At 41.4% G+C, this 144,179-nt stretch overlaps 2 protein-coding genes across 6 annotated transcripts in view; both read left to right on the plus strand.

Annotated features, from left to right (window-relative positions):
- The window catches only part of HAUS1 (HAUS augmin like complex subunit 1), a 16,066-nt gene extending 10,829 nt beyond the window's left edge, over positions 1–5,237 (plus strand). The window contains exons 4-9 of one of the 3 annotated variants that reach the window (XM_024734720.1): positions 1,076–1,210; positions 2,050–2,173; positions 2,566–2,631; positions 3,420–3,491; positions 3,946–3,993; positions 4,995–5,171. In XM_024734720.1, coding sequence (XP_024590488.1) covers positions 1,076–1,210; positions 2,050–2,173; positions 2,566–2,631; positions 3,420–3,491; positions 3,946–3,993; positions 4,995–5,045 — 496 coding nt within the window. In that variant the 3' untranslated portion in view covers positions 5,046–5,171. Of the gene's footprint in view, positions 1–1,075; positions 1,211–2,049; positions 2,174–2,565; positions 2,632–3,419; positions 3,492–3,945; positions 3,994–4,994 lie in introns of all 3 variants that reach the window. The other 2 variants (XM_024734721.1, XM_024734722.1) reach the window with 2 other exon arrangements.
- Positions 5,238–38,225: 32,988 nt separating this feature from the next.
- On the plus strand, positions 38,226–119,974 carry ARK2N (arkadia (RNF111) N-terminal like PKA signaling regulator 2N). 3 transcript variants are annotated; one of them, XM_024734681.1, is made up of 5 exons: positions 38,246–38,536; positions 70,360–71,144; positions 90,964–91,146; positions 102,622–102,748; positions 111,850–119,974. In XM_024734681.1, exons 2-5 carry the CDS (start codon positions 70,430–70,432, stop codon positions 112,037–112,039), a joined length of 1,215 nt encoding a protein of 404 aa, XP_024590449.1. In that variant the 5' UTR covers positions 38,246–38,536; positions 70,360–70,429; the 3' UTR covers positions 112,040–119,974. The 3 variants fall into 3 exon arrangements, with proteins under 3 accessions (XP_024590451.1, XP_024590449.1, XP_024590448.1); XM_024734680.1 differs by having other exon boundaries at positions 38,246–38,531; XM_024734683.1 differs by lacking the exon at positions 90,964–91,146 and having other exon boundaries at positions 38,226–38,531.
- Positions 119,975–144,179: the final 24,205 nt, after the last annotated feature.

Here is a 144,179-nt window from a genome sequence, read left to right on the forward strand (position 1 = left end):
CATCATCTGTTGAGCATAGAGTAGTGATTTTTGGTTATGTCCCTACCCTATTGGATAGAGTAGGTTAAAGACCTTCAGTTCTTTGTGACAGGCATTTCACCTATATAATGACATTATCCTTCTAACAACCTTAAGAGGAAACTGAAGCTCAGGAGAGGTGAGTTAAATAATTTCTCTGAGCTAGTAAATGGCAGGGTTGGGATTCAAACCTGGTCTGACTCAAAAGTCCATAGGACTATCACTGTTGGCTGCCTCTTAGCTAGGACTACTACTACAACTTATAATCAGAGAATTGTATGGCCATTCTGCTTAACTGCTAATATAAGAGCTTGGAATATATACAAATAAATATATATATAAATATATATAAATATATAAATAAATATATATATACACACACTTAAATAGTAGAGTTTTAGATATAAGATCATGTGGGCCGTATGGCAGCAGAAATCTAGACTTGAATTAAGTCAATTCAGCAGTCAATTAAGTCAATTCACCAAATACTAATTATATCCTAGGCATATAATCTATGTAACTCTTTATGTAACTACCTGTCTCCCTCTCCCTTCCTCCCTCCCTATATATGTGTGTGTGTGTGTGTGTATATATATATATATATGTTTGTGTGTGTGTGTGTGTGTGTGTATATATATATATATATGTATAGCTATACATATAGGCACTGGGGAAGCAGAAATGAATAGAAAAATGAGTGCCAGCAAGTACAGTCTCTGCTCATGGTAAATTAACGGAGATGGACATGTAAAATTATAACAGAGTATGACAGCTGCAATACTACAGTAATGTAAAGCTGTAGCTAGGAAGCACAGAGGAAGGAGTAGTGAATTCCAGAATGGGAGTAAATCTTATTTGAGTTTTGAAGGACAAATGGAAATTTGCCAGCTGAAGAAGGTTATTCCAGACAGTGAGAACAGCGTGTAAAATAGTATAGAGGTATGAAACAGCATGGTTAAAGAAGAATCCACATAGAAATAAAATCAGTTTTAGAAATGAGGAATAATTGTAATTATTGTCCTTAATGTCCATTTACGTGACTAGATTCTTCTTTTAGTTTTATCCCTGCAGTGAATGATTTGACCTCTGATCTTTTTTGCACCAAATCCAAAAACGAAGAAATCAAGCTTGAATTGGCAAAACTTGAGAAAAATCTAACTGCAACTTTAGTATTAGAAAAATGTCTACAAGAGTAAGTAATTGAGTTGGAAGTGGTGACAATTTTTATTATAAAGGCAGTAACAGGACATTAGTTTGGGCCATAGATATGATTTAAAACAACACATTAGGAAATGGGAAGATAAAATGTTTTTTTAAGTAGAAAATGACTTGGGTGAAGGTAGGAGTGGTTGAGTACATATTTTTACCTTTTACTTTATATAGTTTCTTTTTTCTCTCTGTTTTACAAATAACCTGTTAATAATTTTCAAAATGTATGTGAATTTTTTTTTTTACTTATAAACTATGGTGCAACTTAAAGTCATGTTATATTTTGTTGCCCTTTCTTAATAGAGCTCTGGTATCCCTCTTGATGCTTTGGACCTTCTTTAGGTCCCTGTAGCCCCAGAGATTAGATGCTGGGGATCAGGAGTATGTGTATGCACAAGTAATTTACTGGTGTGTAAATTTATCCAACAAATATTGACTATGTATATGCAAAGCACTGTGTCATGTCACATTTAGGAGAGAGGCCTTTGGGACCTCCATAATTCAAATTAACTTTAGGATCTGTTAAGTCACTTTTTTGAGCAGCAGATCTACTTTCTCCAAGAATAATTGGCATAAATTAATCTTAAAATTATTTAGTATTCCTTGAGGAAAATCCCAGATGGCAACATGGAGGGAAAGATGACCTAGAAGGGTGCTTGGTAGCCAGTCTGGGATATAAAATTTATGGTAGAAAATCCAGCAAGTTTGTTATCTCCTCTTGATACTCTTGACTAATCCAGAGTTGAATCGAAAAAGTGGTAGAGCTTCCTTTTTATAATAATTTCACTGAGAAGAAAATGTTCTCAACTTCATTTTTTAAAGGGATCTTAAGAAGGCAGAGTTGCATCTGTCTACGGAAAGGGCCAAAGTTGACAGTCGTCTTCAGAACATGGACTTCCTAAAAGCCAAGTCAGAGGAGTTCAGGTCTGGAATTAGAGCTGCAGAGGTTTGTATGAAGGACTGAATATATTTAGCTCGCTTCAGACTTATTTTCAACTTTCATCCTCAGAAATAGGCAGTATTGTTATTCCCTTTTTACGACCAGGGAACTGCGTTGAAGGCGGGTAACTTACCCAAGGTTACACAGCTACTTAACAGCAGATCCAATTCAGATGCAGGCTGCCAGGCCCAGAAGCTCAGGCTCTTAAGCACTGCCCCCATCTCGTCACAAATCTGTCTGAAATGCCTCTCATGCAACATAAAAGTGCTTAGGAGCAGGTGTAGTCCTTCATCTATGATTTATAACTTCTCTTTACTGTGTTATATATTGAAAATATTTCATGAGGGTCACTTGCAAAATAATTTTTTAAACTGAACTCCCTTTTTTTGTAATTGTAGGAGCAACTTTCAGCCAGAGGAATGGATGCTTCTCTGTCTCATCAGTCACTGGTAGCACTTTCAGAGGTACGCTTACTTTAACCCAACTTAACTTCCTTTAAAATGTTAGTGCACAATCTACTTTTCCATTTGTTTCTTTTTATAGAGCTTTATTCACTATTGACCTGATTTATTTTCCTTTACCGCTGTACTTTATGTTCACCAGTATTTATATCTTTATTACTTGTTTATCTATATATCTTCTTCCATTTGTTTGGTTTCCTTTATTTATTACTATATGCTAGAAACTCTTTGCTGGAGTCAGTTATATGTTATTGATTTACTTATTGAATGAATGTATCGAGGGACTATGTGCTAACCACCTAGGTCCTCCTCTTTATTCTCTTTCAGTAAAACACAGGTCCCATACTCCTGTAGAATGCAATTCTGGGGTTTTAGATTGTATAAGGGTTTTATCTTTCATGGGAAGAGGGAGAAATGAAAGGTTTTGTTTTACTTTTTTTTCTTAAGACTTTTTTGTAGTTTGATTTTTGGAATTTAAAATTGGCAATTCATAAGTATGTATTTGAGACTCTTAATTATTCCCTGATGTTCTGATTCCTCTTAATTACATTGTTTTGTATTCCTAGGCAGCATACTTAAATCTTATTCTTAATAAATGGGAGTATAACTTTCCTATTATAGCATCTTCTAAGGATTGTTTCCATTTGTTATCCATTTGTCTTTGAAGCTCTTTATTTGATACATTATTTAAACTATGCTAATGTTAATGCTTTGTCATGTTTTATTTCAGAAATAGACAGTGGTTAGTTGCATTGTGAATATCTCTTACTCTGTGTTTTTTTCACCCCCAGAAATTGGCAGAACTAAAACGACAGACTATACCTTTGAAGAAAAAATTGGAGTCCTATTTAGATTTAATGCCGGTAATTATTTTTATGAAACAAACAAAAAAAAATGTTCCTCTTCTCTACCTTTCCCCAAGGGCACTAAATGATCATGAAAATACTGGGTCCATGTTTAAGGATTTAAAATCTATGCTGAGGGACTTCCCTGGTGGTCCAGTGGCTAAGACTCCATGCTCCCAATGCAGGGGGCCCGGGTTCGATCCCTGGTCAGAGAACTAGATCCCACAAGCCTCAACTAAGAGTTCGCATTCTGCAACTAAAGATCCCACATGCCACAACTAAGACCCGGTGCAGCCAAATAAATATTTAAAAAATAAATAAATAAAGTCTGTGCTGAATTTTAGTATTGTATGTACATTGGACATACTTTCTACAACATTTTTTGCCTTTAGAAAAGGATTGTTACATTCTTTTTCCCCTTGCATCCTAGCTGAGGCAACATAACCTCCCTTATTTTATTTTCCTTTAAAAGAATCCATCTCTTGCTCAGGTGAAAATTGAAGAAGCAAAGCGAGAATTAGTAAGTAGTTCCATTTTTTCCTTCCGATTTTTAAAAAATAAATGCTGACATAGCTAAAGCTCCCTTTCTCCTCCTTCTTTCCTTTCTACTCAGAGGTGAGCCACAGTCCCAGACTTGCTGTGTATCATTACCATGCATCTTTTAATACTTTTTTGGCATATACGTATCTTTTTTCTTCATAAAAAATACATAGTGGTCTTTTAAAATTTTGTATAGATTTTCCTGTATGGAAAAGGAGGGTTGAGAGACATAGAATATTCTAGGCAGAAGGAATTAACAAAAGCATAAGAGCTGAAAAATGGAGGACTTTTTCAAGCTTTGGCAAGTGAAGCAGTCCAGCTGCTTAGGAGTATGCAGTGGAAGATAGGGCTGAAGAAGGTCAATTGGTTTATGAGATGAAGGACCTTAAATATAAAGAAGGTTGTTCTTGGAGGCTGTAGGGGACCACTGAAAGTTGTTCTGTGTTACCTTGTTTTTTAAGCTAAAGAAAATGTGATAAAGGTTATGCTTTTTGATCAGGCCAGTTGTTTAAGAAGATTTTTCTGGAATCAGTGTATAGGGTGGATTGGAGGAGGGAAAAAGAAAATTGCAGAAACTAGTTGGCCTGCTTAGGCCAGATGAGAAGTAATGAGAACAGTGGCAATGAGATTGGAAAAGGGTGATGTGAGAGACATTGCAGAAGTATGTTGCTTAAGGAGTAAAAGTCAGAAAAATCTATTCAAGTATCACTGCAGTCATTCACCTCTCTAAAGGTCCCCCCCCCACCTTTTAATGTTTAATAGCATCAGGAGTCTGAAAACTTTTGGGGTGTGGGAAGTGGGGAGATATAAAAGCAAGGGGAATATCTCAAAGAATATTTAATATTTTGTAATGGTATTTTTTAAAATTTCTGTTTCAGTGTTTTCCCTTTTTGCTTCCCGTATTTTAAATAACATTAGAAGTTAGAGCACCTTCTTTATGTCCTTATTTATAATATTTATGCTGTTTCTTTCTTCCTTTAGGATACTGTTGAAGCTGAACTTACAAAGAAAGTAAACATGATGGAACTGTGACCAGAGCCAAATAAATTTCATCTTAACACAGTAAACTGAATAGGACTTTAAAGAATTATTTGCTCATGGCATTCCTTACACCTTAATTTCTGTGTTCTTAGATGAGGTAATAATGTCATTATTGATAGAATAGTGGTTTCTGATTGTGTATTAAATTTTTATGCTCAAATACAGTTTTCATATGAAAAAACATTGGTTTTCTATGCTGTTGGTGGTTAAATGTCCTTCAGTAGTTCTCTTAGGTGAACTGTGACTGTTGTCCTGCAGTCGCTCACTAGGTCAGCTAAGTGAAAGGGAAAGGTTCTGCAACTTCAGTTATGTTTCTCCCACACCCCCGATCAGCTTACCTGCCTACCTCCAAATGTTCATATATGCAGGAATTTGGTTTATGAAAAAGATGACCTTTTAAATCAGTAGTAGAGAGATAGGTAATTCAACACATGGTGCTAGATCTGTACTTCACCCCTTATATCAGGGTAATTTCAAGGGATCAAAGATTTAAATATTTTTTTTAAAAGTTAGTAAAAGAAATCATGGAGGAGTTTTAATGTTTTGATTTTTAAATAATCACAGAGTCAGAAACTTATGACAAATCCAGGAGCCATAAAAAAACGATTGAAATGTTTGAAAATTTTGAAATACCAAAACTTCCTGTATGGCAAAGTCTTTCATAAATAAAATCAAACCATGACAAATGTAGTGTAGAGAAGAAGAGAGATTTTTCACTATGTAGCTCTTTGGACTTCAAAAAATTTTGTACCATGGAATCAAGAAGCAATTCGTTTTTTAAAGATTATCTAATTGACCTTAAAAATTTCCCTCCTCTCCTTTTCCACAAATATATGGCTAAAGACATTTGTATTTCCTTTTTTGGAGACTGTCCATTTCCTTTAGCCATTTAGGTATGGTGGTTTGATCTTTTTCTTAACAGTTTAAGACAGCTCCTGATGTGTTAGCTATATTTGAATTGTAAATATTTTCCAAGTTTGTCGTTTGTCTTTTAACTTAATTGCAGTGCTTTTGGTAAGGTAACTTGGTAGGTTGACTGTGGAAATAACCACCATAATTCTTCCCATGCCTGTGCACTCACCCTTTGTATTGTGACCTTGCTACTTCTCCCGTTGAGAGGTGGAGTCTATATCTAGCAAATATTAGAAAAACAGAGGATTAAAAACTGGTTGTGTGGGACTTCCCTGGTAGTCCAGTGTTTAAGAACCACCTTCCAAATTAGGGGATGCGGATTTGGACCCTGGTCGGGCAACTAAGATCCCACATGCCATAGGGCAATTAAGCCTGTGCACCACAACTAGAGAGGAGCCCACACACCACAGCAAAGAGCCTGTGCACCACAACTAAGACCCGGTGCAGCCAAATAAATAAAATAAAAAACAAAACAAAACTGGTTTTGCATTGGATCTTGCCCTCTCTTACTGCTCTAGAATTCTGAGACTATCATGTGAAGAAGCCTGGACTATTGGAGGATGAGCTGAGACAAGTAATTCCAGCTGAGCCCTGTTCCCACCCCAAGACCAAACAGGCTGCCAACTGCCAAATATGTGAATGAGTCCTTCTTATACTGTCCAGCCCCACTTGAGCCACTAGCAGACTGCAGAGATCAACCACACTGACGCAGGCTAGAAGCCAACAGAGTCAACCCTTAGAATCATGAGAAATACATGATTGTTGTTTGAAGCTTATTTTAAGTTTGGGGCTGGTTGTTAGCTGCAGTAGCTAGTTGATAAAATAGCTTTTGAAACTTATGTTCAAAGAAAAAGGAGAGCAAAAAATGTACAATATAAGAATCAAAAAAGAGGGACTTCTCTGGTGGTCCAATAGGTAAGGCTCCATGCCAGTGCAGGGGGTCTGGGTTTGATCCCTGGTTGGCGAACTAGATCCTGCATGCGTGCCGCAACTAAGAGTCTGCTTGCCACAAGTAAGAAGTCTACATGCTGCAACTAAGACCCGGCACAGCTTAAATAAATAAATAATCAAAGACAGAGGCAAGCCAGATTTGGCTCACAGACTGTCTTTGTCAACTCCTGCCCTACAACAATAGCTATAAAATGAAAACAAAGAGGTATAGCTAATACATCAATTGTGGAGTTAGCATGGAATCATAAAAAATGCTCAGTCCAAAAGAAGTCAGGAAATGAAAAAAAAGGAAAAGATGAGACAAATAGAAAACAAGATGGTAGATTTACACACAACCATATCAATAATCGCATTAACTGCAAATGATTTAAATACTCCATTTAAGAAGCAGAGATTGTCAGCTTGAATAAAAAAATCAAGACAGTTAAATGCTGTCCCCAAGCAACCCACTTTAAAGATACAGGTAGACTGGGCTTCCCTGGTAGCGCAGTGGTTGAGAGTCTGCCTGCCGATGCAGGGGACACGGTTTCGTGCCCCGGTGCAGGAAGATCCCATATGCCGCGGAGCGGCTGGCCCTGTGAGTCATGGCAGCTGAGCCTGCGCGTCCAGAGCCTGTGCTCCGCAACGGGAGAGGCCACAACAGTGAGAGGCCCGTGTACCACAAAAAAAAAAAAAAAAAAAAAAAATACAGGTAGATTAAAAGTAAAATCGTGGAAAATATATACAATGTAAATAGTAACTAAAAGTTTACAGTAATGTCAAAATAGATGTTAGAACAGGAAATAAAGTTGTACATTTCATAGTGATAAAGAAGCCAAAATCATCCAATGGGGAAAGAATAGTCTTATGGTGCTGGGACAATTAGATGTCCAAATGCAAAAAATAAAGTTGGACCCTTAGCTCCCAGTGTATATAGAAACTAAAAATGAATCAAAACCTTCAGTATGAGCTAAAACTATAAAACTCTTAGAAGAAAAGTTAGAGACAAGTCACGATCTTGGATATGACAAAGGATTCTTAGATATGAAGCCAAAAGCGCAAGCAACAAAAGGAAAAAATAGTTAAATTGGACTTTATGAAAATTGAAAACATTTGTGTTTCAAAGGACACCATTAAGAAAGTGAGTAGGCAATCTACAGAATGTGGGGAAATATTTGCAAATCATATGTCTGATAAGGGACTGGTACCAGAATCTATAAAAACTCACAACTCAATAATAAAAGACAAATAACCCAATTAAAAATGGGTAAGGGATTTGAATAGACATTTCTCCAGTCTAGATATATATGAATGCTTAATTAGCACATGAAAAGATGCTTGACATTAATTATCAGGGAAATAAAAATCAAAACCTCAGTGAGACACCATTTCATACCCACTAAGATGGATAGAATAAAAGAGACATAATGACAAGTGTTGGTGAGGATGTGGACAAATTGGAACCCTCATACACTATTTGTAGGATGGTAATATGGTACAGTCATTTTGGAAAACAGTTTGGAAGGGTCTCAAATTACTAAATATCGAGTTACTTTCTGACCCAGCAACTCAACTCCCAGCTGTATACCCAAGAGAAGTGAAAACACATGTGCATACAAAAATTTATGCATGAATGTTTGCAGCAACATTATTCATAACAATGCGAATGCCCATCAATGGGCAAACAATGTGGTATAGCCATACAATGGAATATTATTTAGTCATAAAAAGGAATGAAGTACCCAGACATGATACAACATGGATGAAACTTGAAACCATATGCTAAGGGAAAGAAGCCAGTCACAAAAAAATCACATATTGTAGGATTCCATTCATATGAAATGTCCTGAAATATATAGAGATAGAAAGCAAATTGATGACTGAAGGATGAGGGATAGGGGGTAATAGCTAAAGGGTACAGAGTTCCTTTTGAAGTAATGGTTGCAAATGTCTGTGAATACATTGAAAACCATTGAATTATATACACTTAATTTTTTTAAAGATAGCTATTATTATTGGCTGCATTTGGTCTTTGTTGCTGTGTGGGGACTTTCTCTAGTTGCAGCAAGCAAGGGCTACTGTTCGTTGCAGTGCACGGGTTTCTTATTGCAGTGGCTTCTCTTGTGGAGCACGGGCTCTAGGCGCGTGGGCTTCAGTAGTTGTGGCACGCAGGCTCTAGGGTACGCAGGCTTCAGTAGTTGTGGCATACAGGCTTAGTTGCTCCGTGGCATGTAGGATCTTCCCAGACCAGGGCTCGAACCCGTGTTCCCTGCATTGGCAGGTGGATTCTTAACCACTGTGCCACCAGGGAAGTTCTATATACACTTTAAGTGGGTGAATTGTAGGGTAAGTGAATTATATCGCAATAAAGCTGCTGAAGAGAAGGTATACAGATTAAAAAGGAAGAAGTAAAACCATTTTTATTCACAAATGGAGTTAGTAAAGTGAGCATCCATGCCAGAAAGGTAGGAAAATAAGAGCAGAATAAACCCAAAGAAACTAGCAGGAAATAATGAAGATATGAGCAAAAATTAATAAAACAAAAGAAATACAATAGAGAGGATCAACAAAGCGAAGAGTTCTGTAAAAAAAATAAATAAACTAGAAATCTGCCGCGTCATCTACATTTTTTTTTTTTGGCGGCACCACGCAGAATGACGGATCTTAGTTCCCGACCAGGGATCAAACCCGCATCCCCTGCATTGGAAGCATGGAGTCTTAACCACTGGACCACTAGGGAAGTCGCTCATCTAAATTTTTAAGTGTACAGATATAGCATTGTTTATATCCTCTATTTCCATTATCTGAAGTGAATCCCCTTTGGTTACGTGTTCCAGTAGGATTGGGGGTTTTAAAAAAGAGCTGGTCTAGGAAGCCAGGAAACCTGGATACAGAGGGCAAAGAGAAATAGACTAGGTCATGGAGGAGTCAGGGGCATGGCTCAGGCTGACAGTCTGCCCATTTGTAGATGTGCCAGGAGGGATGTGAGGTGTGGGCAAGCAAGCATCTAAAGCAGCCCCTAATTAAACTTTCTTGCTCTAATTCCATTTCTAGGTTTCTAACCTGCATATTTCTTGGAAATATCAAATATACCCATATGTATGGGTGTGTGTGTGTGAAAGGGACCTCTGTTCTTTTGTCTCTAGTTCTGACTGCATGTCTTGTCTATGAGAACCACACCCCTACCCCTACATACTTCTGCATTTATCTCTAATGAACAAAGACACTCTTGGATAATCACAGCAAAATGATAAAATTTAGGAAATTTAACATTGATAAAATTTTATTATCTAATATATAGTCCATACTCAAATTCCTCTAATTGTCTCAATGTGCTTCATAACAATTGTTTTTCCAATCCAAGATCATACATTGTATGTAGTTGTGTCTGTCTTAATCCAGTTTTTCATATCTGATTCTGACCATTTTGCCTTTACTGTTTCATTAGACCCGCATTTCTAGGTCTATGAAACTCCCCCCACTCCAATTCAGCTGTCTGAGCGAGTCCAGTCAGGGTGGCACATACCTAGAGACCATTGCATATATAGGTCCAAGCCCTGCAGAGTCACTATCCTTTGCCCAAAGTTCTGCCCTGTGGGCGAGGGATGGGGAGGTGCTGTACTGTCAATAGATTTGCCTTTATCTATACTAAATTAAGAACTCATTGGGCTTCCCTGGTGGCGCAGTGGTTGAGAGTCCACCTGCCGATGGAGGGGACACGGGTTCGTGCCCCGGTCCGGGAAGATCCCACATGCAGAGGAGCGACTGGGCCCGTGAGCCATGGCCCGCAGAGCCTGCACGTCCAGAGCCTGTGCTCCGCAACGGGAGAGGCCACAACAGTGAGAGACCCGCGTACAGCAAAAAAAAAGAAAAAAAAAAAAAGAACTCATGACCTTGGCAGGGGCTTGAGTTACCAGCAGAATGGGATTAGCTATTACAGCTTCTGCTCCTTGGGAAGCATGTGAAACTGAATATTGAGTAAGAAGTGCAGCTTGAATGAAAAGATGCTCCTCATCAAATGTGTCTGAAGCTATTTTAAGAGAAGACTGAGGATTGTGTGTGGATGTCCTTGGAGCCTGTTTGGTTGCCAGGGGAACTTTTTCTTGTGAGTTATCACAGGGATACGTGACAGCTGGCTCACCATAGTCTGGCTCTGACCCTGTTCCAGGACAGCTGATGCCCGGGCTTTGATGACACACCACTCAAAAAGGCTGCTCTGCCAGCTTTATTTAGTACTATGATGCATGGATGTTCTCTTATTAGAACAGCTTCCTCTCACACTGTGCAGGTTTATGTTTTCAGGTTTATCTTACAGTGCTCAGATCTCATATTTACAGTTTTCTTTCAGTTCTGCAGCAACAGTTGTGGGCTGACAGCCTGCCTCCACTGCGTTGGGAGGAAGAATTGCTGTATTTTCCACAGCATGTTCAGACACTGAGCATAAAACCTGGCTCTTATACTACCTAGCAATGTGACCTTAAAGACATCGTGTAAACTTAGGTATCGAATGGATATAATAGTAGCCCTACCTGCCCTGCTACTTGTTCTTTCACTTATTTATTAACAAATTTTATTAAATACTATGTGTTGGGTACTGAGGCCACAAAGATAAATAAGAATTTCCCCTCAATCTCAGAGAGACAGCTTATACATTTACAGAATATCAGACTGGAAGTGATTGTTCAGTCCAAATTTTAGTCTTATAGACAAGGATATTGAGGCCCAAAGAAATAAAATGACTGCCCAGTTGTCACACCCAGTCACTGACCAAGTTGGGATGGGAACCCAGATTGCTTATTTCCCAACCCAAAGATCTTTCCTCTGTATCACCTACTTTTGGCTAAACTGTAATAAGTCTCAATATCCTTGCTTAGCTTTTTTTAAAAAATAAATTTATTTATTTATTCACTGCTGCACGCAGATTTTCTTTAGTTGCATCAAGTGGGGGCTATTCTTCATTGGGTACATGGGTTTCAGTAGTTGTGGCACGCAGGCTCAGTAGTTGTGGTGCACGGGCTTAGTTGCTCCACAGCATGTGGGATTTTCCCGGACCAGGGCTCGAACCCATCTTGCATTGGCATTGGCAATGGCAGGCAGATTCTTAACCACTGCGCCACCAGCGAAGCCCTCCCTGCTTAGCTTTTAACTACTTTAGAAATGTAGACTGGGGATGCCCAAGCTCCTCAAATGTTAGAAAAAAAAATTTCCTTAAGAAAATAACAAAAAACTCCAAACTACTTGTAACCACAAAAGTAATATCTGTTTATTACAAATAATTCCAACAATTCAAAAGTATATAAAATTTGAAGTCTAAGCTCTTTCCTACTCCTAGCCCCAATTCGACTTCCCAAGAGTAACTGACCACTTATTCTCTACTATCATTAGAGTGAATCATTCTAGACTTATCTATGCAAATCCAACATGTACACATATATATTTTTAAAATATTTATTTATTTATTTGGCTGCGTCGGGTCTTAGTTGGGGCATGTGGGATATTTATTTGTGGCATGCAAACTCTTAGTTGCAGCATGTGGGATCTAGTTCCCTGGCCAGGGATTGAACCCGGGCCCCCAGCATTGGGAGCACAGAGTCTTAGCCACTGGACCACGAGGGAAGTCCCCACATATTTTTATATTCTTCGTAACACTGTAGTATTTCAACGTACAGATATATTATACTTTATGACTTTCAGATAGCTCCAATTCAAAATACTTTATAAACATCAAAAATTATCAGATATTCCCTCCCCCTTTAGTGTTGTAAAATTAGTAACCAATGATTGAGAAAGTATACAATAACAAAAAGCTAATATTATTCAGAAATTAAGACTTTTTACATCAATTTGAACTTATTCATCAAACAGCAGCTCTAGATATTTGAAAAATAGTTGTCATATATGTGTGTGAGATATGGTATATATTCAGCCTGAAGGTTTTTCTGTGTGTATGTATAGATTCTGGGTCCTTTTGATAACTTTGTTGCCCCTGTCCCATCCCCTGTTCCTTTGTTAGGGGCCACTGCTCTAATGCTGCCAAGGATCATTAGCACAAGTTTATACTGTAGTACCAAATGCTCTCTATTGGCCAGCAGGTCCCTCTGAGTCATTGTGTCGGTTTTGAATTGCATTTAGCTGCATATAACAAAAAATGCAAAGAAATGGCTTGTCTCTTTCTTGTAAAATGCCAGAAGCAGGCAGTTCAAGGTAGAGATGGGGACTTCTGTAGTCATCAGGGAAATCGGCTCCTTCTTTGTGGTTCACATGGTTTTAGCACTGGTTTCTATCCTCAAGGTCACCTCACAGTCATATGATGGCTGCTGTAGCACCAACTTTCATGTCTACATCACTTTGGACAATCCTACCTGCAAAGGGTAGGGGGCTGAAAAATGTAGTATTTTTATGGGCACATTGTTGCACAGAATAAATTTGGGTTTCTATTAGTTAAGAAAGAGTGAGAATGAGGATTAACAAGTAGGGACTTCTAGTTACCCACCCTAATTACAGACAAAATTCTTTTACCTACCAGTCCTGGGTTGAATTTTCTTTTAGCTCCCATTCTCTTTTTTGTGGAAATAAGATTTCCTTTCTTTTTATTCAGCTTTGTCACTTCTCTTTCTGACATTTTTTGTTCTAACAAAGCTCAATTATTCTTTCTCTTCCAATTTGAGACATTGAGCTCCCTTCTGTTTGTATGTATGTATGTATGTATTTATTTATGGCTGCATTGGGTCTTCGTTGCGGTGCATGGGTTTCTCATTGCTGTGCGTGGGTTTCTCATTGCTGTGGCTTCTCTTGTTGTGGAGCACGGGCTCTAGGCATGTGGGCTTCAGTATTTGTGGGCTCAGTAGTTGTGGCACGCAGGCTCAGTATTCGTGGCTTGCAGGCTCTAGAGTACAGGCTCAGTAGTTGTGGTGCACGGGCTTAGTTGCTCTACAGCATGTGGGATCTTCCCGGACCAGGACTCAAACCCATGTCCCTTGTATTGGCGGGTGGATTCTTAACCACTGTGCCACCAGGGAAGCCCCTGTTTGTATTTTTAAAGTAAATCTTTTAGAGATAAATGTGAAATGGATGAGTAAGCAAGTCACAGAACTGTGGATGATTAGTAATGATGAAATTATTAGAGGGGAGATTACAAGAAAAAAAGCGCGTAAGTTTGGAATTTTGTAAATGTGAAAACATCATTAATGAAAGGTATAGACCATAGATAATAGTAGATACAAACTCATGTAAATTTAATTCAAAGTTTTTGGTGCAATATAATCTAGAATACTGGGTGAACAATAAATTAGGGCATTACATGTGACCTAAAAATAAATAAGTAAGTAAGTAAAGTAACTCTTTTAAAGAATAATTTCTCTCTTCAACTCTAGGTTTACAAATATGTATTATTCTTAAGTAACTTGTTTTTAGAGTTAATTAATTTATTTATTTTTGGCTGAGTTGGGTCTTTGTTGCTGTGCGCAGGCTTTCTCTAGTTTCAGCAAGTGGGGGCTACTCTTCATTGCAGTGCACGGGCTTCTCATTGCGGTGGCTTCTCTTGTTGTGGAGTACGGGCTCTAGGCGTGCAGGCTTCAGTAGTTGAGGCTCACGGGCTCTAGATCGCAGGCTCAGTAGTTGTGACGCACGGGTTTAGTTGATCCGTGGCATGCGGGACCTTCCCGGACCAGGGCTCGAACCCGTGTTCCCTGCATCGGCAGGCAGATTCTTAACCTCTGCGCCACCAGGGAAACCCTAAGTAACTTTTTTTGAAGCAGAGTACATATAGCAAAATCATAAGGGTATATAGCTTGATGAATTTTCACAAGGTGAACACACCCATGTGCACATCACCCAGATTAGGTTGTGTATAGAATATCACCAAGGGGCCACTTCCATATGCCCCGTCCCAGTCATTACTCTCACAAAGGTAATGAAAATCCCAACTTCTGTCAGGCAGATTAATTCACTCTGTCTTAGAACTTTAAGTGAAATCATACCGCACGTACTCTTGTGTCTAGCTGTTTTCACACATTATATATTTGACCTTTGTCTACAATGTCGCATATTGCAGAAGTTTGCCTATTTTGATTGCTTTAGAGCAGTGATTCTCAATTCGGGGGGGTGGTAATAATCCCCCCAGGAGACATTTGGCAATAGTTGTAGACATTTTTGGTTGTCACAACTAGGAGAGTGCTACTGTCATCTAGTGGGCAAAGGCCAGGGGTGCTGTTAAATATACTACAGTCTTCACAACAAAGAATTATCTGGTCCAAAAGAATTATCCGTGCCCTACTTTAGAATACTTCATTGTTTTATTTATCCATTCTACTGTGGATGGACGTTTGTGTTGCTTCCATTTGGGGTTATTATGAATAAAGTTGCTATGTATGTTCTCATACATGTCTTTTGGTGCACATATGTTTGCATGTATGTGAAGAATACACCTTGAACATGTGAAGAATATGTTCAAATTTAGAAAATACCGCGAAAACAATCCCAAAATGAGTGTATTAATTTGCATTCTCACCAGCTGTGTGTGAGTTCCAGTTGTTCCACATCTTCATAAATCCTTGGTATTATCATTAAAAAAATTTAAACCATTTTTTGGGTGGTATTATCCCCCTTGTAGTGTTAATTTGCAATTTCTTGGTGACTAATGAGGGTGGAACGTTTTCACATGCTTGTTGGCTATTTGGGTACTTTATTTTGTGAATTGCCTGTTTAGTCTTTTGCCCATTTTTCTGTTAGGCTGTTTGCCTTTTTCTTATGGGTATGTAAGAGTTATGTATATCTTCTGGATATGAGTTTTTTAATCAGCTATAAGTATTGCAAATATCTCCTCTCATTCTGGGACTTGTCGCTTTACTCGTTTAATAGCAGCTTTTGATGAACAGAATTAATGTTAATATCCAATTTATCAATCTTTCTCTTTTCATTAGTGCTTTTCACCTTCATTTTAAAACCTGTTTTCACTGGGTTTATAGTTATAGGTTGGCAGTTATTTTCTTTTAACACTTTATTTTTTGTTTGTTTTTTTAAAAATATTTATTTATTTTTGGCTGCATCGAGGGATCTTTCGTTGCGGTGCATGGGCTCTTTGTTGTGGCACACGGGTTTCTTTTTCTCTCTAGCTGTAGCGCACAGGCTCCAGGGCGCGTGGGCTCTGTAGCTAGCTCACTAAGCCGCTTCGTTGCCCCAGGCATGTGGGATCTTAGTTCCCCAACCAGAGATCGAACCCGCATCCCCTGCATTGGAAGGCAGATTCTTAACCACTGGACCACCAGGGAAGTCCCTTAACTCTTTAAATATATAATTCAAGTATTTCCTTACTTCCATCATGTATTAGTTTTCTATTGCTGTGTAACAATATTACAGCTAACTTGGCATCTTAAAACAAAACACATTTATTATCTCACAGTTTCTGGGGGTCAGGCATCTGGACACAGCTTATTCGGGTCCTCGACAGTGCTACAATTAAGATGTTGGTCAGGACTGGTTCTCTTCTGGGGCTTGACTAGGAAAAGGATCCACTTCTCTGTTCATTTAGTCTGTTAGCCGAATTCAGCTCTTGAGGTTGTAGGCATACAGGCAGCAGTTTCTTGCTAGCTACTAGCTGAGGCCACCCGAAGTCCCTTGCCAAATGAGATTCCCCAACATGGCCACTTACTTCTCAAAGCCAGCAAGGGTGATAAGACCTCAGTAAGAGGGGCACCATGATCTAATGTAATATAATCATGCAACCTCATAATTAACATAATGTACTCACACACGTAATCATGTATATCTTGTCACCTTTGCCTTATTCTGTTGGTTAGAAGCAAGTCACAGGCCCTGCCCATGCTCAAGGGTGGATGAGACAAGGATGTGAACACCAGGAGGCAAGGATCACGGGGGACCCCCTGAGTCTATACACACATTTCTGCTAAGAAGTCACCTGTGTTAACATGGTTCATTTGAAAGTAATGTGTGTATTTTTTCTGTGACTGCTTTTGGTTCTCAGCAATCCTATGATGTTCTAAGTGTGTTTTTCTTTGAACTTCTCTTAATTAAGAATCATAGAACTTCTTGTACTAGTGGCTTAATGTTTTTCATCTATTTGGGAAAATTCAGCCCTTGTGTCTTCAAGTACTGCTTCTGCTTCATTTTCTCTCCCCTTTCTGGTACTCCCAATTACCTAGATGTTAGACTGTCTCACTGTAGCTCATATATCTTACATGCTTTTCTGTATTTTCCATTCTTTTTTTTCTTTCAATTTTTTTCCATCTTTTTTCTCTCCTTCAGTATGGATATTTTTACTAACCAATCTTACATACTACTAATCTTGTTCTTAATCTGCTGTTAGACACATCTATTTCATTAAGTTCAGTTATTGTATTTTTCAGTTTATAATTTCCATTTTGTTCTTTTTAAAAAACATGTAACTTCCAGTTCTCTGGTGAAGTTCTCCATCTTGTCTTTTCTTGAACACATCAGTCACATTTACCACCTCAGTTCAAATCCTTTTATAGGAAGCAAACATCATCTCACAATCCTGATATCAATTGGGCTGTGAGGTAATACATCCATCAGTACATATATTTATAACTTACAGACCTCAGCAACACTTTGAACATATAAAGTGCAAACACTGTAATTCATCTTTCATCTTCCATTTTATTATTCACATAGGACGCCAGTGATAACACACCCATTCACTTCAACACTGGCTAGATGAAAACCTAGTGGGGAAACCTCTAAGCCCTTGGTTCATCTAATAAAATCATTGCCCAGGGAAGAAATTCTGGAGGGGAGGTACCCAGGCTTGCTCTCTGAGCAACAGTGTCTATTTGGAATAAAATGGATTTCTCAGGAAAATTTATGAATGAGAGTATGACAGCGGCCTCTGGATGGCCCCAACGACCCCTGCCTTCTGGGATCCTCTGTGTTGTCTACACCCCTCCCTTTGAGTGTGGGCTGAGCTTAATGACTTCATTCTAACAAATAGGACTCATGAGGCACAGTTATGCTAAAACTTTCTTTGTTGTTTAGCTGATATTCAAAGTTAACGGGGTGTCTTGTATTTTGTTTTATTTGCTAAACTGGCAACCAGTGTGTATTCTCCACTGATAATGTCTCTAAATTAGAATTCCAATTGTGAGTAGCCAATGGAAGTAGCCAATTCCAATTGTGAGTAGCCAACTTTGGTCATTGATGCAAGTAAAAGTAGAAAGAAATTAGGTTTTGGACTTCCCTGGTTGTCCAGTGGTTAAGACTCCACGCTTCCACTGCAGGGGGCATGGGTTCAGTGCCTGGCTGGGGAAGTTCTGCATGTCATGTGGTGAGGCCAAAAAAAAAAAAAAAAGAAAGCAAGTTTTGAACCTAGTCCCTTATTGAATTCTCTCATTGTTCTAATACTTTTTCAGTTGAATCTCTTGGCTTTTCCAGATATGTAATTATTTCACATGCAAATAATGATAAATTTACTTCCTCCTTATCAATTTTGGTTCTTCTAATTTTTTTCTCAGGTAGTACTATCATACCAACATGGTAACGGTAGTAACAGCAAAAGTTTTAGTAATTGTTAATGTGTAATGAACTATCCCAAATGGCATAAAACAATCATGGATTCTGTGGGTGAGAAATCTGGGCGAGGCACCGTGAGCATTTTTCATCTTTGCTCCTTACTATGTGGAGCCTCAAGTTGGGCAGATTTAAAGGCTGGGGATGGTTAAAGAGCTGAGGGGCAGAATCACCAGAGGTGTCTTCAGTCACTGGCCTGGCAGTTTTTGCTGACTTTGGGCTGGGTCTCAAGCTGTCAGCCTCTGGCTAAAACACTTACACATGACCTCTCTGTGTGGTCTCTTCATGATGGCTGGTTTGGGCTTCTTTCTAATATGATAGCTGGCTTTTAAGAGAACATTTTGGGCTTCCCTTGTGGTGCAGTGGTTGGGAATCCGCCTGCCAATGCAGGGGACACGGGTTCGATCCCTGGTCTGGGAAGATCCCACATGCTGTGGAGCAACTAAGCCTGAGGTCTAGAGCCTGCGAGCCACAACCACTGAAGCCCGCGTGCCTACAGCCTGTGCTCCGCAGCAAGAGAAGCCACCGCAATGAGAAGCCCGCGCACCGCAACGAAGAGTAGCCCCCGCTACCGCAGCTAGAGAAAGCCCATGTGCAGCAATGAAGACCCAATGCAGCCAAAAAAAAAAAAAAGAGTGAACATTTTAACAGAGCAAGCAGAAGTGTAATAGCATTCTTATGATCAACTTTGAATGTCACAAAGCCTCACTTCCATCATTACTGTATCAAAGTCCACCCACAGAGTCAAGAGAAAGGGACATAGACTCCCTAGCCAGTGGGTGGATTGTCAGGATTACATTCTAAGAGGAGCATGTGGGATGGAAGATATCACTGTGGTTGTCTTTGGAAAATACAACCTGCTAAAAGGAACAGCTTTGCTGTGTTGCTGAGTTGAGTGGAGATTCTTCTACTAAAGGGGCTTTACCTTTAAGCCTGGGTTCAGATTTATTTATTAACATGTCAAGGAAGTCCCTCTATTCTGAAATTATTGAGTTTTTAAAAAATAAATAATAGATGGTGAATTTTTTCAAATGCTTTTTCAGCATCTATGAAGAGGCAGTGAAATAAGGTAAAAATGAGTGAGGTTGTGGTTGCTCCGTTTGAGGCAGGTCTGCAGTTCATCCATTCATTCAGTATGTTCCTGAGCACTTACTGTGTGCCAGACACTTTGCTAGACACTAGGATGAAACACTGAACTCAGAGGTGGTTCCCAGCCCTCATGAAGTTTATAGCCGAAACGATCCAGATCCAATTAACTGCCTGATCTGGTTTTTGTGCCAGCAAGCACAGAAAAAGTTGTCCCCTTCTGCTCTCCTACCCTAATCCCAAACAAACTCAGTAACTGGATCAGCAATTCTCTCATTCCTGTGACAGGAATCTCTTGTCTGGATTGTGTTTGAAGGACATTGGGTATTTACATATATAATTTTGGCCACCAGGGGGCAGTCATATTTTAAAAATACGTTCAAAGGCGAAGAAAACGGACAAACCCATTCCTTGAAAGGCTAGCCCTGGGGTTCTGGGGCCAGAGTCAAAAATCACGTGGTGGGATTCACTCCAACGGGGACACAGCACAGCACTATCCCACTTCAGGCCTGCAGATTGCACCAATTTGTCATGAGGCCCTGGCGCCTTGAGTGGAGGATGATGTAATGAAACCTGACCCAGGTTGTAATGAAGTAGATCAGAGGGTCTCCCAAACCAAACACTTCAGAGGAAGTTAACTGCACAGGAACTCCTGGAGGGAGAGGCCTAGAGCACCTCCCACCCCCATCACCTTTCAAGTCCTCCCTGAAGAGTGAGCATTTACTAAGCATTATCTATTCAGCTGCCCGGTCTGTATCGGGCGGGAGAAAAGCAGACGTTCTGGCTACAAAGCAAGGCCTCGCTTGCACAACATTATGAGAGAGCAGTAAGGACAGCCGGAGCCAAACAGAGTCCAGTCAGGAGTCCCCCACCACGCCCCCTGGAGAAGCACACAGAGCACCCAGGCCCCCAGCTTCTCCAGGGGCAGCATGAGCCCTTACCCTTGGGGTCCTGCCAGCATAGCTGTGCTTCCAGGAGCTCCAACGCTTCTCTGTTCTCTCCGTAGCCTAGGGTGAGGCATCTATTTCCAGTGTATTGATTTGTCTTATTTTGGTTTTTGCTTGTGTCCAAAGTGGTTTATCAAAGCCCCACATCCCCTCCCCATCTGGGGCTGGAGCAGCTTTGGGAACAGAGAAGCAGGAGAGACTCTCAGGCTGCTTCCCCACCCAGCCTCCCCCTGTTAGCAAGGGTGTTGTCCCAGAATCATAGCCCTGCCCCTCCCTCGAATAGAAACCAATTGCCCTTACCGAAGTTTTAGGAAAAAGCTTTGAAGAGAAAAAAACAGTTCGAACAAACTAGGCCCAAAATGGCGGAATAACTATAGCTCTTCGTAATGCGTTAGCAACTAAATGACACACCCACAGGCGCCATGACAATTGACAGTTGCCATGACAACTACTGGAAAAGCCCATACCAGGGCTGAAAAGGAGAGTTGTATCAGTACCAGGTCCAAATCACACCCTTATTCTCAGATAATTCATTAATACTCCTCCCACTCTTTCCAAATCCCTCCCTTTTACTTGATCCTGCTATACTGTATATTTGGTGTCTCTGCCCTAACTGGGTTGAGAAGTTGATTTCTGAACTAGGTTCCTGCCTCTCCATTCTTTGGCCATTGAATAAAGCTTGCGCTATTCCAGTCTTAGCGTCAGTTTTGTTATCGGCTGCACAAATTCGATTGGAAAAAGAACCTCCCTGGTTGAGACAAGGGGTCTCAGCCTGGGCTGGGACCCCAGAGCAGGTCCAGTCAACCAATTTGGTAACACCCCCACCCCCAAGTCAATGAGTGCAGAGCCCACTTGAATGAGAAGAAGGAAAAAGGAGGAAAATAGTTAATATCTTAAAAATATTCTCCATCCACAGGGTTGTGAGAATGCACAAATCTTAGCCCAAATCTGGTGTGAGCAGGAACTCAATGAGTATTAGTTATTAGATGTCTACAATCCCTTACTGGAATTTCCGAAGCCCCAAAGCTCTAAAAACCTAAAACTCTTTCATAATTCATTTGGCAAAACCCAATCTGACCTGTACTTATTTTGTGGCAAAACTGCACCCGAAGCACCATGCAGCTAATTTTGGTCTACATGTACCACTTGGTGTGAGTAATCATGTTTCACTGCAGAAATCTACAGTGCTTGATTGGAGTCCTGTCCCAGACTGCACCGTGGGTGTTGTGAGTCTAAGGTGTGGCTGATTGTCTTTTTAAAATCTGGAACAATCTGAATCCTGAAACATAACTGGTCCCTGAAACCTGTTTCTGTATGAAACCTAGGTTCTATATCTTATTTCTGCTTTTATCTAGCTATGTGACATGTCATGTGGTGAACCTAAGCTCCACATCTCCTGCATTTATTCCTGCCCTGTAAGATCCATGCCCTTTGAGTGTGGGCTGGACCTGTGACTTGCTTCTAACTAATAGAATATGACAAAGGTGAAGAGATTTTGAGGATGTAATTAAGATCCCAAATCAGTTGGTTTTTACTTAATCAAAGAGGAAATGATCCTAAGTGGGCCTGACTTAATCAGGTAAAAGCTTTAAAAGAGGGACTGGGCCCTCCCTGGGGCCAAGACTCTCTCACGTGTTGGCTTTGAAGAACTTTCCATGCTGTGAAAGGGCCTATGGAGAGGCCATTGGCGAAGAACTGTGGGCAGATTTTAGTCGCTGAGAGCACTTGGCTGACTACCAGCAAGAAAAAAAAAGACCTCAGTTCTGCAGCAGCAGGCAGAGGAAGTCTGTCAATAGCCTGAGGGAGCTTGGAAACATCTTTCCCCGCTTGAGACTCTGATGAGATGGCAGCCCAGTTGATACCTTGATTGCAACATATCAAAACTCTGAAGCAGAGGACCCAGCTAAGTCAAGCTCAGACTCCTGACCTATGGAAACTGAGCTAGTAAGTGTGTGTTGTCTTCATCCACCAGATCGTGGTCGTTGGTTATGCAACACAGAGAACTAGCACATTAGAGACAGTCCTTAACCTCCATGAGCCCCAGCTGCTCATCTGCAAACTGGGGAAATGGGTAGACTAAGGTCACATCTAGGAGTCTTTCTGGCTGTAGCTTTTGGAGACTCTCTGAGATGCTGGGTGCTTTGGTTTGGGCAGAAGAGATAATGGTCCTTTAGTGGGTGAGCAGATGTGAGGCAGGGGGCTGTGGGTTCCAAAACAATGCACAGGCAGAGAAAATGCAGACAGCTGAGGACTCCCCCTGAGTCCCTGGTGACCCACCTCCTAGGCTGGACACTGCCCACAGCTGGCACCACTCCCGGCTGCAGAGGCAATAGTCTTTCAAAAGCAGGAAAAACAAACATCCTCTTTTCCCTGCTCTGTAAGGGAAGCTCCAACACACTGGACACTGCCCCATCTCTATCAGTTTAGTAAGGGCAAAAGTCCATTCCCAGCATTCCTAAAGCTCTTGAGCTGGTGGTCTCAGGATGGGGAACTCGCAGGGAGCTGAGTCAGGGAGGGCATCAGGCTTCCTGTGAGTTCTTGGCAAACCTCTGAAGAGGGTAAGCTTTTACTTCTGTGTTTTCCCACTGAGCCCACTGGCCATGTGTCCTTGCTTTCTACACTCCTGCCTCCTGTCACAGGGGCCCCAGACTACCAATGTGCCCCAGAGGTAGAGCAGCCTTCCCTCCTGCAAAGACTCACTCAGACACAGCTGACAATCTCATTTCACTGGCTGAAGCGATGGTCCCTTATTAAATTCCTTGGGGGATGACCTCATTAAGCCTTGTTATGGGTCACTTCTATTTTAGGGAGAATAAATTTCCTGGAATCTTTCTATGGACATCTAGTTAATTGAAACCTGAAGTAGGGGTTGGGGGAAGGGTGGGCACGAGTGAGGAGGTGGAGGAAGCCTGAAAGGGTGAGGAGTGGGGAGCTGGTTGGAAGGAGGACGCAGGGGGTACATATGAGGGGAAACGATAAGGAGGAAGACACAGGCCAAGGAGAGGGAGGGAACACAAAACAAGCGTCCACTGCAGCCTGATCTGCTGAGATAGCCTCCTAGCTGCCTCGCAGGCCTCCGCGCTCAACCCTGCCCAGACACGTGAGTCCAGACCAGCGTGATACGATAAGGGCCTAGGCCAGGATATGGCAACAGAGATGGAAAAGAAGGAGATATGAGAGAACTTGGAAACAAATTTGATATAGGGCTGGAGGAGAGGAAAGAACCCAAGATGACCTTGAAAGATCCTTGCAGAATGGGGAGAGGTGCCAGAGTACAAGCCCAGTAGAGACCTCAGGTCAATGCCAAGTCCAGGGCTCTATTGTTTGAAGAATCCCTCTTCACCCACTTCTGAAAAAGAGACATTTCCTGTCTCCAGTCTTCTGGCTCTTCAGCCATTCACGTATGCACGCAGCTAACGTGAATTCAGTACTTACCAGATTGGACCCAGGCTGAGGACTGGGCAATGCAAATGTAAACACACTTCTTAGGCCAAGTGACTTGAGTCCATTCAGAGCAGTTAGCGACTCAGAATCTCTTTTACTTCAATTCCCTCTTCAAACAGTTGTGCTGATCCTTAGGATAGGTGCCGCAGAGAAGCGGATATAAAGAGGGAAGAAAGTTTTGTGTTGGGGACCTTAAAGTCAAGTGAACTTGTGGCATGTGACAGTGCTGGAAGACAGGTGACCACGAATTAATTGTGTGGCTCTTGGCTGGACTCCAACCAGGCCTGGGTTCTTTCATCTGTAAAAGGAGGGAGTATGGTTAGATGATTTCTGAAAACTCTCCTACCTTTGTTTCATGCTTTGTTTTTGATGTGAAAGTGTTATGAAAAGTTTGGTTTCTACATAGATGTGATGTAGTCCTTTATTTCAGAAAACAATAATAATGTGAGCGCCCACAGAGGGATGTGGGGTGTGACCTGGAACTCTGTTCCTCACTCTGATGCGTCCATATGGAGGGGGCTTCATTTGAGCCACAGTCCCGGTGTCGCTCTTCGGAAGAAAGACATCTGACAGCAAAGTTTGAGGGAAGGACCAGAGCATGCTCTGCTAAAACCAGCTGTGAACCTGTGATGGGCTGAATTGTGTTCCCCCCAAATCCATATGTTGAAGCTCTAACTCCCAGGACTTCAGAATGTGACTGTTTTTGGAAATAGGACCTTTAAAGAGATAATTAAGTTAAAACGGGGTTGTTGGGTTGGGCCCTAATGTACTTTGATTGGTGTCCTTGTAAGAGGAGATTAGGACACAGACAATACTGACTGAGGGGTGACCACGTGAAGACACAGCAGGGAGGACGCCAACTGTAAGCCTCAGAAGAAACTGAACCAACTGACACCTTGATCGTGGAATTCTAGACTCTAGACTCTAGAACTATGAGGAAATACATTTCTGTTAAGTCACCAATCTATGGCACTTCATTATGGCAGTCCCAGTGAATTAACATATCACTCTAGGGCCTGCCCCACTGCAGAGAGGGTATATTCTGGGCTGCTCACCAGGCAGTAAATCCCCTACTTGGGAGAAGGGCTGAGGTTGTCCGGTCTGTCGACAGGGGCCGTGACATATCATGAAGTCTGTGGGGCCTGCACATTTAAACCGTGTCCTCCAATCTAGCTTTTATTTATCATAAAGTTGACACTTAAATGTTCACCTGTTGCCTGTGTCTTATTTCTCAACTGGTTCCAAACTTTTATGGTTTTTTTGGTTCCAAACTTGAGGAGAGGGAGAGAGAGGGTTATTTATTGCACCTCCATCCCCGAACCTAGCAAGAAAAAAGGGAAGAAAAAAACCATCTCAGACCATGTTACAGATAAGTCTTCCCTGGGGATTTTGTTCTTTTTTCTAAACTCCTTGTTCACTGTTGCCCTTATCACTCCTAAATGAGCATTCTGACTCCGGCCGGGCCCACACATTCCCAGAATGGCTTGGCTCTTTTTTTTTTTTTTTTGCGGTACACGGGCCTCTCACTGTTGCGGCCTCTCCCATTGCAGAGCACAGGCTCCGGACGTGCAGGCTCAGCGGCCATGGCTCACGGGCCCAGCCGCTCTGCAGCATGTGGGATCCTCCCGGACCGGGGCACGAACCCGTGTCCCCTGCATCGGCAGGCGGACTCTCAACCACGGCGCCACCAGGGAAACCCTTAGCTTTTTTGATTCCATTGTGACATCTGCCTAGAAGCCTTTCCTCCTCTTTTCTATGCTGCAAATTCTCTTCATTCTCAGAGTCTTGGTTCAGAGTTCTCCTCCCAGGTGTGTCCTTTCTGGGCACAGGCCAAGTTTGCAGCTTCCTGGTCTCCTATTATGACTCTGTGTGCACATTCCCATTATGTTGTCCCATGCTCCTAATGTTAGGTGACATTGGAAGGGCTGTACCTGGAAGGGCTTTTGTGTCTTGTGTCCTCAGTGCTAGCACGGTGCTTGGCTGCAAAGCATGTGTGCATAAAGTGCTGGAGAATGAATGAGTGGCAGGATGTTTTTTTTTTTAATAAATTTATTTATTTATTTTTGGCTTTGCTGGGTCTTCACTGCTACGTGCGGGCTTTCTCTAGTTGCAGTGAGCGGGGGCTACTCTTCGTTGCAGTGCACGTGCTTCTTATTGCAGTGGCTTCTCTTGTTGCAGAGTACGGGCTCTAGGCTCACGGGCTTCAGTAGTTGTGGCACGTGGGCTCAGTCTTTGTGGCTCACGGGCTCTAGAGTGCAGGATCAGTAGTTGTGGCACGTGGGCTCAGTCTTTGTGGCTCACGGGCTCTAGAGTGCAGGCTCAGTAGTTGTGGCACACGGGGTTAGTTGCTCCACGGCATGTGGGATCTTCCCAGACCAGGGGTCAAACCTGTGTCCCCTGCATTGGCAGACGGATTCTTAACCACTGCATCACCAGGGAAGTCCCAGGATGCTGGGTTTTTGGTTTTGTTTTGCGGTACGTGGGCCTCTCACTGCCGCGGCCTCTCCCGTTGTGGAGCACAGGCTCCGGACGCGCAGCCCCAGCGGCCACGGCTCACGGGCCCAGCCGCCCCGCGTCACGCGGGATCCTCCCGGACCGGGGCACGAAACTGTGCCCCCCGCATCGGCAGGCGGACTCTCAACCCCTGCGCTACCAGGGAAGCCCCCAGGATGCTGTTTTGACATACTAATTTGTGTGTTTCTTATAGTATTCTGCCTGCCCCTTCCATTTCAAGTAGACAGCAAGGTTGGTAATTTCTTGTTTCTGTGATTCAGGTTGGGTGCAAAGCAGGAGGTTGAGGTCAGTGACTCTTGTCCTCTGAAAAAAATCTAAGCTCACTGGGTTTCATGTGTGTTGTAGGGGGATGGGAGACGGCCTTTGAGAGAGAAGAAATCATGGGGGCCTGGAAGGTAACAGAGGTGTGGGTGATCTCATCCCTGCACAGCCGTCCATGATGGAGGTGGCCCATCCTCCTTCGTGGAGTGGGAGGCCTTTGAGGATCCAGCCTTGGCAAAGATTTCTCCCCATGCATAACATGGAAAGAGACCCCAGCTACTGCCCACCACTGGGCTTTGGCAAATGACAGATCTGTGTGGATGGGAGACTAGACCCTATCCTAACTTTACAGGCACTTGTGGGTCCTGAGTGGGGAAGGGAAATGAAGCTTCAGCAATGACTGACATGGTCTTTCCTGCCAGGAGGGGGACTTAGAGTAGAAATTAAATTGGTTTATAGGACATAAAGAAAGTGAGCTGGGGGCTTCCCTGGTGGCACAGTGGTTGAGAGTCTGCCTGCCGATGCAGGGGACACGGGTTCGTGCCCCGGTCCGGGAGGATCCCACATGCTGCGGAGCGGCTGGGCCCGTGAGCCATGGCCGCTGAACCTGTGTGTCTGGAGCCTGTGCTCCACAATGGGAGAGGCCACAACAGTCAGAGGCCCGCATACCACAAAAAAAGAAAAAAAAAAAGAAAGTGAGCTGGCTTCAGATGGCCAACAGGCCCATGAAAAGATGCTCAACATTGCTAATTATTAGAGAAATACAAATCAAAACTGCAATGAGGTATCACCTCATACTGGTCAGAACTGCTGTCATTAAAAAGGCTACAAATAATAAATGCTGGAGAGAGTGTGGAGAAAGGGAACCCTCCCTCACTGTTGGTGGGAATGTAAGTTTATGCAGCCAATATGGAAAACAGTATGGAGATTCCTCAAAAAACTAAAAATAGAGTTGCCATATGATCCAGCAATCCTACTCCTGGGCATATATCTGGACAAAGCTATAATTCAAAAAGATACATGCACCCCTATGTTCATAGCAGCACTATTCATAATAGCCAAGACATGGAAACAACCTAAATGTCCATCAACAGATGAATGGATAAAGAAAATGTGGTACATATATACAGTGGAATATTACTCAGCCATAAAAATGAAATAATGCCACTTGCAGCAACATGGATGGACTTAGAGATTATCATTCTAAGTGAAGTAAGTCAGAAAGAGAAAGACAAATACCATATGATATCACTTATATGTAGAATTTAAAATATGATACAAATGAACCTATCCAGGAAATAGAAACAGACTCACAGACATAGAGAACAGACTTGTGGTTGCCTAGGGGGAGAGGGGTGGGGGAGGGATGGAGTGGGAGTTTGGGGTTAGCAGATGCAAACAATTATATAGAGAATGAATAAACAACAAGGTCCTACTGTATAGCACAGGGAACTATGTTCAATAACCTGTGATAAACCATAATGGAAAAGAATATAAAAAGAATGTATATATATATATGTATACCCAAATCACTGCTGTACAGCAGAAATTAACACAACATTGTAAATCAACTATAGTTCAATTAAAAAAAAATGACTCAAAAAAGAAAAGAAAAGGAAAGAAATTGAGTTGGAGGACTAGATTATCATCCACTAGAGGGAGTTCCCTGGTGGTCCAGCAGTTAAGACTCCATGCTCCCAATGCAGGGGGCCCAGTTTCGATCCATGGTCAGGGAACTAGATCCCGCATACATGCCACAACTAAAGATCCCGTGTGCTGCAACTAAGACCTGGAGCAGCCAAAATAAATAAATAAATAAGTAAATAAACATTTTTTAAAAAAAGAAAAAGAAAGAAATGAATTCTGGATCCTTTGTTTAGGTCCTGATATGTTGCTTCCCCTTCCCCATCTTCTGCTCCAGAATTTTTTTTTCTTTCGGCCTAACCGCATGCTTGCGGGATCTCAGTTCTGTGACCAGGGATTGAACCCTGGCTACGGCAACGAAAGCCCAGGGTCCTAACCATTAGGCCACCGGGGAACTCCCAGGAAATTTTGCTAAGGGCTGAACTGGCCCATAATTTACTTCATCGTCACCTTACCTGTTGCCTGGAATGTGGCAGTTTGGGGAGTGTGTTATCATTCTTGAGACTGTACAAGTGCCCTCACAGTAGCCTGGGGCAGCCCCAGAAGGAGAATCCTTCAGCCAATGGATGTTTCCTGCCGGAGACTAAAGGCCCCAGTGGGGAAGGTTCTTCTATTTTCCCCTCAATGAGGTGGACAGTGGAGCAGCTGGAGGAGAAGCTCCCCCCGGGGTGTGTGGGGGGACTGAGGCCGGTGGGGTGGGGGGTGAGGGGGAGGCTGTGCAGGATGGGAAGATCCCTCCAGGGCGCACGGTGCTGGGGACCATGAGACACACAGATCTCTCTCCATGCTGAGCCACCTCCAGCCCAGTTAAGACTCCTTAGAAACAGCCAGCACCTCTCTTCTCTCTTTAGCCCCACCTTGTCCCCTCTGCTCTCCCCTCCCTCCATGCAGCGAGCAGGCTCCCCAGGAACAGTGTGGTGAGGGAATCTCTACCTGCTCCCTGGTGGTCAGCCTTGGGGACATACCGTCTGGTGGTGGGGAGGGGAGGGTAGGACAAACAGGAACAGTCCCTGTTTCGGGGAGAGATAGGAGCTGGGCAGAGGCAGCGCAAGAGCAGCTGAACAGGCGCTGGCTGGGGCGAGCCCTCTATGTCAGTCTCTTCTGCCCCTATATTCTGGCAGGCCCTCTGGCAGGGACAGGGTCACCTTGGCAGTGACTGTGCATCCCACACCCTTGTAGACAGGGGCAATGTCTTTTGGGCCTCCCAGGAAGATAAGCTCTCTCCTAGCTGTTCCCGGCTTTTGCGGTTCAACAACGTCAGTTTAGGGTTTTGGCTGAGAACACATGTCTCCAAAGGGGCAGTTGAAGGCACATGATCATCCAGAAGGATGTGGCCAGCTGCCTGGAAGCAAGCTTCCTGCAGTCCTTGTGGCGATGGGAAATCCAGTTTGCGTGATATGAGGAGAGAGGCTCTTGAAACTTCTGAAGTTTAAAAAGCCTGGAACATTCCATATTTGTATTCTACCTACACTTTAGACCCAGTCTCATCCCACCATAGAGTGGGACTCTTCCCACACAACATCAATCTTTTCCTTCTCTGAGTTATTTGAGCACTAATAACCAATAACACAGACTTAGTTCTCAGCTCTCCTCCTATTGTTCTTTCTCTTTGAGTTATTTTTGACCTTTTGGATTGTAAATTCTAGAGCTTCTTGGTATTTCCCAGGTTCCTGGTATAACGGGAATGCAGAAACAGTTGGCTTTGGGGCTCAGTGAGAACGCACAGATGACTGTTGGATTGGCTCTCCCAGGTCATCAGCATGTTGTGATTTGAGAATGTTGAAAAACCTGGTGAACCAAAAATATCCTCCTCTCCCCAACTCACCTGCCTTCCTTTTATGTCACTTCCTGACAGCTTCTAGAGAAGTGCTTATTTTATTTTTATTTTTTTAAACATTCACCTTTTTCTAATAAATTTATTTATTTATTTTTGGCTGCATTGGGTCTTCATTGCCGTGCGTGGGCTTTCTCTAGTTGCGGTGAGCAGGGGCTACTCTTCTTTGCAGTGCGCGGCCTTCTCATTGCGGTGGCTTCTCTTGTTGCAGAGCACGGGCTCTAGGTGCACGGGCTTCAGTAGTTGTGGCAGGTGGGCTCAGTAGCTGTGGCTCGCGGGCTCTAGAGCGCAGGCTCAGTAGTTGTGGCGAACGGACTTAGTTGCTCTGTGGCACATGGGATCTTCCCGGACCAGGGCTTGAAGCTGTGTCCCCTGAATTGGCAGGCAGATTCTTAACCACTGCGCCACCAGGGAAGCCCAAGAAGTGTTTATTTTATTTGGACAAAGTATTCTGTCACCTGGGAGGGGTAATATGTTAGTCAGCTACCACTCTAGCAAGAATTAGGTTCCTTAATTAATTGTTTTTAAGACAAAAAAAGTAGAAGCCTTAGAGACTGAGTCCTAGACCAGGAAGTTTTGGGTGTCAGAAGGTGGGGGAGAGAGGCAAGGAGGGCTAAAGTCCTAAGGCCTTGAGTGGTGGGAGGTAAAGGCACTGACTGGGTCAGGGAGGGTCCTGGACACGAGTAAACACACACCAAAGACAAACTGATTTTATTGTTTCGCCTTCTGTAAGACTGCCTGTATAGCAGAGGTAACTCATTCAGGAGACACTGTCTTATCCATTAGTTCTCTGAGGGCAGGGATGGCCAGTACACATGCCTCAGTCTGATCCACAGTACATGAGTGCATGTTCTCTTGGGTGACAAGAATGGAGCCAGCTTTGCACTTGCTCTCCAACTTTGTAAACATACTGGACTTGTGGTGGGCCTGGCTTCATTCAGTGAGGCCTCCCCATTGCCCCAGAAAGGGATCTTGAGATGCCTCCCTGCAGAGCTGGACTCGTACCCTTCTAGTGACTCTGAAGTACTCGTGGCAGAAACCACAAGCAGAATTAAAAAGCCAGAACAGCTCTACTAAGTGCTTTAAGGAACACATTTTTTCAAAAAAGTATAATTAGTAAAAATATACTAGTTTTCTGCAAAACAAGAGGATGATCTCTAAGCCTCCTTCTTAGGCCTGGTGGTTACTCGTGGTTCCCATTGAATCACAGTTGCTCAAGACGGGGGAGGCCTTTGGAAGCTGTCTGGTGTCCTGTGCTTCCGGGAACTTGTACGCCTGGCTGGTGGGGCTCTCCCAGACTGCTGACACCCCTGTAATTTCTGTAAATCTCTGCTTTGTCTTTCTCCTCGGGGACCCTATCCTGTTTTCCCAAAGCCTGGTTCCTTTGCACTGACTCCTCAAGAGAGGAGTCACATGAGATACTCTGCTTCATTTAATTTTAGGTTATTGTTGCTGCTGTCAGTCTATTGAAGTCCTGTAATGAATGCCTGTATTGTTCTCAGTCCCCAAGCCTTTTTCAAATGATCAGCACATTATAAAACACAATAATGAGTCTAATTCCCCACCCCCCAATACACACACGTACACACACACACACACACATACACAAAATGACACTGCTAAGTCCTCCAGACATGAACGGTAGTGGAAAGAGTCTGGGATTTGGAGGCAACAGAGCAAGGTCACCAGCACTAAATGGTCATCCATTTAGTGCTGGTGACCTTGGGCAAGTCGTTCATTCATTCATTCATTCATTCAGAATAAGCATTTATTCAGAATCTCCTTGTGTCAGTCTGCTATATAATCTCTGCAAAATGTTAACAACACCCGCCCCACTACCTTCCAGGACAGTTTGGAGGAGCTAATGAACTCATACTTATGAAGTGGTCAAGGTAAACACTAAACAAGAGTACGTTGACGGTATTAATCAGCAAAAAGATAAAAACAAAATTGGAGCGTGGGGGACAAGGGCCCAAACCACAACACCTGATATATCACTTGTGTGAGAAATACACCTATTCTGCTGTCCGGTGGTACTTGCGCTTTTGGAGCCCAGCCTTTCCTCAAGCTGGACCTGCTTTGCCCGGGATACCTTTCTCTACATTTCTGTCTTTGGAAGCCCTGCTCTTTCTCCAAGGCCCTGGTCAAAACTTCCTCTTCGAAGAGGAATTAATTTCTCCCTCCCTCATGCCCCTCCTCTGCGTCTGCGATTTGTTTCTAGATGGAGCCCTGTTACCACACTGACCAATGGTCTTGAGGGAGGTGACATGTTCTTCTCCAGGAATCCTGGCTCTGCCCTTTAGCTCATGTGACCCTGGTCAGGTGCACTGTCTTCTCTGGGCCTCTGTGTCCTCTTCTGTAAAACCTCCCTCCCTTTGCTGACTGTGTGCCTTGTGCTTAGTGGGCAGGCCTCTGATGGATGTCTTCTGAACGAGACTGAATGGCACGCATACTTTGCTGTTCTCCTAAGAATGTAGAGGAGGTTCCACTTAACTGTGTGCAAGTGCAAATGAGGACCGCTAGGATCATACCCACCCAGCATTTGCTTCCTGCACTGTCACCAGGAATGAGGAATTCCTCTTCAGAGGCACTCCTTTATGTTTCCATACCCCTGTGCGAGGTAAGCATTAAATTACTCAGCCTTTCAGAGGCTTGGGTGTGGGCAGCACTGACTGCCAGCAAAGAGTTGGACGTGGTCACAGGGAAAGGAGGTGAGGAGTCTGAAGAGAGATTTGGCCTAGGACTGGTCTTGCTTAATGTCACATGTTTATTTGAAGCCAAATGTAACGTACTTATTTAAAGTCAAAGTTTAGGATCCTGTGTGGTTTCTTCTCTGACACCAATTCAACAACTGGGTGTCCAACCATTCAGTTCAGTTGTGACACTAACTGCCCAGAATTAGTGCAGATCCCACAGGTTCAGGGCTCAGTCCCATGAGACTGTCCCACTTCAGACGCCAGCCACAAGCAGGGGCCCTGGGCTACCCACACTTATATTACGCAGACTATAAATTCAGGGGTTCCCATGGCTCCTCCTTAAGTTTGATAACTTGCTAGAATGACTCACAGAACTCAGGAAAGCACTTTCCTTACTATTGCTCGTTTATTATAAAGGAAACAAGCCAGGAACAGCCTGTGGAAGAGGAATGTGGGAGTGGGACTGCCAACCTGGCAGCTCTCTCAACTCCATCACGTAGGGGTTATTATCCAGGTTTTATTATGTAGGCATTGTTAATTAAATCATTAGCCATTGGTGATTGAAGTCAATCTCCTTCCCGGAGGTGGGGGAGGGGCTGAAAGTTCCAACCCTTTCTCTCTTCAAAGGTTAGTTCCTCTGAGAAGCTGCCCCACTCCTGAAGCTACCCCAGGGGCCAATCAAGAATCACCTCCTTAGCAAATCAACTATACTTCAATTAAAAAAAAAAAAAGAATCACCTCCTTAGCATAAACTCAGGTCTCTTGCAAATAACAAAAGGCACTCCTATCACCCAGGAAATTCCAAGCATTTAAAATGAGCTCTGTGCCAGAGACCTGGGACAAAGACCAGATACGTGTTTTTAATTATACACAGATCCCCTGATGTTGTTCTTAAATACTGCAGTGTTTGGAGCTGCAGGGAAGGTGCAGGACTGGAGATGTTCTCCTCAAAGCTGATGTTGATCAGAAGCTTTTACAAGTCCTTTCTTCCAGATCATTCTGTGTCTTTGGAAGGCATCCTACCTGCCACCCACAGGGAAGGTCCCTAGGGCTACAGGCCCTTCCCTTCTTAACTAACACCTTCTTTCACACTTGCAGACTGCAGTTCTTGGCAGTTCTCGCTTCTCCCCTCCCTCCCCTCCCGGAGGTCCACATGTCCCCTGCGGTGGTCAGCCTGGGGTCAGTGCTCTCCTTCCTCTCCAAGTTGTTAGTGGGCCACGACAATATGCTTTCTGCTGGCTTTGACCGGAACATTCCCTAGAAGTCTGGTGAGAACTTCGGACCCTGCTTGCCCCATTAGTGCTTAAAAATGAAGCCCCTAACCACTCACATTAAGCCCCAGACATGCCTGCTAGCCGTCTCCCGCTTCATCCCTCGCTGTCCAGTCACAGGCAGCCGGGCCCTTGGATTGTTGTCCTTCAAACATCCCAGGGACTTTTCCACCTCTTGTTCCTTTTCCCTGTTGATTTAAAAAAAATGCACAACATAGGGAGTGGCTGCAGTCTGATGGCTGCTAGATGGCAGGTATTCTTTTCCTTCCTGAGTTCCCTCAGGACTCACCAGCTCATCAGTTGGCAGTGGCTGTAATTGCTGATGACTGTGACATCCTTTGTTTACAGGAAAGATTCTATTTCTCCTCCCCCAAATGTCAGCTTCTCTGCACAGCTGTCCTTCAGTCACAGACATTTATTTCCTTGCTCTGTCTGCCATTCCCTGTGCTGGACACCAAGGGAGCTGTGAGGGAGGACTGCCTAAGCTTTGCCCTTGAGGCACTGACTCTTCTTCCTTTTCAACAACCGTCTGTCAGGCCTCCTACCCTCCTCACAGCCTCTCACCCACTTGGCATCTGGTGCCACTTCCTTGTTTTGACATCTTTTCAGTTTCCTGTGTCTCCCCAGCTAGATGCTTAGATGGATTTCCTCCATCCACACCTGTGCTGAGTGTGTCCACTACAGAGCAGGACAACATGACCCGGCTCCCTTGCTACTCTTTGGTGTGTCAGATGGATGAGAAAGAATATGCATGACAGGTGCAAAGGAGGGTAAATGTTATGAGGGGAACAAGCAGGTGTGGTGACGGGTGGTGGGTGCTAGTTTAGATGGGGTGTCAGAGGAACTCCTCACCCCTCCCACCCCAGAGGTCCCACAAAGCTATTCTTTTATTAAAAAAGAGGCCAATACATACTTGTTGAAGAATTTAATACTGTCCTTTGCATTTATTTCCATTTTTTAATAGACTTACAGACTTTCCATATAGAAGGGGTGTCACCTGATTGGAAAGAGGAACTTGGAGCCCAAGACAGAGGCACCTCCACCATCCACCCCAGAGAACTGTATGGGGGCCGCGGGTGGTGCCGCTCCCAGACACCCCTGGCCACTGCGTGACTCCACCTTCATGGCATCCCTCTGCCCTCTTTCATTCTGGTTCCACGTGAACTCGTTGCTCTGGAAATATGAGTCCCTAGACACCGTACTTGACCAGTGTGAGTCTGTGCTTGTAGGAGGTGCTGGCCTGGAGTGTTGCCATCAGAACAACGGCCTTGTTGAGAGTGTTCTCTCTGAGCCAAGAGTTCTGCTGAGAGCTTTACACAAGCTCATTTCGCCCTCACCCCTCGCAAGAACCTGCAAAGTAGTATCAGGTTTCGCCGTGTTTGACAGGTGAGGACGCTGAGGCACAGCGAGGTTGCAGAAGTGCCCAGAGGTCACTCTGCTGAGGGAGGCAGAACCCGGTCCAAATCCAAATCTGTCAGCTCCAGAGCTCTCGGTCCTGGAGACCATGTCACCTTCCACTACTTGGAATTCTCAGGCTGCTTCCGGATGGCCTTCCATATGGAGGGCATAATTTAATTCTGTGGAATAATGCCGTGGGGCAGAACAGGTGATGCTAACTCTGGACATGGTGACTTGTCCGCAATTATGTGGCCACCAGGGTCAAGAGGTTCAACATCACCCCTCCTCCCCATTCAACTGTTCAACTGTCTTATAGCAGGTGCTGGGGGATTGTAGTGGATGCCGGTTTTGCGGGTGGGAGGGGGGAGGTAATGGTGGTTACACTGAGGGAGGGGTAGCCTAGAGCTGAGGTGAGGGTTCCATCCCTTGGATCCCCCGTTTTCCTTATCTAACAAGTGGTTCTAAAAACAGCATCCACCTTACAGGGGCAAATTTTGGAAGCTGCCTGCTCAGTCAGAGAGAACAGACTATAGTCAAAGCAAGGCCAGCCACATTGTGATGCTACTGCTTAGGCTACGGTTCCTAATAGGCACCTGCTGCAAGCCCAGCCCCAGTCCCAGTGGTGCATCAGGTGCAAGCAATGAAGCTGAAGGGTGATTCAGATGGGCTTGGCCTTGGCCTCCAGGGTTTATAAAAGAAATTGAGCATAGAACCACTGATATGATCCAGTAGTAATACTACAGATAGGCCAAGGGGTGGACATGTTGGTAGGACAGTGTCTGTGAGCAGAGGAATCTTGAGAGAAATTTCCATAGAGGCAACAGGATGGAGGGTGGGTGATGGTGTGATTTGGACTGGGCTGGTTTTATGGGGATGGGATTTCAGGGGCTGGGAGAGCTGAGTATGTAGTGCAAAGGAGATTCTAGGAGACAATTCCAAGGCAGAAGTAGGATCAACTGCCCAGCCCTTCCTGCTCCTACAGAAGGGGAAGAAGAAAGCAAGTGCCCTATTTAGCAATCTAAATATGGCAGTAATAGGGATGTTAGTAATTAGTATATCAAACATCCCAGACTCTGAAAAAAAGCAGTCCGTTCACTGTAGGGAATTGACTTGTTGGTATCAAACAGAAGGAGCCAAGATGGTACCTCAGTAGTCAGGGGCCTACCTCAGCATCTCTACAGCATTGAAGAGATAAGACAATCGAGGGGCCATTTTAAAACAATGTATTTGTCCATATTCATTCATTCATTTCCAGACTGACAGCTGTGATTTTAATAGTTAGTTCTTTTCTTTTCTCTTTTTCTCCTGAAAGAGACTGGGCTCTTGTCATTACCCCACAAACTCTCAAATTCCTTGAGGACTAAGGAAGCAGGGAAATAAATAAATGAGTGAAATAACATACAGAGACAAAATGTTTATCTGGCACACAGTATGTTCTCAGTGAATTTCAAGGAGGCAGTGGGTAGTGGTGGTTGAGAATGCAGGCTCCTGACACTTACTGATGTGTGACCTTGGACAGGTCACTTTATCACTGTCTGGTTCCACTTTTGTCATCTGGGGCCAGGAATACCACCAAACCCACAGACTTGTGAGGATTAAATGAATGAATCCACTTAGATGCATAGTATAGTGCCTTGCACATAATAGGCATTCAGAGAAGTTAGCTATTAATTGTAAAACTATTTTATCAATTTACTCATTGAGGGATGGAAAATTCCCATGCTTGTGGGCAGTTAGCATAAATGAGAGAAATGGGGGAGCTGGGGGGCCTGATCTAAACGGGAGACTGATGTTAAGGGGAGCGTGGAGCCGGCGCTGTGATTTTCAGAATCTCCTCTAGGGGAGTGTCACCCCAGGTCCCAGCATGGCTCCTGAAAAGGTAAATGCCTTTTACATTTTCTCTTCAAGCCCTTATGTATTCATTTATTTCTCAAAACCCTGCTTTTAGCGAGCGCAAAGCCTTGGCCAAATCTTGAGTTGTGAGGTTTGTTCTTCTTAAGCCCACCTTACCTTTCTTCCGGGTAAGCGTCCAGCACGTTTCCTTCACGATCTCAGACCTCAAGGAAGGGCGTCGAAAACTCAGGGCTCGCTGGTGCAAATCAGGAGTGACTGCAGAGGTGGAATTTGGGGCGTCTGCATCGCGCGTAGGGGCGGAGCGGGGTCTCCCTGCGGGACCCTGACTCACCAGCAGGTGGCGATCTGTCTGCGAGGCGTGCAAGGTTCATCCAGAAACTTGAACGGGATGTTGATGCCACTGCATGAGAGGAGCACAGCCAAATCTCGCCGAGCCGAGCTGTCGGCATCGCGAAAAGGTGGGGAGAGAGCGGAGCGCACTCCCTCCTGGAGTGACACCACAAGTTTCATTCGGGAAGGCTTCAGGAGGGGTGAGTACTGAGCCGCGAACGGAAAATGGAGCGACGTCCTTTTCTTAGGGCATTGTCCGTGGCTTGTATTGACTGGCTTTCCGACCCTTTGGGAAATTTCTGGAAGGGAGCTGCCTGAGCAGATGAAGGGAGAGCGGGAAAGAAGCCCAGGAAGCCTGTGCTCCCACGCCGGGCGCTCTGCAGCTGTAGGAGCGCGGGTCAGCCCAGCCAGATGGCGCTGTCTGGCTTTCCCTGGGCCTCCCGTTCGAGTCCCTAGAGGTCCCAGCCGCAGCGGCCCCTCTAGCCGACCGGCTCAGGCTCTGTGGTTCCGGGCGGAAGTGAGGCGCCGAGCGGAACGGCCTCTGGTGACATTTTCTCCGGGCGGCTCGGACAAGTGAAGGGACTTGGCGGTGGAGGCTGCGGAGGCGGCGAGACTCGCTTTGGCCCCGGTGGGGCTCTGACCGCGACCCCCTGCTTGCCGCCGGGGCTTGTGCCGAGGAAGAGAAGGCGGCGGTGGCCGTGACGTTCAGAGTCTCCGCGGCCCGGAGAGACCTGGCCCGGGGGGGGGCGGTCGGTGTGTGCCCCGACGGGGCGCGCGGAGCGAGCGAGGAGGTGCGGGGCCGCAGCGGAGCGCAGGTGAGGTAGGAAGGGGCGCAGGGCCGCGGCCGGCTACCGGTCGAGCCGCGGGACCCGGGCTACTTCCCGGGAAGGGTCGGGTTGAGTCGGAGGGGTGCGGGCCGCGGGCCGCGGGCGAGGCTCTGCGGCGTCTGGGCGTCCGGGTCGTGACGGGGCAGGGCTGTCGGACGCCGGGTATTTGAGCTCGGGCGTGGCGGGAGGCGCGGCCCGGGTGGGGGCCAGCGAGAGGGGCGGAACAGCCCGACCCTTGGCTTGCTCGCTCGCTGGTAACCCTCGCGCCCTCCGGTCCCGGCCGAGTTGGCGGGCCGAGCCCCCCTCCTCTTCCCTGGCCCGGCGGGTTCCTTTACCAGGCGGCGGAGAGGAGGCTGGAGGTGCCGCAGCCCGTGGGCCGCGCGGGGGAGCGGCTTCGCCGCACTGGAGTTGTCTTCACGCAACTTTCTGGGGCCCCAGGTCGCTGGGGGAGCGGCGGCGGCGGCTTTGCCAGCTGTGCTGGCCCCGAGAGCCGGGATCTGGCGCCGACACCTGCCCCGACTCTCGAGAGCCCGGGCGGCCGCCCCAGCACCGCGGCTGCCGAGGCCTAGGAGGAGGGAGGAAGGCTTTCTCCGGCGTGGCGCCGCCTGCGTTTCGGCAGTGCTTCCACTACCTTCGGCCTCCGGTCAATGGGAGGGATGTGTCAGTCTCCAAAATTGATCTCTTCTGGCCAGTTTGTCAACTTTATTTAGAAACCTGGCGAGGATGTAAACTGACGAGCCTCAGCTTAAAGATCATCGTCTTCTCTGACTCTTTTCAGAGAGAATTATCCTCTTTTCCGCAATAGTACTTCGTACTTTGTACTTTATTAATTGTAGCACCGATCTCAGTGGATTGTTGGGGCAGCAACCCCCAACAGAACTTCACGTCATTCATTCTCCCTTTTAAATCGTCCTCTCCGCTGTCACAGAATAGATGCTCACAGGTTGAAGGAATGAACGTCTGTACTTGTTCCAGATTGAACCGCTTGAACAGTTTGTGCTGGATGTGCTTTTCGTTTCTCGCCTGAGCTTCTGCTTTCTGAATCCTTCCACCCAGTAGGATGAAAAACCCACTGATGATGATGCTTTGTCAAGGTTGGACCTTTTAATTACAAATACATCTGGCAGTTTTGCTTAGGCTGTTATTGTGTAGTGTCGTTGGGCACAAGTTAACAGTTTGAATTACTCCTTTTCTTCTCCTGGGATAGTTTAAGGATGGAGGCTATTAACTTTATAATGCGGTGTTGCTGATTCTAGCAATCAAGATTCCTTCAGTAAGAGCATTGCCTTTTGATTTAACAAGCATTTTTAGAGGCCTACAATTATTACCTGATGTCCTGAGGAGTCACAATGCTGATCTTTTTTAGTAGGAAGTGTAATATTTTGGCCAAATAATCTGGCTAATAAAATGCCTAATTGAGTGCTTTATGCATAGTAGGTGCTGAATAAATAAAATTATGAATTAAATTTGAAATCAGGAAACTAAGATGGTATTTACTGTGATGACCTGTATGCTACTTTATGAAGAACCTTAATGAAATTTCATGCAGTTCCATAAAATGAGAAATAAAAATATTTTTAGATATTTCTAAATCAGATTCTTTCAGAGTGCTTTTCAGTAATCTTAAAACTTCAAACCATATCTTTTTCATAATGTTAACAAAGTTTCCAAATAGGTGATAAAATATGAAAGGAAGGGAGAAACTTCAAGGTAATTATACTTGAGGTATCAGCTAAATATGATTTTCTAATGGAAAATTTTTTTTTCTGAATCATTTTGTGAAAAATGAGATGGACTAAACTGGAAACTTTCCCTACTGTTAGCTTCATATTAAGTTCACAGTGTAGTTGTTACATTGCTCACTAATTCAGTTTATATTACTCTTAATTGCATTTATGAAAGTGTCATAAATGCTTTTTGTTTTATAGTCTTCATGATTAAAGATAGGTTTAGCTTTAGATTCTAATTTAATGCAGTTCTGAGAGAACTGAGTGCTCAATGTTTGTCCTTCGAAGATTTCTGTTTCATATATGACATTGGTACCTTAAGTGTCCTTAGTGTATGACTAGTAATTTCTGGGAGGTGGTGTAGTTACTCATTCGAGGGATTGTTTTGCCGGGATCTTCAGTCTTACGGGTTTTTTTTTTATGGTTTTATTTTAATGTGTGCATGAATAAAGCTGATATATGGGCGATTAGAATGTTTTTGTTTTTTCTTTTTAAAGCTTGGAACTGGTGTGTGTGTGTATGTGTCACACACACACAGTAGAAACCGAGACCGTATGTTTATAACTTCGGTAAATCATCTTAATTTTCCTCCAGGTAACTAGCAACATGAAAACAGTGTATATTCTTGTCTACTGAATTGACAATACTTAAGAAAATCTGTAAAAGGTGGAAAATGTTGTACTATTAATGTGTTTTCTTTTGAACCACACTGATTTCGGTATTCTGTATTATTTTAGAAAAGAATTTAGGGCCAAATAAAGTTTCTTGTGTAATTGAGAAGTAAAAATGAAATAGATGTATTGATAACTGGGTAAAAAGCTATGAGACTATAGAAGAGGGGAAGAGCTATTGAGGAAACAACAAAACATTAAGGTGGAACTTCTTTATTCTCACAACACTAATTTATTGATTGCTTACTGTGTGCCAGTAGTGCTCTAGTTACTGGTGCTCTAGTGGTGAATATGACTGTCAGGTCTTGATGCTAAAGAAACTTACACTTTTTTTTAAATTTTAGGTTTACATTACTGTTTATGCTTTGTGTTGGACGTTCTGTAGGTTTGGATAAATGTGTAATGACATGTATCCATCATTATGGCATCATACAGAGTATCTTCACTGCCCTAAAAATGCTCTGCCTGTCCTTCGCTCCTCCACCCCACCCTACCCCCAACAGCCCCTGGCAACCACTGATCTTTTCATTGTTGCCACTGTTTTGCCTTTTCTGTGACGTCATATAGTTGGAATCATACAGTATGTAGCCTTTTCAGATTGGCTTCTTTCACTTAGTAATGCATATCTAAGCTGCTTCTGTGTTTTTTCATGGCCTGGTAGATCATTTCTTTATAGTGTCGAATAATATTCCATTGTCCGGATCTACCACTGTTTATTTATTTATTCACCTCCTGAAGCATATCTTGGTTGAAGGAACTTACACATTTAAACCTGGAGTTTGAGATGGATTTACACGTGGGCATTCCAGGCTAGGGAACAGCCTAAGCAAAGTTGTGAGTATCAGTGATCTTGGATGGTGTGGCCAGTGCCTTGAGTTTACAGAGGGATAGATGTAAACTCTGTGGGGTAGAGGAAGGTAGGGCCAGGATTATAAAAGTACCTTAGTCTGCTAGTGGGTTATTAATTTTTTTCTTTAAGGGGAATATGAAGGATGAGGTAGACATTCATTGAAAGATTTTTCTGTATCCTTAAGTTCACTGAGTAGAAGTTTTGTTGGTATTATTTCTTTATTATGGGTTGATTCTTGACAGCCAGACTAAAGTAATTTGATAGTTATTTTTCTTTAGTTGTCAAATTCCAGTCTTAAGTTTAAATTTGATTGGTGTCATGAAACTTTTCTCAATCCTGTTTTAGCCTTTATCTTTATTTATTTTTCTTTAAATATTTATTTATTTAGGCTGCTCTGGGTCTTAGTTGCGGCATGCAGACTTCTTAGTTGCAGCATGTGAATTCTTAGTTGCGGCATGCATGTGGGATCTAGTTCCTTGACCAGGGATCGAACCTGGGTCCCCTGCATTGGAAGCTCGGAGTCTTACCCATTGAACCATCAGGGAAGTCCGAGCCTTTATCTTTAATTGAAACTAACTTACCTTACTCTTTCAGAACTAATGATTGAACTTAGGGAAGTATATGTTTTCTGCTTCTGTGTGGACACCTTCTCTTAGCAGAAGTGGGACTGATGTTCAGTCAGTTTTCACACATAGCCTACCGGCCCTTGTGATGAAAGGAAGGAGCAGGGTGAAACTAAAATTATCTTGCTTGTTTTACTCTCTTATATTCCTAAACTGCTAGGAGAGAAAATGTGTATTATATATATTGTACATATTTATCATAACATATTAGTAGAAGCCAATAATAGTAACTGTGATTTAAAAATACTGTGAAGTGACCAGTATGACTCAGGTTTGGTGGTTGTCTTATTTAAAATTTGTGGCGTTAATTTACAGTGAGTGTTTTTTATTGAAGTATAGTTGATTTACAATGTTGTGTTAATGTCTGCTGTACAGCAAAGTGATTCAGCTGTACATGTATATACATTCTTTTTTACGTTCTTTTCCACTGTGGCTTATCACAGGTTATTGAATGTAGTTCCCTGTGCTATACAGCAGGACCCCATTGTCCGTCCATTCCACATAATACTAGCGGGCATCTGATAACCCCAATCTCACTCCATCCCCATCTCCCACCTTGCCCTGGCAACCACAAGTCTGTTTTCTATGTTACAGTGTTTGTTTTAAGTTTTGTTTCTATTCTCTTTTATGTCTTTATTCCAGATAGATACCTCATACCTCTTTGCTCAGATTCTGTCACTTAAAATGGCCAATAGATGGTGTAAGTCTTAAGTTACTAATTTGACTTTAATTTAAAAACTACCTGAATGAGTATTTTCTAGTTAAGATTAATCAAAAGTAGAAATTGGGGCTTCCCTGGTGGCACAGTGGTGGGGAGTCTGCCTACCGATGCAGGCCGGTCCGGGAAGATCCCACATGCCGCGGAGTGGCTGGGCCCGTGAGCCATGGCCACTGGGCCTGCGCATCCGGAGCCTGTGCTCTGCAGCAGGAGAGGCCACAACAGTGAGAGGCCCGCGTACCGCAAAAAAAAAAAAAAAAAGTAGAAGTATATTCGAAGAACTTAATTTGTATGTGGGGGCAGTTATACCTGGTTAAATTAAAAACCCATTTACTGAGCACTCAGGTGCCCAGGTGGAGACGGGTACAAAGATAAAAGAAATTTCTGCTCAAGGAGCTCAAATCTAGGGAACCAGATGATTTCTAAGTTTCTTTCTGGCTCTGAAATGTGGAGAAGAAAAGTAGGCTGTAGGACAAAAAGTACTGTACAAAATAACTAGAGTATGGAGTTAGTTTTTTTCTTTATAAAATAATTTAAAATTAGGTATTGGAAAATAGCATTTTTTTCTTAAATGGGTCTCTAAGATTAAAAGAAAATGATTGGAGACTTGAATGTTCATTTTTGTACTGCCAGTTCATGTACAAAATAACTTTTTCCTATGCCTGGAATACAAGTCCATGTATTAGTAAATTAGTTCTGATTGTTGTCCAAAGAGCAACAAAATTAAATGTTAGAACTTATTATAGCAGACATTCCCAAGAATGTGGATAAACTAGGATTGTGTTTAGATAATCTAGAAATTCAAGTTTTCATCAGCATGGTTAACATTAGGGAAACCAGATACTGACGAAAGGGATCAGTAGAAGTTATTTTTTACTGAGTTGTCTGGCTTAAAAAAATTAACTTCTGTGATGTTCAGAGTCAGCATTTTGTTAGGTGCCTTATAATTAGAGAAAGGTATTTTTGGGGATAGGGAAGTTGGGTATGGACTAAAACTCTAGGAAAACAGGACTGTTTTCCTTTCTGTACTAAGAACAAAAACCTCATGTGGTTAGAATTTTAAGCAGTATCTTGTCTGCCTTAGTTTTGACCTAACATAGAAGCATAGTTTAGTCTTAAATCAGCATTATATCATCAAGGGTTTCCCATTATTTATGTCCACTGCGATCCACTAAACAATTTGCTCTGAGCCTGAGGGCATGTATAGTAGATAGGATTTTGGCAGTATTTATTTTGGGGACCTCAGATCCCAGCATATGGTGACCCCTCTTTATTTGTACTGTCTTCTGAGGGAGATAGAAAATGGCCAGAGGGAAATCTAGAAACCTGTGTTTTAAATTATTCTTGATTTACGCTGATGGTGCTTTTGAGTCTCTCATTAGCAACGGTGCATTCTTTGCATTTGGTAACTTCCTTGGCTTCTTACTTGATGCTAGTTTATTCACAGCCCTGGTGCTAGGCCAGATACTCGTCAGTCGTAACTCGTCAGTCGTAGAATCCGCAACATGAAGTGATTTGAGCAGCCATTATCACTTGTGGCCTATTTATAGAGCTTATATCAGTGGAGAAAAGGTTGGCTGGCAAGCAAGCAAAGCTGCTCCCTTCCCGTGGTTGCAGTCTTGCAATTTATATTTCAGTTCCAGGTAGGCCACATCTATTCATCTGCATTAAGTTTTAGTGTTCCCTTTCTGTACTCCAAACCTTTTGCACTCCAATTTCTTTCTTTTTTTAAAAAAATTATTTATTTATTTATTTTATTTTTGGCTGCGTTGGGTCTTCGTTGATGCGCGCAGTCTTTCTCTAGTTGCGGCGAGCGGGAGCTACTCTTAATTGGGGTGCGTGGGCTTCTCATTGCTGTGGCTTCTCTTGCTGGGGACACAGGCTCTAGGCCCGCGGGCTCAGTAATTGTGGCCCACGGGCTTAGTTGCTCCGCACGGGCTTAGTTACTCTGTGGCATGTGGGATCTTCCCGGACCAGGGCTTGAACCCGTGTCCCCTGCATTGGCAGGCGGATTCTTAACCACTGCGCCACCAGAGAAGCCCTGTAGATGTTTTTATTTCAGTTTCAATTTTTGATTCCTGTACTGTCCACATTATCCATGCTACAACTTCTCAGTGGGAAAACTTACCCTGAATCCTGACAAATAATTGAAAGAAGACCTTCGAAAGCAGAATTTGTTTTGAGATGGTGCTTATTTAAGATAAGAATACTGTTGTCATTAAAGTATCTTAGTATTTATGTATACAAATTAGAAAAGAGGTTAATTTTTCTATTTCAAACAGTTTGAGAGCATCACTGTTAAAGATGCATAGAATCTCTTCCTAAAACTGAATATCTGGGGAGAGGGGGCTTCATTTTGAGTTTTGATACAATACTGCTTTTTACATTATTTGTGTTATGTGGCTTAAGATAGTTTCTGGTTTTGCATCTTTATAAATATGCAATCACTTTATATAATGTTCTCAATGTAAGGAGGCAGCTTTACTAGGCTGTTAGCAGTTGTCTGTTTTGTCTTATGTTTTTTTTTAAAATAAATTTATTTATTTAATTTATTTATTTTTGGCTGTGTTGAGTCTTCGTTGCTGCGTACGGGCTTTCTCTAATTGTGGCAAGCGAGGGCTACTCTTTGTTGCAGTGTGCAGGCTTCTCATTGTGGTGGCTTCTCTTGCTGTGGAGCACGGGCTCTAGGCACGCAGGCTTCAGTAGTTGCAGCACGTGGGCTCAGTAGTTGTGGCTTGTGGGCTCTAGAGTACAGGCTCAGTAGTTGTGACACATGGGCTTAGTTGCTTCGTGGCATGTGGGATCTTCCCAGACCAGGGCTCGAACCCATGTCCCCTGCATTGACAGGTGAATTCTCACCCACTGTGCCACCAGGGAAGCCCTTGTCTTATGTTTTTATCTGGAAAGATAAAATAAAAGGGGAGTTACTATATCAGAAATCATGCTGATTCTATGTAATGGAATATATATATATTTTAAACTTCCCTATTTTAATTAATTAATGTATTTATTTATTGGCTGCCATGTAGCATGCAGGATCTTTAGTTCCCTGACCAGGGATTGAACCCATGCCCCCTGCAGTGGAAGCACGGAGTCTTAACCATTGGACCACCAGAGAAGTCTCTGTAATATCTATTTTTATATACAAGTCACTAGTACTATTAAGCAAACAAGGTATGTATTTCATTAGTGGTCTTGGTGATATTTAGAAATGATTCGGTTCATCAACCAATATTTGTTAAATATTATGTGTTAGGAACTGAGAGCGAACGGAAGATGATTAACATAATCTCTGTTTTCAAAGAAGATTGTGATATAATGGGGCTGAGGAGGGTGAGTAAAACATTTATACCAATAAGTTGTATCTTTTTTTGTTGTTGTTGTTTTTTGTTTTTGTTTTTGTTTTTTTTTGCGTTACGTGGGTCTCTCACTGTTGTGGCCTCTCCCGTTGCGGAGCACAGTCTCGGAACGCGCAGGCTCAGCGGCCATGGCTAACGGGCCCAGCCACTCCGCGGCATGTGGGATCCTCCCAGACCGGGGCACGAACCCGTGTCCCCTGCCTCGGCAGGCGGACTCTCAACCGTTGCGCCACCAGGGAAGCCCTTTGTTTTTTTTTTTCCACCAGGGAAGCCCTTTGTTTTTTTTTTTTCTTTCTCGGTACGCGGGCCTCTCACTGTTGAGGCGTCTCCCGTTGCAGTGCACAGGCTCCGGGATGCGCAGGCTCAGCGGCCATGGCTAACGGGCCCAGCCACTCCGCGGCATGTGGGATCCTCCCAGACCGGGGCACGAACCCGTGTCCCCTGCATCGGCAGGCGAACTCTCAACCACTGCGCCACCAGAGAAGCCCCAGTTGTATCTTTTTAATTGCTTTCCTCATGGTGTGTTATTTCCCTTCTCCCTCATGTATAAGGTTAGCTCTTAATTTCTTGGGGTTAAATGTTCTCAGTGCTTTGTGTGTGTGTGTGGTTTGCTTTAAAAATCACCCTCTTACAGCAGTGTATTTGTGTGCCACAAGTAGAAAATTCAGGTAATAATTGTTAGGTGCTAATGTTTTTGATGATTACTGGTATTGTGATTCTCTCCCACCATTAGAATTAGATTGTCACAATATCTATTTTGATATTGAACTTGTCTAACACTGTAGAATCATATTATAATCTTTCTGTGACAGTTGCCCACACCAGCAGGGAGTAGGCACACAATACTTTTTGAAAGCCCTGCTTCATTCTAGTTTTATCTTCACGGGTTGCAGTTTGTCTCTGGTGCTGGTCTCCTGTTCTTGTTTATATTTGAAAAACAAAACCAAGCAAAACTTCAGAACTCTTTAGGCCTTTTTTAAAATTTTCTGGGTGTAGAGTAGGCAAATTTTGACAAAAACCTAAGAGAGTGGTTTTAAAAACCCATGACTGATTGTCATGGATTTTTTTTTTTTAAACCTTGGTCCCAATTACATATTAGGGAAGTTACTACTGCTTAAAAAAATGAGTTAGCAGTAGACGCAAGCTATAATCTATTTCATATCATAACTGTCACGAAAGCAGAAACTTCTGTTATCTTAGAGTTAGCTACATTCTTATTGGTGGTCTCATGACTTTTTTTTTTTAAGTCTCATCCATGTAAGAAGTAAATATTTTAACAAAAGTATAGAAACAGTCCAATTGATTTGATTTTTACTGCTGGGAGAGTGCATCATTTTTGAATCATAAGTTCAGTGATAAACACGCATAGTTGAATATTTGAACTGTAAGGCAGCTAACAATTTTTAGATTTTGAAGCTAAGCCTATTTAAAAAAAAAAAAAATAGAAAACTTGTTTAGGGACTTCCCTGGCGATTCAGTGGTTAGGACTTGGTGATTTCACTGCTGTGACCCTGGGTTCAGTCCCTGGTAGGGGACCTAAGGTCCCGCAAGCTGTGTGGTGTGGCCAAATAAAAAGTAAAAAATAAAAGTAGGGACTTCCCTGGTGACGCAGTGGTTAAGAATCCGCCTGCCAGTGCAGGGGACACGGGTTCGATCCCTGGTCCAGGAAGATCCCACATACTGTGGAGCAGCTAAGCCCGTGCCCCACAACTACTGAAGCCCGCGTGCCTAAAGCTGGTGCTCCGCAAGAAGGGAAGCCACCGCAATGAGTAGCCTGTGCACCGCAATGAAGAGTAGCCCCCCCTCTCCGCAACGAGAGAAAGCCAGCGCTCAGCAATGAAGATGCAACGCAGCCAAAAATAAATAAATAGAAAATAAGTAAATTTTAAAAATAAATAAATAAAAAATTCGTTTAGACTAGATTGTTGTGAGGCTATTTAAACTGCAGCTCCTTTGCTTAATAATTCCTCTTTTTCCTCCTTACATGGCATAGTTTTTACTTTCATTGATTAACCATTTCACATCATTGGGCATAACGTTAAGTCAATGCGTATGGAAAACTATACCATTTTCTTCAAATATAAAGATACTGAAGAAATGGTGGTTTTGTGGTTTCTATAAGATGAATTAAAACAAAGGATGTTTTGTTTTTAGGGAGAACTATCAAAGGAGCAGTCTTGTGTACCTTCTTGAGTGTAAAATGTAGATATACCTTGATTTACACAAAAGATGTGTATTTGTGGGCGAAGCCAAATTATGAAGTGGCTTGGGTTTTTTATTTTTTGGCTACGCCGCAGGGCATGTGGGATCCTAGTTCCCTGACCAGGGATGGAACTTGTGCTCCCTGCAGTGGAAGTTCCTCAGAGTCCTAACCACTGGACTGCCAGGGAATTCCTGGTATTTGTTATTTAAATATTACTAGCTTGTACTAATTGAGCCATAGATCTAAGCAAAGATATGGCATGCATTTGCATATCTGGTAGCTGCTGTTTTGAAAAAATAAATAAATCATTTCTAAAGCCTTGTATCATTATTATGCATATCTGAAAGGACTCATGCTATGCTAATGATGCATTTGTAGTTAAAATCAGTGCTGAAGTAACTGCACTGTAGCAGAGTTTGTACTTAAAATTTTTAAATGGTTTGGACGTTATTAACAAATATGTGAGATTTTAAAATGTCCACTTAAAAAAAAAATCAAGATGTCCTTAAGATTCTATTTTAGTAAAACATTTAATTTTTAAGTGATATGGGCCTTATCGACAGGGCCTAGCAAAATGTCTTTTGCTTAATAAATTCTGACTGTAAGTATATGTTCAAGAACGGGACTGCACTGGTGGTCCAGTGCTTAAGACTCTGCGCATCCACCCCACGGGGCACAGGTTTGATCCCTGGTTAGGGAACTAAGATCCTGCATGCCGTGTGGCGCAGCCCAAAAAAAAAAAAGTATATGTTCAAGAAATATTAAGTGTCTCCTGTGTGTTGAGTGTTTTTCTAGTGGTGCTGGTATAGTAATCAAGGAGACAAAATCCTTGCCCTCTTGTGTCTTACGTTCTATGAAGCAGATAGGCAATAACCTAGACACATAAATAAGCAAGATAATTTTAGACACTTTAAAAAAAGAGAATAATGGGGTATGGGTGAGAGGATGCATTTAATGCATTCAGGGAAGGCCTTTGTAATGTAAATTTGAATTGATGCCTGAAATATGAGAGCCAGCCTGAAAAAGAGCTAGGGGAGTGCTTTCCTGGCAGTGTGAACAGCAAGTGCAAAATACCCTGAATCAGAAAAATTGAAGATTTTGGAGCCTAAAGAGACAAAATGATGCTGAAATGAGGATTGAGCAAGACATACCTTGTAAGCCTCAAAAAAAAATTCAAATTTTATTCTAATCGTCAGGAAATATATATAAAGAAACTGTGGGTCTAAGCAAGGAGCAGTCTTATTTACCCTCTCCAGGGTAAAATGTAGATGTGCCTTGATTTACACAGGAGATATATTCTTGTATATTTGTGGGCAAAACCAAATTTTAGCACCAGGTTCCCCACGAATGTGTGTGTGTGATGGGTGGCCTTTCTGGCTGCCCAGGGACAGGTTATCTGTAAATGGTTTAGCAACAAAAAATGAATTTTAAATATCAGACTTCAAATATATTACAGAAACTTGTTTTAAAGGAATCTGTATTAAAACCTTATCTTTTAAATATATAACCTACTTTATCTTTTGTAAAGATCTATGTGTTCAGAACTTTTATTTTGGTTACAGGAGGCTACTTGTGTAGCATGATCTAGTCTTAGGTTAAGAAGCAGGTTGGAAATTTGGAAACAGTTCTAAATATATCTGTCTAAATATATCTAAATATAACTTGGCCATTGACCTACATATTCTTTTCTTAGAAATGAGGATTATACATTTCAGGTTAACTATGAGCAATAATTAATAAAAATAATTAAAATGCTCTGAAAACCTAAATAGAATTGTTTAGATATGTTGTCAGTGTGGGTAGACCACTTTATTCTGTGTATCTTTTTAAATTACAGCTTTTATAAAGGCCTACAAATAAGCAATAAAACATTTATTAATTTCTTTTTAAAAATTGTTAGTGACTGAAAGAAACATTCTTTTAGTGGGTTTTAAAAATGTAATTGACTCTTATCTTTTTAAAATAATCCTTGAAACTTTTTGAAAACATTGAGGTCTTGGCTAATTCATGGTTGAGTATTTTATGCTGTGGCTAAAATTGACCAGCAGCACCCGTAGTGCCACTTGGAGGCACTAGTTTTCTGATGCTGAGAAGTAAAGGCCAGGGTAATGCAGATTGCGCTCATGTTACCTTTTCCATGAAGTCTACAAGGAGAGCTGCTAACTACAGGGTTTTCTATATGCTGTGACCCTAGTTCCTATGAAGCTGTTTATTCAGGAGATGACTAAAACGTGTGTGTGATCATACACATTTTTTAAAAAGCAAAAATGAGATTTAATAGGTTAATTTAACTGTGGTAACTCCAGTGTGCATCTGGCCTAGCTGAATCTAGGAGTTCATTTGATATAATCTGAGCACTATTTTTCTCTCTTGTATACTGGCTCTTTATTGCTTTTACTTGTGGGCTTAATTTCTAGCCAGGCTTTCCTCATGAGGACAGAGTTGGCCCCCCCAGCAGCTCCAAGCCAACAAGTTTCCTCAGCATTAAAAAAAACCTAATAGACTTTATTTTTTAGATCAGTTTTAGGTTTGCAGAAAAATTTAACAAAGTACAGAGAGTTACTTTAACCCCCCTCCCCAGTTTCTCCTGTTATTAACATCTTGCATTAGTTTGGTACATTTGTTACAATTGATGAGCTAATATTGATACATTATTAAAGTTCAAGTTTATATTAGGGGTCACTCTTTGTGTTGAAAAAGAGATACTCTGTTGAATAGCGTGAAATAACAGTTCTGTGGGTTTTGACCAATGCCTATCCATCATTATAGTATCTAACAATAGTTTCACTTCCCTGAAGATCTCATCTTATTAATTCCTCCCTCTTCTCCACCACCCTCTGGCAACTTCTGATTTTTTTTTAACAGACTATTTAGTTATTTATTTTAATTGACTTAATTTTTTAAGAGCAGTTTTAGGTTCACAGCAAAATTGAATGTAAATTCAGAGATCTCCCATGTACTCCTTGCCCCATACATGCATAGTCTCCTCTATTATCAACGGTCTCCCCCCCCCCCCCCCCCCCCCCACCCACCCAGTGGTACATTTGTTACAACTGAGGAAGCTACATTAACACGTTATCACCCAGAGTCCATAGTTGACTTTAGGGATCACTCTTGGTGGTGTTTATGGATTTGGATAAATTTATAATGACATGTTTCCACAATTACAGTTTCACTGCCCTGAAAATCTTCTGTGCTCTGCCTATCCATCTCTCCCTACCCCAAATCCCTGGCAACCACTGGTGGTTTTACTATCTCTCCATAGTTTTGCCCTTTCCAGAATGTCATACAGTTGGAATTATACACTATGTAGCCTTTTCAGATGGGCTTCTTTCACTTAGTAATATGCATTTAAGTTTCTCCAGTGTCTTTTCATGGCTTGAGAGGTCATTTATTTTTAGTGCTGAATAATATTCCATTGCCCCGATGTAACAATTTATTCATTCACCTACTAAAGCAGCCGTCTCCAACCTTTTTGGCACCAGGGACTGGTTGGTGGAAGACAGTTTTTCCACTGATGGGGTTGGGGGGAGATGGTTCAGTAATGTGAGCGATGGGGAGCGGCAGATGAAGCTTTGCTCGCCTACCTGCCGCTCACCGCTTGCTGTGTGGCCCAGTTCCTAACAGGCCATGGACCAGTACTGGGGGTTGGGGACCCCTGTACTAAAGGATGTCTTCTTGGTTGCTTCCAGTTTTTGGCAGTATATTCTTAAGCATTTTTGGCTGAAAATCAGTGTTAAAAGTAGAATTATAGCAGAAGCACACTTTCTTTTTGATTATTACTATCACCAAAAGTAAATATTTATTGAACACATTATTTTAAGGTATGGTGCTAGGTGGGTTATACTTTGGAGTGATGAGTAGGGAAGAACTTGGACTCTGGAGTTGCTTTAGTTAAAATTCTGACTCCAGTATTGGCTCTGTGAGTTTGTGCAAATTGCCTAACTTTGTACCTATCTTTAAAATGGGTTAATAGTACAGTTGATCCTTGAATAACATGAGTTTGGACTGTGTGGGTCCACTTATGGGTATTTTTTGTTCCAGTAGTAAATATTACAGTACTACATGAGCCAAGGATACGGAGATCCCGAGGATATGGAAGAAAGGAGTATAGGGAAGGCTGACTATATTATACTGGATTTTTGACTGTGAGTAGGGTTGGGGTTGGGGGTGGGTTATGCATTTAAATGCTTAGCTGATTTTCTAGAGAGTAGAGAGTGCTTGATTTTAATAGTTACTGAGCATATATGCACACATCCACCCCCCACCCCCCACAGATAGATTGTATCCTTGGCCATCAAACAATCGATCCAGTCATGCCAAAGGCTGAATTATTTGCAGTTATTTTTACAAGAATGTAAGATTAGTACTAAAATACTACTTAAACAACTGTTCTGCTTTCCTACATCCATACAGGGTATATATATTGAGAGGTGTCTGAGCTGTGTAGTGCTTTAGACATTTTAAAGCATTCTGTAAACATTGTCATGTGTACATGTTTGTTGCCCTTAATAACCATTAGAGCCTGTATCCTTACTCCCTACTTCTTCTTATCTTTTTTTTTCTTTTAAGGCTTGTATATTAGGAACTAAAGAAAAAAGATACTCATCCTTATTTATATAGTTAATGGTAGACCTAAGATTAGAATTCAAATTTCTTAAATTATTTTTTTTCTCTACTTTGCTGCCTTTATTTTTCATCTGTCATTACTTTTAAGTATGATGAGAGTCAGCTGCAGAGAAATAGAAGAAAATGGTACTGATTCTCAAAGATTTGAATTTTTCCAGTTCATGATTTTATTTCATGTTTTCTTAGGAATGCCAAGGATATTTTAGTATTATTGGCAGGAGAATCCATCCTCACCTCTCCCAAGCATTAGATCTAGATATTAAATATCTTAGTGCTTCCTCAACATTTCTTTACATGTCTCAAAGGTACTTTTTTAAAAAATTGAAGTATAGTTGATTTACAATGTCTTGTTAGTTTCAGGTGTACAGCACAGTGATTCAGTTATATATATATGTGTGTGTGTATATATATATATATACACACACACACACACACACACACACACATCTATTCTTTTTCAGATTCTTTTCCCTTATATGTTATTACAAAATATTGAGTATAGTTCCCTGTGCTCTACAGCAGGTTCTTGTTGGTTATCTACTTTATATATAGTAGTATGTATATGTTAATCCCATCCTCCTAATTTATCCCTTCCCTCACCTTCCCTGTTGGACCATAAGTTTGTTTTCTGTGTCTGTGGCTCTATTTCTGTTTAGTAAATAAGTTTATTTGTATCTTTTTTTTTCAGATTTCACATATAAGTGATACTGTATGATATTTATCTTTGTCTGGTTTACTTCACTTAGTATGATAATCTCTAGGTCCATCCATGTTGCTGCAAATGGCATTATTTCATTCTTTTTTATGGCTGAGTAATATTCCATTGTGTGTGTGTGTGTGTGTGTGTGTGCGCACGCGCGTGTGTGCGTGTGTGTGCATGTGTACCATGTTTTCTTTATCCATTCATCTGTCGATGGACATTCAGGTTTCTTTCATGTCTTGGCTATTGTAAATAGTGCTGCAGTGAACATTGGGGTGCATGTATCTTTTCGAATTAGTTTTCTCCAGATATATGCCCAGGAGTGGGATTACTGGATCATATGGTAACTCTCTTTTTAGTTTTTTAAAGAACCTCCATATCAAAGGAACTTTAAACTCCCTATGCCTGATACTAAAGTCTTGATGTCCCTTTCCCCTCTCCATTCACTACACAGGTCTTTCATGTTCCCTTAGTGATTGGTTCTTCCATCAGTCTAGTTGCAGAATCTAGAAACCAAGAACTTGTCGTTGATACCTGTCTTGATTTATTGATTGATTGATTGTATTGGGTCTTCATTGCTGTGAGGAGGCTTTCTCTAGTTGCGGCAAGTGAAGGCTACTCTTTGTTGCGGTGCGCGGGCTTTTCATTGCAGTGGCTTCTCTTGCTGCGGAGCACAGGCTCTAGGCGTGTGGGCTTCAGTAGCTGTGGCTCGCAGGCTCTAGAGCACAGGCTCAGTAGTTGTGGCGCACGGGCTTAGTTGCTCCACGGCATGTGGGATCTTCCCAGACCAGGGCTCAAACCCGTGTCCCCTGAATTAGCAGGCGGATTCTTAACCACTGTGCCACCAGGCAAGTCCCGATACCTGCCTTTTTCACCTCCCGTATTTGCTCTATGATCTCTCATATTCACCCATATCTCTCTGTTGCCACTACAGTCAGTCTAGAGTTACTGAAATTTTTAGCCTTGCCTTTGAATTGTTCAGCTGACATTTACTCTTACCTTCCTTTTCCATCCATTCTCCACTGTGCAGCCAGAGTGGTCTTTTTATATTTATTTATTTGTTTATTTATTTGGCTGCGTTGGGTCTTTGTTGCTGCTTGTGGGCTTTCTCTAATTGTGGCGAGCGGGAGCTACTCTTCTTTGTGGCGTGTGGGCTTCTCATTGTGGTGACTTGTCTTGTTGCGGAGCACCGACTCTAGGTGCGCGGGCTTCAGTAGTTGCAGCACGTGGGCTTCCGTAGTTGTGGTGCACAGGCTTAGTTGCTCCGTGGCATGTGGGATCTTCCTGGACCAGGGATTTGAACCCGTGTCCCCTGCACTGGCAGGCAGATTCTTAACCCAGAATGGTCTTTTTAAAGTACAAATCAGCTTATATCTATGTCTGCCTTCCCTATTTGAAACAGTGGGTTCCTATTTATTCCTCAGGAAGCCGTCCTAGATCTCCCAGACTATGTTACATTCCTCTTCTTTTTCTCCTTTCATGGTGCCAACATACCTTTTCTCTGCTGGACTTACCGCAGAAGTAAATTTAATATTTGCGTGATTATTCACTTGTGTGATTATTTGATTGTCTCTCCCTTAGACTCTAAGTTCCATTAGGAATGTACCATATATTTCCCAGTGCCTGGCGTAGTATAGCTAACACTAGGTACTCAATAAATATGTGTTGAAAGCCTGAATGAATCCTCATGACTTTGGTTGTAGAGAAGTGACTTGTTTGTTCTGTGATGGACTTGAAGTGAAGAGGAAGAAGAGAGAATAAAAATAATAAAAAACACTATTTCTTGAAATTTGTGCTTGTTATGTACTAGGTGCTTTAAGTGTCATTTATTTCATCCTACCAAGAACTGAAGTTTTACAAACAAGGAAAACCAATGTTAGAGAATATCAGTTTGCCAGTGGACACAGCATTTCCCTTTTCTCACCTTAAGACTGGTGTTTTTATGAACTTTTATTTTCATATTTGAAAGACGTTGGATTACCATATCTCATGGCTATTACCATATTGTGTTAGTGCTTAGAGTGACATTGATAAAAACTGGCAGCAGTTTTGTTTCTGTAGGATTATTGTCTTTGCCAGAATAGACCTGTCATCTAAATGTAATCAGCTTTTAAAGTAACTCAAATGAAACTTTGAAGTTCCTTCTTGGGTTTTAAGTCAAGTACCTTTGACCTTTCTTGTTTCCTTTGATTTTTTTCCCTCATGTCTCTCATTATGGAATATAGGTTAAGATTTTGTAGTAGCCCTGTTACTCTTGTTTTTATTTTTTAATAAATTTATTTATTTATTTTTGGCTGTGTTGGGTCTTCATTGCTGTGCGTGGGCTTTATCTAGTTGCGGTGAGTGGGGGCTACTCTGTTGCAGTGCGCAGGCTTCTCATTGCGGTGGCTTCTCTCATTGCAGAGCATGGGATCTAGGCACGCGGGCTTCAGTAGTTGTGGCTCGCGGGCCCTAGAGCACAGGCTCAGTAGTTGTTGCGTACAGGTTTAGTTGCTCCGTGGCATGCGGGATCTTCCCAGACCAGGGCTCGAACCCGTGTCCCCTGCATTGACAGGCGGATTCTTAACCACTGCACCACCAGGGAAACCCTCTTGTTTTTATTTATTGAAATCATTCTTATCTTTCCAACCCAGTTAAATTATTATCCTCTTTGTAGACACTTTTTCTAGTTCTGATCTTATGAATGTCCAGAGTTCTTTATACTTTCCTGTAGTACTTACCTAATTCTGTCCTACTTGTACTCAACCAGTTCATTTGTGTGAACTACTTACTGTCTTTAATTGCCCTGAAACATTTGAACAGTAGGTTTTCAACAGATCTTTATTTTTGATTACACTTGAGTGTGAGTACCGTGACTTTTTCATTTTGTAGTCCCAAAGCTAGCATGTTGCCTGACACAATAAGTACTTAATACATATTAGCTGAATTAAATAACGTCTGTCCTAGTCTTTTAAAAATGGTTTTAGGGCTTCCCTGGTGGCGCAGTGGTTGGGAGTCCGCCTGCCGGTGCAGGGGACACGGGTTCGTGCCGCGGTCCGGGAAGATCCCACATGCCGCAGAGCGGCTGGGCCTGTGAGCCATGGCCGCTGAGCCTGCGCGTTCGGAGCCTGTGCTCCGCAACGGGAGAGGCCACAACAGTGAGAGGCCCGCGTACTGCAAAAACAAAACGAAACAAAACAAAAACCCCCAAAACTTAGAGTGTGACTGCTTTGAATTAAAGAGCGGAGAACCCAGTACCCAAATTTGTTTTTTAGTGGTCTGATGCCTATGTACTAGTTTTGAAAATTTGTGGGTATAGATTTTTTAGGGGGAAGAGAAGTGACTAAAAAATTTAAACATTGAAATTAAGAGCAGACTCACATGAAGATTGATCTTTATTGTGTTTCTTGTAGACTGTTTTTATGTTGGGTGGTTTTGGGTCACAGATATAGATAGCTTTTTAGTATCAATTTTAAATAAAATGAATGGCTGCAGTAGACTAAATCTTGGAAAAAAACATGTTATAAATTCTATTTGGAGCATAGTGATCTCTCAAGGGAGGTTGGTATAAGCCCTATCACTTGGTACTTGAAGCTAGATTAGATAAAACAGTAGAAGGTCACCTGTTTGGACCAATCCTGCATTGCAAGGGAATAGACAGGATCAGTTGTAAGACTTTTTGTTTTAAACTTAAATTTCTGTGACAGGGAAAATGTTATAGCCTCTACTCAAACAGGCAGAAAAGAATTCTTATTTTGTCAGTAAAACATTGACAAACTTTAAACAACCCTCTTTAAAGTTGCTTTTTTGTCTAAATAGAAAGCTGTTTGTTTTGTGCAAGAGAGCAAAGTGGGAATTCATGAATTATCTAATGCTATGGCTTGTACATGTCAGGAAGCAGTGTAAGTTAACTGGTTCATCTAGCTCATGTTTGAGGCATTACCTGCTTGTGTTTCTTACAGTTCTAGGGTGGTGATATGAAATAAAGATGCAGGAGTTCCCCATTTTGTAGACTGTGGAGCAAAATCTTGCCTAGAAGCAGTTTCACTTAGTGGGCTGTGCTTGTGTCAATTTGTGGTTTCAACGGAAAAAGTGCCTGTAGTAACAGTAAACTTGTAACAGCAAATGACTTGTTTGCATTTGCCGCATCAGGAAGGACAATACAGTGTCAGTTTATTCGTTCATTTTTGTGTCATTTCATGCAGTGGTGTTAAAGAATGGTTAACGATGGTTGTTCAAGGGCTTAAAATGAGAAGTGTGAACGGCAAGACTTTCTTATGTTAGGTGCTTAATGATTTTATACATAGCTATGTCAAAATCCTCAGGAATATTCCCTATAGTGGTCTCATCTTAGATAAGACCTCACTTACCATGGCCCTTTCTCACAACTCTAAGCGTACTGGAAGTTGTTAAACATCCAAGAATATACTACAAGAAGGAAGACTTTCTTCTCTGGGTGTGTTTTATGGATGTCTTTGTGGTTTTTCTTCTTCCAAAGATAATTTCTTACCTACCAGTTTATAGACTAAAGCAGCTGGTTCACAGTTTTTTTTTTTTTTAATTATAAATTTATTTATTTATTTTAGTTTTGGCTGTGTTGGGTCTTTGCTGCACACGGGCTTTCTTTAATTGTGGCGAGCGGGAGCTACTCTTCATTGCAGTGGCTTCTCTTGTTGAGGAGCACTGGCTCTAGGCGCAATGGCTTCGGTAGTTGTGGCACGCGGGCTCAGTAGCTGTGGCTCACAGGCTCTAGAGCGCAGGCTCAGTAGCTGTGGCGCATGGGCTTAGCCGCTTCGCGGCGTGTGGGATCTTTCTGGACCAGGGCTTGAACCCGTGTACCCTGCCTTGGCAGGAGGATTCTTAACCACTGTGCCACCAGGGAAGCCCCTGGTTCACAGTTTTTAAAAAAGACTGTCAACAGTCTCTTCTCTGTTCACTCTGTTTTCTCCTTGGATGAGCTGATATATTCAGCTATCACCTCTGCTTATATTGATAATGTCCAAGTTTGTATTTCTGTTTTGTTTTTTCTTTGAGACCGGTATTCCTATGAGCATTATCTAATTCAAATCAAAGTTGATTACTTCTCTTTTTACTCTTCCTATAGACCACATCTTAGTTGGGGGGTTACCCTGTACCTAGCTGTATATGCCAGTAACCACCCAAGGAGTGGAGTATTATATGTGTCTTATGGGTTGAGTTTGTGAATAATGTTCAAAACTTCTATATTTTTGCTGATTTTCCATCTAGTTTTATACATTTAGAATGAGGAATTGAAATCTGCAGCTGTTAGTGTTGAATTATCTTCTTTCTATTCTGTCAGTTTTTGCTTCATGTATTTTGGACCTTTGTTAAGTGCATATATATTTATAAGTAATGTATACATTTATAATATTTATATTTTCCTGGTGTCATTTCCTTTGTATCGTTATGAAATGTCCCTCTTTGTCTCTAGCAACATTTCTTAAAGTCAGTTTTGTCTGATGATGTTGTGTTTTAGCTTTCCTATGTTTACTCTTTGCATAGTGTAGCTTTTTCCATTCTTTTCTTTCAACCTATTATATCTTTGAATCTAAGATATGTCTTTTGCAAACTGCATAAAATTAGATATTTTTTATCCAGTTTGACAATCTCTGCATTTTTTTTTTTTTTGTGGTACGTGGGCCTCTCACTGTTGTGGCCTCTCCCGTTGGCGGAGCACAAGCTCCGGACGTGCAGGCTCAGCGGCCATGGCTCACGGGCCTAGCCGCTCCGCGGCATGTGGGATCTTCCCGGACCGGGGCATGAACCCACGTCCCCTGCATCGGCAGGCGGACTCTCAACCACTGCGCCACCAGGGAAGCCCCAATCTCTGCCTTTTGATTGGAGTGTTTAGGACATTTATATTTAACGTAACTATTAATATGGTTGGATTTACTTTTGCCATTTTATTATTTTCTAATGTCTCCTTTTTGTGTTGTTGTTCCTCTGTACCACTTTCAGGGCTTTTTTTTGGGGGGGGGGAGGTGTTTTTTAACTGTATTTTTGGAGTTATTTTCTTAGTGGTTGCTTTGAGAATTACATCTGTATCTTCATTTACTGTATTCTTCTTCAGATTAATACTTAATTCCAACAATATACAGAAACAGTACCTCAGTATAGGAGAGCTCCATCTCCTCCCTCCTTTTTATGCTATTATTTTTATACATGTAACATCTGTGTATATTATAAATGTAGCAGTACAGTGTTATAATCATTGCTTTGTACAATCTTGTATTTTTTAAAAGAAGGTAAGAGAGAAGTAAAAATTATTTATATCAATAGAATCTTTTATGTTAACTTACATAGTTATCGCTTTTCATTGTCCGAATTTATTTTTGTGGATTTAAGTCACAGTATGGTGTCATTTCTTTTCAGCCTAAAGACTTTCCTTTATTATTTCTTGTAAAGCAGGTCTGCTACCAATGAAGTCTCTTAGTCACTGTTTATCTGTGAATTTTCTTTGTTCCCTCCCTCCCTCCCCCGCTCCACCTTCATTCTGAAAGAACAGTTCTGCTGGATATAGAATTCTTCCCCCACTTCCCCCCAGCCCTTTGAATATTATTCTACTACCTTCTGGCCTCCAGAGCTTTGGATGAAAAATCAACTGTTAATCTAATTGTGGTTTCCTTGTATGTAATGAGTTATTTTTCTTGTACTCCTTTCAGTATTTTTCTCTTTCACTTGTTTGACTATGATGTGTCTGTGTGGACCTCTGTTTATTTTACTTGAGATTCGTTGAGCTTCTTTGATGTGTGGAATAATGTTTTTCATCAAATTTAGAGGTTTTGAGCTATTATGTTTTAATACATCTTTTCTATCTTTTTCTTAATCTCTTTATGGGATTCCTGTTGCACACATGTTGGTATTCTTGATGTCCCATAAGTTTCTGAGGTCTGTTCATTTTTCTTTAATCTTTTTTATTCTTCAGATTGTGTAATTCCTATTGAGCTCTCATCATATTCACTGAATTTTTAAAAAATTTATTTACTTTATTTTTATTTTTGGTTGTATTAGGTCTTTGTTGCTGTGTGTGGGCTTTGTAGTTGTGGCGAGCAGGCTCTAGAGCGCAGGCTCAGTAGTTGTGGCGCATGGGCTTAGTTGCTCTGTGGCATGTGGGATCTTCCTGGACCAGCGCTCGAACCCGTGTCCCCTGCATTGGAAGGTGGATTCTTAACCACTGCACCACCAGGGAAGCCCCTCACTGATTCTTTATTCTTCCATCTTGAATCTGCTATTGAGCCTTTCTAGTGAATTTTTCCTTTCAAATGGAGAAAATGTCCATTTGGTTCTCTTTCAATGATTTGTCTTATTGAGGTTCTCTGTTTGTGGAATCATTGTCATCATACCTTCCTGTAATATTTTTAATAAATTTATTTATTTTATTTATTTATTTTTGGCTGCATTGGGTCTTCATTGCTGCGCATGGGCTTTCTCTGGTTGCAGCGAACGGGGGCTACTTTTTGTTGTGCGCGGGCTTCTCATTGCGGTGGTTTCTCTTGTTGTGGAGCACGGGCTCTAGGAGCATGGGCTTCAGTAGTTGCGGCACGCGGGCTCAGTTGCTCTGCGGCATGTGGGATCTTCCCGGACCAGGGCTCGAACCCATGTCCCCTGCATTGGCAGGTAGATTCTTAACCAATGTGCCACCAGGGAAGCCCCTTCCCTGTAATTTTTAAATCATATTTTTCTTTAGTTCTTTGAACATATTTGAAATAACTTTTGAAGCCTTTGTCTGCTAAGTCCAACATCTGGGGATACTCATTTTGCTAGTGACTTTTTTGTTTGCTTGTTTTTTAAGGCTGCACCACGCGGCTTGCAGGATCTCAGTGCCCCAACCAGGGATCAAATCCGGCCGGCAGTGAAAGCACTGAGTCCTAACCACTGGACCGCCAGGGAATTCCCTCTGTTGACTTTTTATCTCCAGTGTATGGGGCACATTTCCTGTTTCTTTGAAAGTCTCTTAATTTTTTGTTGAAAACTGGACATTTTAGATAATATTGTAGCAACTTTGGATTCTGATTGTTTTTCCCTTTGAAAATGTTGCTATTTCTTCATTTAGATAACTGGGGTAAATTTGGGAAATCTGTCTCTCCTGCAGTGTGTTGTTGCTTATGTCTCTGCTTTTTTGTTTTTTCCTGTTTAAAATTTTAAGCCTGGCCTTCTAGTGGTTGCTCTTGTCCTTTCTAGCATAGCTTATTGGCCAGCTAATGCTTGGGCAGAGTTGTGCTCAAACACCTAATTCCAGGAAGGATTTTTATTCTCTGCTGATGGATCTATATGTGGTTGGGGGAGTGCATTTTAAAGTTCAGGCCATTTTCTTTTTTTTTTTTTTTTTTTTTTTTTTGAAGACCAGGGCATGAACCTGTGTCCCCTGCATCGGCAGGCGGACTCTCAACCCCTGCGCCACCAGGGAAGCCCTGTAGTGGTCTTTTATTTGTTTCACTGCTATATATGCTCCTTCATTGTAGGAATTTACCACAATTAATTTTACCGTTCTGTTGTTAATAGATGTTTGGGTTTTGTTTTGTCTATCACAAAACAGTGCTTTCATGACACATATGTTTCTCTAGACAGTGTTTTTCAAGCTTCAGGTTGCCAACTATTAGTTGTGAAATCATTTTACTGAGTCATGAACAGCACCAAATTTTTTAACTATGTAGAATGGAAAAGAAAATATCTGAGTGCTTTACATAAGTTTTTTGTTTCATGAGTATCACAAGAAGCTCCAGACTCCTTAGTCACCCCGTTTCCTGCACTCTAATCTCCAGAAAGCACTGCACATTCCCTGTTCTGTTTCTTCCCCTCCGTCTTCAGCTTCCTTCCACTTTGGTTTTATCATCAGCAAAGTCACCAATATTCTCAATCTCCTCTCTGAATTTTCCCTTTATCTTCTGATACTAATAACAGTTTGGCTTTCCCCTGAGGGCACTGCTTCACCTTGCAAGGGGTGGCTGTGCTTTGTTTTTGTTTTTTAAAAAATATATTTTATTTATTTATTTTGGCTGTGTCAGGTCTTTGTTGTGGCATGCCGGATCATTAGTTGGCGGCATGTGAGCTGGGCACATGGACTTCTTAGTTGCAGCATGCATGTGGGGTCTAGTTCCCTGACCAGGGATTGAACCTGGGGCCCCTGCATTTGGAGAGTGGAGTCTTAACCACTGTGCCACCAGGGAAGTCCTGCCATTGACCCCTTTATATTGTGATGATTTTTGTTCCTTGCTTAGTGTCATTTTGTCCATTATTACTTTTGTCTTAATTCTTGGTCATTTCAATATACGCATCGATGCTTCCTCTGACACTGCCCACTCAGTTCCCGTGATGGTTTTGTTCTCTTCCCTACCTCAGCCACGTATTTCCATAGTCATACTCTAACCTATGTTTCTTGAACTGTCTGTTGTAAAGGGCCATTATATTTTTATTTACAATCCATCGTTGGTGGATTTTTTGGGTAAAATACAGTCAAAATCAGATACTAGGAAATCGAAATGCTCTTTGGTTGTCATGACAATATCAAATTGCTGTAAATTTCTAATCAGTTACTCTTAATTTCTACACTTCCCTCATTGCAGACAGTCATTCAAGGACAGCACTTTGAGTGCTATTTTAGATCTTGTTAGTTACCAGTAACTGCAACCCTTCTGTAATCTCAGTTTCATTCACAGTGCTCTTAGACTACCACCTTCTATCTTTCCAGTTCAGTGTATACCCTTACTGTGCTGGGATGTCCATTCTGTTGGTCCTAGCACATTTTCACTACCCCATACCTTCTTAATGTGATCATTTAAATCATATTCTTGTACACACTTGCTTTTTCTTGCTTTGTTCTAGTTGCTTGGTGAAACTACAGTTCAGGTTAAATCCAGTGTCTACCTCCTCTGCACTTGGACTTTATACAGCTGAACTTGAAAGGAGGAGACACATCCATGTATACCAGTTTCACTTTACATTCATGGCTATAGCCCTTAGAGTGGGCCCTTATTATTGTCTGGAAATCATATACTGTACTTGCCTAGTTTCTTCACTTTCTCACTATTGTTTCACACCTGGTCCTCTGATCAGCCTCACCACCATCTTACTCATCCTCACTCTTAACTGATGACCTTGCTTTCTACTTTCTTGAGAAACTTGTAGCCAGAAGAAAACTTCCACAGATTCCCATCATGTTTATCTTTGGGCCATGCAAGATTAGAATGACACCTTTTGTTTTCATGATAATTTTTGCGTTAAGGTCTCTTTTGCCTGTTAATCATACAGATAAATCAGCTGGGGGGAGTGGTTATATAATTTTCAGTTATTTTCCTTTAAACCTTTGTATGTCCTTACGTATGGGGGATGGACAGTAAACAATGACACAATTACTTAACTACAGTTATGCAAAGTGTCCTGAAGGAAAATAGGTGTGTAATATGTAGATAACAAGGATCTTATTAGTCTGTAAGGTACCCACGCTACCCCCAAGGAAGCAGTGTTTATTCTGATAACCTGCAAAGAGTAGCCAGCAAGAGGTCCGGCACAAAATGAGTGTGAAAGGCCAGAGATCTGAAAAAATTGTTTTTGTGACAGTTTTTGTAGCTAAAGAGAGCTGGGGTGTGAGTGGCCCAAGATGAAACTAGAGATGTGGACAGAGGTTTTGAGCAGGGAAGAACAATCACATTTTACCTCAAGTTTCTGTTAATGGTTTCTACATAGTTTAGAAATTGAGTATTGCGAATTCTTTTTCACCCTGTTTAAGTCATTGTATTTAGCAGTTTTATTCTTTGTCAGATTTTCTGTAACGTATGTTAAACCCTTTTCCATTTTTCACAAACCCCCAAACCTGCCTTATTTTTCACCTTGTGTTATGCTTTGCTGACCAAGAAGGAGGTCTGATATGATACAAACTCCCTCCAGATTTTCCCAGTAGCCTAATTTACTCTTATACTTACCACTTCCTTATCTCCTCAGAGCAGGCAGTGTACTGCTTCCTTACCATGGTTTAACTTTTCTTCCTGTCCCCAAATTCTTTTGTGTTACTTTCTTAATTATTACAGGACTAATAAAACAGTGCATTTTCATTGTCCAGAATTGACAGCCAGGTTTTGAAAATTATTGCATATGATTCTTTTTTTCTCTTTTTCCCTGTGTTGGGTCTTCGTTGCTGTGGCGGGCTTTCTCTAGTTGCGGCTAGTGGGGGCTACTCTTCATTGCGGAGCATGGGTTCTAGTCATGCAGGCTTCAGTAGTTGAGGCAAGCGGGCCCTGGAGTGTGTGGGCTTCAGCAGTTGTGGTGCGTGGGCTCAGTAGTTGTGGTGCATGGACTTTGGGGGGGCGCAGGCTTCAGTAGTTGTGCCTTGTGGGCTCTAGAGCTCAGACTCAGTAGTTGTGGCTCACGGGCTCTAGAGAGCTGGCACAGTAGTTGTGGTGCATGGGCTTAGTTGCTCCGCGGCCTGTGGGATCTTCCCGGACCAGGGATCGAACCCGTGTCCCCTGCATTGGCAGGCGGATTCATAACCACTGCGCCACCAGGGAAGTCTGCATATAATTCTTTTAAAGGGAGAGAGAAAAACATCAGATAAAGCTCAAGTTGCCTTTTTTTAAAAAAATTTATTTATTTTTGGCTGCATTGGGTCTTAGTTACCGCACGCAGGCTTTTCTCTAATTATGGCGAGCAGGGTACTACTCTTTGTTGTGGCACGCAGGCTTCTCACTGAGGTGGCTTCTCTTGCTGCGGAGCACAGGCTCTAGGTGCATGGGCTTCAGTAGTTGCGGCATGCGGGCTCAGTAGTTGTGGCTCGCGGGCTCCAGAGCGCAGACTCGGTAGCTGTGGCGCACGGGCCCGGTTGCTCCGCGGCATGTGGGATCTTCCCGGACCAGGGCTCGAACCCATGTACCCTGCATTGGCAGGCAGATTCTCAACCACTGCGCCACCAGGGAAGCCCTCAAGTTGCCTTTAACTACTCTCTCCTCTTGGTCAACCCCCACCCCCAACCTTATAGGACATTTAAAAAATACTTACAGAAAGTATGTGAAATCTTAAAAGAAATACTTTCTCATATAAACATGTCATATTTGCCTTGTAAAGGTATTGTTCTGCCTGTTCTATGGAGAATAGGTTGGTGGGTAGGAGCAAGACTGAATATAGAGAGACAGGAGTTGACTCTCAGTCATTCCATTGAAAAATAAGTGATGGAGGTTGTGTTTAGAGTGGTTGACAGTGGAGATAGAGAATAGTGGACAAGCTAGAAATCTAAGGATGTAGGATTGATAGGAATTAGTGATTGGTGGGATGCAATGAGTAAAGGAGAAAGCATTGTCAAGGATAACCCTCAGGTTTTTGGCATGAACAACTGAGATAATAGTGCTATTAACTGAGCTAGGGAAAGCTAGAGAAGGAGCAGAGTGGGGTAGTTCAAAGATTGGTGTAGTGAATTGATTGCCTTTGTGAATCTAAATGACGTCAAGTGGATATTTGAGTGGACTGGTATAGAACTCAGAGAAAGTCTAAGTTGGAGAAACAAAATCACTAGTATAGGGATGGTAGTGGAAACTGTGAGTGGAGAATAGATCACTTTGGTGGGTGGGAAGAAGACTTTGCCCAAGGACTAAACTACTGAGGGGTTTGGTAGAGCGTTAAGCCTACAAAGTAGGCTGAGAAAGAGCAGCCAGAAGAATAGGGTAACCTGGAAGCCGAAGAAAGACCGTTTAAGGAGGAGAAAGTGTGGTTAGGCATAGAATGCTGCTTATACATTCAGTAAGATGAAGGCCAGACTTTTGTCTGTTGGATTTAGAGATATGGGAGTCATCAATGACCCTGGTAAGAACTGTGTTACTGGTTTGATAGAAGCAGATATCAGGTGGGATTTGGTTGGAGAGGGAGTGTGAGAGGTAAGAAAATAGAGGAAGGGAGGTTAGACAACTCTCTTAGTAAGGTTGGCTGTGAAAGAAGAGAATAGTACCCGGAGGAGGAGATGTGAGGTTGAAGTAGTAGATAGAAGGAGGATTTTAAAAATTTTTTAATGAATGAGTGAATGAATGAATGGATGGTTTAGATGAATGTGAGAGGTTGATGAGTGCCAAGGAATAATCAGTAATGTAAGGTTCTAGGGAGATGAGGGGATGAGTTGTACTAACATTACATGTACACATATATACACAGAAGGGGATTGCCTTTAGATTGGAGGGAAGAACAGCATGGGAGGAAATGCTGTTCTAATAGGATAAATGCTATCTTGTATATTTCATACTCGAATGTAAATTCACTGTGAACATTAAATCAGAGGGTTGAGAGACTTTATCTCAAGGATGCAACTCCCATTTGATAGTTTTATCTTTTCTACTGCCAACTACATTTGACTACCTCTACCAGGAACATCCCACTTTTCCCCCGATCAAAAACAATATATGCAGTAAATAATCTGATTGTTTGGGAAGATTAATCTGTACTTCATTTTTATTCCGTTGCAGGGAGTTTTGTCAGAGCTTGTATTTCTATTTCCTGTGATTTTTTTTTTCTTGTGTTTTATGAATTACAACAAAATTCCACTATGGGGGGAAATTCTAATAGAATTCACTGACTAAATTTGACCCCAATAGTAGTTGGTGTCCTGAGCAGAAAAAAGTACAACTCCTTCTTTCTTCAGAAGACTTTTCAGTAGATTTTATGTTAGAAGGGAGTTTTGAATAGGTAATAACTTACCCGGGATACAGAATTCAAGAGGTACAAAACTATATACAGTAAAAAGTCTTTGACTCCTGTTCCTTCATTCACTCTCTTTCCTTGCCAAGGCAGCTGGTGTTACCATTTTCTTAAGTATCCTCCTAGAGATTTCTGTGCATCTATAGACAAACTGATATATAATTTTGTTCTTTATTTACACAAATGGTATAATGTATCTTTCTTGTTCATTTAACATTATGTGTTGGAAATTGCTCCATATTAGTATATGGAGAACCTTTTCATTCTTTTTTGCCACATAGTATGGGCATACCATGATGAGCTAACTGATGTCCTATTTATGGTTGATGCCAGTGTTTGTGATTGATATGGGCATATTTAATTGGTTTTGACTGCAATACTGGTTTCTTTTTTAGGCAGCAGAAGTCACTGTAAATCTCAACACTTAAATTTAAGGAAGTTGAAAGATAATTGATTGATGTGTCATATTGAAAGACATTGATAATTGTCATGTTTTCTTAAAGGAAAAACAGACTAGATGCGTTTGTGCTACCCACATTATTTAGTTGAAGAAATGAGTTTTAAGGATCATTTTAACAAATTTTTCATTCGAGTACATTTCTCAGATATTTCAGCTTTAAGAAAAATTTTATTCCAGAATATAACTTCATTCTCTACAAAAGAATCAACTCTTACGTTTATTCAGTTAGAAAATCTGTTTTATTCCTCATACCTGGGGATATTGCATATCTATTAATATTTTATTTCCTGTTTTTTTTTTTTTGTCAACATGCTTTATTTAAGACACTGGCAGTTTGTTGGTTTAACTTTTACTCCGTCTGTTGGCTTTCAGTGGTGTTGCATTCCTTTTGGAATGGTGTTTGGAATGATGTTTATGCTTATTTTCTTTCAGTTCAAAAATTAGTAATGGTACAAATATGGTTATGAAATAGACTACACATGGGATTAGGTTTTATTTCTCCCTTAATTTTATTTATTTGTTTATTTATTTATTGCTGCTTGGGTCTTCGTTGCTGCTCGCCGGCTTTCTCTAGTTGCGGCGATTGGGGGCTACTCTTCGTTGTGGTGCGCAGGCTTCTCACTGCGATGGCTTCTCTTGTTGCGGAGCACGGGCTCTAGGTGCACAGGCTTCAGTAGTTGTGGCTCGCGGGCTCTAGAGCGCAGGCTCAGTAGTTGTGGCACACGGGCTTAGTTGCTCCGCGGCATGTGGGATCTTCCCGGAGCAGGGCTCGAACCCGTGTCCCCTGCATTGGCATGCGGATTCTTAACCACTGAGCCACCAGGGAAGCTCCATGAGATTGTTTTTAACTTATAAATGTTTCCAGTGGCCATGAATGTTCTGGTTTTCATGAATGTGTTAAGGAAAATTCATCAGAATGCCTGTTTTATCAGCAGCTGAGAACAGGACCTGAAAAAAACCCCAGATATATAGAACATTTATGTTTATAGTAAGCAAAAAAGTAGGCTTGTCATGTTAGATCAATAAATAACTCCATTTTTCAGATATCTTCTAGTTGCTGTCTACCATATAGTGAACTATCAAGTAACTTGATGGAATGAAGTGACGGAGATGTCTTATTGTGCCTCACTGACATACCATCTAGCTTAATGTTTGTGTCTGTCTGTGACTTATGGCACATGATCATTGCCTTCTTTAACATCAGTTGTTCAGGGTGAGGTATTTACTTGCTTTGCACATTGTTAGCATCCTCTTAAAAAACCACTAGTTAATGAAGTTTGCACTGTATAGGTCACAACTCTTGTGGCTAAAGATTATGTCCTGTTTCTCTGTGATTAAGTGGAGTTGTAGGACACACAGTGGTGGAAAGATATTAGGTTCTAAAGTTAGCATAGGAGATGGAGAATGTGTGTAGGGGGTTTTCTTTTAACCCCCTTAAGTCATTCATAGAATAGAGAGTTTAGGTTTTTTGGGTTCACAAAGTAGTTAATCTGTATTTAGTGGCTATTGTTTATGAAACAAAACATATGTTTAAACATTAGACTCATCATATTCAGCATGAGGAGAGGTTTGTGGGAACTAGGAAGAACTGAGGAAACAGCAGATTCAGGTTTTTCATCTTAATGCCCCTCTAGAGCAACTCCTGTTGAGAGGAATGACAACTTTGATGCATGTAATTACTTTTGTTGCCCACTTGCCAAATGCACTTAATTGATGGTTTTTTTTCCCTTTAACATAAGTGTACATTTGATGTCACTCCACTGTAACTCACTCCCTTGCTTCCTTTCTTTGAGGATTTGAATGTAAAAGTAATCATTCCAGTTCACTTGTTGTAGACCAGTTTTTTTGGAGCATTCCTTTTCATTTAAAGTTTACATACTTGCTAACTATATCAAAGCTTTGAGGATCCTTTTCTTGAACAGTTTAAATAAAGTTTTAAAGTTGAAAATCCTTGTTTGGTTGCTTGCTGGTCTTGCAAGTTCAGTAATAGAAGATTAATATTGTGCCATTTTTAGTAGCTGTGTATGCCAGTATTTTGGTCGTATTAAGTCCTTTGAATCTGACTGTTGTTCAAGCAAATAATAGATACATGTATTTTAAAGGCCTATATGATGGTAACTTTTGCTGCCCACTTAGAAAGGTAGGAATGTTGTGTTGATTAAATTATCTGCCATTTCCGTTTATTGATTTTTGTGTGTTTTTGTACAGGTTGCTTTCCCGTTGCATCTTTGACATAGTTTCCTAGACTCTGCTCCATGATTTAACTTGAAAGTCTGAAATGAAGATGGAGGAGGCAGTGGGAAAAGTTGAAGAACTCATTGAGTCTGAAGTCCCACCAAAAACATCTGAACAAGAGACAGCTAAGGAGGAAGATGGATCTGTAGAACTGGAATCTCAAGTTCCGAAAGATGGTGTGGTGGATTCTACAGTTCTTTCTTCAATGCCCTGCTTGTTGATGGAACTGAGAAGGGACTCTTCTGAGTCTCAGTTGGCATCCACGGAGAGTGACAAGCCGACAACTGGTCGAGTTTATGAGAGTGACTCCTCTAACCACTGCATGCTTTCCCCTTCCTCTAGTGGTCACCTGGCCGATTCAGATACACTGTCTTCTGCAGAGGAGAATGAACCCTCCCAGGCAGAAACAGCGGTAGAAGGAGACCCTTCCGGAGTGTCTGGTGCCACAGTTGGGCGCAAGTCTCGCCGGTCCCGATCTGAAAGTGAAACATCCACCATGGCTGCCAAGAAAAACCGGCAATCCAGTGATAAACAGAATGGCCGAGTCGCCAAGGTTAAAGGTCATCGGAGCCAAAAGCACAAGGAGAGAATCAGGCTACTGAGGCAGAAACGGGAGGCTGCTGCACGAAAGAAATATAACCTGTTGCAGGACAGTAGTACCAGTGATAGTGACCTGACTTGTGACTCAAGCACGAGCTCATCAGATGATGATGAAGAAGTTTCAGGGAGCAGCAAGACAATCACTGCAGAGATACCAGGTAGAGGATGTTTTTTAAACTGACTGTAGAGCACCTGATGGCATTTCTCAGCTCTCAGGCTCAGTTAGATGAGTGACACTTGAAAAAATCCAGGAGACCTGCAGCTCTGTGTAAATTTGAAGACTGCAGTGTATTAACAAGACATGGCCAATTTAAAAACCTGTTCTGAGGTTTCCAGTGCACTTTAGCACAACAGCCAAAAAAAATACTTAATGATAGGGACAGGATTATTTTTAAGTAATGGAATTTCTCACAAGTCTCTTTCTCTGTAACACATTACCTGAATTCCCATCATTGCCTTTCTAGCACTACTTAGATTTAATACTCACTGTTCAGCATTATTACTAAGTACGTTTTCCTCAGGAATAGGCACCTTGCTTTATTATATAGCCACTGCACTCGAGCTTATGGTGTCTGAAATAACATGTTCTACCTTTCGTTAAAGGTTTCTAATAACTATTCCTCCTAAAACAGTAGTCTTATGTGTCCCCCGCCATTCAGTGCATGTTTAGCTAGTTGTCACTTGCATTGAAAGGAATGTTTTTTGCAAAATTTCCCCCTTAACGCCCCCAAGTTTAAAAAGTACAGAAAAATCTGCTGTTCCAGCTCTTATTGGTATAAGAGTCTGTAATTTATTACATGTTTGACACATCTGCTTTCTCCATATTACTACGTCTGGTACTGTGTATGTACTACAAAGGCAGTCTTGAGATTTCATAGTGGAAGAAAGGTGAGGTCTGAATGGTTCTTGGGTGAATTCTCATTATTGAAGAGACTCGATTAGGAACATTCTGTAAAGTACATGGCATTTAATAGATCATGACAGCATTATTTGTTGCTACGTTAAAGGGGGAAGTTTTGGTTTTCAAAGTTTTATGGGTGACTGTTTTTTCCTCCTAGTTTTCTGAAATGTTTCTGTTTCTATATGTCAGCATATTGCTGCTATACAAAGAATATTTCAAGATAAATCATATTGGGTTAATTAAACCTATAGCTAACCAAACTTACAGAAACTCAGTAATAATGATTTTTTAGGTGTTCAACTTAAAATAAAAGCATCATCCATATAGTGTATTAAATATGAGTTTTTAACCATCGTTGGAAATGCTTAGTTTTAATATCTATTGAATTCCTTTGGTAGTTCTTTATGTTAAAATTACTGGGGGAGGGGATTTAATTGAAGCTCATCAGATGACTGCATGAGAGAAGCAAACTTTGGGGTTGTTCTAGGCAGGTTCTAGGTGTATTTCAGATTTACATTTAATATTTTAAAGAAAGCTATATTAACACCTATACAATTGTTTATGCATTCTTATGTCCTGTTCTAAGCTATTAATCAGGATCATGATGGATCTCTTGATATAGTGCTTACTTAATTCCACTCACTAAATAGATTTTTATGTAACTGCTCAATACTTTGTCTTTTTATGGAAAGGGAGAAGGTGGGTGAACAAAGTGCTCTTTGAAGATAGACCCCATTGTAGAGGTGGCATGAAAAATATCTTCGTGGGCATTCTCCCTATTTGGCTTAAATAGGTTAGGTGTGCTTTGTTCATATTTTCCAAACCTCTTTGCTAATTGACTACCTTGACCAGTGTCTAAAACTTCTAAAACATCAGTCTTCTGTTTCTTGTCTATTCTGAATTGTATACTAACCAAAACACCAAATTATCTGAATCTGTAATTTAGTTTCTATTGTGCACACCACTTAATAAGTTGGTGGATTTTGAAAATATGAAGAGTTTTCTAAGGTAATCATGGAGAATCAAATGGGAGGTAAGCTGTAGGGCCACTGTATATGACTGCCTAGGCTGTGCACCACAGAGTTACAGAAGGTGCTGTACACATAAGCAGCTGTGAGTGGTCTTTCCTGGAATTATGCAAAGCAAAGGTAGAACAACCTAAGTTTAAATATTAGGAAGTTCATTTCAATTATCCACATTGTTACACCCGAAAAATTTTGACATTTTTCATTGCTGATGTCATAATTATGTATACCTCAGTTTCTTGAATCAGATTATAACTTTGGGGCAGGGGGGATACACTCTACCTTATAGCAGGGCAGTTGTTGAAAAGTTGTATAGATTGTAAAGATAGGATAAATTGTGAACTGACTTATAAGATGAGTGCAACACCATGGACATTCAGGTGAACTTAAACTGGATGTACCTAACAGCAAATCTCTTGGAATTTGAAATTTGAATCCAGCTGTTTATACGGAATGGAAACCAAGAGGAAAAGTAAAAACTGAGATTCTTGCTATATGCTTTCATCAAGGTACAACTAATTTAGTAATTCAGAATTGCTGTATTTATAAACTATTTTTGGCAGCAGCTTAAACATTGAAGGAATTATGCTAAATATTCACTTATGCCAAACAGTTGAACAATTAATGCATTTTCTTTTAAAGAGTGGAAATAATTAATGCTGCAGACTTATATAGTGCATGGTGATGATTAATAATTGAGTTTGATATTTGGACAGTAGATGTTTATGAAGTGGTTTTGTTGTTGTTGCTTTAGTTAACAGTTAACTGACAGGCAGCTTAGTATCCACACTAGATCATTCTTTCCTTGAAGTTTTTGAAACTATATTGCTCTTTTATGAATCTGGAGGTATCATATCAAGATAATTCTGGCACTTCTTTCATTTGGGGGACTTAGAGATGAGCAAAAATAGAGTATTTTGTAGTGCATATTAATGTGAAAATACTATGTGGTAGTCTTGAGTATTCAAGGCTTTTGTTGAGTGTCTCATTTATAGGTGATATTTTTGTATTATTAATCTTTGTACTTTATTATTAGAGCATTATTTCTTCGGGGGTTGGGGGGGGTCAGTTTTTCTGTAAAATCACTTTGAGACTAGAGCTGTAAAGTCTGCTCTTTGCAGGGATTTTTTTTTTTTTTGGGCCATGACACACGGCTTGTGGGATCTTGGTTCCCCGACCAGGGATTGAACCTGGGCCCTCAGCATTGAAAACTCAGAGCCTTAACAATTGGACTGCCAGGGAATTCCCTGCAGGGAATTTTGATTTTAGTGAATGTGAATAAGTCTGTGACATCAGACTTCAATTCAAAAATTCTCTGAACAGACCAGCTTACATGCATCATTGTAGGTGGGCAGCAGGGAAGAGTCTTTCCAGTGACCGTTGTTTTTCATAATATTTAGTATAGAATAAACCTCAGGGTAGCTTCATCTTGTCTTGGCTATAATGACCTGCTTTTGTGTGGTTTAATAGTCCACCATGCAAGTGCCCACTCAGACTGAGGTTCCAAAAATAGTATCCACCTTGGTAGGTAAGGGTCAGTTGTCTTGGCTGTTTTGCATTTTAGAAAATCTAATCGGTCTTTGTTGGAGAATGTCAGGGAGGCTGTTGAGGACACCTGTTTAAGATCATCTGAATCCTCAATCCATGTGGCCAGGCGCAGCTCAGTCCTACTGAAGCTAGGATCTCAGCACTCACTACTCACCACACACAATTATACAGTGAAATTCCTCAGGATAAGCTATCATTTTACCTTACAGTTTTTCTGAGGTAGAGACTTATTATGCTTGATCAATTAACTCTTACTTGAAAAAAATTTCTTTAGTAAATCCTTTGTAGGAAATTTTGAAAATAGAAAAATGTGATGTATAAGATTAAAATCCTGCTTTTGTTAACATTTAAGTATATTGCCTTCCATAATATGTAACAAAATTTATCATACTATGTATACTTCTTTCTTTCCCTCTAACATTGCATTTTGAGCCTTTAACCAAAACACAGTAGTCTCCCTAAAACCATGTATGGATTTTGAATAATTTAGCTAACTATAAAATAACTTCCCTACTCCTGGCCCTTTGGGCTGTTTTTAGTTTTTGCTATTATGAGGAAGGGTATGAACACTTGAAGGCTCTTGACACATACTGCCAAACTACTTTTTAATACTTTATTAAGTTTATTCCATCCAGGAGCTTGAGTATTTGTTGCATTATATTCTTTCTATTGAGTGTTTATAAAAATGTTGCTGGTTTGATGGATGAACTGTATCTTTAATTTGCATTTCTTTGATTACTAATGAAGTTGAAAAATCATATTGGCCATTTGTATTCTTTTGGTAAACAGTCTATTCATGTTCTTTGCACATTTTCCTCTTGCTACACTTGTTTTTTTTTTTTAATTGATTTGTGAGGATTCTTAACCTACTGGGGATTGAATTACTTGAAAAATATTATTATTAATTTAAGCGGTAGCAACTCATGGTAAAAGATAAGACCCCCAAACCCATGTTAGGAATTCCATGACCTTTTTCCTATATTGAATATGAAGTGACTAAAAGCCCCATGTCCCCAATTTAAGCCTCTGTAATCTGATTGTATTTTGGTAGCTATTTAGGAGACTCACTAAATACATTGATAACAAGACACTGAGACTGAGTAATCAGTTGAAGACTGCCTGAAAAGTGATTAGTAAATGCAAACAAAGCAGGTAATATCTGTGCAGTTTTCAGTCTGGCTATATGTTAGAATCACTTGTTGGGGGTTGGGAGCATTTAAAACTTATGATGTCCAGACCCCACCGCAGACCAATTAAATCAGAATCTCTGGATCTGACCCAGGCATCAGCATTTTTCTCCCAGCTTTTTTGAGATACAGTTGACATATAACATTGTGTAAGTTTAAGTAAGGTATACAACGTGTTGATTTGATAAATGTATATACTGCGAAATGATTAGCACAGTAGGGTTAGTTAACACGCCTCTCACTTCACGTAGTTATAATTTGTGTGTTGGGAAGTTTTAAGATCTGCTCTCTTAGCAACTCTCAAATATACAATACAGTATTGTTAACTATAGCCACCATGCTGTATTACATCCCCAGAACTTACTCATCTTATAACTGGAAGTTTGTCCTATTTGATCACCTTCACTCATCCTTGCTGCACCCCGTACTCTCCACCAAACTACTCTGTTTTTTTGAATTTGTTTTTTTTTAAGATTCCACATGCAAGTGAGATCATACAGTGTTTGTCTTTCTCGGACTTATTTCACTTAGCATAAAGGCACCAGCATTTTTAAGCTCCCAGGTGATGACAGTGGGCAGCCAGGCTGAGAACTACTCAGTTAAGCAAAGTGATATGTTAAGTCTCCCATAGCTAAAAATCATTGTAAAACTGGTAGTCTGCTTCTGTTAAGTTCTGAACAGTGTCATCTAGTTTTTAAATATGTTATTAGTGATTAATAAACATAAGCACCTTTAAATTTTACTCCATTTAAGTGATTATTTTAAAAGCATGCATTGTTAAAATGTGGTTTTCTCTATGCTACAGTGTCTAGATAATGTTACCTTAAATTTAGAAGCTTTGAAATCTTACTGGTGGGTATCCTTTGGCAATCTCTAATGTTAAAGCACCAAGGTATTATTTTCAGCCTGCTTTTCCTAGCTTATTTCCTAAAGTGAGTGCCTTTAAAAACTTTGTGTATGCAAAAGCATAAGCTTTGCTTTTGATGTCTTTCTCAAAGTAGGATATATTTTAGTGTTAATAAAAGGACATATGTGTGTTTAAGGTGACAATATGGTCCCTGGTTGTTGTTTGTTTTTTTTAATGTATTTTTTAGAGCAGTTGTAGGTTCACAGCAAAATTAAGCAGAAGATACAGAGATTTCCCACTTATTCCTGTCCTCACATGCGTACAGCCTCTTGCACTATCAACACCCCCACAGAATGGTACATTTCTTATAATTGATGAACGTAGATTGACATATTATCACTCAGAGTCCACAGTTTACATTAGAGTTCACACTTGGTGTTGTGCATTCTGTGGGTTTTGTTTGACACGTATCATTGGGTCCTCTTTTTAAGACTTCAAAATGTCTTGTTTTCAGTATTTATTGCTGGTAGTCATCTTTATGAGGCTGCAACTTATCTCACTGTCCTTAGCATAAGTATTCTCACACCAGTTTTTTGAATTCAGCTTTTAAATACTCATTTTCCAGTGTTTGTTGAAAAATAAGCAGTGCCAGAATCTGAAACATCAAAGTAGCCATATCATTTCCTGTCCTGTACACTTCAGTTTACCCAGCACTTATAATGGGGATAAACTGTTTAAAGAAAGTTTAGTATTCTTTAAATTCCATTTAGACTTTCCATAAGCTAAATATATTACACTTCAGGGAAAGGTATGCCCTTCTTGAGGAAGTTTACTTATAAATAAGGTGTTTTTAAAAAAAATAATTTTATTTATTTTTGGCTGCGTTGGGTCTTCGTTGCCGCGGGCAGGCTCTCTAGCTGCGGCTAGCGGGGAGGCTACTCTTTGTTGCGGTGCGCGAGTTTCTCACTGCGGTGGCTTCTCTTGTTGCGGAGCACGGGCTCTAGGCACGTGGGCTTCAGTAGTTGTGGCTCATGGGCTCTAGAGTGCGGGCTCAGTAGTTGTGGCGCATGGGCTTAGTTGCTCCGTGGCATGTGGGATCTTCCCGGACCAGGGCTTGAACCCATGTCCCCTGCATTGGCAGGCGGATTCGTAACCACTGTGCCACCAAGGAAGCCCTTTTTTTTTTTAATGTGAAGAAAGGGGATGGAATGCAGTAATCAGGGGAGGAGGAATGAAATGAAGTTAGAGGGAAAGTTGATTACAATAAACTTTATGAGGTTTTTGTTTGCTAGGTAGAATTGGGCTAAAAATTTGTCCCATAGGCTTTTAGGCATTGAAAAGAGGTGGCATGACATAAGCAGTTCTCATTTTCTAGGAGAAACACTTCTTTTCTTGATACTGGAAACTGAGACCTGGGAAATTTTTCTTTTGTCTATTCATAAAAAATCACTATGAGATAAAGTAAACCATATTTTCAGAAATACCCTGAGATAAATGCAACAGAGCATTTCATAGGGTAGTTCTTTATAAGACTTCTTGGTATAGGTAGATGGTATAAGGCCAAGATTGATTGATTCCATCAGTCATTCATTCAGCAAATATTTGGGCACCTACTATGCGGCATTGGGAATGCAGTAGTGAATGAAAAGTCCTTGCCCTCATGAAACTTAAATCTTTTCTGAGGAGACAGATAATAAATGAATTCATCATATGCTATCAGGTAGGGATATACACTATGATAATAAAGCAGGATATAAGAGATGAGATAAAGATGGACTAAGGATGGGGTAGAAAAGCTTTTTTTTTTTTTTTTTTTCTGTACATAGGCCTCTCACTGCTGTGGCCTCTCCCATTGCGGAGCACAGGCTCCGGACGTGCAGGCTCAGCGGCCGTGGCTCACAGGCCCAGCCGCTCTGCGGCATGTGGGATCAGCCTGGACCGGGGCACAAACCCGTGTCCCCTGCATTGGCAGGCGGACTCTCAACCACTGCGCCACCAGAGAAGCCCAGAAAAGCTATTTTAGATATTGTAGTCAAGAGTGGTCTGAGGAGGTAACATTTTTAATAGCTCCCTGAAGAAATGAAGAGTTCAGTATAATTAGTTTTATTAGAAACTCAAAGTATATGGGACCCAAACCAAAGCTGATCTGGCCTAGTTCGAGGATAAAACACTGTATGTAGAGGAGCATATCCTAAAACTAGAATCCTGTGAAACCACTGTTCTACTTGCTATTAATAGCTGTACACTATTCACACGTTTGGGAAGTGCTGGATCATGTGGAAGCAGATTTCTTTACTGCAGGACAACTCAGAGACGTTAATGTGCTCTCCAATGTGGGGAGGATATGATTTGTAGCATATCCCAAACTTAACCACAAAACTTTTTGTTTTTTGAGGCATACCTTTTAGCACCTTGCACAGACCAGGGTTTATAAAAAACTGACCCAGAGGTTTTTTGTTTTTTTTTAAATTTGGCTAAGTCAGGTCTTAGTTGCGGCACGTGGGATCTTTATTGTGGCATGTGGGAGTGGGAGTTTTCCTTTTGGCACTCAGGCTCTAGAGTGCGCAACCTCAGTAGTTGCAGCATGTGGGCTCTCTACTTGTGGCATGTGGGCTCTAGAGCGCGTAGGCTTAGTTGCCCTGCGGCATGTGGGATCTTAGTTCCCCAACCAGGGATCGAACCCATGTCCCTGCATTGGAAGGCAGATTCTTAACCACTGGACCACCAGGGAAGTCCCCTCTATGTGGTTTTTCCATAAGGAAAAAAAAAATTTTAACTTAAAACAAGAGCATTTGATAAAAATCAATTAGCTGACAATTATTGTATACTGATTTATTATGGGTCAGCTGTTAAAACAACTTTTAGAATTTTAAAGTCATAGTGTGAAAATATTCAGGGATGCAGTGGTTTTCAATCAAGGCTGTACATTAGAATCACCTGGGGAGCTTAAAACAAAAAGGACCTGTAATGTCTGGGAGCCACCTAGGTTTTGGTATTTGTTAAACCATTCCAGGTCTTTATGTTCAGCAAAGGTTGAAAAACACTGTTACAGATTAATAGTTGTATAGTAACAGAATACACAATCCTCCACAGATTCAGTGAAGCTATGAAAAATGGTAGTATCATGTTGTGTTTCTCAGAATTACCAACTTTTGTTTGGTTAATTAATTAAAGTGCCCCTTATGAGTGCTATACCTATATGGCTGTTCTTAGTAATGCTTATGCCATTTTCCTGAATAAGCTTGTCTTAATAAAAATACAGTTTTCTCATTTAACCATGTTTTATCAAATGGCCTCAATGTCTTTAAAGCTGACTTCAGTTGTGCTGGGGGATCTGAAGGAGCGCCCAGGGAAATTCCAGGATTACTTGACAGGGGTGCTGTGTGTGATAGGTGCTACATAGGCAGTGTCCTAGAAGAGGCCATGAGCTGTTTTTCCAAGATGCAGATGCAGAAAGAGGAGAAGTTCCTGGTGTGGATGGAAAAGCTAACTCTACTTGACACTGGTGAAGAGAACAAGCAGCTACTGGAACCCAGGGAACTTAAAATGCAACTAGTTGGCCAAAGAATTTCCCCTGTCGCCCAATCAGGTGCTTACATGCAGATGCCTGATTCCCAAGAACTGCCACAGCAGCCCTTTGTGACTTGTCACAATGTTGACAGTACATTAGCGTTCTCAAAGACATTACAGTTTTCCAATTAACTTTGCTGAAAATGGGAATATTACAGAACAACCTTTATCTGCTTTTTGAATTGTGTAAGAAAGAATATGCTTTTGCCCATTGTAAGTTTCTTTTGATGATGTTTAAAAAATGATAATAGTAAACAGTTTCTTTTTAAAAAATTAGATATTCAGAACAGAGTTTGATAAATTCTAGCTTGAGTTTTGTTACATGTGGTTGGAACCTAGAACCATATTTATACGATGGTAGGGGTGATCCTCATATTTATGCTTTTTTCATGCAAAAATATAAATAAAATATAAAATAGGGAATCTTAGTGAATCCAAGGTGGGTAAGTAGTTAATTCCCTGAGAGTCTCTTAGCATTATTCTCTACAAATACTGTTGACTCCCTTCTGATTCCAATAGGAGGAATGATGTAATTAATCCCGCTCTGGAGGTCATGAGTGAATATATTGCATGAACACTTTTCTGTCATTCTTTCGTATGTCATTTAATGAACTAATTTGTTGCTAGTCTTTAATGAATTATATTAAATAGCCTTTGTATGCAGGAAGAATGAATTATTTTTGAGCAAATTAATGCTCTGTACCTACTATGCAAGATACTGTAGGGAAAGCGGATTAGAAAGGAGTTTGATTTCATGCATGAGAAAAATAGTTTTCATTGTTACATAGATAAATTTTTATTTTGAGCTTTAACTTAAAGCTCAGTGCCTGAGCCAATAACCTGGCAGACATCATCCAGAGGAATTGTTTGGTACTCTGATGTAAAGGGTACCTCTAGAGGATACAGATGAAATGGTCACTCTATTAAGGGTGTGTTTTGAATCGGTGTTTAAATTACTAGTGACTAAGTGTATTGGCTAATGTACTACCAATTTAATTTTGTTTTCAATCCCTGGACTGAAAATAAATGGCATGTTAAAGAGCCCATGGAGTGTGTCAAAGGGGAGAAAATAGCACAGCATTGAAAGGTTTTGCAACATGATAGATTTTTAATGTGTGGCCTAGGACTGGGAGATACTGGTATTTTATCTTTTCTGGGTTGGTAGGAATATTGTGAGAAAAAGCTAAATTAGGAAGAAAATTTTCAGTAGGAATATATAACTTTGCTAACATTACCTGTTTTTTTAAAATTGTACTTTCTACTGGGTTTACTTACAATAAAAATTTAGGAGTCTTTCCCTTCAAATTTATAACCTAATAACTTCTCAATATGAATAAGGTTAATTATTTTAATATTTAATGTAGTTGCAACTTTGGAGAAGATCTAATTCTGTGTTTTGCAAGAGGAAAGATAGGTGGCATATTTGGAGTTTCATGTATAGTTAACACAAGAACAACAGGAGTTTGAACTGCATAGGTCCACTTATATGCAGATTTTTTTCACTAAATATGTGCTGTAGTTCTATACGATCTGAGCTTGATTGAATTCGTGGATGCAGAACCAGAGACTGTAACATTTTATGTGGATTTTCTTCAACTGTGCAGTGGGTGGGAGCCCCAACCCTTGTGTTGTTCAAGGGTCGACTGTATAAACAATAAAGACCTCTGTTTTATTTTAGTAATTTACCGGTAACCACTCAGAAAAATTGTCACCACTTTTTCTATTTAGTTCTATATTCAGACATTTATACCTTGTAAATTAACTGTAATAGACTGAGTCAATTTATTTTGCTCTTCCAGTTTTGAAGTGAAAAATGACTATTGTGGTTTTTTTCTTTTTAGAACTTGATATATGAGAATTGGGAGTTTCTCTGAAATGATAGTGCAACACTTGTAAACTACTTCAGCCAATTTTTTAAAATTAAGTTTTATGTCAACAGGAAGAGCAGATTGGTTTTGGGTGACTGACAGGTTTTTAACTAATCTGTAATCTTTACTTGTAGTTGCGATGTTTTCAGGGAAGTTTGTTCTGTCTTCAAATTCTCCCTGGCATCACAGATTTTACTAGGCATGGATTCTTAGATATAAGAAAATGTTAATTTAATTTCAGCATGTTAACATGACTGCTTTTCTATGCATGTATAAACTGCTTCAGGCACTTAACAGATTTCTTTTTTGTTTCATGATTTAATATTTCATATATTAAGCATATAGTGGAATGCCTTTTAATTTTAAAATAATTAATGAATCCTTTAAGAATAACACATAGACATATTCCTAGTATTGACTGGGATATATTCTAATTCTTGTTGTTACTAGATAACAGAGTAGGAGATCTACAGATTTCTTTTTGCCTTTTAGAGAAAAATGTCAATTTAATGGAATAATCAGGCATAGGTTTTAATAATTGATACTCAAGGTAAAAATATTTTGAATATTTGAGAAGGTGTTAATAATTTTGGGAAGCCTTTTCTACATAATTTTGGATAAAGATGTGGACAGAGAGGGTTTGATAGAAAGAAAAGGAACACCAGAATATATTGACTTAATTCATAGAATATATGCCAAAATATTAAAATTTATTCTGAAGTAAAAATTGACATTTTGTGGTTTTGAGAGTTTAACCTTAAGAATAATTTTATAGCAGAAACATATATACAGATTTCCCCCTGATTTTCAGTTTCTCACAGTGCCTTGAAAATGTGTTGCTGTCTTAAAGAGTATTGTTTTGAAAAACAGTAGTTTTTTTTTAATATGAGTTGTGCTTTAAAGTGATTATACCTTTTCCAGATTGCACAATTTAAAAACTCTTCTTTCAGAAAAATTTGTTTTTGTATTATGGACAAAGAAGTATTAAGTATTTGAAGTAGTTTTAAAAAAACTCGACTGCTGTTGTGGATTGTTGAATTCTCTTTCACTGAGGCAAAGTCTGTATTCCTAAGATTATAGTACTTATATGTACTAATACAAAGAAGTGGGAATTATTTTTGGATTATGTGGTGGCATTTTTATGTAGGTATTGTTTTAGAAGTGCCTAGTGGTCTTCCCTTAACTTCCCTTTAATTCCCTTAATTTTCCTAGAATTTTAAGAAGGTTAAGAAATATATCCTGTTTGGACTTTTTGTAGTGTATAAAGGGCTAATGCTGGACAGAAACTTCTTTCAAGTTATAGCATTAATCTAGACATGGTCCAAATGCTTTTTATTTAAGAATATAATCCCGTATCTGGATTATGTCATCTCTAATGGGTACATATGGAATTTAGTTGCTGGTATTTAAAAGGGGGGGCAGTGAAGATAAATGTTTTCTAATAATCTGTCTATAGACTGTTTTCTGCCTAGTTTATACTAGTTCAGTGTTCTAGGACATTAGATTTCTAATCATTTTAAGAGAATTTAATCAGCAGGTTAGAATTATCAGGTTTTCGAGCCACTCATTAGATGATAACTTTTAATTATATTGATGTGTACTTTGTGTGCTTATTAAAACTTGAGTGTAATAAGAGCTCAAATAAAATTTTAATTTAGAACACCGTTCAGTAAAATTAAAATCTTAAAACTTAATATTTTGCATGAAGTGTTTTTTTTTTTTAATTTAGAATAAAGTTTCTGTCATTTTGGGGCTCCAAGAGAAAGCCTGTTTTTTGTTAGCAAGTCAAAGGAATAAGCCTAGTCTCAAGGGGGTATGTTGGTGCACGTGCTCGTGTATGTGTACCCACCTTCAGAATTTTGAAATAATTAATTCTGTATTTTTATTAATGTTATAGTTGGCAGGTTGCTGGAGACATAACTATGCAATAGTCTACAGGGATTTTAATGGATTCAGGTCATTAATATATCCATTTATTGCTTCCTAAATGTGTGTTGAAAAAAAGTTGCCCACATACTAGTTAGGGTGATTAGTTAAAGGGAAAAATTTATTTCTTAGGTTATCAAGTAAAGGTTTGGACCACTTGTTTGTTTCATTAGCCGACTGAGTAAAAGAATATACATGAACTAGTTTATTTTGCGTCATTGCTTTTGTCATTCCTTAGTGTTAGGTATATTTAACAGCAGAGACTCTAGTCTCTGGGTCAAGGTATAGCTCAATTTAATTAGATTTATTACTTAAAATTTGTATGCAAGTCAGAATATTAGAAATGAAGTCATTTTAAATGTATTAAATCTGCTGTTAATGAAAGAAATGCTATAGTGATTTCTTTTGTTGAGCAAAACAAAGCACCCAGATTGATATTACTGATAATTTTCATTTTTAATATACAGCTAAATTTGCCTGATGGTACAGTTATATGAAAATTATAGGAAAGATGGTGAATAGACTTCATGCTACGTATCATCATTTGTTTAGAGTAACGTATTATAGGCAAGTTATTTTACAGAAGGTGACTTTTAAAAATAATTACCTGTTATATTTTGTTTAACTTGTATTGATTTCCTCTCTTCTGTTGGTATTATTTAAATGGTACAGTGAGGGCACAATGAAAAAGATTTTGTGGCGTTCCACATGTCAGAAAATACAGTATCAAAACAATTTCAGCAAATTTATTAAACTGAAAATTTATTAATTTATTATTAAATTTGTTCTAATAAAAATTGTTCTCAAAGAATAATTCTCAAAATCTTCTCTAAAAATGGTGTATGTGCCCTTAATCATTGTACAGATAAGAAACTTGTCTTTTTAATTTGTCTAGAACAGTTGTATGAGTACATTAATTGTAATCAACGTGAATGACTTCCGAGTTCTATACTTTTCATTTTTTTCTTGATTTCTGTTTTTAATTTCTCTGAAGTTTAGGAAAGTTAGTGGGGATTGAAACCAAACTGTTAGTTTACTAGTAATGAGTAGATCTTTTCATAGTATCTTAAATTACTACATCTTAAAGTAGAAGACATCCTAAGAAATGAAGGAATAATAATCCACGAGGAAATGTATTCTTTGGTAATGAAGGTATTCATATTATAACTTTAAGATTTGGGAAGAATGTTATCAAATTACTGTGATTTTAATTTTTATTGCATTTTCTTTATATCTTTTACCTAACTCTGCATTTGAAGTGTATCAACTAACCTAGATAAATAAAAATTTTAAAAAAGAAATGTTTCTTGTTACTCTATTTAGGATCATATTGCATTAGTTATAGTGATTCCCTGCCAGTTAATTCACATTAGGTGTTCCTGAGTCAGGAAACCTGCTTTTCCATAATGGAATGAATGGCATTAGTTTGTAGGTATCACTAATAATAGATTTTACATGATGTTTTTCGGATAATTTTCAGGTTTTTTTGTAGTTGGTATATCAAAAAAGAAAATAACAAAATACCAGTGTTAACATAAAAGGTGGAGATTCTTCTCTTTTGTATGTCCTTCTAAGTTATCCTATTAAAAATTTAGGAATATTTAGAAAATATCAAAATTTAGACTACATTGAGGAATAATCAAAAAGCCAGAATGGATGTGTCTTTTGCAGGGTACATAGACATGAGGATGTAGCTAAAGTCATATCTAATTTTCATCTTCTTCCTTCGTGTATGTAGTGCAGATATTTTAGTTTTGTTCTTTATAGATCTGAATCCTCAAAGCAGTAGGTTGTGGATTTGTCCCTGAGATACAAAGATAAATTGAAAGATGGTGGTGACCTCTTCAAGTGCCCTGTTTTCTGTATTTAATCTTGAATATTTCCTTTTACTTCCTCTTTGATACTTTCAAAGTTAACTCTTCATCAGTATCGTAGGTAACTTTTCTGGGTGGGCAAAATGACCTGTTTTTTGTCAGTATGATGTAAGAACAGATGTAATTCTTAAAACTTTATTCCTCCCTTGGAAACTATAACATCTAAATTTTTAATAATTGAGATGAGTATAATGCGAAAAGTACAAAATAGTTATTGACTCAATTTTATTTTAAAAATGTTTTTTTAACTCTTAAACATAAAATTTCAGTGCATATTGCTGCATTTCATTTTCATTTAGCACTGTCTTATTTTTCTTTTTTCTAAAAGAGCTTTATGCTACTATTATAAAGAAAAGATACACAGTTTTTGGTATTTAAAGTTGTTTTTCTAGAGATGGCCCTTTTCTATATAGATTTTTTGTCTTTTCTGGTTGATGTAGTTCATCTTTTCCAAGAGATGCTTTGAAAATGACTGTTTTCTTTTTATTCAAATTGTTCTCTCTCCATGTGTGTATATATATTGATTGATAGTAATAAAATACAGCATATGTATTCTCAAGTAATTTTTCTCATTTGCAAAATAATCAATTTTCATCTTGGTAAATATTTAGATGTCTAATGAAAAAGCTGTTTTCTTATTGGGTAGGTTCTACCAAAATGCAAATTCCCTTCTGCAACTCTTGAGGTTTTTCCTTTTTCTCAGTCCCTCAGGCCCACACCTTATTCCCCCTACACTTCTTTTCCTTACTTAGTCACCACACACATGCTCCTCCTCCTTAGACTCCTTGCCTAGGTAATTTCTAAGAACTCTTCTTTTAGATGTAACTTTTTGAATCTCACTATCTGGATTGAGACTGAGTGTGATTTCCACCCCCTCCCACTCTCTCTAGATGTTGTAGATAATGGCACTGGGTTTATTAGGCCCTTTAATGACTGGGGCAACAGAACCTCTGTGAGGTCCTTTGCAGCAAGGTGGATTTTTTTTCTCTCCTAGTGAGGGGTTTGGGGAGATTGGCTGTAGTAAAGAGGAGAGAAGGGATTTATTCTGGGGTTTATTGTATATTACTATAGCCATTGAAATGGGAATTGAATGAGCAAACACTGTATTTGTCCATTTGCCCCACATTTTCTTGGGCCTAAGACTTAGCAATAGAGAGAGAAGGAGGAGTGGTGTTTCCAGATGTCTCTGGGATACAAAAGGAATTCCTGTTTCCTAGATTTGATTAGATTTCATATTGGGAGACTGACAAAACTTGTGTTAGTGCAAGGGCTCTCTCTGTAGGCAAGAATGATGCCAAATATGAAATAATCCCAAATGATCTCTGTTTGGCTTTGAAACACTTTCATATGAATACATCCAAGCTGGCATTTCACTTCAAACAAAAATAAAAATACGAAAGCCACATGTGTGATGACCTCATTAATCCCAGCAAAGCATTTACTTAACAAGTGGGTTAATCTATGACCAATAGAAGGCACCATCCCAGTCAGTGATGTTTTCTCAAAGCTTCTTGCTTGCAGGCTGTGTACAGCAGAGTTTACATACAAAGATAAGCAAGCAAATAATGAAGTAGGGTAGGTGCTAATTATAATGGAAAGGTGGGGCATTGGACCAGTGTTTGAACTATTGTGTTCTGTGTTATGTCTTTAACCTTAACCATAACCCTGTGAACAAACAGTCATACAGTTAAGAAGTAGGCAGGACTTTAACCTACGTATTTGCTGCCAAAAATCTGTGTACTTCCTATGCTGCTCCCAGTCTCATTCTATATATTTCCCATTCCCTCATCACTGATAACAACTGTAAACTATTCTGGTTTCACCTACCGAGGACTCAAATTTCTCATCTGTAAAATGAGCCTGGTAAATTATGTATTCTGTAGTTCTAAAATTCTGTGCTTTTTGTTGTTAACTTTGAAAAGAGGGATTTGTCAGAGATAAACGTAGTAGAGGATGTTAGGCTTTGTTTTGCTTTGGTTTTTTGTTTCTGTGATTCAGATTTTTTCCACGAGATTTAGAAGAGAACATCTTTGAATAAAAGGAAACTAATTCATAAAATTAAACATTTGTCGATAATAATACAGAAGGTTTAAAGTCACACGCGGTAAACTTCACTGTATCAGGAATGTGTGATGAACAGATACATCTGTATTTTGGTATTTGAAAAGTTAGAACCTGTTTATAGACTAGGAAGTCAGAGAGAGGACACAAACCTATCTAGCATAATATAGACAAGTTGATGTTCTGAAATAAAACATAGTCGGTGGATTGCTTGACCTTTTATTTTTCTTCCCTTGTAATGAGCAGCAAAAAGTTCAAGATATTTCAATCAGGAGAAGAAACAGCACTTGGATTAACTACAGACCAAGTAGTTATTAAATAATTGTGTTAAATTTACCTTTATAGAGAGATGCTCTTAATGACTATAGAAAAACTAGTTAAGTTCATCATTATAAATTGATGTTGTAAGATTGACAGATACCAAATGGGAGAATGTACGGTTTGGATAACCTTTTATGTTGTAAACATGGACTGCTTAGTGACTACATTTTAAATTGGAAATGTTTCCATGTGTAATTTTACTTGAAGTGACTATTTTGATGTTTTTGAAAGTCAAAATAATCTTAGTAGCCGTGCAATTGTTTTAACAATCAGCGAGAGGAAGGACAGTAGCTTCATGTTTATTCCATCCTGTAATGAATTGGTGGAGTCAAACTGGAAGTGTAGCTAGCTGCTTCTGTTATTAGTATGCTGAGTTTTTCTAGCTCCTCCTCAGTGGTTTGATTTTATTTTTTCCTTCAATAGATACTTATTTTAAAAGGATCTTACCTGTCTCTTAATTCTGCTGTGTAGCAAGAATCGTGTTTTTAAAGAATATCACAGATTGTCCCCATCAGCTAATATTTGTCCCCATTAGCTAATATTTCACACTTAGCGGTTCAAAGTCCAAGCCCTGAGGCTAAGTGCTTTGAACATATCTTATTTAATTTTGGTTTGCTAATAAGTATAAGATGACTTTGGAACACAAGATCCTTAATTGTGGTTTCTTGTTGGAAGGCAGAGTTGGAAAGGCAACCTTTTCTTTACTTTATTAAAGTTGATATAGTACTGACTTGTCATTGTTTGAATATACTAGATATAAAAATTGACAGTGATAATTTATTTTAATTTTTAAGTATAATTAAAATGTGAAAATATTACTGTCTTTGTTTATGATGAATACTAAATTTAAGCTAAGCTATAAGGTGTGCTGTTTGGAAATATGGAAGATACAAGAATGAAGCCAGATAACAAGTTTATGCTTGTATATCCTACTGATGAAGACTTTCAGACAAGTTATTTCCATGGGTAGGTGATGTTACTCTGCATGTACATATACACTTATACTTTTTGCATGATTTCACATGTAGGAGTGGTACAATTTTGACTTGACTGTTGACCTGTTGCCTCAATTTGGTTGTGGTGGGGGGAATGTGAGGGCAAGAGGTTGTGAATGGTATATGTGATATAAATTTTAAAATAAATCACTTTTTATTTTCAAACACAAAACACTTAATAAAGCCCTTTTAAAAATAGAACATTTGGTCAAATAGTCAATATTGTACTTGACCCTCATATTTTCTGCAACCAACTATTTGGACATCACACAGTATCTTGATTCCATAATAATCATTTTGAACTCTGACGAGAACTCCATAAATGTTACAGCTTTCTTTTCTTTTTTAGAAAAGAAAAACCTCAGACATGAACCAGTTTTTTGCTATTTGATCTAAAATCCATTACTAACTGATACTGAGGCCACACTCTTGAATTTTATGAACATGATTTACCCTTTTGGGAATTGGAAATTATTAAGTAGTCAACTGAAAATTGTCATGATCGTCAGAATTTCATATTGTGACATGTCTGTTCCTTATACGGTGGCACTTAACAACTCATTTGCATTTATGTTTGGTCATTTTTTATTTTAAAAATGTTGCTACATAAACCTATGGCTTGGGAACTTAGTCTTAAAGGATAAGTACCCCAAGTGTGTTCCATATTTTGTTTAGTGACAGTTTACACAATGGATGTTTGTATTAAAACAGTAATCCTTCATTGTGTTCTATTTTAATGATTCGTTGGCATATGTATTCCTTCATAGTCGAAGAGTTTCATAAAATAGGTCTGTTTAATGTTAATTTGTTGGATTATATTAAGAAATCTTTATGGAAATAAGTGATTTGCTTGCACTTCATAAATAGCTCTTGGGGGAGGAAAAGCATTTTATTTTAAAATGGCAGTAGTAGTAAGGGATGTGTTTCATAGTTGACTGAAAACTTTATTTTTGCTTTCTGCTTTTATATTAGAAAAGGGTAGCATTTTAAAGCATGTATCTATTCTACAAGCATGAATATTGAATTATTTTAGCATGAATCACTGCAGTATAATTACTTCGGAGCTCAGGTGCCATTTTCAGCTAGTTAGGGTGATTTGGAGGTAGAAGGGATCTCTTTTTTCTAAGAATTTTAACATCTTCCTCTCAAATAACCCATAAGGTTGTGTATCATTTCCTTGGAGTGTGAGCTGGTTGTTTTTCTCAGGGAAAATAAAATAGAAATATCCCTCATAAGACATCCAAAACAAAATCCTGAAGATGGATTTCATGAGCGTTGTCTTTTTGTAGAATATTGTAAGATGCATAACATCCCTAATATTATAAAAGAGCTTTACTGGAAATAGATGTCAGTCAAGTAGAGCTCTTAAAGTAGAAAAATATATATTTGATTTTCTTCTCTGAATCTATTAGGGACTTCTAGTATTAGCTACTAAGAGGAAGAAACTAGATTCATTCTCTTAAAATATAAATAGAGATTAATAGTTTGCATCAGTGTTTTTCTTTAAAAAATCAGTTTCACTTTCACTGTAGAGTCTTCCCCTTTTTCTTAATCTTTTGCTCTTTAGGAGAATGACAGGAATTCAGTGTAACTTTTGTTCAGTATATTCTTGTCTTTGTTCTTCATAATAACACCCTTTTTCCTCCTTCCCAAATGTGTCCCTCATCTTTGTAAGCTCGGGTTATCTCTTTCACTTTCATATTATGTACAAAATATTAGATTGTATAAAGTGCAGCTTTTCTGACCATGTAGAATCATAAGATAAAGACAACTGGCATTTAGGGGGCTCTTAGTTGCAGAAGTATTTTTCACCCCACAAGTTAGATACAAGTATACATTTTCTTTCCTCCCTAGATGGACCTCCAGTTGTAGCTCATTATGATATGTCTGACACCAGCTCTGAGCCAGAAGTGGTAAATGTGGACAATTTATTGGCGGCTGCAGTAGTTCAAGAGCACAGTAATTCTGTAGGAGGCCAGGACACAGGAGCTACCTGGAGGACCAGCGGGCTTCTAGAGGAGCTGAATGCAGAGGCAGGTTGGTCTCCCTCCCCCGCTCCCCCCTTTCTCTGATGGTATAGTATGCATGTGTCCTGGCAGCTATTTTTCTTGCTGAGGAGAGCAGGCCAACTAAGAGACATCTGGCATTAGATGATTGTGGCTTCCAGAGTGCCCTTTATAACAGAAAAGATTTGGGTAGCATGTCATTCGTCTTTCCCAATCACAAGAAAGCAAAAATGAGAATATCTAAGACAGTAATTGTAGGCATCGGTAGATTTCAGTATATGTACTTCTTGAGTTAAAAATGCCTAACATGTAAAAATTACCCAGATGACCTGATACTACCTCCCACCCCCACCCGCAATCCCATCCCCACTTCTTAGTGGTTTCACTCACTTATGGACCTTATAGTTTGGGGAGGGAGCTGTTACAATTTGCCCTGTGGGGCTGTTGCAGTGCAGTGCTGCACTGTTTCTTCTGCCTCTCAGTGTGCAGTGTCCCTGTTAATTCCTTTACAGTTGTTCTCATTTTGTCTTTTCCAACTCCTTTCCATTGCTGTCTCTGTTATCTCAGGAAAATCTCTCTACCTGTCTTGCATTGTTTATCTTGGTTCTGTGATGATTCTTAAGAGTGATATTTTATTCTCTGAGAAACCTATTGCTGTTACCTTTGAAAACCTTGCACAGTGCCTCCAAGTCTCCTTCATTATGTTCCTCAAAACTCTTTCTTCCAACATTCTTTCTAATTTAAACCTTTTTCTAAAAGTACTAGTGCTTTTAGAAAAGTTTAAGAAAAGAGGTAGAGGGGATTGACAGACAGACTGCTTATGTAGTGTGTATTTTCTTTAGTGCCATAGAAGGATTATAGTTTTCTAGTTAAATTATAAATTGCGTTGGCTTAATAACTACCTAAAATATTATTTTTATTGGAAAAGAGTTTTTATTACAAAAATAACAGTGGGTTATAATTTAGAATTTTTTATATTTAAATTGTTAGGAAGTAAAAGGGGAGACAGAACTCCACAGATCATTGTCATTAATTGTTCATTTCATAATCTTTGATTGAAACTGAATAAAAAAGTTTCTCTTATTTGTTGAGCTTCTGATTAATTTATTGTGACTAATTTTGGAACAGGACCTGGATTTAGTTTTAACTGTGTTGTGACTGCTAACTGCCTATTTAACCTTGGACAAGGTGATTCTCCTCTGGACTTCAGTTTTTATATGTATAAATGCTTTGCCCAACAAGGATCTTTTAAGTATTTATTAATGTGTATAAGTACTTTGAAAAGAATTAAGTAGTAATACTTTATATCAAAGGGGAGTAGTTTATCTTAATTTTCATCCATTGACAGTTAAGTGGTCCTTTCTACTTCAGTTTTACTACCCTGTTTCCTTAGTCTTGCCATGAAATGTAGACCACTTTATAGTAAATTCTTAGGAAAAATATGAACAATTACTTTTTGTTATTTTGCTTTTCATACAGAGAATTTTAATATTAGTTTGAACTATATGGAATTGTTAATATTTTTTTTTTTTTTTTTTTTGCGGTATATGGGCCTCTCACTGTTGTGGCCTCTCCCGTTGCGGAGCACAGGCTCCGGACGCGCAGGCTCAGCGGCCATGGCTCACGGGCCCAGCCGCTCCGCGGCATGTGGGATCTTCCCGGATCGGGATACGAACCCGTGTCCCCTGCATCGGCAGGCGGACTCCCAACCACTGCGCCACCAGGGAAGCCCTTTTTTTTTTTTTTTGCGAAATTGTTAATATTTGACTTTCTCATCTACAACAAATTTAGCAGTTTAATATGAGTTAACCTACAAGTGCAAGGCTTGGGGTCTTACAGTATCATTAAAGTCACTAGCATTGGGTGGGGGGGGGAGCATCACATTTTCAGGTTCAAGTAATTGTTAGCTTGATTATTTAAAAATACCACTAGCCTTTGGTGCTTAGCTCTAAGAAATAAAACATGGCAAAAATATTTGAGGAGGGAAACAGCCCCTCTCTACTCCAAAGCTCCCCTGAATTTGGTATTTAATGTCTGGTATTCCTGTGTATTCCTCCATACTTCTGCTGCATTTGTTTTGTATCTGTAAACAAGAATGTTTTAATACTAATTAGTATTACATAGAAGGCAATCATTTGCAACTTGCTTTTTTAGTTCAACGTGTTGTGAAGTTTGTTCTTGTTGATGTGTTGCTATAGTTCATTTACTTTTCACTGCTATTTAGTATTCCAGTGTATGACTATATCATAATAGACTTACCCATTGTCTTCTTGGTCATTTAGGGTACTATTCCAAATGATGCTGCCATTGACATTTCCTGTACATGTCTCTTGGTACATGTGTAGAGAAAGCACATGTGTGTGCTTTCTCTATATATTACAAATCATGTGTAGATCTTTGTATATTGTAGGACATGGACATCACTGTTCAAGAGATCCCCATGATATTTTCTTATGAAGCCATTTATTGTCTCATTCAAAGTTTTGGGTTTTTTTTAATATCTAACATGCAGGTCTGTGAGTAATAAATAAAACTTAATAATACACTGTAGTCTTGATGTAATTATCATAGTGGGAACCCATCTTGTGAATTTGAATATACTTACCATATCATAACAAAATGTTCATAGAATTTATTCTCAATTGCCAGTTTATAGTTTTGATACTTGGGAGTATTAGTATCAATTAGATGGTCATTCTTGTTTGGAGTTTAAGATAAATGTTGTAATGGTTAATCTGAGTTTTCCTTCTCTCCCTCCCAGTAAAATAAAAACCCAGTCACTGAACTAATTAATTAATAGCAGCAGTGGCTAACTGATAGCAGCATCTCAGACCAGGTCTGCAGTCCCACTCCATTTAGAATCACATAAGCAATCATTAGGGATAGAGTAGCTTATCTCTGTTTCTAAGCAATTAGATGTTGTTCTTGTATGCAAAATAGCTTTTACTGTTTAGTTTTAGTTTCAACCAAGGAAAAAGAGTTGAAATTAGGAAAGCCATTGGTCAAGAAAACTTTCTGAACTTTCCATTTCAGCTCTTGCCATATGTTTACTCCTTCTCACTTGATGCTAGAAGTGGACAGTATAGTGGGTGGCAGCCTGCTGCCAGCAAACAGCCTGATTTTGAACCAGCAGAGCCACTTGCATACTGTGTGACTTCAGGTAAATTATGTAAAGCCTCAGTTTTCCCTGTCTACAAAACTTGGATAAAACTAGTATCCACCCCTATAATAACCAAGAGGTTATTATACTGTTATGTGGAATAACATATAATGTGATTCATATAGGATGAAGTACACAGCAGGGCCTCGGGAATGCTAACTGGCATTATGTTAATATATTTATGCTGAAGTAGACTAAGGAAGTGATTTATGTTAATATATTTATGCTGAAGTAGACTAAGGAAGTGATTTATGGACCCAGTCAGTGGATTTCTAATTTATTCTCCTGCCCTGGAATGAGTTGCTCTTGCTGCAGTATTTCCTAAACTTTACCTGAGCATAGAAATTACCTGGAGTGCTTATAAATATTCAAACTCCTAGATTTCTCCCTGAAAATCTTGTAAATAGATCGGAAATGGTGTCTGGGAATCTGTTTTTAATAACTTTTGCATCGGACATGTTTAGGAAACTGTACCAGTATATCTGAAAATAGCTTGATTTTTTTTTTTTTTTTGATTTTTGCTTATTGCTAATAACAGCTCACTGTAAACATAAATGTAGATGAGGCTAAAAGAAGCAGAAGTCTGAAGTACTCTTGGTGTGGAAGGCTTATAATTATTACACTAAATTTATTTATGTATTTATGCCCCCGGAAATTAAAAATTCTAAACAAATGATCTCATTTTTTCCATCAGCCTTCTTATTAAGAAGGTAGACTATGAGCATTTTCCCCATCCTTAAAATAGGTCTGGTAATCTTGATTTGTCCATAATACAAGCTTAGTTGTAGTGAAGAGAAAAAAATCTTGGGTTTCCTGTTCTTAGAGTAGGGCTTTTTATGATCAGACCAGAATGACCATGTTTCTATTGTTAGCACTATTTTTAATATGTTTGTTTATTTACTTATGGCTGTGTTAGGTCTACGTTGCTGCGCGCGGGCTTTCTCTAGTTGCAGTGAGTGGGGGCTACTCTTCGTTGCTGTGCGTGGGCTTCTCATTGTGGTGGCTTCTCTTGCTGCGGAGCACGGGCTCTAGGTGCGCAGGTTTCAGTAGTTGTGGCGTGGGGGCTCAGTAGTGGTGGCTTGGAGGCTCTAGAGCGCAGGCTTCGTAGTTGTGGTGCACGGGCTTAGTTGCTCCGCGGCATGTGAGATCTTCCTGGATCAGGGCTCAAACCTGTGTCCCCTGCATTGGCAGTTGGATCCTTAACCACTGCGCCACCAGGGAAGCCCTCTATTGTTAGCACTTTAAAATCATTGTATCAAGTCTTGTGAAGGAGATCAAGTTTCGTCTTGTTCAGCTGGTACATGTGGACTGTAAGATTTTAGATTTCTGATCTCCTTTTCTCCCACTTTTTAAAGTTTTTAATATTTTTGTTGAAAAAATTTAACACACGGTAATAATTTGTTTGCTTTAAAGCTAAATGAGTAGTGATTTAAGATAGTAATCTTTTTTATGCCTAGCATGCCACTGTCATCCAGTATGTAATAATTTTATATACTTCAAATAGTCTTAGGACTAGTTCTTAGTAGATATATGATTTAAAAAGAAAATGTTTGCCGTGATAATTTAATTACTACCTTTTCTACTTTCTGATTTATTTATGTGTTGACAAGATCTGTAGTGGGAGGACAAAAATTTAGAATTTTCTTATAGAGTGAAAGCAGTTATCTTTCCAAAGAGCTACACAGGAAAAGACCTACACAGAGACAGCCAGCTGCCACAATAACTAAATATAAATCCTCTGCTTTATTTTCAGTTTAATATATGGTAATTGTGGTATTTACACTTTTTCTACAGAGCTTATTCTTGTTCTAGAATAGGAGTAGATTACTACCACTGACAGTATTTGAAGAACCTTATAACATCTTTGACTCACTTTTGTGTATGCTTTAGGCACTGCTTTGCCATTGGATTCCTTTGAGGTCAAGGGGGGCTGGTGCAGTGTGCCTATGGCCCAAAGGCCAGAAGAGTGTTGGGCTCTGCACTAGAGCTTCCAAAAGAATGTGTGACTTGCTGAAGAGGGTTGCATTGAGAGAAAAGGACTAATTGTCCTGGCTCTGAAATAGAGGAGGGGATGCATTCCTGGCTGTTGGAGAACACCATGGTGTCTCTTACAGAGCATGGGATCCCACAGATTTTGGTGTGGATCCCAGCTGACTTGTTACCTGAGTGGCACATTTTATTTAATGGCTCTGAGAGGAAATGTGGTAGAACACTCACACCATTAGTCTAGAGTTGTTAACACTCACCAGGAAATTTGTTTGTACCCTCCCACTCCACCTCACCCCCCGCCCTGCCTGCCTCCCCTGTTTTATCTTGCACTGACTTTTAGACCAAGCAATAAAGATAATGGCTACAAGAGCAGACCCTGATTTTAAGTGATCAGTTTTAGAGCATCATACAGGTTCTTTAACAATACTAAATGCCAGCAAGTTTGGATTATAAATTTTATGGCCAAAAGTGCACCGCCAGAATGGTTTGGATTGATCTGATAATGTAAAAGCAATATGTAAATTATTAGTTTCTGAATACATAATGGATGAATAAAGTTAGAAGAATCTTAAATTTTGGTGATAGTTAACTTGCTTTTTTTTTTAAGATTTTTAAAAAAATATTTATTTATTATTATTTATTTTTTGGCTGTGTTGGGTCTTCGTTGCTGCGTGCGGGCAGGGGCTACTCTACATTGTGGTGCACAGGCTTCTCATTGTAGTGGCTTCTCTTATTGCAGACCACAGGCTCTAGGCACGTGGGCTTCACTAGTTGTGGCACGCGGGCTCAGAAGTTGTGGCTCACGGGCTCTAGAGCACAGGCTCAGTAGTTGTGGTGCACAGGCTTAGTTGCTCCGAGGCATGTGGGATCTTCCTGGACCAGGGCTCGAACCCGTGTCCCCTGCATTGGCAGGCAAATTCTTAACCACTGCACCACCATGGAAGCTCCTGCTTTTCTTAAGATATAAAATTATGAGCAAAAGTTAGCATAGTAATTTTTCATTTCGTCCCTCTTTAAAAAAGAAAAAGGCAGAGTGATGATATTTCCTGATCTGAATTGAGGCTATGTAGGTGATAGGGTCAGGATGAGGTGCCTAATCAATGAAGACTCGTTATTTGGAAATATTGATGACTGTGACATTTCACAGAACATTCCACAAATTTGAATTATAAATTAGAACTGTGGAAATAGAGCTGGACACAGAGCTACTAAGAATTAACTAATTCTGTCATGTTCTTGTTGTGTTTTCTTAATATCTGTTGTTTAAAAGCATTGAGTAATCAAGGAAGAAGAGTTAGGTTATAGCAACCATGACTTCTTACAATTTGCCTTTTCAGTTTGGTTTAATTCAATTAGCTTCTTTATTTTTAGTATGGTTAGGGCTGAGCCCCTTGCTGTGAGTCTGCCACAGGGGGTTTTAAGTATCTCTTGGGGCTCTCTACTCTTTGCTTCTTAGTGAGTAGGCATGGAGAGCTTGGGGGTGGCTGTCCATACAAATAATGAGCATTCATATAGTAATGAGTAATAGTTATAGCAGGACTTAAAGTGGAGAGGGGAAGGAGAGAGGGGGAAGAAAGAAAGAAACTAAGTGCCAATAATGTTTCACATTGAGTGAAACTTCTAGAGTGAAAGGAAAACTTGGAAGATAAGGACTGCTGGTGTTGGTACTTGAGGATGGAGGACAGTAGTTTGTAAGGGATCCTGATCCCCAGCCTGAGGTGTAGGAGTCAGAGGCCTGCAGGGGAGGCAGAATTTTCAGGAAAGTCAGGTTTCCACAAGGAGGTGAAGAGAAGGTTCAGTGCCGTTTTCCATAGAGCTAGCACTCCAGAGGGCAGTGGAGTGGAAGAGTTGTAGGAAGGGGAGTAATAGGTGGCTGGGGCAAAGGAGAATAACAGCTGAGTAGGGGACAAGACAGACAAATGGATGGTCCCAGAGGGTTGTATATTTTGTGAGTGGCAAGGAGGGTGGAAGTACATTTTACTTCTCATAACCATTGGTTTTCCTCCTACCTCTTCCTGATGCTTTCTCATTTCGCACTGGCAGCATTTTTGGACTCATACTGTTACTTCCACTGCACTATTCCTCTACCTCATTGAACCTATCACCCAGTCCTTTTTCACCTCCCCCTAGCTGCATTTCTTTCCCTATCTAGCATATGTTAAGCCCAACTCTCCTTTACCGATATCCTCAGCTCCTCGTATAGTTGGCTTTCCTGTTGTACCCAGCTGGCCAAGTCTGATCTCTGGATGCACACTCACAGCCTTTATCCACACTGGAGATGATTTTTCATGTAGTTGCACAGTTGTGGGTCATATTAACTTCCTAATCTGCAATCTCATCCTGGCTCTCAGTGCTGCCCAGCATCTTCCCCCTTTCCTTAGGCAGCATTCTTCACAGTGGCTACTTCACTTTTCTAAGCCGACTCTGCTGCCCTACCCACACCTGTGCTCTGCAGATGGTCTTTCTGCATTCCTTTTTTTTTCTTTCTTTTTGCGGTACGTGGGCCTCTCACTGTTGTGGCCTCTCCCGTTGCGGAGCACAGTCTCCGGACGCACAGGCTCAGCGGCCATGGCTCACGGGCCCAGCCGCTCTGTGGCATGTGGGATCTTCCCAGACCGGGGCACGAACCTGTGTCCCCTGCATCGACAGGTGGACTCCCAACCACTGCACCACTAGGGAAGCCCCTTTCTGCATTCTTTACAGATCAAGATTACCTCAGCTTTCTGCCATCAAAGCTATTCTCTGCCTTTTTTTCTAAATATGGCCAGTAAAAATACTACATGCACATACGCATCCCCCTCCCTCAAACCCATATTCCTCTCAGTACCGTCTATTGCCTTTTCCTCCATAGCCAGACTTCTTAAAATGTGTCTGCTCTTCCTTCCCTTCCATTCTTCTTCGGCTTGCTTTGCTACATTAGCTTCAGCCCCATCATTCCTCTGAGGTTCCCCTGGCCAAGGTCATGTATGGTCATCCTTATCACCAATTCTAGTGGCCTCTACTTAGTTCCTCCTCTTACTGGGCCTCTGTATTGGGCATTGTTAAGCACTTCTTCCTAGAAATGCTCTTTTTATGGTGCCCTGGCTTCATATCTTCAGGTTTTCTTTCTCTGTCTCTTGCTGAACCTTGGTGAGCTCCTCTTCCTCTGCCCGTCCCTTAATTATTGGTGTTTATCAAGGTTCTCTTCTAAGCCCCCTTCACTCCTCTGGATGACCTTTATCTCCCCACCTGTTGGGAGGACTTATCAAATCTGTTATTTCCTCTCTAGACCTCTGACCTGAGCTTTAGAACAGTAGTACCTTCAACTGCCTATTGGACATCTCAAAAGCACATTATCATCCTAAGCAACCACCCTCACATGTTCATTGGTGCACTGAATGGCACTGTATCCAGTTACCTAAATCAGAAACCTAGGCATCGTTTTTACTTTGCCTGATTCCCGACATTACTCACCCTTTGTACTTAGAGAAACACAATATTTCTCCTTTTGTTTCTTTCCTAGTTCAGCCATAGTTGTTTCTCACCCAGGAAACTATAGCAGTCTAGCTGGTTTCCTTGCCTCTAGTATTTCTTGCCCTGCTACTAGTTCCATTTCCATAGTCCAAAAGGAAAAATTTCAAAATACAAAATCAGATCATGTCATTCCTCTGCTGAAATCCTTCATTGGCTTCCTACTTCTTAAGGTCAAGTCCAGACTCCTTACCTGTGATCTGACCTCTGCTGACTTTGCCAGCTCATTTCTCATTACTTTGTTTCTTTACTACCATTATCCCAAATCTCACCAAACTTTTATACCCTCAAGGGCACACAGTGTTCCTTATGGTACTTCCCTTCACCTGTGCCTACTCTTCCCCGAGAGCTCAGTGTCCTTGATTATCCTCAAGTCCAGGAAACATTCCTTTTCTCTGTGCATCCAGGGCATTATTATTTACCTTCTTATCAGACTAGTTTTCAAGCCATAATGCAATGGACTGCTTTTTATTATCCCTGACTATATTGTAAGCTCGTTGAGGGTGGAAACTGCCTCCCTTGTTTATACCCTGTAGTATTTCTGGCACTGAGCACAGTGCACAGCATATCATAAACAAATATTTATTTTAGAAACAAATAGATAAAGTAGACTGTTATAGCTGCGCAAAGCAAGGCTGCTCAAAATACTGAATATGGGCAAGTTGAAGGTTTGGGAAAAAGGGAGACTCAATTTGTATTCCTCCGTAGCAGTGCCGTAGGAACCGTGTTCATGACGACAGTCTTAACTACAACATTTAAGTAGAAATTGGATAAAAGACTTGGCCGCAAGCAAAGTATTGGGGTCAGAGCAAGAATCTAGGTATACCAAATCCAGACTTAACCAATTGCACTTAAGTAACCACCCTAGCGTTAACAAAGCTGGGTTTTGTCTGGTGGATGCCACCTTTTGTATGCTTGTAGGGTTCAGTACCACTGCCCACACCACGTAGAATCCTATCTAAATTATTTTTTAATACAGAAGGTTAACAAGCCTATGCAGACTGTAATACAATCTCAATCACCAGTTGTATCTAGAAGCCTTTTTAATCTTCTGTTTTCTCATATGTGCATCATTTTCAATGGAAGAAAAAGAGTAAAAATAATACTAGAGAATTGTAAAAAGAGACCCACAATCATATTCAAATTTGATTACTTTTCATAGCTTTTAACTAGCCCATACATATTTTTATCTTGTTATATGTAACTCTTTGTATGCTATACATACACTTTTCCCAAATTTCTACATAGCACTCCAGTGACTGTTGTTTGACATCATGACACTTTGCTTATTTAAAGTTTTTGCTGTTAGGCTAAATTCTCAGAGATGGGATTATAGGGTCAGAGAGTGTAAAAATTGTAAGGCTTTTGCTTTGGGATTGTCCATGATTTTCCAAAAGGGTTATACTAGAAGTTGGCAGGAGTATGAAAGTACAAGGTGTCTTAATGACCTTGAAGCATTGAAGTGAGTGAGGTGAGAGGGGGAAGAGAAAGCTGTGTACATAAAATCTTATTTATATTGGTTTAGCTTTTATGATGTGTCACAAAGGATTTTTTTTAAGTAGGGAGAAATAATTTTGTATCAGATGACAATATATTCAATTAAAAATACCCTTTAAAGAGTAAATGAAAATTTGTACCTGTTGCGACTCTATTTATTCCATGTTAACTCCTAGATATTCTAAAATTCATCCTTTTAAGTCAGAACATTCAAGAGCTGAGTACATAGGTTGAATTTTAACCCCTTTTTTTTTTTGGCCCCAACTGGGGATTGAACCCACACCCTCAGCAGTGAAAGCTTGGAGTCCTAACCATTGGACTGCCAGGGAACTCCCTTGGGTCCGATTTTGTCAAATCTACATTCCTTAGGAGAAAATTGTTAAAATTGTTTAAAATTGAGATAAGATTGTTAAATCTTTCATAAGGCATCCCAGTATAAATATGATATTAATGATTCTATTATTTACTCCATTTGTGCCGTTGAACTTGCTTGCTTGCTTGCTTGCTTGCTTGCTGCATTGGATCTTCGTTGCTGCGTGTGGGCTTTTCTCTAGTTGTGGCGAGTGGGGGCTACTCTTCGTTGCAGTGCACGGGCTTCTCATTGCAGTAGCTTCTCTTGTTGCAGAGCATGGGCTCTAGGTACGCAGGCTTCAGTAGTTGTGGCACACGGGCTCAGTAGTTGTGGCTTGCGGGCTCCAGAGCACAGGCTCAGCAGTTGTGGCGCATGGGCTTAGTTGCTCCACAGCATGTGGGATCTTCCTGGACCAGGGCTCGAACCCATATCCCCTGCATTGGCAGGGGGGTTCCTAACCACTGCGCCACCAGGGAAGTCCCCTTTTGAGCTTTTCTGGTTTAGAATTTTGTTCTATTAAAATGATAAGCAGTAGAGAACCCCATTGACCTCTAAGTGGTGACAAACCTGTCATATGCAGGTCATTTAAAAGCAGACTAGATTTGAATGCAAAAAGCATTATAGAATGAAGTAGAGTATAATTACAGTTTATATATACCTATAGTTAGATATACATATTTGTCAGAGTACTCCAAAGTTTTTTCTCCTAAGGGATGCGAGTAGAAAGTGAGAGACTTGAAGTTCTTACTTTTATATACGTCCATGTTGTTTTCAGCATTCATTTAACAATGTGCATGTATTCTGTTTAATAATTTTTTTTTTTTTAACAGAACACTGCCCAGTTTCCTTGACGTGGGTAACAATTTCGCTGAGGCAAGCTTTCATGAGGGGATTCTGTTTCAGTGATTAAACTGGGAGGAGAAATCTGTCAGTGAGTTGTTTCTGCCGCTTATAAGGAGTCAAAATGTAGTGCTTATTTTTTTCCCTTTCTCTCTCAGGTCATTTGGATCCAGGATTCCTAGCAAGTGACAAAACACCTGCTGGCAATGCACCACTCAACGAAGAAATTAATATTGCTTCTTCAGATAGTGAAGTGGAGATTGTGGGAGTTCAGGAACATGCAAGGTAGGATATTAATTGGAGAGAAGAAAATGGTATGGCATGCCATGGCATGGCTGGCATGAATGGTGGGGCTATTTCTCAAATTCCTGTGGTTTAAGAAATACATTTTGATTATAGACACGTATGAGCTTCAGAATGTGTCGCATATTGTCTTATATCAAGAACATCTCGGTCACACATGTATGTGAAACAGAACTAATGTTTGTCTCATATTTTTAACAAATGTCTAGGTGACTTGACTGAGTTTTCTGGTATGGCATAAGTATCACCGTACTCCCCCCCACCCCCAATCCATATTTTCTTGCCTTTCACTTTATCTTGAAATATTTTGGAAGCAAATAATTGAGAAATCTGTATTTGACATTATACTATACCTCTTCCTAGAGCACCTCTTCTTTTTTTTTAACATCTTTATTGGAGTATAATTGCTTTACGTTATTGTGTTAGTTTCTGCTGTATAACAAAGTGAATCGGCTATATGTATACATATATCCCCATATCCCCTCCCTCTTGTGTCTCCCTCCCACCCTCCCTATCCCACCCATCTAGGTGGTCACAAAGCATGAGCTGATCTCCCTGTGCTATGCGGCTGCTTCCCACTAGCTATCTATTTTACATTTGGTAGTGTATATATGTCCATGCCATTCTCACTTCTTCCCAGCTTACCCTTCCCCCTCCCTGTGTCCTCAGGTCCATTCTCTACGTCTGCGTCTTTATTCCTGTTCTGCCCCTAGGTTCTTCAGAACTATTTTCTGTTTTAGATTCCATATATATGTGTTAGCATACGGTATTTGTTTTTCTCTTTCTGACTTACTTCACTCTGTGTGACAGACTCTAGGTCCATCCACCTCACTACAGATAACTCAATTTCATTTCTTTTTATGGCTGAGTAATATTCCATTGTATATATGTGTCACATCCTCTTCATCCATTCATCTGTCGATGGACACTTAGGTTGCTTCCATGTCCTGGTAGAGCACCTCTCCTTATCTTTCATGAAAGGTTGCAAGTTACTTTGGTCAGTTCCTGATAGTGTATTTCTAGTGATGTTTGTGTGATTTAGGGAATCTTGTTTCTTAGGAATTAAAAAAAAAAGCCACAAGACATCAAATTAGTGTACAGTATTATGGAAATAATTTTATAAGGTTTGTCATTCTTTAACGTAGTGGTGAGCAGATTACAGCCCATGGGCCAGATCTGGCCTGCTGCCTGTTTTTATATGGACCTCAAGCTAAGAATGGTTTTTACATTTTTAAATGGTTGGAAAAAAAATCGAAAGAAGACATGTTTTGTGACATGAAAATTGTATGAAATTCAAATAGAATTTATTTATCCATAAATAAAGTTTTGTTGGAATAGAGCCATGTTTGTTCACTTACATATTGTCTATGGCTGTTTTGCACTCCAGTGGCAGAATTGAGACGTTTCATCAGACACCCTAGGGCCTGCCGAGCCAAAGATATTTACTGTTTAGCTCTTTGCAGAAAAACTTTACTGACTCTTGCTTTAAGATACAGTCCTAAGAATTAGTTGCAGCCCTCTCAGAGGTATACCTGAGGAACATTTAACACACACACATACATACACAACAAAATCTAGTCTTTGGAAAAATCTGTATTCTATGTAGAATTTTTCTCCTATGCCACAAGAGTTAAGTTGTGATTTCCTCAAGTAGGTATATAACATAGTATCTTACCTTATTTTTAGATCTGATTTTAATCTTTGGTTAGGAAGGTAATAAAACATTCACCAGCAGTCTTCTGTTACTTATTTAAAAGGTGACTTTAGGAGTGGAGGGTGGGGGCAAAATAGACATGCACATAAATTGAGGATCCTTCTTCTAATGAGAACTGATTATACTTTCTGAAAGCATTTTTTAGTTAAACAATTGGGACTTTAAGTATGTAGATTTAAGTCATAATTTAACATGTCATCTCCCCAGAAGTGGCTAATTCTCTGTCAGAACTAGTATTGTCCCAGCACTTCATCCTGTGTCCTATATTTATGCTCTAAGTATGCCTGTATAGCTGCTTCCTTTTTTCTTTCTAAATGGTTATTTCCCCTATTCTGGTGGGAAAGAATTTTCATTCTTTAATCTTTCCTTTACCTCATTCTTTTTTCTCCTTTTTTCTGCCTTAGTCAAAAACTTTTTCCTATGAAGTTCTCTTTCATTTCCCCATCTGTTTCCTTCAAGCTGACTTATCCATGAGATGAAGAAGATAGAACTCTTGTTTTCTTCCTTTACTTCAGTATATGCTTGTCATTATTTTATTTCAGCATTATATAAGTATAGAAGACATTATTATATTTTTAAGCCCCATGCCAAGATCTTTGTAGAATATTACAGTATTTTTCATTTCAGACTGTGTACTATAAAACTTATTCTGCATATTGACTGATAGATTGATGTAGGTAAATTATTGTCAGTTGTGCCAGGAGCACATTATCCAGTTACCAACTTCCTCTTGACTTACTTTTCAAATTTTAATTCAGTGTTACTCATGTGTTCCTACTCAAGTAGGAAAAATAGATTATAACCTGTGCTGTCTTGTCTAATCTCTTACTCTGTTCTGAGACATATCAGTGATATGGTCCAGTTCTCTATTAACTCCTACCGACTCTCCCTTCTTTATTGTCTCCTTGTGCCTAGAAATGTTACAGAGTGAGCTACCCTTCTTTTCAGATTCTTCGTTAAACTTTCCTTCCATAATGATATCTTGAGCTTCTTTTTCTACAAATATTTTTGTTATCTGGAGTTGAAATTACTATATTTCTATTAAAACTTGGAAATTTAAATTCCAAGTTTCTCTCACCTCCAGCACACACACATGCACACAGATTATCTCTAGTACACCCTTCTCTGAACTTGTTAAAGTCTTTTATCCAGATTGTCATTTTACCCTATAAACATCTTTGTTTCACTCTTAACTAAGTCAAGTGACTTTGGGTACATTTTAAATAACATGTTATAACATTATTTTCAAGGACTTTTTCATACAGGTTCTGAAGCATAAAGATGTGTTTTTTTGGTTTTTTAAATTCTGATCCTTTAACTTGAATCCTGGAGAAATCATATCTTGGAGGTGACAGATCTATCTTGAAATCTCAGTGGTGGTTAATAACTGTCCATAAAATGGAATGTAGAGTTGACAAATTCTGTTGGAGTACTTTGAATGGACTCTTGTATCATTTTGAGGGGATCTTTTATTTTGGCCCTTGGGTCTAGGACTGAGTAGGATCTCACTGACTGCTGTGTCTTTCTGAAAGATTTTTCAGCAGTTTCTTTAGAAGAAGCATGATAATCTTTCAAACATTGAGATTAAAAAGCTGAGAAGTGGGACTTCCCTGGTGGCGCAGTGGTTGGGAATCCGCCTGCCAATGCAGGGGACACGGGTTCGAGCCCTGGTCTGGGAAGATCCCGCGTGCTGCGGGGCAGCTAAGCCCGTGTGCCACAACTACTGAGTCTGTGTGCCACAGCTACTGAGGCCTGCATGCCTAGAGCCCGTGCTCCGCAACAAGAGAGGCCACTGCAATGAGAAGTGCACCGCAACAAAGAGTAGCCCCTGCTCACTGCAGCTAGAGGGCCCTCGCACAGCAACAAAGACCCAAAGAATAAAAAATTTAAAAAAAATTAAAAAAAAGCTGAGAAGCAGGTGGGGGGGAGAGCCTTTCTTGTTGGTTGCTTCAGAATTGCCCCTTTAGCTGCCTGTATCTCATCTGGAATTTATTTCTTTTACAGGTCTAGGGTTGCAGTTATGAAGTATTGATGGGCTTCTGGCAGGGTTATCGCTTGGAAGAAGGTTTTAGGTTTTGATCCACATCTTTTTGTTCTAATTCGATTTGCATGCATAGATGTTTTGTTTGGATTTAGTTGTCCTGTTCTTATTTTTCCTTTTGGTATTCTACCTTGTGGGCTTTCTGAGAGCTTTAAAAAACTCAGACTTGGTTCTTGAGTTGTTCTCTTTGGGACTGTGGTTGCTCTGACTTGAGTTTGGGTGCCATTTTTCCATATTGGAAGCATTCCGGTTTGTTGACCTTTATATCAGTAATTCTAGTTGTGATGTGCCTCTTTTTTCTTTTCTTTTTTTTTTTTTGTTAAACAGTTGTTCTTCTTTTCTTGCATGCTAACATCTTCCCCTGCTCTTTTCTTTTAGATTTTGATATGTTCACTTAGCTTCTGTGTTTCTTCTAGTCATAGACTAGAAGGCATGCCTGCCTAACTAATGGTTGAATGCATCTTTTATGGCTGCCTTGGATTGCTGTGATGAACTCCTGTCATTACCTAGATGTCATTTCTAGGTGTTAATTTTTGGACAGTCCAGTTTCACAAGATGCTCTTTGCCAGTGAGATGGAGACTTTTCCATCATCTCTAGTTCTTCTGTGCCCGCTTAATTTTGCCATAAGTTTTAACTTATGACCCTGTTGCTAATATTTTTCTTTATCCTTGTTTCATTTTCCTTCTTTTCTTCTGCAAGCTTCATTGGTAATTGCCCTAGGAAGGTGAATGCATGTATCTTTATGTTATGGAACTGTGCTGAAACAGTTCTTTCAGTACCTGTTCTCTGAAGCTTTTATGAATAATCAGACCCTTACCTCCTTTCACGTGGTCCTATGGTCAATTGGTTAATGTTGGTTCACCCCTCTGCAGAAGAATTGCTGTGGGGAGTCTTTAGCATTTAAGACTGATTGCTGCTTAGAACCAATTGCTAACATTAACCCTAAAAAAAGCAAGGGAGGCAGATTAGCATTTCCCTGAAGCTACAAGGATTCACTCTACCTTCAGTTAGGAAAAATAAGTAGGAATGTTATCTAAGAGGTCACCTTCAGAATCTGTAAATGAGAGCAAAACTGATTAATTTTTAATGTTGTTTTCTTAGAATAGTAGGTTAACTGTATCAACAGCTGATCATCAGAGCCTGCCCTCTTTTTGTGTTTTTCTTCCTTTCTACTCTGAAGTCTCCTTTTTTTGGTTTTAATATATGAAGAGCAGGAAATTATTCTATCAAAACTTATTGTTTATAAATAGTGGATTGCGGGGGGCGGTCTGTGGAAGTGAGGCCTAAGCAGTTTTTCTTGGTTATAATACTCAAAATGGGACTCTAGTTGTGCACACCTATTTATTGCCAGTCATATGCAGATTAAATGCTTTGTGAGAAAAAAGCTTGTGTCTGCACTAGAATCTGATTGGACCAATTATAAAACAGCTGAGTATGTTCCCACCCCATATCTTTCATAATAGAAAAAGGATATGTGATAATACATGAAACTGCTTTGTTAGTTGCCTTAACAAAATTTTGAGCCTCTCACATCCTTCTTTAGAGGGCATCTCTGTAGGGCTTATAACAATTGTTGTAGTCGCATTTCCTCCTGAAATTTTTTCCCCCTCTGCATCTGGTATAAGTTATTCTGTAATGTACCATCTTATAGAATAGGGCTCAACCTTTTTTCCCCTGTACTTAAAAAAAAATGTGTTAAAAGCCTTGTTCTGTCCTCATCCATCTCCTAGCTACCATTTTATTCAAGGTGGCTGAAGTCATTAAATCATAAAAAAATTTTTGAATGTTTTATTGGCTTATAACACACACAGAAAAGTAATAAGTGTATGCTTTAGCTTTTGTACCCATACCCAAGTAACCAGCTCTCAGATTAAGAAACAGAAGTCCCTCTTGGCTCCACCTTGCCCTCTGTAACCATTATCCTGACTTCTAACAGGATAGCTTTGCCTGTATTCAGAATCTTATTAACATTCCTGACAGATAGATGCCCCAGCAACTGCTTGAATGTTTAAAAGGCAGATTTTCTATTTTGTAGTGGCTGTAATTGTTGTGTAGTAATGATCATCCAAAAGTTGCCTTCTAGAAACTGATTCATGGTTGTTATTCTACTCTCAAGATCTCTGTACTGGTGAAGGAGCTGCCTTCCATGATGATTCTCACTTCTTTGGCAATTGCCCTTCCAGTTGCAGTTAATAGGAGACAGGAAAGCTTTTGACCAAAGATAGGATCATCACATTCTCCAGAGAATCTAAAATTTTGAAGAGAAACAGACTAAGGATTGGGGCTTGAGTCAAATGAGTGAGGCCAAGTTGTTCCAGCATCGTTAGGTTCTTTGAGGTACTCAAGTAAAGGTGCTTTTCCAGTAAATTTTCTTTTTTGCTTAAAGTAGCCCAATTTGGTTTCCAGTAACTGGAACTATTTGTAACCTCTTTCAACCATTCCTCATTAGTAAATACCATCTCTAAACCTCTTACTCTCCTACTCTGGACACTTTCTAGAATCTGCTTTGCTCTCTATTGTATTACCCCCAGGGGCTAGGCAGTTCCCCTTACAATCAAACATAGTGTATAGTAAGTACTTCGGGAGCAGTCTGAGAAAGACATAGTTGGAAATAAACTCCCCAGTGGAGACCTGATTTTGTTCTGGTTCCATGCTTTACTTTCTTAAGACCCTGGGCAGTTGTCTTTTGGTTTTGGTTTTCTCTTCTGTAAAATGGGAAGATTGGATTAGATCCCTTTTAAAGCCACTACCTGATGTCCTGATGTTACATTGTATGATTACTTAAGGAGCAGTGCAGAGTAACAATTGGGACTAAATACTGCTTTTATTTCAGAGTTATTTCTAGGAATTCTGTCAATGATTACATTGACTTTTTTTGGTAGTCATTCATTCCCTGGTTTTTCTAAGTTTCTAACCAACTTTACTTCAGTTACTACTTGACAGATGAGCTTTTGAACTGTTGAAGAGCTTTATATTTTTAAATTGGTGGTCTGGGCCTGTCTTTGCACTCTGCTGACTCTTGCCTTGTTTTGCCTTACTGAATTTAATACACACATTTGTAAAGCAACAACATGATGTGGAAAGCATTGGACCAGAAATCAGACTTGGCCTGAAGTTCCTTTGCCTATACTTTCAAAGAGTATGACCCTGGGCAAGTCATGTAACCTCTTTAACCCTCAGTTTCCCTGTCAGAGTATGGATAAGAACTTCCACATCTACCTCATAGGTCTGTCGGGCGTGTCAGATGAGGAGAAACTGCTTAATAATCTTAGTATTCTGTTGTCATCAGTCATCAAAACCGTTCCTTTAAAATGTTGGATGGGGCTTCCCTGGTGGCGCAGTGGTTGAGAGTCCGCCTGCCGATGCAGGGGACACGGGTTCGTGCCCCGGTCTGGGAAGATCCCACTTGCCACAGAGCGGCAAGGCCCGTGAGCCATGGCCGCTGAGCCTGCGCGTCCCGAGCCTGTGTTCCGCAACGGGAGAGGCCACAACAGTGAGAGGCCCGCGTACCGCAAAAAAAATAAAAATAAAAAAAATAAAATGTTGGATGGACTCCTTTGGCTGACGTTTTGCCGTGACTACTCGGTCATTTAATCTGAGTGTATTTAAGGGGTGGACAGATTTGGATTAGACTTTGGACTTGTTTTTCTTTTTTTTTTTTAAAGGTTTAATTTTATTTATTTTTGGCTGCGTTGGGTCTTTGTTGCTGCGCTCGGGCTTTCTTTAGTTGAGGCGAGCGGGGGCTACTCTTCGTTGTGGTGCACAGGCTTCTCATTGCAGTGGCTTTTCTTGTTGCAGAGCACGGGCTCTAGGCACATGGGCTTCAGTAGTTGCAGCACACGGGCTCAGTAATCGTGGCACACAGGCTCTAGAGTGCAGGCTCAGTAGTTGTGGTACACTGGCTTAGTTGCTCCGTGGCATGTGGGATCTTCCTAGACCAGGGATCGAACCCGTGTCCCTTGCATTGGCAGGCGGATTCTTATCCACTGCACCACCGGGGAAGTCCCTGTGTATCTTATTTTAATGCTTTTTACTAGCTAATCTTTGAAAATATGGTCGCCTCTGGGTTAGTAGCTACTCTTAGCCCATTTCTGAAAAGATGATGGCCCTCTGGTACTGTAACAAATCTGCAGTCTACCCCTACTCTGGCCTCAAGGGATCTGTTTTTCGGCACCTCTCTTGGTAAGGGAGTCATTTTCAGGTTAGCCTTTGTAGGAGCAGGGCCTCTTTCCATAAGCCTAAGGGTCCTTAAGGGCAGTTCTGCAGCTAAACCTTGTCTGTTGTTACTCTAATGTTTTCTTTTGAACCTATAGGTTCAGGTAGCGTGGGGTTGAAGCTGGAGTTCTTAAGTGATTCAGCATCACTCATCGTATACATGTTGTCAGAACAGCTGCTCACGATCCATTGTAGTAGTTTGTGTGATTAGAATCATGCCACTTGTCACCTCTCACATATGCTGCAGGGAGACAGGTCTATAATTTACATGTGTGGACCTCAGGAGCAGTGATAGCTTGAGCTGCCTGCCTTCCTCTCATATGAATCAAAACTTACTCAGTGGTTCATCCTGGAGGTTCACAGTTCTATCATTTGACTGGAATGTGGAATTCAATATGTAGGTATTTCTGAAACAGTTCTCTCCCGAACAGTGAACTCATGAGATTTGTCAGCAAGGCAGTTCTGTCCCTCTTATAGGATACTTCTAGAGAATCTAAACTGAGTACTTCACACTTGTTATTTTCACTGAAGCGTAAGTGGTTGTGATGAACTAGCCAGGTGTTTCTCTTGTCACCTTCAGGTTGAGGGAAATTGATCTTTAACTCATGACCTAGTACTTAAAGATGTTTAGACATCTAATCTGTAAAAGGGATATTACTACTTCTGTTTTTGTAAGTACTATTAACAAATATGGCACAGAACTTATTTTAAGAACAAGTTTCACTTGTATTTCTTACTGTTTCATTAGCTCAGACTAAGATTGTCTGGGCATCTTAATTTTGCTCAGGATTTATATGCTGCCCTATCCTGAAGACCCCAGGGGCTTAAATGAATTCAGAGAAGCATCATCTTATCCATTTTCAGTACAGATCTAGACGTAACTCAGGACTTTGTGGCTGAGACAAAAATCTTGGCATTTTTAAGGCTAAACTGAGAGAGGTGGGGAGACAGACAGACATGGAGGGAAGGAGGAAAAGGGGGAGGGATATTGGTTATGGGTTTGATGAACTTGCCTAGTAGGTTTATCTTAGTAAAAGTATTGGTCAGTACAACTGAAGCCATTTTGCCTTCTGTAGGATTAACCATGCTTTTGCTCTTCATTTCAATTTCAGGTGTGTTCATCCTCGAGGAGGTGTGATTCAGAGTGTTTCTTCATGGAAGCACGGCTCTGGCACGCAGTATGTTAGCACCCGGCAAACACAGTCATGGACTGCTGTGACTCCCCAGCAGACTTGGGCGTCACCTGCAGAAGTTGTTGACCTTACATTGGATGAGGATAGCAGACGTAAATACCTACTGTAATGCAATGTCACTGTGTTTCCTCTGCACTGTTCCCTTCCACTTACTCCTCCTCCTCCTTGTGACATGGAAGTTCATTGTCATAGCTTCAGCTTCAGAAGCTGTTTGTGGCATTTGTATAATTGAAACTCATGGAAAATTGCCCCCTTCCCTTTTTTTTTTTTTTAAATTAAAAGAAGTCACTTAGGAAAGTAACTTATCACAGAGAAAAGAATTTCTTCTTTCCCTCAGTAGGAATCTGAGAATGATGAATTTTATTAGACAACTTCATTTTACTTGGTGACTTTCAATCTTAGGAAACTGCCTTCCTTTTAGAATGATATTTTAATTACCAGGTGAAATGGATTTCAGTTTTTGAATCTTGTATTTATTTTTCTGTGTAATAAAATTAATATGTAGACTTGACCACTGTCAGCCCACCCATTGGCACTCCTACCTTAGGGCATTTGCACACATATTAGTCAGTTCCTTTTTGGCACCTAGTAGGGCATGTGCATTGAAAACCTGTCCTTAAAAATAGAAGACAGAAGTGTTACTTTTCTTTTAGCTTAAGTCTTCTGCCTTCTTTCCTGACTTTGCTCCTGGCTGAATTCCCACAACACAAATAATTGACATGACCCTTTGTGTTTATAAATACTGCTAAGGTGACTTAGTTGATCTCCTTGTTGCAATAATTCATAACTCTGGAAAATATCTCCTTGTGAGGCAGAGGCATTTCAGATAGATACCCCACCATGAGGTTTGGGCATCTGAGGAGAGTATTGAGAGATCCCTTTTATCCCCCTGGTTTGTTCAAATAATGGGAGAAACATAGAACCTGTTACTTAGGTAGAATATGAAAAGTTGTGTGACTTCTAAGGCTTTGGGCACTTGAAAAATCTGAGAGGGCAGTGCCTTCTTCTGTAGCTGGTCTCTCTGTAAAGGATGTAATGACAACTGTTTGATACTTGAGCTGAAGTTGACCTGTTGCTATATTTGAGTATTTTTCTCCTCTACCTTCTAAAAGTGGAAAATTCAAAATACATCATAAGAAGCCAGATGCAAAACACATTAATGGCCCTGTAGGTTTTATAGTATCTAACAGGAATAACAAAGGGTAGTAGGAGCGTCAGGGAATTCAGGAAATGCCGGTGTTGGAGTTTTGTGGCATTAGTTACTACCTTTTTTACTATAACATTGTAGTTACTAGTGAATTATTTTACAAGCAATACCTAGAATTAGAACACTATGTACTGTGCACAGGGAGGAGTGAAGTAATGCTGGCTTAGAAGACCTCACCTTTTGTTTTTCCACAGTTTTTGTCTGCTTTTTTGTTTGCTTTTGTTTCCATTTTTACCATATAATGGGGCTCTAGCCCTTTGCCTCCCTTCCCAAATGCCTTGGCGGCTCTTCCTTATCATACGAGCATGAGAACTACCATTTTCAGTTTCCACTCAGCGGACACACATTTATACCAAGTGCCTGTTCTGCCTAAGGCGCTGTGGTGGTGCTGTGGGGCTGCTGCGGAGAACAGGACACCCACTGCATGTGCGTGCGTCCGGCTGCCTGGCTCCAGCTGCCTGGCCGTGTCTCCTGTGTGTGTAAAGACTCGCTTATTTCTTTACCCTTCTTCCTGCTGCTTTAGTTCGTCCATATACCTCTTCCATGGGAGTGTATTTAAGCATGTGTTCTTTCACCTTCTCTGATAACATCGCACTTGATCTGGCCTCTGTTCTTCATCAACTTTTTATTTTCCTATCATTCTACTTTTAATAGATCAGGCTTTTAAAGAGTTCTTGAATCTCCAGTTTTAGCACCTCATGTCTCAAGTCTCTCATGTGGCCACAATTCTAGACAAAAACCAAAGACCCAGAGGCCAGAGCGAAATAGGACCTTCTGCAGATTCACTACTGGTGTATCCTTGGACCTTCACATTTTACTTTAGAATTAATTTATTGAATTTTACTGTTACACGTTGTTTTTGACTTGAATTAAAATGCTAGACAGAGCAGAAATGTACAATTTCTGGTCTATATTTTCCAGGAAAATCATTGGGGAAAGAATAGAGTGGATTCTATGACTTGAAGTTTTTGCAGCTTATTTTCCCCCCACTATCAGGGCAGAGCCCCATTTTAAAGAACATTTTTGCATTACCTGTTCTTACGTTAGCAGTATGTTTTGTCCAATTCAGTATAGCAGGGGATTTCCCAGGGCATATTTTCTTTAGTCCCTAACAGTCATCCTCTAACAAGAATTCTTTGGGTGTGCTGTGTGCACTGTGGGTTGGGAGTGGAGAGCGGAGTTGTAACCAAGCTCTTTTCTGGCCTTTTGCTTTTATATTGGGTTACACTTTGCCCTCACCTGTCCCTTTTCCAGCACCCTATCTGGCTTGATGCACCAGAACAAAAATTAATATGCAAAAAGCGGGGAGGGGAAGGGATGGTAGAGATAGCTTTTCTCCCTACTAGGTTGGGACTTTTCCACCTACTAACTAACTATAGAGAGACTATGTTTCAACTCTTCTTTCATTGCCAGATCCAGGAGAGTAGGGATGTGGTTTCTGGCAAGGTATTAATGATAAAATTCTGTGGTAACAGTGAGAGGCCCACGTACCGCAAAAAAAAAAAATTCTGTGGTAAATTTAAAATTCTGACATTTAAAATTTCTTTTAAGGGGGTCTTTTTTAACCAAAGTTTTGCATTTGGTACCATAGACACTTTATGCTTCACCATCTCTTCAAAGTAATATCTCCACTAAAATGGTATACTTGGGTCGCAGATTGGTTTTTGGCACTAACTTGGTTAAGTGCCCCCCTTCCCCCAATTGGAAACCACAGAGCGGTAACTTAGCTATTGCATCAGTACAGCAATATTGATACGTAGCTATTGCTCGCCAGTAGTTGTCTCTTCATTTTGATGGAAGGGACCGGACTGAATGGACTCCATTATTCGTAACAATTGAGCATCCCATAAATTCTGCTTTTATTATTATCAATTGTGAATATGAACCATCTGATTTGCTAATTTAGTCAATTGTTCATTGTTACTTTTAGCAGATTAGCACCATAGGCAATTTAAAAATGAATTTGTTGCCTGCTTTTTATACTGTGTCACAAGGTTTTTGAAAAAGCTGGGGACACAGTATTGTCTTTCAGTTTAAAGGTTTTTTTTTTTTTTAAAGGCAAAGAGCTCCCTCCCTCCCTGTTTTTCAGTATGTGTATGATGCGACTTCCATGTATATATAAAAATGATTGCGCCCTAACCAAACTTCCTCAGATTGTGCACTGTTTGTTTAAAATAATCACGTATTTTAGTCCAATGCTGTTGTATTTTTTCATTTTATTTAAAACACTACGTACTTCTTATTCTTTTAACAAGTTTTAAAGGGTAGTGATCTTAAAAAAAAATCACTGGATAACTAGGAAATATTTTTGTTGTTTAAAGAGTACAAAGGTCATTGAAGCCTTTTGCTCCTCTTACCGTGAAAATGAAATGTTAGCCATTGTATGGCTAGGAACCAATGCACTTGGTGGTTAACAGATCTGCTGTTGCTGGAGTGTGAGCGTGGACTTGATGCAGTGACGACAAATCATTGCTTAGAATTAATGTTTTAAAATGTGTGACTCTAGTTTTTAAAACAAAATTTGGTTCTTCTTTTCATTATTTAGTTTTTGTTTCCATTTAGTATTTAATGGTCTTTGGAGAAAAAAAAATAATAAAACAGAGTGTTATATATATATTTTTTGGTGCAAGATAAGATTTTCTGTTTTTTGAAATAAGTCTGTAGCATAAAGGTTAAACTATTTTAAGACAAAATAAAATAGAGTGTATTTAAACAAAGATAATTTCTGAGGATTTTTTTTTCCATCTGCTTCAGTTAATTAGATGGTGCCTGGAGCAGCTCCCAAGTTAGCTTTTGGATGTGAAAGTGAATTATATTTTGTTATCAGATCTTACTGTTAAAGTTGCCTGATTTTTTCCAAGCAACAGCTGTATCCTACTCCTAGAATGTTTTGCAGGTGGCCTTTGGTGTGTTAGATTTAGATAAAAATAGTTTTGCATTAGCTTTCCTGTAGCCCCCACTTCCCTTTCCAGTTAGAACCAGTGAGATTTCAAAGCTGGTGAAAGGCTCCCTAGTGCTAGGCCCCTTTGCTCCTGGGAACAAAACTCAGCTGACAGTTACTTCCCAGAGACCAACGTGCCAGGGTAAGATGCTGTGACTGTGTGCACTTTGCTCGTGGTTGAAGCAAATACAGGGTGTTTCAAAAATAGCCCGAAGAACTTTCCTCCTAATTTGGTTCTATTTTCAGGGTTTTTATTTGGTTATCAAAATGAAAGGAACTACTTACTGCGTTAACATCTCATGACTTTTGTAACTTACTTCATGTAAAGGAGAATGAGGAACCAGACAGAGTAAAGCCTGTGTTTATTAAAATATTCACTCCTGGATCTCTTTATGTTCATCAAATTTTTAGTCCTACCTGCACTGGAAAAAGATCTGTTAACAATTAGGAAGTACACTGTTAACAGTTAGGAAGTGTTTTTAGTTTTGGGAAATGGTTCTTTTATACTACTTTGTATCTGAGACCTAGACATGTTAATGCCTATGAGAAACTTCTTTTCTTGGGCTCTAGAAGAAAATTTTTTGCTTAGTGTCTTGTTTTTGAACGCTTTTGCCCTTGGACGCTGCTTTTGAAGAATAGACAAAGCATGAGTAAGTAAAATAATCTGTGGCTAGTACTTAATCTCATTCTGGCTTCCTCTTTCTATTCTTTGCTGGCTTTTGGCCTTGCCTTCCCTTGTTTGTATGTTTTTCACAGTAGATGACAGCTATTTATAACTTTAGTCCAAACAGAAAAATTACATAAATCTTTACAAAATACATAAACATCTCTTCAGCTCCAATTTTGCAATTGAAGTAAGGTGAATTTCTTCTAGGTTTAGGTTTTGTTTTAATTTTGCTGATCTACGGAGTGATCCTGCTAGGTCACTGGTACGTATGATTTTCTTTACTTTCTTGACTCCGTGTTTGAGAGCAGTGATTTACAGAATTAGAGAAGTTCCTGGGCTATACAGTGGAGCTTTGTCTGGGAGAATATGCCTGGAGCAAAAGAAGGCAGTGTCAAATATTGGAAGGAGCAATGCGCTCAGAAAAAGATGCAGGTGATGGTCATGAACATGATAGTGATGTGGCAAGAGCATCCATTAGCCCAACAGAGGTTGTAACACTGCTGGCTTAATTCAACTGCCGTTGTGCTACTTTGCGGGTAGCATGCCTTCTAGATGGAGATGGCTTTAGGCAAGGATCCCTTTGTGTGATGAGGATTCACCATTTCTTTCTTTCCTTTCTGCCAAGCCTTGAGATCCCATTTGGTAGGTGGATGTTAGTAAAGGATGAGAGCGAGTGCTGGCAGTGAAGTCAACCCTCAGAAAGAAGGTGGTGGCAGCAGCTTGTGTGATCTGCTCATAGATCCTGACCTTCAGGGTGGGAACACCTCTTGGTTGTAAATTCTGTTGATCTAACTTCTTATTCTTTGGTAAAGGAAACTATTTGGTACCAGTTTTTTCCTTTGTGCTTTGATAATTGACACCTCGAAGGAGTCATTTCTGTTTCCTTCCCGTGGCTGCTCTGTCCTAAGAGTGGGAGGGTGAAGTGTCGTGCACCATTGAGCCCTCACTCTTGTGCTTGAGTCTAAAGCAAGCAAGTGTGACTATAGGATGGATCTTGGCACCTGCAACAGGAGGGAAATCAGACCAGAGGGTAGAGGGACTGATGTTTAAAAAGCCTGAACCAGAGAGCAGGAGACTCCAGAGAAAGACTGTCTGACAGCTAAGGGATTTGATTTCTACGCCTTAAAATGGAGAATTTCTAAGATTTATTTTCTGAGACTGAAAGACAGGACTGTGTTATTTAAGGGAATAATTCATTGTTCTGCAGAGCCGTCGCTTTTCAGGCAGGAATTGAGGAGAGTGGCTTACTCCAGAAAGCTGTTTAAAGGACTACAGTTCTATCATCTCACTTAAGTTTTGGAAGGCGTTGGATGACTAACGCCCACAAAACCTTGAATTTCTACAAATTCTTTATTTTCAAAGTTTTAAAAGAATATGTATTTCAAAATTTTCACATGGGGGTAAGAAGTGGTACAGATTGTTATCCTGATTTTGCAGATTGGAAGACTGAGAACAGAAGAATAACATATCCAGATTTACATAGCTCGACTTAGCAAGAGTAGATATTTTCTGTGGTCCAAATTAGGACTTTTTAGCTTTAAGAAAAACAAAGCCTCTTTTTTCCACCTGGTTTTTCCTTCATTGTTATTGCTGCTGATTCTGCTTTGTTCTGGCCTGAGAAGAATTGGAAGAAGTCTTCCTGAGAAGGTAATGTTTGATTGGTTCCCTTTTTTCTTGGGCAAGTGGTCACAGATTTAAACATCAGAACCACACACCTGCATATGCCTCTCAACTCAAGCTCAGGAATGGCCTTGGAAACTTTTCCCGTAGATAGATTCCCTGTCTCATAGTTTATGGAACAGGAAAATGTGGTTGGTCAGTAAACATAAAAAAGATGCTCAGGCTCACTACTAATTATGGAAATACAAACTTACATTACAGGACACCATTTCACATAGGCAGAATCAGATAAGAATACATTTAAATCCAGTAAGGAGGCAGGACATTGGCAATTCACTTGTCTTCTTGTATGAGCATAATTTGCTACAATTATTTTGGAAAACAGTGGAATTGTCTAGTAAAAAGCTGAATATGTGCATACCTCAAGCTACGGACTGAAGGTTTGGGTTTCCCCTCCCTCCCATTCATATATTGAAACTCTGCTCCCCAGTGTGATGTTATGTGGAGGTAAGGCCCTTGGGAGGTAATTAAGTTTATATGAGATCCTAAGGGCAGAGCCCCCATGATGGGATTAGCGCTCTTATTAGAAGAGGAGGAGACATGTAAGACACAGTAAGAAGGCAGCTGTCTGCTAGCCAGAAAGAGGGCTCTCATCCAAATCAGACCATGCTGGCGCCCTGATCTTGGACTTGCAGCCTCCAGAACTGTGAGAAAAAAAAAAAAAAAGCCTGTTGTTTAAGCCACCTACTCTGTAGTATTTTGTTGTGGCAGCCGGAGCTGACTAAGACACCCATGACCCAGTAGTTACACTATCTGGGATGATACCCGTGAGCAACTTTTAAATTGTTGTGGTAGCCTAGGTAGGGAAGTCATGAAATCAGTTCAGTGTCTGTAAACCATCTTTTGTTTATTTAAGGAAATATTAACAACATAGAAATAACAGGAGACAATATTGTTACATGATACTTTTGTTATATACTGATAAACATCTACACACAGACATGTATGTGTACGTAGGGTCAAGATATAAAATGTATTTTATTTATTTTTACTGTGGGTTGCAGTAAAAAGAAATGGAAAGCCCTGGTTCTAGAGAAACTGGTTTACATGCTCAGAAATGTTTAGTGTCATTTTCCCCCAGTTTTTGGCTATTTCAACATGGATGTTCATCTATAGGATGGATAAACATTGTGTTTATAGAAGGTGTAGCCACTGTGAAAATTAATGAACTAGAGCAATATTTATACACTTATATTAGTTATATCAACATGGATAAACCTCAACACTGGAGTGGAAAAAAAGCAAGTTGCAGAATCTGTACTACATGATGCCATTTATATGGAGTTCAAAAAGACAAAACAATACTACATATTGGTAAAAAATTGATACACACATAATAAGAGTATAAAGAAATGCATGAGAACAATAAACACCAAATTCAGACTAATGGTTGCCTCTGGAGAGGGAGGTAAGGAGGGGTCACGGGGACTTCAACTTCACTGGCAAAATTTCTTAAGCTGGGTAGTGGGGACACAGATGTATGTTATTATTTGTACCTTTATGTATATCTTAAATATTTCATAATAAAAATTGTTCTCTGTCTCAAGCAGAAGGAATAAAAGCTCTTTATGACGTTCCAGATGGTATTAGTGGAAATGAGTAAGATCTGAAGCTGATTCCTTTTAGATGCCCTCAGTACTTTTTGGATATGTCACCATAAGCAACAACAAAAAATAAATTTGATAAATTGGGCTTCAACAAAATTAATTTTGTGCTTCAAATGATACCATCAAGAAAGTAAAATGACAGCCTGTGGAATTGGGACAAAATATTTGTAAATCCTATATCTGATAAGAGACTTGCATCTAGAATATATAAAAGCTCTTTCAATTCAATAATAAAAGACAAAAAGCCCAATTAAAAAAATCTGAATAGACGTGTCTCCAAGGAAGATATACAGCTGGTCAATAACACATGAGAAGATGCTCAACATCGTTAGTCATCAGGGAAATGCAAATCCAAACCACAATGAGATATCACTTCACACCTACCGGGATAACTAGAATCAAAAAGTCAAATAACAGCAACTGTTGGTAAGAAAGTAGAGAAATCAGAAGCTTCAGACATTGCTGATGGGAATGGTCCAGCCGCTTCAGAAAACAATTTGTTTCTCAAATGGTTAAACATAGAGTTTCCATGTGACTCAGCCATTCTATCCCTAGGTATACACCCAAAAGAAATGAAAACATATGTCCACACAAAAACTTGTACACAAATGTTTATAGCAGCATTATTCATAATACCAAAAGGAGGCAACAACCCAGATGTCTATCAGCTGATGATGCTTTATGCTACAACATGGATGAACCTTGAAAACATATGGAAAAAGCCAGTTACAAAAGACCCCACCACATATTCTTTCGTTTATAGAAAATGTCCAGAATAAACAAATCTATAGGAACAAATAATAATGATTGCCAGGGGCTGGGGGGAGATGAAAGGAGGGAGTGATTGCTAATGGGTAAGAGGTTTCTTCTTGCGGGGGTGAAGAAAATATTCTGAAATTCCATAGTGGTGATGGCGCAGCACTCTGAATTACACATTTTAAAAGGGTGAATTTTATGGTATGTGAATTACATCTAACTAAAGCTGTTACTAAAAAAAATTCCCAATTACCTGAGGTTACCATGCTTTAAGCTGCTAAGACCTTGGCATGAATGGGTGCAGGCACACTGCAGAAAATGGATTTAGATAGTTGGGGCATAATGAGGAAGTTTCAACCCAGCTTTGAAAAGGGACTCAGGAGACCAACATGACAGTAATTGAAGCCAGGCATGACCAACTTTCTCATTGGGTGTGGCCTGCCCTGACCCTGAGATGCAATTTTAGGAGGGGATCTACCCTCTGTGGAGAGAGGTATGGCTTGCTGAGGGTGAAGATTTTTCAGAAAGAAACCAACCCTTCCCCACTGAAATGTAAGTGATTGCCCTCAAGGCAAGGTCAGGACCATTTCCTGTGAGCTCCTGGGACCTGCCCCTGGTTTTTGCCCAGAAAATTTACAGCCACCCTGAGAGACCATTCCTGATAGCTGACATCCTGCTAGAGTGGCCCTGACTGCACCGTTTGGGCAGTGAGTCACGTGGGGTTAGAGTGGGGGCAGCGTCTCGCTAGGTGCGCCCCTGCCGCCTGGGAGATTCTGCTTTAACTACTCACACGCTCTCTCGGTTGCCAGCCCCTGAGAGTCGGTGTCACTGCTGAGAGTTTGTGGTGTCCTTCAGGGGTGCTGAGGCAGAAAACACGTTAGGACCTTAGTTTTATGCAGTGCTGGGTAGTACCTCTCCTCTTTCATCCAGTTGGTAATTTTCCACTTCCCAAAGTAGACGGCTGGATTCTACTGATTAGCTCTTTGGGCTCTTGGCAGAGTACATTCGTTTGTTGTGACGTTAAAACTGTATACCATCAAAAATGTGAACCTTTCACTCAGCGATGAAATATGCAAAACCTTCAGCACAGGCACCAACCAATCAGAATTAGCACTGGAAGTAGGGCTGGCACAACCTCCTGTGGCAGGTATGGGATTTACCCTCTCATCGCTAGACTGCAGATCCTGGGGAGCGACCAGGGCGGTGGGAAGGGCACTCCAGGCAGCTCCGGGAAGGGGCTCTTTGCCAACTGCGATTGAAATGTGGCATTATTTTAACAACTGATAGAACCAAAGTAGTGTATACTGTCAGAGAGTCAGTCTTGCATTCACCTAACCTGTCTGTGCCTCTAGTTCCTAACTCATAAAATGGGGATGAGAGTACCCGCTTTATGGGATTGTCATAAGGAGTAAATGAATGGGGGCCATCAGTCGACGCCATCAGTCTCACCAGCTTTGCACCAGTCAACATTGTTTGGCTAGCTCAGCCGGAAAGCGTGTAGACCAAATAAAACTTGTCTGTAGGCTACTAACAGTCTTACAGCAGCAAAGTTAAACCCTCACAGCATTTTTTTCAGAAGTGAAATACTTCAGAGAAAGCAATCAACAGTTTGTTTATGTGATAACTGGCATGGGGTGGTGAAAAATAAAATGTCCCAAGGTCTGCCTTAACTGCTAACAAGCTGTGTGACCTACCAAGGTCATCCTCCTCTCTGGATCTCAACTTCTTCATTTCTGAAGGGCCTGCCACTTGCAGGCCTACCACTGTGGTGGCGTGGGGCAATCAAATGAGGTAATAGAATAGTATAGGATGATTCAAAGCACTTTAGAAGTTTGAGACCCAACTGACTGTGGAAGCAAGGCTGTAATGGAAGTTAACACATTGGGCCAGACAAGTGGGGGACTGTGGCACACTGGAGAGAGCATATATATGCTTTGTCCAAAGGGGAGAACTGTGACTTGTCATGAGAGAATACAGGCTTGATGTTGCCAGATCTGTGGATTTTTCTAGAAAAGACATCTGGATTTTAAAAACGTATATGTGAAATTTCTGATTTGTAGACACTCTTGTGTGGCCATGGTCGGACCTCCTGAGTATACAGCTTGAATAGAACTATTGGTACAGGAGTACTCCCTTCAGTCCTTCAGGAATGGGATAAAAAGCGACGAGCCCGGGGTGGCCCAGTGAACTGACCCTTATTTTGTAGAGGCTGCTGAGACTACCAAGCTCCAGGTGCATCTCTGTTGTAAGGGACAGAGGATGCCTCAGGGAGCTGTGATCAGTTCCCATCCTTGGTCTCGTGTATTGCCTGAGTACATCTCGCTGGTTGGCTAGACAGTCAACTGAAGAGAATAGAGGCCAATTTCGTGTCATCAGTCTCACCAGCCCTGTAACCTAAATCAATCCTATTTGATCTAGCTCAGCCAGGGACTGTGTGGGCCAAATAAAACTTGTCTGCAGGCCTGATTTAGCCTGCAGGCTGCCAGTTTGCTGCCTGTGTAGGATGCAGATTTCACTGGTTCAGCAAATACTAAATACTTGCTATGTGCTAGGCACTGGGCCAGACTCCAGGGACATAAAGGTGACTGGAAGTCAGTCTTCCCCCTCAAGTAACTTTGGTGTAACAAACCATTGTCACAAAGCCTGACAAGTGCTGAGACAGAGCTCAATGCAGTGGGAGCAAAAAGAAGGCTCCCTGAGCCAGCTTTGGGGTGGAGTGAGCAAATGGAGGAAGAGCTCCTGCAGAAGGTGATGGTGAGCTAAGTTTGCAGGATGGGTAGGAACTATGAGGGCAGAGGAGGTAGAAGGTGGAGGGTGTGGGTGGTGCTGTTCCGAAGCTCAGGCAAAGCATGGAAGTGAGAAAGAAAGCATGGAAGTGAGAAAGAAAGCATGGCTCATAGAGGAACTGCATTTTGGGGGAAAGGGGGTGAATGGTGGGGAGTAAGCTGGAGATATAGTTGGGAGCCATGAGGCAAAGGGCCTTGAATGCCTCACTAACATCTCACAGATGCTCTAGCTGTTCGTCTCCACTAATAGAACATGTATATTACTCTCTAAAAGCCTGCACTTTGAGGCAGAAAATGAACTTCTAAACACATACATGCAGTGGAGCTGTACCTCTGAAATGACGGGAACACTAAAGTATTGTATGGAGGGGAGGAATAAGAGCAGCTCCTCCTGGCAGTAAAATGGGGAGTGAATTAGAGGAGAATGGAATTGGAAGTGGGGAATATGATTAGGAAGCTTCTGCAGGAATTGAACAGATAAGAGAACAAGGCTGTATCAGGTGGTGGGAAGGAGAAAAGGGAGGAGAGGTCAGAATGAAAAAATTTTAAGAGATTGACTCTGGAGGACTTGGTTATGGAGTGTTGGGGGTACTCAGCATGTGAGTGAGGGAGGAGGAGTCAGGAAGAGAGGCTCCCAGGTTATTACATCCACTGAGTAGGAAATGCAGAAAAGGGATCAGGTGTGGAGAATGTAGCAGAGGTTTTTGGGTGTCCCATGTCATAGACCTCTAAGACAAGGACAGGTTATTGCACTTTGTACTCTCTCCCTTAAGAAGGAGACGTAGCACTTGGTGGACCTCTTTGGCTTTGGGACACAATACATACCATATTTGGAAGTACCGTTCCCGCCCATTCATTGAGCGACTTAGAGCAAGGAAGGGCTCTGCAGCAAACCCAGGCTACAATGCAAGCTGCGTTGCTGCTTGGACCATTATGATACGGCAAATCCAGTGGTGCTAGAAGCATTCCTGGTGGATTACAGTACAGTGTGGAGTCTCTGGCAAGCCCCAATAGGAGGGGTGTGTTATGGATCCTACAGGCTTTGGAGCAAGGCTATGCCTTCTGCAGCAGCGAGCTATTCACCATTTGTAAAGCAGCTCCCAGCTTGCTCTTGGGCCCTGACCATGCAACACCAAGTGACCAAAACATCAACTGCTCATCATGAGCTGGGTTTTGTACCATTCACATTATGAATCCAGGCAGGCCCAATGACGGTCCAGTCTAAGATGAAAGTCGTACATCTAGGACTGGGCAAAAGGCCAGGGGGCACAAGGAAGCCGCACAAATAGGCTAGCTGCACAGGCTTCTCCCTCAGACCTCCACGGCAACCCCCCTGTTGTATAGATGACTCTCGTACAGTTCACACCAATCATTTTCTTGTGACCAGCTGCTAGAGGAAGAAAGATCCCAGGCCTGGTTCAATGTGTTGGTGTTAGCCAAAAACAGGCTGCTGGTTTGACGAAAGCCCCAGTCAGGGTAGCCCCGAAGGACAGTGGTTAATGGAACCTCTCCCAGTGGGCAGAACTTCTAGAAGTATACCTGTCCATCAGTGTGGTCTAGAGGGAGAAGTCTGTATTCCATAAGGATATGTATTTTGAGCAGTGACAAAGGGCTTGGTTGGTCGGTCAGACCTGAAAGGAAAAAGAGAAGAGAGACAAGGAGGTCTGGGGAAGCGGCATGTGAGTGATCCTATGGGAGTGGGCACAAAGCGTGTGGGTCTTTATTACGTTTCTGCTAATGTTTGTCAGAGAGCACCCAGCACAGAGGAGGTGCTGAACAGCGTGATGCCCTGTGGAGGTCAGCCTTGACCTCAGCCATCCGGGGCTTGCACGATGAGCCCACGAATAGGGTAGCATGGAGGCTAGGCATGGGCCCAACAGTGTGAGCTCCCTCTCAAGGTGGCTCTGGTCACTGCCATTGCTGACTGGTCTGTCAGCACAGAGACAGGCCCTGAGTCCTTGACCAGCCAGCTACCTGATGACAGTTCATTACATTTGGCCCCTTCCACCTTGGAAAGAGCAGCGAATCCACCTTCCTGGGATTGATACCTATTCTAGCGTTCATCTGAGGGTTCACAAAGTACCTGATTTATTTACATATGCTGCCTCATAACATCACATCTGACTAAGAGGCCCATCTGACAGCAAAGGAAGTGTGACAACGGGTATGTGATCACAGAATCCACAGGTCTGGTATATACCAAATCGCTGGAAGCCGTGGACCTAACAGGATGATGGAATGGTTTGTAAGAAACTCAGCTAATGTTTTGGAGGCTGTCTTTTTTCATAACCAGTTGAGGAAGGAAATCATGATGCTGTGTACATCCTGAGCACCCAGATGCCAAGGATCTTATGGTGTCTTTGGAACTTCTCTATCAGTGGGCAAGGCTGTATTTTACAGATGGCGACAAGGTCATGAAGAAGAGATGTGAGGAGTTACGACAACTCACCAGGCTGCAGCCCATTCATTAGTGGATCCAGACTTAGGGCTTGAGAAGATTCTCTGCGTTTGCCCTGAGTCTCTGACATGTCAGCCCCGTGTAATAAACCTTGACTCTCCCTAACACCAGCAGGGATAGGTATAAGAGTTTGTCTCCCTTGTCGCTGAGCTGGATTTCCTGGTCACAGATGCCTCATTTAGAAGCCATAAAATGCAAGTCATTGTGCAGTAAGATAAATACATCTAGAAAGAGCTAACTTGCTACCTTGTGGTTAAACTTGGAAAGTAGTTTGTGCAGATTTCATGTCAGATAAGATTCAGCTTGGAAGGTGACCAACCCTCACTACTTACAACAGTGGAGAAAGGAACCATCTGTAAGATGAAGACATCTATTGACCCTGCACTGAAACACATTCACATCAATTAAAAACCTCATTTAGTTTATGCATAAAATTTTAATTTTGGTATAAAGTTACACATTAACGTAGCAGTTTATTGGGGAAAATTGTGTTTTTTAACATTAAGAAATCTTTATTGCTAATTTTCAATAATTTTTTTAATGTTTTCCATGAAAACAACAACAACAAAAAACCTCAGCTATTGTCCCAGCTCAAGGATGACACTAGGGTTAGGTGCTGTCATCCAGAATAGAGCTGATCTATGGCACTGTGTCCCCAGTTGCCAGAATACACAGGTCCAGGAATCAAAGGTGGATGTAGAATTGGTCCCTCTCCCCATCACTCTCAGTGGTCCACTTGTACCAGGTGAGAGGATGTCTGGAACTCAGGAGATTCACTCAGGAATATGTCTAGAACTCAGGGCTTCCATGCCTGGTGACATCAGAAGAACAGGCCCTTGCAACAACTATGGCCTGACAAGGCCAAGTCCATTGAGGTCTCAGCCGTCAGGGATGTAGATCTGTGTCACCCCATCAGGCAAGCAACCTAGACCAGCTGACAATGAGGAAAATCTGGAATAGGTAGTGGAGAAGGAAGACCATGATCAGCAGTGTCAGCCTCTAGACCTGCTGCAGCTGTGAGTTGGGTTGTAACTTGTCCCACTAACTCTCCGGTACAAAGCATTTTCATTGGAACAATTACGGCTGGCCACTACCTTGAGGCCTCAGTGACTGAATAGACTTAATGTGGGGGCATAAGTGGATCCGAGTGGTGCAGAGGGCAGATTGAATAGACTATTGGGGGTGCCCTGCCTTGCATCCCCTTCATCAGTCTCTGATTTTAGCTGCAGCCGTGATAGTTCTTTGTGAGCTTAGACTCATGCTGACAGCACCCCGAATTTAAGCACATATGCGCACCATTCTGATATCTATTCTAGAGCCTTCTTCAAAGCCACAGGGGTCTGTTTGGCTTGCATAGCACAAACACAGGCCAGAAGTTGGGGGAGCTAATGGCCCTGGAACAACCCTCTGTCATGGAGGATGGGAGCCAGTGGGTGGATGTGCCTGCCTCACCTGTCCTAGCTGGGGGGTAAATGCCCAGCCTCACATTTTTTGCGGTGGTGGTTAGACAATTCTGGGAGGCATTCTGCATGCTTCTTAGGAGAGCCCAGTGGAACTGAGCCCCCACTGCTCACAGCAGTGACTTTGATGTTGGACCTTTGATACTGGCTTTTCCTCCTTTGCTCTCCCTCCTCCATTCCTCCCTCCTGTTTCATGAGACCACCTCCTAATTAAACTGCCTGCACCTGAGTGCTTGTCTCAGGCTCTGCTTCTGGGAGAATCTAAACTAAGACAAGGAGGAAGAGGCTGAGTTCACTCTGAACTTGACATGCTGTAGAGACATCCAGTGGAAATAGGCATCAGGCAGCGGCCGTATGACTTTTGGAGGTGTAGACTTACATGTTAGCATAAGGTGGCAGATAAAAACCACAGCCACCCCTCCCCTCCTCCAAAAAATAAAAAGAGGCCAGTGGAAGAAAGGCACCCTTCTAGGGCAGTGGTTCTCATCCAGGGGCCATTTGACAACGCCTGAGGTCACTTTTAGTTGTCTGCAATGTCGAGGTCGGGGATGGGAGATGGATGCTACTACTGGCATCTAGTGAGTAGAGGTCAGGGATGCTGCTAAACATCCTGCAATGCATAGGTCAGATCTCCATAACAAAGAATTGTCCAACCCCAAATGTCAATAGTGCTGAGGTTAAGAAACTGTTCTGAGAAGATTGCAAAGGAGCTGTGGTAGGAAGAAAACCAGGAGAGAACAGTGCTGTGAAAGCCAGAGTTTCCTAGAGCCAGAAGGGCCAGCAGGTCAGTGCTACAGAGGGGCAGGAGAGATAGGAACTGATAATCGTCCGTTTAGTTTAGCAACAAGGACATTTACTAATGTAGTTTCATCAGCAATATGGGGGCAGAAGTCAGTTTGGAGTCAGGAAAGGAGGACTGGACGGCAGTTAGTGAAGACAAGGACAGACTCTTTCCAGGAGCTTTGAGATGAACAAAAAGGAAGGGGTGTTGGGATGAGCTACAAGGAGCTATAGAGTGGAGGAAGAGCTTAAGAAGATATTGGAAAGACAAACACCCTGTAGATGCTGATGATAAAGAACAAGTAGGGATTTGGAAAGGGCCATCTGCAGGGGAGAGGTAGTGGGGTTACAGGCTATGAATAACTACTTGTTGATTGATGATATACGGTCGTTTAGTGCATTGCGATTTGTATTGCTCTGCTCTCCCGAAGGAGTCTCCTTGGGGAATTCCTTGGCAGTCCAGTGGTTAGGACTCCGTGCTTCCACTGCAGGGGGCACAGGTTTGATCCCTGCTAGGGAACTAAGATCCCGTACACTGCATGGTGCAGCCAAAAAAAAAAAAAGTCTCCTTGGGGAGTTTGTCTGTTTTCTTGCCTGGTAGTTTACAGAGGTGAGCACAAGGCTATTGAGGGTACTCAGGTCCCCCCAGGATGTCAGCTGAGCCCGTCCTCTGTGGAATGCCTGTGGAAATCCCAAGTTCCCTTCAAGATGTTTACGGACTTGGGTTTTAGGTTTTGGGGGTCACCTCTGTCTCTTGGTTCCTGTGTCTGTATGTGCACGCCCTGTTCTGCCGTGGATTTAAGCTTGAACATGAACTCCTTCTCTCATTCTGCAGAAATCACCCCACACCAAGCATTTGGGCGTGTGGCTGCGTCTGGGTTCTTGCAGTGCCCACACCTGCGCCATTTGGTAAGCGCCTTACTCCTCCTCTTGCCTTCCCTGCTCCTCATCTGTCTCCTGCAAACTGCCCTCATCTCCAAATCCTTCTCCGCCCGTATACTCAGCCCTCCTGAGCTCCCAAACAGGCGTAGCCCAAATCATCCTGGTGCACAGTAGACAAGAATGCTTCTCTTAGGCAGATTCATCCTCCAGCAGAAAATGGTTATGGCTTAAAATTGTGAAAATGTGCTTTCTGTAAGACTGCAAATTCAGTCTTAGAGGGTTTGGGGACCTCTAAGATTTATGCCCAAACCCACGACAGTGACTCACTCTAAACCAGGAAAGCCCCATGCTTTAAGACTATTGTGTCACCTTGTAAGGTATCAGCTCCTCCAGCGACAGTGCAGGGAGAAGCTGGGAGCAAAGCTAGAGGCGAAGAAGAGGCCCGGCTGGGAAAAGGGTCCAATTACCTCGACTTCCTCCTCTGTCTCCAGGTGTGCTGGCCTAGAATTCAGCAGGCCCAGCTTCTGGAACTTGTTCCTCATCAGCCTCGTGATCTTAAGCCCCGGTGTTCTCGTCTGTAAAGTGAGGATAATAAGGGAGGAACAAAGACTTGATGAAATAGGATCTATGAATATCTGCCTCATAGTAGCTACTTAATATGTTCTAGATGCCACGTCTCCCTCTGCTTTTGCAACCCATTTCTTGCCTGGGTGCTCAGAATTATTAGCTAAGTGTTTGGTGACCCTAGACAACTTCCTTCTTCAGTACTGGCCGATCAGTCAGCACGTGGGAGTGGAGCACCGCACCTCACCAGTGTCTCGGGTGGGACGCAAGGTCCCAGCGTGCCCCCAGGAGCTTCCGCTCTCCCTGGGGAGATGAGAGCAGTCAGAGCACAGGGAAGACACTGTGGAACTGATAACATTTCATTACAATTTTTATTGAAATTTTTTTTTTGTATTTTGAACTCCCATGAGGCAATTGACGCTGCTTTCCACACCTACTCACCAAGTCAGAGCCAGGCCACCCCCAAGCTCACGGCGGGGAGGCTCCTGGTGCAATACTGGCAGTGCCCAGCAGGGGCCGGCCTAGCTCTTCTCGGGCTGAGAGCCGCAGATGGAGATTTGATGGAGACTCTGCCTCTAAGAAAGGGATTTGCAGACTTTTTGGACCATGATCCACAGTAAGACATGCATTTTACCTCACGACCCAGTATAGGTCTGCGCGCACGTGTATTTTGCTAAACAATACTTACTCTTACTACCTGGGTGCATTCTGATCTAGTTTGTTCAGTTCTGTCCTGGATTAGATCATTTGAAAAATACCGCTCACACCTACCAATAGATGGAGACCTATACTCCGAAACTCACTGGGAATCTAAGATGGGGGAGTGGGGACAGCGGGGGGTGGGGAGATTAGGGGTCACCTAGGAAAGGACCCCTCGGTACAGCCGTTGAAAGTGTGGGCCTGGGGCTGCCACGTGTGATCCCAGCTCTGCCCTTTTCTCCGTCTGTGGCCTGAATGACTTACTCCACCCCTCTGTGCTCAGTAAAAGACAGCACTGGTTATAATAACAGCTCCTTTCCCACTCAGAAGCAAGGATGGCTGCAGAGTGCCAGTCAAAGCTTGCCCGGTGTGTCGTGGGTTCATTGATTTAACAAGTGTTGACACCTGTCACTGAAGATAATGGAGTAGAAAGCTCCTGGCCTGGCCAAGGTGGCCAAGAAGCACACAGACGATGACAACAGATGTGATGGGTGCAGAGGTGGTGATGATCACTGAGCACTCTGGGAACACGTGGGTATCTGGAGGACTCCTTAGCTTAGGGCCTCTCCAAGCATGATCCCGGGGCAGCAGCAGAGCTCAGGAACTTGTTAGAAATGCACGTTCTCAGGTCTTAACCCAGGTATATGGAATCAGAAACTGGGGGTGGGACTGGCTATCTGTTTAATAAGCCCTCCTGCCAATGCTGATGCATATTCCAATTCGAGAGCGACTGCCGGCAGTTACCTGACTTTGCCGTACCTTAGAGTCATCTTGGGGGCACCCAGAACCGATCTGATCACATGTGGGAGTGGGAGTCAGGCATCAGTAGTTTGAAAAAAGATTCCCAGGTGACTCCAATGTGTAGCAAAGTAGGGCAACCACTGCCCCCAGCCAAACCTATGGGGTGGGGCATCTGAGAAAGCTTCCTGGAGGAGGTGCCATGTAGGCAGAAACCTTAAATGCAGTGGGGGCTTGTGTGTAAACTTGGGATGGAGGGCTGATGGGGGTTCCTGGTGCCCATAGAAGTTTCCAAAGGGACCGTAATCTAGTTTGAAGAAGCTGGGCTCTGGAGACAAGCCATCTGGGTGTGACTCACACTGCACACTTACTGGCTAGTGTGACCTCAGGCAAGTCATCCCAACAGTAAGAAGTGAGGTTTCTTGGATGTGCTTAATCCTCACAGCGACCCCATATCTTGGGAGCTTAGTGTGACAAGACGTGACACTGGAGAGATGGGGGAACAAAGCCGCAGAAGGCGTTATCGCCATGCTCTTGACCTGAAGGCCCTGGGAAGCCACTGGAGAGTGTCAGTGCAGGGGAGGCGTGTGGAGATGTGTGTGGAGAATGTGCTAGAGAACAACATGCCTGGAGGAGAGTAGTCAAGGAGGGGGCCCGTCGCCACCACACAGGTCATATGTGACGGTGGCCCGCCTGCCAGAGGGATGATAGAAGACCTGTCAAGATGGTGAAATAGGCAGGACTTGGAGGTGAGGAAATGGCCCGTTTCTGGGCTCGACGAACTGGGTGGTCTGTGTCCAGAGTTGGGGAACCCCCTACACCTAGCCCTACCAGTAGGTTTCCTCTTTGTTCTGTAGACAGAGGGCTGGAGATAGGCATGGTCAGAGCGGGCTTTTGACACCGTGGCGCCCCGCCTCTGCACCCCACCACACACATACTTCCTGATAACGGTTTGGGCATCTTAGAGTCATTCCTTGGCTGAAGGCCGTGAAGTCCCGTCCAGGCGGGTTGACTTCTTGTCTCTGAATGTGTCATGCATGTTCCCACCCCCAGGCCTTGGCCCATGCCTCCCTCTCCTCCCTATCAGAATCCTGCCTTCAGTCCATCCTCCTCCACAGACACACTCCAGGGCTTGCGTCCTTGAAGCCCTCCTAAGCACAGTGACTGTCCTGCAAAGGACAGCATCCCAGATGTGCCACTCAGTCCTGTTGTCAGGCCTGCACCTGTGGCACCTGGAACAGAAGCACCTGGAGTCTGAGGAGGGTCTGCACGCCTCTGCCTGTCCCACCAAGACTGGCCCAGTGTTTTGCTGAGCAGATGTGCGGGTAAGGCCCCCTGATTGGGTTGGGAGGAAAACACAGGATTCAATTACTGGCCAGGAAGGCCTTGTTGAGAATTAGATTATCAGAATTGTCAGCTGAGGCCTCAGGCCCTTAGAGGCTCAGTGGACGAGAACAGAAGGTGGAAACTTGAGAGTGTCATCCTCCTAGGGTCTTAGGGGGCTGGGCACATCCCTCTGGTTTCTGTGATGTGGTCCCTTCTTCATCCTGAAGTGAGAGGTGGAGACAGCTGGGCCCTTGGTGCCTCCCTGCCCAGCCCCCTCCAAGGCAGCTTCTCCCAGCGGCTGGCCATGGAGGTGACGGATGCTGCCAGCTCCCAGCAGGGGACAGAACCAGGGGCAGTGTACAAGAAAGACCAGTTAGCTGCTAAGGACCCACTGACTGTGCCTAAGGCCATGTTAGGTGCTGCCCAGGAGGTGCCAGAAATATTAAGACCAAAGTTCCAGAAAACTATAAGAGTATGGTACAACGTGAAGGGCTAAATTGTGTAACACAGGTGCTAATATCTGGGGGATAGGACGTGAGAGCTCAGACTTTGGACCCAGACAAACCTGAGCTTGTTCACCAGCTAAGGGACACTGAGCAACACAGGAACCTAAACTTCTCTAAATTTCAGTTTCCTCATCTGCTAAATGGGGGTGATAATAGCACCTGTTATTCAGGTGATTAAAAGTTTATATATATTCAAAAGTATGATATAGTGATTAATTGCTACGCATGATAAAGGATGTAAAGTCTTTTAGCCAAGTGTGTGGCACGGGACAAGCTCTAAAAGTGGTAGCTATTGCTATTGCTGCTGCTTGCTTCTGGTTATGAGTCATTATAGGAGTTCAGGAAAGGGTGAAGCCACTGAATGATCCTGATTGGCCTGAAGAGACAGGACTTGTAGGATGGGTTAGAGAAGAGAAGAAGGGCTAACCAGCCAGAGGGAGCAAAATGTCCTGATTTTCAAAGGGAGAATAATATGGTTCTTGGGACATAAGCTTAATGTCACTCAACAGCATTCTAGAATTATTAAACAGATGGTCTGGGAGCACTTTACAGAGGACCATACTCATTCCAGAATTAATTCATTAAATCATGTCAAACCCAAATCCCCATTACCAAAGGATTTTTTTTCAATCATTCAACATATTTATTGTTAGCATGTTAGGAAAAGCAAAGGTTATCTTGGCAAGCACTGAAGGAAGCTTCCCTTGCTGTCCGTGTGGACATGAGAGAGGCATGTGAGCAAGGTGAGGCAGAGTGAGGTGAGGTCTGTAACAGTATGAACAGTTTTGCCCCAAGAGCTGGACCAGTGGATGGCTGTCAACCTGGAGCTCTGTCCCTGGCGGCAGCCACGGGACTCTGGTCCAGCCACTGAACAGCCAGCGGAACACGTGGTGGGAGGGAGGACACAGTAGAGTCATTGTGACACTTCAGGATTCAGCTAATTAGGAGCAAAAAATAACAACAGAAGAGCAGAGAAATGACATTTTATGTTAAATGTTTTTTTCCAGTGAGATAATATAAGCTCATGGTAGAGAATCCGAAAATTATAGAAGATCAGGAAGATGTACCTAAAAGATACCTGTAATTTTCCCTGAATGGCATAGTTTAATAGTATGACTGAGAAGAATGATGGTGAGAATGGGAATTCAGGGGATACCTAAGATGAAGGGAGTTCAGGATTGTTGAACCTAGAAAAGGGTTCATGCTGTATCAGTCTTTGAAGAGTGGACAGGCTAACAGGAGGAACGTGTAGGCTCTCCTGTAGTGTTCCAGAGAGCAGAACTAGAACACAGAGCCTCCCAGAGGCCCGTCTCTGCTCACCAAGAATGAAAGCACTGTCGAAGAAGCGCCCCCCAGTGGACAGGCTGCCTTGGGAGGGAGAGGTTCCCACTCATCAGGGGTATTTAAATGCAGAAGCTGGTTCTTAGGCACTCTCTTCTCTGCATGTTAACGAAGACCCCTTGCCCTGCTCTGGTCCCTTTCACCTCTCAGATTTGTGTATCTATAGGCGAAGACATGGAGGCAGAAGGCAATGTGTTATCACCGAGAGAAGAGAGCGTGTTGCAAAATGCTGTGCTCTCCATTTCGCTGAAAGCGGAAAGTTAAGCGTGTGTTCGTTGAAAAGAGATGGCAAGAAAATGAACATTAATGTTTGTACTGTGCTTTGGTTCGTTTTGGTTTTCCCAACTTTTCTACAATCGACCTGTTTAAAATACAGTCAACGTCATGTTAAAGTAAAGTAAATGTGTCTCTTACATGTGTGAGGCTACTTTTTCTTAATTTTTTGGCCGCACCGTGCAGCATGTGAGATCTTAGTTCCCCAACCAGCGATCAAACCTGTACCCATCACTTTGGTAGCACGGAGTCGTAACCGTTGGACTGCCAGGGAAGTCCGAGGCTACTTTCTTTGCTGAAACAGTAAACTAGGGAGGGGGTAAGAGGGAAGAGTCTAGATAAATATTTAGGGTGGGGTTGATTGTAGAAGGCCTTGAAAGTCAGGTAGACTGTTTAGGTTTGATGGTCACTACAATGGCAATGACAAGGTCAGCAAATGACTATTTGCTGGGCCAAACTAGGACTGATAATTGGACAGATAACAGCCTATTTGTGGGGATGAGAGGACAGAATACAGTATCTGAAACTGCAAAACTCACAGAAAAGCATTATCACAGTAGGAAGCCTTATGGAGTCCTTAAGGGAGTGATACTCATTTGCTGATTCATTCATTCAGTCGAGTATCATTTATTAAGCCCTATCTGTATGCCAGACACTGTGCTATGTATCTGATGCAGTTAGGTCCTTTGAGAGCTGAGTGCAGGACACACTAGAAGATAACGTGGGGATAAAATGTCCTATTAGATGGTCCCTGCAAATCTAGGTGAGATGTTCTGAGTCTCAGGAGTTGGGGTGGTGAAAATCGAAATTCTAGTGATACTTAGAGGTAGTCTTTGCTTGCCTTGCAGTTGCACTAAGGGTCTTTTTCAGCACTTTGACCAGGGTGGAGTGCACAGCAGGCACTCAACAAACATGTGGCAAGTAAATCAGAATGTGGTGGAAGAAGGGCTTGCAGTCACTTCATGTATACAGTCATCCCTCTGTATCCGTGGGGATGCTCAAATCTCTTACATAAAATGGTGTAGTAATTGCATATAACCTACAAACATCCTCCCATATATTTTAAATCATCTCCAGATCACTTATAATACCTAATACAATTTAAATGCTATGTAAATAGCTGTAAATAAAATATATTTAAATAGTTGCTGGGTGTGTGGCAAATTCAAGTTTTGCGTTTTGGAACTTTCTGGAAAATTTTTTTCAAATATTTTAATCAGCAGTTGCTTGAATTTGAGGATGTGGAGCCTGAGAATATGGAGGACTGACTGTCATTAGCTCATTGCTGGTCATGCTGGTGTAGAAATGGCTACTGAGAACATTCCTGTGGCTCACTGTGAAAGGTGCAGGGCCAGAGATTGTATCACACTAAGTGTGTCCCCCTGAGGCTGGGCTGTGAACACGTGGGCACTGTAGGAGAATAAACTTTGAAATGATGAAGCCGGAAGCTAGTCGGGGGAGCATTCTTCTGATCTTCAAATGCATAAAATCAAAAACTTTTGTTCTTATCAATTCCTATTCAAAATGGAAGTGCAATCCTAGAATTGATAAAGATTCTCTCCTTGACCAAACCCTAGTCAGGCTCCTCTGAATTCCCTTATCAACTGGGCCCTCACTATTGGGCTTCTGTGTTTGTCTCTGCATTGCCCAGTTTTAACAAGAATCCTACTACATCAGTCAGTTTAGCCAGAATCTGCCCCTCCTTATCTGATCACCCTCGTCCTCCAGCATCCCCCACTGATGTCTGATCACCCTGTCCTGCCTTCTGCAAGAAAGCCCTCCCCCTGATGCTTCCACTTAGTAATTTTCCATCCACTGACCAACACCCTGTTCCTTGGCTATAAATCCCACTTTCCTTGCTGTATTCAGAGTTGAGCCTGATCTCTCTCCCTTCTACAAACCCCATTGTAGTAGCCAGCCCCCCTTGAATAAAGTCTTCCTGACCATCTTTAACAAGTTTCAGGAATAATGATTTTTTTTAACATAATACACACTCTTTTTCAAAATGGGAATCACGTGAAATAGAATTTATCAGATTTTTGGTGTTTAATTTTTTGGCTGATTTGAACAAGAAAACTTGAAATGCCCTGAATTCCTATAGTTTACATACAAAAGAAACTGATAGAGGTTTTCCCCAAATTTAGCAACAATCCCAAACATTTACATGCCAATACCAATAATAATTTGTGAATGTGAACATTTTCTAAACTATCCATAATCAAAACACAAGTTTGGATCAGCCACGTTAGAGGAAAGACTAGGCTATCTTTCCATTTTCTCTGTGGAGAACAAAACAGTTACAGAATTGTCTCAGGAAAAGGTATTCAAAGAGTATACAGCCAAAAAAAAGATAGAAATACAGTAGAGGGACTTTCCTGGTGGTCCAGTGGTTAAGACTCTTCGCTCCTAATGCAGGGGGGCCCGGGTTCGATCCCTGGTCAGAGAACTAGATCCTACATACATGCTGCAACTAAAGATCCCGTGTGCCGCAACTAAGACCCGGCACAGCCAAATAAATTAAAAAAAAAAAAAAAGAAGTACAATAGAGATAGATTGGGCTGGAAATTAATTAAAATGTTATGTTATTTTTCTGGATTTTGTGATGTTTGTGGTACTTCTCGGCTTTTTTTCCCTTTTTCTTTTTTGGCTGCACTGTGTGGCATGCAGGATCTTAGTTCCCCAACCAGGGATCGAACCCATGTCCCCTGCAGTGGAAGCACGGAGTCTTAACCACTGGACCGCCAGGGAAGTCCCCTCTTGGCTTTTTTTTTTTTTTTTTCCGGTACACGGGCCTCTCACTGCTGTGGCCTCTCCCGTTGAGGAGCACAGGCTCTGGACACGCAGGCCTAGCGGCCATAGCTCACGGGCCCAGCCGCTCCGCGGCGTGTGGGATCTTCCCGGACTGGGGCACGAACCCGCGTCCCCTGCATCGGCAGACAGACCCTCAACCACTGTGCCACCAGGGAAGCCCCGGCTTTTTAATATTTGTAATTTAGTATGCTTTTTTCCTCATTCTAGATAAATTTTCAGGTTTGTACTCATTTTAATTGTGTTTTTGTTATTTTGTATTCTTTTTCTTACAGAACCCCCCCTTCAACCAAAACAAACGTACAAACAAACAAAATAACCACCCTGTGTAAACTTCAGGCCCCTCTGTCCCTGCCCCACAGATGCATGACTTTGTGACTCTCGTTGGGCCTCCGTGTCTTTCCTCCCAGTAAGGGCTGTTGCCCTGAGCTTCCACCAGACACTCTTCCAGGGAGAATTAAGAGATGAGCCAGATAATCCGGCTGTCAGGCCTCACGCCTGCACAGGCAAAGCACATGACATCCAGTATTTCATCTGATCCTTACTGCAAACCATTCGGAATAAAACCCAATTTTTAATTACGGAAACGTTCACATTTACGCACAAGTAGGTGGAATAACTCCAGTCCATGCTATGGGCTGGGCTTGGTGAGGTGAGGGGAGCACTGGGCTAGGCATGGGGGCCAGAAGTTAAATCTCTGCGGGCTGAATCCTCTATCTCTGCACCCCCTGCCCCATGCTTTTTGGTGCTGGGTGTGTGTGATTATGTGGTCACATCTGCACACTTCTGCCCGGCTTGCAAATGGGCAGAACCTCTGGTCTATGGGAAAGGTGCAAGAAGCCGCAGCAGCCTTGGGGCTCCTTCAAAACATGAGATGGGATTGAGGCTGCTTCTCCCAGGGGCCTGATGGGCACAGGTCCCCGGGTGGCAGGCCTGGGGACCGGCAGGGACAGCACTGGAATCAATGGGGGAGCTTTTGCCACTTATGTGCTGTGCGCCTCACGCAAGCCTATCCTGATACAAGCCGGAGAAGGGAGAGGACAGGGACATTTTGGAAAAGTTCTCAGGCAAATCTGATACCCACCCACTTTCCGCATGAGAACCATGGCCTGAGAGGCTCATGGGAGTAAATGGGAGCCTGCGGAGGGGCGGGGTGGGGGGGGCCAGACCTGCTCACCACTGAATGGAGCCACCCGCCCCTAGAGGAGCATGGAGTAGAGCTGAAAGCCAGGCCACCTGGGGTGAACGGCTGACCCACCTCCTCGCAAGCCATTTGACCCTGGCAAGTCGCTTGACCTTGGAATCTGCCTACTTATCTAAACAATGGAAGCAATGGAAGCACCTTACCTTAAATGTGATAATGCACATAATGCACTTAGCACCTAAAGAATGAGACGCTTACCGCTCAAAAATGTTAGCCACGCTAACGGAAATTTCCTTCGTTGACATCAGCCACGGGTGAAGAGAAAGGTGTAAGTGGCGGGCTTTCCTCGCTCCTTCATATTGAGGAGGCAGGAGGCAAGATGAAGGCCAGAGGCCAGAGGCTCATCCTGAAATCCAGTCCAGCTTGAATCTCCTTCCAGCTCTGCTGGGACCACCCTCTTTTGTCTGAAGCTGGGGAGACGGGTTTGGGGGATGAGTCTCTGTGTCATCCATTCCCATCCCTTCTGTGGGCAGCTGGGGGCTGTCCCAGGAGTGGGGAGAGCCCACAGACAGTCTTCCCTTGTCAGCTGGAACAGGTGGGAAGACTGGAACCAGAGGAGGGACTTGGGCTGGGGGGTGAGGGGCGGTGGGAACGGTGAAGGAGGCAGTTCTTCACAGGCGTCCCCTTCTCCCCTTTTCCCTCTTGTCTGGCAGCCCTGACCCCCCAGGTGCTCAGGTCTGCACACTACCAAAGTGCCCACTCAGGAGGAAAGGGGCTTAAACTCATTTCATGAAGGTGTCAAGGACCAGATGCAGTTCATCTAAGACCAGGCGATGCCTTGGAGTGATTTTCAAATGGCAGCAGAACCCTTTCTTCAAATGCTCTCACTCAAGTGCTCAGACTGGGGAGGGACTGGGGGATTGGCACCCTCCCCGTGGTGCCTCTGGGGGCCCCTAGGGCTGAGGAAGCGTGTTCTACAAGGGAAGGTCTCCTCAGCCATGAGGCCCACTCGGCGCCCTCCCCTCCTGAAGCCAGAGCAGAGTCAGCATTTGATCAGTACTCTGTTTTCTACTCCTGTTGGGCCCTTGGCAGGTGGGCAGTAGGGACTGAGGCATGGCCTTCTTCAATACCCACCCTGCCAGGCAGCTCCTGGCCTGTGAGGCCCTCCTGGATGCTTGGACGTGGACCCAGTGCCAGGCCTTCTCTGCCCCACACTCTGGGGTCAGAAGGCCAACACCTCTGAAATTAATCCAAGCTTAATTAGATGGACTGGGACACATGGCAGCCACAGCAGCCATTTGGTAATGTGGCTAAGGAGCTGCACCCTCCTGGAGATGAGACAAATCTAATGTCCAAGGGCCTCCGGGCTGCGCCCTTTCAGATAACTTACTGTGCCCACCCCACCGCTGGGCGCTCACAGGTCCTGTGTGCTGGCCACCAGGCTCCCTGTTCTATCCTCAGATGTGTGTGACGCCTCCCTGCACGCGGCAGTCACAAGTAACAGATTTGATGTACAGACAGCCAAATGGAGGAGCTTAAAACAGAGCCGAGAGAAAGAAGTCAGAGAGAGAGATCCGTAACACAACCCATTTGCATTCATTAAAACTATATGGGGCCCAAACAAGAAGGTACATGTGTAAAAAATACGAAATCTGCTAGAAAGGTGCCCTATGCAGAGGAGACAGAGGGAAAAGGCAGTGGGACCAAGAGGAGATGAGAGACAGAGGGAGAAATGGATTTCTATTGTGTTCAAGCCCCTCCACATCTCAGGTCAGTTTATAACCGCAGTCCACCTGCCCTCCCAGCATAAGCAGCTTGCACCTGCTGGTGTCTGTCTCACCTTCCATCTCCACAGCTCCCACAGACCTTCCTTACTGTGCAGTCTGTGCTGAGTGCTGGATCCATGTCTTTTCCTCGGGTTGTTCACACTCCCCACTGCCTCTCCAGCTTCTCTAAATCCCACTTGACTTTCACAGTCTAGTTCAGACCCCATGTCTGCCTGCAAGCCTTCCCTGACCATTTCAGGTCAAGCCTCTGATAGACTGTCCCTCCCTGCCCAGCGAATCCATGAGTACCCTCCCTTTCCTGGGTGGAGAGCCGGGGGTGACAGGAATGTGAACCTCCCCAGCTTGGGATGGTGGGAGTCTCAGGTGGCAGAGGGAAGGCGAGTCCTAATTTTAGCTACAAACCCACAGGTTGTAGGCATGTGGAGGAAACATGACCTCTCGGTAATAGATTACACTCGTCGTAGATGTTCTTGGGCATATGCCCCCCTCCTCACACACACACACACACACACACACACACACACACACACACACACACACACACATGTCTTCAGGCCCACAAACAAGGCAGCAAGCCCAATTGTGCCTGAAACAGCTGAGCAGTTGGGTCTAAAGAGATAAAGAACAAAATTCCACCCTCCCCCCCACTACTAGTGTAACCATCTTGGGTACACGAGAGTAGCTGTGGCAGCTGGCAGAACTATGACTCATGGAAGGACACTGGAATGGCCCAGGAAGAGGGCTAGGTGGGAGGGGTCTGAGCTCACCCTCCAAGCCTAGGGGGTAAGAAGGTGCTGGAAAGGGCCCTGGAGCCTGGGCCATGCCTTCCTCTTCCCCAGTCTTTCCCCACTTGTGTCTGTTTGCCCTTCTACGTTTTGGAATTTTGATAGTTTTCTAAAGTTCACCTCCTCTGTGAAGCCTTCCTGGATTCCATCAGGCACAGAAGTTCCTCCTACCCTTTTCATGTCTCTATTATAACTTTTAGGACATTGTGTCAAATTCTTCTCTCATTCTAAACTATGACCATCCAGGTGTAGGATTCCTAGTCCCTAGTATGGTGACTGGCACAGAGGAGGTAGAGGCTACACAGCAATAATAACATGAGATATCCCTAATATATAAAGAATAAAAACAGAAAGAAAAAAATATTAAAATTTTGTTTTAATCTTAAAAGAATTCTTGAAGATTTTTCTTTGTAGAAAAATGTGCCAAAGATATAACAGACAATTCACACACACAACACACAAAATGATATAACAATAGCCCTTAAACAAGTGAAAGTATGAAGAGAAATGCGAATTAAAACTACACTGAGATATGGATATCATCTCTCATTCATCAGATAGGCAAAAATCCAGTCTTTTGATAATCTGTTCTGTTGGCGAGGCTGTGGGGAAATAGGTGGTCTTAGACATTGCTGGTGGGATTGCAGGATGCAAGACCCCATGAAGGAGAATTTGTCACACTGAAGAAAACTACGTACACTTTTATGCTCTACCCAGTAACCAAACTGCGGGAGCTTACCCTGAACATACACCTCAACCACATGGAAATACATAAGTACACGTGGTTCACAGCAGCATGATTTGTGATGCAAAATATAGGAAAGTACCTAGCTGTCAAAGCACGAGAGATTGGTTGAATAAACTGGGAAACATCCATCCAGTGGATCCACATCCACGCAACTGTGAAATGAGTGAGGAAGATCTCTTAGAACTGATATGAAGTGATTTTCAGGATGCACTAAGTGACAAAAGCAAAATGCAAAAAAGAGCATACAGTATACTACCTTTTATGTAAGAAAGGAGGGAAAAGAAAACATAACGATATCTGCTTATTTTTTTTCAAAAGACACAAAGGAAAGATAAACTAGAAACTACTGAAATTGGTTATCTACAAAGGGGTGGTGGGGGGGAGGGAGGCCAGAGGGAAGTTTAGGAGAGTGATGCCTCGCTGAGTGTACCTTTTATGTCGTTTGACTTTGGGAATTATGTTAATATTCTATATATTAAAAAAAAAAAGACTAGTATTAAATCAACCAGGATGGAGGGAGCTGTAAAACTGAGTTCAAATGGAAGTAAATGAATCCAACTGTATTTCAAATAAATAAACACACTGAAAGAAGAAAAGTAATCCATGTAATTTTTGAACACAGTGGTTTGTCCCTCAATCTACAGACAGAAAGAACCATAAATGTCTTAATCTCTTGCTAAACTTACTTTTTGTAGTGGTGTAAAGAACACTGGGGCCTGCCCAGCTGCACTGCAAAGAACACCAGCACCAAGAAGAGGAAGAGCAACGACACCGATGCCAAGGCGACCACCAGAGGGCTATCAGTTACCAGGGTGTAGTAATTCTCTACAGATGGCTTCAGGACAAAGGGGAGATTGTCTTGGATGGAGCACACCATCTTTGCATTGTTCCCTGAATCTGTCGCGAATCCTAAAAACAGCTATGACTATCTCAGATATATAAATATTTTTCCTTTTTCTCTTTTTTTTTTTAAAGAAGATGTTGGGGGTAGGAGTTTATTAATTAATTTATGGCTGTGTTGGGTCTAGTTTATGAATTTTTAAATTTTTAATAATATATTTTTTATTTTAATAACTTTATTTTATTCTTTCTTTCTTTTTTTTCTCCCTTTTCTTCTGAGCCATGTGACTGACAGGGTCTTGGTGCTTTGGCTGGTGTCAGCCTGTGCCTCTGAGGTGGGAGAGCCGAGTTCAGGACATTGGTCCACCAGAGACCTCCTGGGTCCACATAATATCAAAAGGCGAAAGCTGTCCCAGAGATCCCCATCTCAACGCTAGGACCCAGCTCCACTCAACAACCAGCAAGCTACAGTTCTAGACACGCTATGCCAAACAACTAGCAAGATAGGAACACAACCCCACTCATTAGCAGAGAGGCTGCATAAAATCATAATAAGGTCACAGACACCTCAAAACACACCGGACGCAGTTCTGCTCACCAGAAAGACAAGATCCAGCCTCATCCTCCAGAACACAGGCACCAGTCCCCTCCACCAGGAAGCCTACGCAACCCACTGAATCAATCTTAGCAACTGGGGGCAGACACCAAAAACAATGGGAACTACAAACCTGTAGCCTGTGAAAAGGAGACCCCAAACACAGTAAGTGAAGGAAAATGAGAAGACAGAGAAACACACAGCAGATCAAACTATCAAAAATTAAATACAAAGAAAAAATATTAAAAGCAGCAAGGGAAAAACAACCAATAACACACAAGGGAATCCCCATAAGGTTAACAGCTGATGTTTCAGCAGAAACTCTGCAAGCCAGAAGGGAGTGGCAGGACATATTTAAAGTGATGAAAGGGAAAAACCTACAACACTACCTCAAGAACCAAGAAACATCTCAAATAAACAACCTAACCTTACACCTAAGGCAATTAGAAACAGAAGAACAAAAAAAGTTAGCAGAAGGAAAGAAATCATACAGATCAGGGGCTTCCCTGGTGGCGCAGTGGTTGAGAGCCCGCCTGCCGATGCAGGGGACATGGGTTCGTGCCCCGGTCCGGGAAGATCCCACATGAGAAATACAAAGGATCATGAGAGACTACTACAAGCAACTACAGGCCAATAAAATGGACAACCTGGAAGAAATGGACAAATTCTTAGACTGAACCAGGAAGAAATAGAAAATATAAATAGACCAGTCACAAGCACTAAAAGTGAGACTGTGATTAAAAATCCTCCAACAAACAAAAGCCCAGGACTCGTTGGCTTCACAGGGGAATTCTATCAAACATTTAAAGAAGAGCTAACACCTATCCTTCTCAAACTCTTTCAAAATATAGCAGAGGGAGGAACACTCCCA

This window comes from Neophocaena asiaeorientalis, unplaced genomic scaffold (genome assembly GCF_003031525.2).
Source record: "Neophocaena asiaeorientalis asiaeorientalis breed wild unplaced genomic scaffold, Neophocaena_asiaeorientalis_V1.1 scaffold322, whole genome shotgun sequence".
Classification (NCBI taxonomy): Eukaryota; Metazoa; Chordata; class Mammalia; order Artiodactyla; family Phocoenidae; genus Neophocaena; species Neophocaena asiaeorientalis.

Bases quoted from the DNA above. Each gene is read 5' to 3' on its own strand.
- ARK2N (XM_024734681.1), top strand. From the start codon at position 70,430: ATGAAGATGGAGGAGGCAGTGGGAAAAGTTGAAGAACTCATTGAGTCT. The intron at 91,147-102,621 runs GTTGGTCTCCCT...TTTCTCTCTCAG, and splicing joins GGAGCTGAATGCAGAGGCAG to GTCATTTGGATCCAGGATTC. The intron at 102,749-111,849 runs GTAGGATATTAA...TTTCAATTTCAG, and splicing joins GGAGTTCAGGAACATGCAAG to GTGTGTTCATCCTCGAGGAG.